Here is a 144,179-nt window from a genome sequence, read left to right on the forward strand (position 1 = left end):
CATCCCACTTTTACATTTTCTACCTTTTTAATTTAAAGGCGAGGGATAACAGCCATCTTTTTAAAATTAGCTTTTGTTTTATGGTTTGCTCTTAACAGTTGTTTCATTCTGTTGACAGTGGATTATGAAGAATTTTGTTTCTTTGGTAAGAATTCATTTGTATAATTTTAAATTTATATTTTATTTATTTTAATCCAAACATCTCAATCAGTACAAATGTTTTGAAGCAGTTTACATTGTGTGTTTTTATCCCTGTTTATTCCTTTGCCTTTTCTCCCCACTTTTTGGTGTCATTGGCCATCTTGAACATTGGGTGGAAGAGGTAGGATAAAGGTAGGATAAAAATATTTTTATTTTACTTTACTATCACAAGCTAGAGGCTTCCTCAAGTTTCTTTCCAAGCCAGGTTCTGGTACAAGTATTATTGATGTCAGTCAGTAAAACTTACAATATCGGTAAGATGACTTCTGCAGGAGAACAAAAAGGAACACAAACTTTCACCAAGGAAATTCAAGCAGACTATAAGAATTGCAAAAATGTACTTTTGAGGAGCTTATTGCTAAAACACTAGGAGCCTAAATCATCTTTAAATACCACCTAGGAAACTGGCTAGTGCAGCATTTGGACCCACTGAAGAGCACCAGAGTACTAAAGGAAGATGAGATTGCAGAAAAGCTAAAATAATTATTTGCATCTGCCTTACTGCAAAAGAAGTAGGGCAAATACTCTTGCCTGATCTGATAATAGTCAGAGGAGCTGAAGCAAATAGTGCTGATGACAAGAGACAAAGTTCTAGAGTCTAGACCTTATTGACAAATTGAAAACAAACAAATCACTAACCCCAGGCCATATCTATCCAAAAGTTCTCAAAGAACTTAAATGTGAGAATGCTATCTCCAAAGAAAAATATGAAACATGTGCTTTACATTGGTCTCTGTGCCAGAAGACTGGAGAGTGGCCAATATAAAGGCAATTTTTAAAAAGGTATCCAGAAAATTATAGGCCGGTTAGTTTAACATCTGTAAACTAATAATAAACATCTGTAAACTAATAATAAAAAACTAACATCTGTAAATAAATAATAATAATATATTTATTTATTTGTTACCCGCCTCTCCCTCTGGATTGGTGGAAGGTGTTATTGAAGTTAAAATTATCATGCATATGGAAGGACACGTCCTGCTAAAAAGAATCAACATGGCTTCTACAGTGGTAAGTCCTTTCTCACTACCTTTTTAGAATTCTTTGAAAGTGTCAGCCTAAGCGAATGGATAGAATGATCCAGTAGAGATTATTTAGTTGAACTTTCAAAAGGTTTTTAACAAAATCACTCACCAAAGAATTCTGAGCAACTTTAGCCATGATGGGATAAGAGGAGAGATCCTCTTATGGATTGGTAACTGGTTAAAGGACAGAAATCAAAGAGAAGGAATAAATGGTCAGTTTCCACAATGGAGGGAGATAAGCAGTGGATTCCCCCAAGGATATGTACTGGGCCCAGTGGTTTTTAATTTGTTCATAATTGATCTGGAGTTAAGCGTGAGCAGTGAGGTGATTCACATTGGCTGATGACTCCAAATTATGTAGGGTGGTTAGAACAAAAAAGGATTGTGAAGAGATTGAAAAGATTATCTCCAAACTGGGGGAATGGGCATTAAAATGGCAAGTGCATTTCAGCATAAGGAAATGTAAAGTGATGCAGGTTGCGGCAAAAATATCCTAACCACATAGGCAGTTATAGGATGCAAGCTGGCGGTAAATGATCACGAAAGAGTTCTTGAGGCTGAAATGGATAGCTTGATGAAAGGGTCAACCCAGTGTTATGAAAAAGGCAAATTCCATGTTGGTGATCATTAGAAAAGGAACCAGAAATAAAACTGCCAATATCATAATGCTTCTATAGAAATCTATAGTCACTGAACCTTAAAAAAGATATTTGAACTGGAAAGTTGCGGGAAAGGGCAACCAGGTGTGCTTCCAAGTGGAGAGTTCTGAACAGCACCTATGAGAAGGCACTGTGCAGATTCCAACTTTTCCTTGTTAACAGATTTCCTGTGGTCAGAGAAAAGATGGAAGAAACTATAGGAAAACATGGGAGGGTTACAGGTTGAAGACTATGGGAATCAGATGAGTGTTTCACACTCATTACTGGGCACTCATGGATTTTCGTGGGTCTTATTCACAACGCCGTCTGCCTCCCATGCATCTCCTGCTCTTTCTGGACTTCTTCCTGTGACAAAACAAGACCATGGTAAATCTGATTTATTTTTAGAAACAGAACTTGCCGCAATCTCCTGCTCTGTGCAGGAGAAGCAGTGTGATAAAAATGCCCACCTAATGGGCCACATGGTTGTTGTTTACTTCCTTATTCATTTTAGTTGAGGAAGTATTGTGTGACAGAAGCAGGGTGGAAAAACAGTGGTAGGGAACCGTGATTCCCCACCCCCACCCCCAGTCTGATGAAGCTCTATGTCATCTGGATCCTCTGTAAAATCCTGAGACTGAAGCAGGGCAATGGTGCCATAAATGCCTCGTGTGGAAGGCCCCCCACCCCAAATAATAAAGAGGCTTGAGCAACTCCCTTGTGAGCAAAGATTACAGCATTTGTGCCGTTTTAGCTTACCAAGTTACCAAAACAGGGGACATGATAGAAGTGTATAAAATTATGCATGGTGTGGTGAGAGCAGATAACTTAAGTCTGTCACACAACTATTACATTTCTGAACGGGACTGTGACTGTATAATACACTTTGATTGATATTAGATTATTTCCTAAATGCTTTTCGAAAGCACAGGATTCAGATCACTCTTTGTATTATATATATATATATATCTCATATAAAACCATAAAGAGGCCAAATGTTAACGTACGGTGCAATCCTATGCAGGTTTAGACAGAGAAGCCCTGGCTGGGGAATGGTGGGAGTTATAGGGCCTTTTCCCCTGTCTAAAGCTGCATCGGACTGCGCGCTTAGACATGCACAGGGCAAATGGGTGCAGGCTCGGGTCTCAGGAATAAGAGCAGCCCCCGGGTTGCTGATACACCGGCTTCAGCCGCTCTGACGGAAGCGAAGAATGGTGCCCAGGCCAGAGCCCTACTCGGGCATGCTGAATCCCGGCTTCCCTGAGCCCAACGCCTATGCAATGGGTCGTGGCTGCAAGAGCAGCAGGCCGCTTGTGCCTGCTGTTGCCATGGGAGCCGCGTTGCGGGCGTCCCTGGAGAGCCCCCGCTGATTACCGCAGCATTGATTAGCGCGAGGCCTCGGCGCAGCTGCTCCGAGGGAGGGGAAGGAGAGCGAGGCTGCCTCTCAAGACCCCGTCCAGCAGCCTCCCGAAGGGGAAAAGGAATGGAAAACACGACCCGGGGAGAGGGAGGGTGGATTAGCTCTGCTCCAGGGCAGGCGAAGGAGAGCTGCGTGTCATGTCGGACGGAGTCCAGAAGGGCAGCGATGTCAGTCTCTTGCCGAAGCAGGAACAACCAGCCCGTGGCACCCTAACATAGCCTGCTTTCCCCAACCTGGTGCCCTCCAGATGGTTTGCACTTCAACTCCCATGAGCCCCAGGCAGCATGGCCCATTGCCAGGAGTACTGAGAGTTGTCATTTAAATTAAACATCTCAAGGGCACCAGATTGGGGGAAATGGCTGTAAAGATGAACAGATTTAGGACACAGCCCTACGCATGTTTAGACAGGAGAAAACCCTACAATTCCCAGCATTTGCTGGCTGTGGAATGCTGGGAGTTGTAGGACTTTTGTTTGTTTGTTTTAAGCACGCATACAGTTGCGCCATAAGGGAGCCACCACAAAAGGAGGTTAGAACTATTCCACCCCTGCCTAAATTTGAGCATGTCTGAACATGCATAACATTGTGCCCTTAGAGGCCAGTTCTGTACCCACTAACCTGGATGATTTCTGTGTAGACATATACTGGGTGCGTTCTTACTGTAAAAGAAGCTTTCGTGGACTGCAAGCAGGCTATGTTTTGAGTATCTAAAGTGTAGCCCTCAGTTAAACATCACCACTAAGATGCTCCAAGACTGTGTTCCGTGTGTTTGTTGCATTTTATTTATTTGAAGCATTTTGGCCTTGCTGTTCAGCTGAAAAGGGCTCCCAGGGCTGCTTAGGAAAAGACCAGTAATAAGACAGCCCCTGGCCTTAGGCTTAACAGTATAAGAGCTTCTTTACATATACTTCATCCTTACCGGGGCTTTCGTCTTCCACAGTTTTGTGTGTGTTCATGACATGCTCCTTTACATGTGACCACATGATTTTGAACAGAAAATTTCCCTTCTCAGCAAGGCTCCATTGTGTTTTATGAAACACCACCATCTAGTGGCAGAATTGTAGTGCGACACAAACTTTACACACTGGAGAGATCCTGCGATATTCCAGTGATAACTTTAAATACTGCATTATCTCTGATCTTTTTTAAAGCGAGATTACCAGAGTAAAGCGCAGGAGACATCTTGGATGTTGACGAAGTCATGTAGTGGACCCACAAACTTCCATGACTGGCCAATCACGCTCATGCAATAAATCGCTCGTTTAGAGTAGCCCTAAGAGACTCGACACAAGAGGAAAAGTAATTGGGAGGGAGGAAGAGGAAAAACAGACCCAGACATTATTTCTTAGTTAAAAAGCTCTATAAGGATAAACTAGAATAAAAACAGCTGAAGGAAAGGAGGAGCTAAATGTTGCCAGTCTCACAGTCAAGCTGACGAACTGGCCCTACTGCCATTTTCTACTTGACCACGGTCTGATGGAATAGTTGCTGGCAGATGCTCTCCCACCACCTAAGGCAGGAAAGTATGTATGCATGGCTTTGTTGTCTCCGCTGCCACTTTGCTGGCATCGCCTCCCCCCCCCCCTTCCAGGATATTCTAAGCCCCTTCCTGGAATGTCCAGATTTCATTTAAAAAGCAAAGCAAGGCACATTCTCTCTTTTCATTTATGGAGATATAGGGTGACCATATGAAAAGGAGGACAGGGCTCCTGTATCTTTAACAGTTGTATAGAAAAAGGAATTTCAGCAGGTGCCATTTGTATGCATGCAGTACCTGGTGAAATTCCCTCAAAGCTGCAGGAGCCCTAATCTCTTTTGCATCTAGCTAAAGAGGGCAGGGCTCCTACAGCTTTAACTGTTGTGATGAAGAGGGCATTTCACCAGGTGCTGCATGCATACAAATGGCACCTGCTGAAATTCCCTTTTCTATACATCTGTTAAAGATGCAGGAACCCTGTCCTCCTTTTCATATGGTCACCCTACCTTATTTCACAGGAGTCTATGGAAGTAGCAGGAGGTCACACTAAGAAAGCTGGCATCTCTCAAGCATTACTACTGCTGACACAGCTGCTGCAGTCATTCTAGCAAAAAGCTACTTGAATCCCTGGGGATGTGCTCATCTGCACGCTGTACTTTGCTCTGTAGCAGTTGTCTGTCATAATGGTTGAAGTTAGAGAAGACAAGCAGCTTCCCCTTAGGCTCAGTTTCCTAAAGTTTGGGGAGGGTGAATACAAAATAGAAGGTACAAATGGCAGAAGAAAATGCCTTTGTGGGCCTTGATCCACCTAAAGTTAGTAATGACTATGTCCAGCTGGAACCAATGGAACAAATTAATCATGGCTAAGGCTGCAATCATATACACACTTACTTGGGAGTAGCTCCCATTGAACTTAGTGAGGCTTACTTCTGAGTAGAGATGCATAAGATTGCACTATAATTGTTTTCAATTCTGCTTAGTCAGAAGCAAATCCTGAAAGCAGAATGCTCCTGTAGATTGTCACTGCGCATACCTGACAATCAATTTATAGAAGGCTGTATGTTGGCCAAACCATTACTGCCCTTAACAGACATATAGGAGAATATTTAAGTTAGAGAATATTTAAGTTAAGTTTCCACCATATGGAAAGGAGGACAGGGCATAGAAAAGGAAATTTCAGCAGGTGTCATTTGTATGCCTGCAGCACCTGGTGAAATCCCCTCTTCATCACAACAGTTAAAGCTGCAGGAGCCCTGCCCTCTTTTGTATCTGGTCACTCTAGTATAGCTCCTGCAGCTTTAACTGTTGTGATGAAGAGGGGATTTCACCAGGTGCTGCAGGCATACAAATGACACAAGTATCTTTAACACTTGTGTAGAAAAGGGAATTTCAGCAGATGTCATTTGTATGCCTGCAGCACCTGGTGAAATTCCCTCTCCATCACAACAGTTAAAGCTGCAGGAGCCCTGCCCTCTTTTGTATCTGGTCACTCTAGTATAGCTCCTGCAGCTTTAACTGTTGTGATGAAGAGGGGATTTCACCAGGTGCTGCAGGCATACAAATGACACCTGCTGAAATTTCCTTTTCTATGCAACTGCAAAGATACAGGAGCCCTGACCTCTTTTTCATATGCTCACTCAAGTTATAGGAAGCCAGATTCTGGCTGGACATCAGGGAAAACTTCCTGACTGTTAGAGCAGTATGACAATGGAATCAGTTGCCTGGTGAGGTTGTGGCCTCCCCCACACTAGAGGCCTTCAAGAAGCATACCTGTCAGGTATGCTTTAAGGTAGATTCCTGCATTGAGCAGGGGGTTGGACTCGATAGCCTTATAGGCCCCTTCCAACTCTACTGTTCTATGATTCTAAGTAATATTTGCAACTCGATATCAGGTGCTCCCCTTGAGGATCATTTTAGGGAATACAATCACTCCGTTCAAGCCATTTCGTTCTGGGTTATAGAAAAGATTTATAAGCCCAATGTCAGGATGTTAATGAGAAGAGAAATGCATTGAATTCTTTCTTTACATAGCTTAGCACCCACTGGTGGAAAGAAGATATGGATTTTCTCCCATTGCTTTACATTGATTTCCCTCTTCTTCTCTCTTTTGGCATGGTCATGTTTTTTGTTAGCATTTTCAGACCCATCTTACAACATTGTATTTTTCTCATGGGAGTTAAGGTCTAACATATCGGAGAGCACTATTTTGGGGGATGCTGTTTCAGACCCTTTCTCTCTCTCCTTGTCTGTAGGTTAAACTGCCATCCATGTTTTTTGGTCTAGTATCAGCAGTAGGCATTGTTAGGCAAGTGCTGGGATCCACCAATGCTGATGCCTATGCTATTCTGGGGTCTGTGGCCTCTTCATATTTTCTGCTTTCCCTGAGCTTGAAGGAGCACAGGGGCCCAGTATTTTAAAACCCACCGACCCTGGACTCCTTATCAGAGCATTCTGGGGTAATTAAAATAGCAGTCCCAAGGATTTTTTACCATAGGCATCAGCTGTATTCATATAGGACCCACAGCATATTTCCCTTCTCTAGGCTTCTCTAAACGAGCGATTTATAGCACGCTCATGAGTGGCCTGCAAATGTCCATGTTTGTGGGTTGATTACATGATGTCATGAACAACCAGAATGCCTCCCACAGCAAACATTGCAAATTCCGCCATGAAAAGAACCACCTTTAAAGTGATAACATCCTAAAAAAGGGTTTTTTCCACCACTAGATGGCGTTGTCTCAATTGAAGTGAAAAGAGGGGAAGTATTCAATTCAAACCACGTGGTCACCCCTCTCTGTCTATGTAATGCAGCCCATAACAATCACGCCCCAAAGCAGGAAGTACAAACACCCCGGGTAAGCAACGCGATTTCCCCATAATGTAAAGACGCCCTTTATTTCCCAGTGCACTACTGACTACTGGGAAAGAGAGGGTTGTGGGTTTTTTTTAAAAAAGGGGGCTAGGGAGCTCAGAATAGGGCAGGCAGTGGAGCTTCACAGTTGCTAGCCAGAGCCATTTCTGCTATCACTACCCATCTACAATGCTTTTGAGTTGCCAGTTGTGGCAGCTTTTGCCATCACTGCCCACCTGACATAGCACAGGCAGAGAAGCCACTGCCTTGCACTACTCTGAATGGGCAGTGATGGCAGAAGCAACAGTGGCCAGCAACCAGGAAGGACTGTGCCTGATCTACTCTAGGCTTCCTGGCTAGCTTCTGCTGTCTCCACCCACCTAGAGTAGTGCCGGTAGCATTGCTCTCCTCCGTTGCTGCCCACAGTAGAGCTACTGCCACCCCTGTTCTGGTGCAGGAAAACTAGCAACTTGGAGAATCGGTGACCTGAATACTTTGAGCAAATGGGTGGGCACCGAAATCATTCCCACCTGCATTACTCTTGGTCCTTTAAATCTGTTGCCTTTCTTTCCTGGTGCCATATGGAGCACCAGGAAAGAAAGGGAGAAAAATTGGGGTTCTGTAAGGCCCTAGAATTACACAGGTAGCAGCGTTACTTCCTCATTGCTCCCCATCACCCATCAGAGTCTGGGAAACCTGCTGAAGAGGATAGGCGTCCAGACATTGTGGGTAGGGGGCAGTGGCACACACATGACCCCCACCCCATCAAACCTGGAGGTAGCCCTGAATATAACATAACTTCACAGATTCCTGTCAGGTAATTTTTTAGGCTTTTTAAAAAACATCATTTTCTTCTCATTTGCAAACTTATAATTATTTTTGTGAGTACGTAGAAGCCACTGTCTTATTTCTGGGCAGCCCTGTTTCACTTCCAAACGGATAGGCCACCGGGATGCGCTGTTATAGATGGAATCTTCTGATCTAGGCAGCTTTGATTTCATAAGAAAAATGGCTCTGAAAGTTTGGCAGAAACAGAATCCCATAATTTTCTGCTTTTGATAGAACATTCTTTGTGAACATATGCCCCATTCAGTCTTTGCATAATCTGAGCTTGCAACGACTGGATCAGCCAAAGAAGCTTCTGTGCTGGGAGAGATTTGGGAACCAGAAGCATCCCCTCAGTTCTCATGAAAATCAATTACAGTTATTTGATCCACAATACCGCCATCAGGGAAATGAGTTGTGGTTTTGTATCTACTGCCTGCCATATCCAAATCTCTGACTTACTTAGAGGATGTACAAATGACCGTATCAAGTTGATTAGATTCCAGATTAATCTGTGTTTTGTATGAAGCTCCTAAAACATGGAGCACATTTCTGTCCTTTTCCATGTGTTTTAAATTGGGGGTTGGATTTATAAACTGTCAGCAGTAGAAGCTGGAGTGTTTATCTTGATCTAGATCCATAAACACAGGCCTTTGAACAGCTTCCTTGTAGGATCTCAGGGGAGTAGAATCTCAGGCCTGGGAGCCAATTCTGCCCCCCTGGACTTTCCTGGATGGTCACGCCCCCTTCCCCTGGCCCCATGTCCTTCCTCCCAATCATTGGTTGTTTGATGACTTCCCAGCTTTTGTACAGTTTTTCCTCCCATTCTAAAAAGATTGAAATGCCTCTTCTATGGCTTAGATACTGATAGCTTTAAGCTAAAATATGCTAGTTTTTTGTTTTTTTTTGCATTTTGGGCCCACCCCTTTTGCCTCTGACCCCACCCACCACTGGAATGTGGCCCCCAAGAGCTTCTCCTCAAAGGAATTTGGCCCCCAGGCTGAAAGACATTCGACACCCCTATCGTATAGTAGGGCTGTTCAGGCTTTGGATTCAGATTTGGAATTCCGAAGCAGTGGTGGCCATTTTATGTCAAACCCGCCATTTTGTACACAGCCCTAGTATCAAGTGAGGAAAGGTCCTACAACTCCCACCATGCATTGCTAGGGAGGGAGGGACTTACTCGGGTCCAGGAGCAGCAGGTACTCGTGGCTTCGCTGCCACTCACTTTCTTGCCGACTTGCCAGCGTGATCGGGGCCGCACAAGTCCCTGGATCACTCACCGCAGGGTCCACGAGTGCCCTGCCACCCACTTCCTTTGAGAGCTGCCCACTTCTCTGCACCCTTTCAGGAGCCTGGCATATACCAGCAGCGGGAAGAAGTGGGTGGCACTCAGCGAAAGCGGGCGACGTGGTGGAAACAGACTTTCCTGACCCTTCCGCCCTCCCCCCACATGACAGCCACTCCAGCCCCCCTGAAAATGCTACATAGAGGGTCAGGGAAGGGGGGTAAGCTGTGGTGTGGGAGGGTTAGATCCCTGAAGATCACCTTCCTTGAGCGGAATCCCTCCTTCAACAGAAGGCAGATCCTGGATCCAACCTGTGGTCACCAAATCATTGCTCCAACTAATAAATGCCCAGACTGAGTTATACTGAGCTGTACACCAGCACCTTGTTGCACAGACAATGAGGTTATCTCTGTGTCACAAGGATGTTGGCCAAGGCCGGCCCAAGACAATTTGCCTGAAGTAAAGAACAGGATGCCCCCCCCGCCCCATTCCATGTACAAAAGTCAACTGGATTGGCAGTTCAACCTTTGTGCAACAACTGGTGCAGGGAAAGCATCTTCCACCTTGCCTGAAGGCCGCAGGCTATGAAGAGAATGCTGCATAGCCTACAGCTCCCTCTTCCAATACCTTGCTGCCGCCTCCTAGCATCTGCCGCCTGAGGCAGCCGCCTCAGCGTGCCTAATGGCAGGGCTGGCCATGGATGTTGCTTAAGGTTCATGGTTTTGCAAGTTGTTGGTTAGAGTCAGGGATGGCTGGTGCCCACTGAGGCTGGTGGGGTAGAAGGCAGGGGAATATTCTACTGAGATTGCTGGAAGAGAACACAGAAGGAGATTGTGTGTGGAACTCAGCAACTGCATGCTGTGCATTGCAGCAAATGTACCTAGTTGTGAGGGGATGTCTCTTCCAAAAGGAGCAGGGGAATCACTGCTCCATTTCCCTCCCCTCCCCCCCCTCAAGATACAGCTGCTTTTGGTTAGAGTCAGTGCTCCAGAATAGTTTTGCCACTTAACCTCAGCAGGGATGAACGTGAAAAGCATCACCTGGAGGAAATCTGACAAAACTGTAGCCAGGTATGTACTTAAATGTATGCCAGCCTTTCCCAATCTGGTGGCCTCCAGATGTTTGGACTAGAACTCCCAGCATCCCTCAAGCTAGCCATGGGAGTTGTAGTCCAACACATCTGGAGGCTACCAGGTCGAGAAATTATTATTATTATTATTATTATTATTATTATTATTATTATTATTATTATTTCTTTCCCGCCTCTCCATTTTGATCAAGGCGGGGAACAACAGTAAATATAAAATACATAAAAGTCTGCTTTACAACAACAACAACAACATATTTCTTACCCACCTCTCTGATTGGATCGAAGTGGGAAACAACAGCAAGCATGAAATACTAATTAAAATCATAGTATACCCTGTTAAAAAGCATCCTAAAAGCATCCTAAAATTCCCTTTGGGACACCGATTTTTAGAAAGAAAACCAGATGGTGACAGCAAAGAAGAAGTAACTGATGTAACAAGAGTCATTCAGTGAATACGTTGGAGATCAAGTAATTTGTTCTAAGAGATTTAGCAGTAAAGAAAAAGAAATATCATCTTTAATTGTAGGTTTCACTTGTCTAATAAAGGCCATAGATCCGCATGTGGGAAACCACTGTATTTAAAGTTCATTTTAGAAAATTGTTGTATGTCAATAGCAGTTTTGTGATTAGGTTATTGTAGACGGTTTGCGGTTTCCAGTCTTCTGCCAATAAAAGTCCTCTGTAGCCGAGGGGAGGGGAGACAGGCACTGGAATACCTCTCCTGCAAGCTAAATGACATCTTTGTAGAAGATGAGATTCCTGACATGTTTACAGGAGGGGGAAAATATATATACCAAAAGGCACTGATGTTAAGTTACGTTTTTGGTGAAGAGTGGGCAGATGATGTTGGGATGCAAAGAGAAGCTCATACATCCCAGCGCCCATAGGCTTGGGTACAGGGCAGTAGAAAAGCAGGACAATAGCAATTTGGGGGGAGGGGTGAATTGATGCAGACAGTCCCAGCATAATCTGCATTCTTGTTCACTTGATTAAGGGAAGTGCCAAAGACAATATTGATTTGATTGGTTTCAGAGCATACGTAACAAGCAGTAACAAAAGCACTCACCTTGTGGTTATTAGCGCATCAAGACTGCAATATCGATCCCAGAATGCTCTACAGTCTATATTTACAAAAATACCTTCTGGGCTATTTAAAATTAAAAGTCTCTGACTTTGGCAGGCATTGGGAATAGGGCCTTCTCAGTGTTAACCCCCCCTCCCCCTGCTGCTTTATGGGACTCCCTTCTGTTTAAGACCGGGTAGTGAAGTGAGTCTGTAAGACCAACCCCAAACCATCACAGTAAGCGGTTGTTATTTTTAAATTGATATAATTGCACCTGACCTCTCTCCAGTGGGTCAGCCAGTATTTGATGGGAATGCCTGTGCTGCAGGAGAGAGATGGAATATGGGTATCTATCAACCCAACCATCTGGTTTCAGAAGGCACGGGGTGCCCTCATTCACCTGCACAAATAAAAGTAGGAGAAAATCAGTGGATGTTTATGGGATCTTGACATTGGAGGCCTCTTTGCATAAGCAAGGGCTCAGTAAGCCAGGAAATACCTCTGCCTCAGGCTTTGGGGAGCTGCTACCAATCAGATAAGACTGGGATAAAGGGACCAAGAGTTGCTCTGCACATAGGAAAACTCCCACAGTCTCACCAGTGCTTTTCATCCTCCGCAGTTTTTCCACCTCCACCTCCTTTACACACAGCCACATGATTTTGAATGGAAAACGTCCCTTCTCAGAAAGTCTCCATTGTGTTTAATGAGATAGTGCCATCTAGTGGTGGAATTATAGTGCAATATTGACTTTACATGCTGGGGAGATCTCGTGATAACTTTAAATGCCATATCACCACCGTTTTTTTTAAAAAAGTGAGGTTATAGGGGCATAGAGCAGGAGACATCCAAGACATTGACGACATTGTGTTATGGAGCCGCAAACGTCCGTGAGTGGCCAATCATGAGTGTGCAATAAGTAGCCCATTTAGAGAAGCTCTGAGGCTTTTGTCTCTGTTTAAGGCTGCTCTCTACATCATGTTACTGCTTTTTTCATTGTTACTTTTTTATTTATTTACCTTTGTTGTAGTAGGTATAATTAACTGTGGGTTGGATCCAGAATTATGCCAGATCTGGGGTGAGGGGTGACTGGGGTAAAGGGTGGGATACCCCAAAAAATCAAGCAGGAGGACCTTCCACAAGCAGAACCCTTCTTCCCACGGAAGGGCCCTTCCTCTTGCGGAATGCAGATCCTGAATCTACACACATGTACATGATGCACTATGCCATTATATCCATCTCGTATGAGCACTGGAAGACAGCTCCGGTGGAAAACATCAGGGTAATTCCCAACTTTTAAAAAATCGTAGCTTTGTGGGAAAGCCCCACGATGGCTGGAGGTGGCTGCTGCATTGTATAACCAGCGCAGCACCTCTGCTCACCCACAGTGGGGCTTTCAGAGTGTATAGACAGCCCCTGGTTCCTGCCTTCTTCCATCCCAGTAGCCCTCTGAGGTTCCCCAGAAGATCACGCTCCCTTTCACCCAACCACTAATCATTTGGTGGTTTCTTGATTTTTATGCAATTTCCCCCTCTTTTCTAAAAGCTTGAAATGCCTCTCCTAAGGCTTATAGTTACTGGCAGTAAGAGCCTGAAGCTCACATGTACTGGTATTTTATCCCCACCCCTATAGCCAGCCTGTCCAAAATGAAATTCAGTCCATGGGCTGAAAGATAATTAACTCCTCTGATCTATCTCTTCTCATGGTACCTCCTGCTGAATGGTAGAGCCAGCCTTGGAGTTGAAGCATAGAGAAGGCAATAGGTAATACCCAAAGTTAGTCCCATGAAGAGTAGACCCATTAAAATGAATGAGATGTAAGTTAGTCATGACTAAGCTCGGTCCCATTCATTTCAATGGGTATACTCTATGTAGGACTAACATTGGATCCTACCCAACGTCTCCTTTAGCAACTCCACTCCTACACTTTTTGTGAACTGAGGCCCATAGGAATATGCAGTAGTTCCCCACCCCAGGGTTAAGTTTTTGTTTCTTAAAAAGTTTCTGGCCCCTTTTGCTTGTTATGGAGATTGAAGGTGAACTACGGAGGCAGAATTGTATCCAACTGTGCACTGAGAAGTAAACTTGCTCCCCCCTTCCAATGTTCGGGCCAATAAATTCAAAGGCGCTGAGATAACGGAGTACGGGCGTTGCGAGCATTCGCTCAGGGGTGCTCGAAAATGCCTGCCCTGATTGTACCAGCCACCTGCCCCTGCCTCTACCCCAAGATGCCCTCCTGAAACTTACCTTGCGGCCAGAGGAGGTGATAGAAGTGGGAGGGGTGCTCCAGTTCGACCATCATTTCACCCCTCCCCAATGTATATCCTAATATCCCTGGCACAAAAACGATACTCTGTGCATCACCCCGCCTGAAGATAAGGCCCCTGGGGTTTTTCTCCTCTGTGGGAATGGCGTGCAGAGTGTTTCTTGCTGGGGAGCAGGATGGCCCTTTATGAATCCCCCCAAAAAGGAAATGCATCACCAAAGCCGAAGACAATAGAGGGCACACATCTGCATAAATTTTGCAAAGGCTAATTTAGAAGTATAGATGCAGATATAGAAATCATTACTATAACTTAATTAGAATATAACTCAGGATTGTCCTCAGTGAAAGAGAACACCCGGCCACCTTAGCCAGTCTACTCCCCATTGAGAAAAGAGTCTCCGTTGAGAACTAGTGCCTCCGCTTTGCCCAACCCTCACCTGCTCCGCCCCCTGGGTAAGTCGGGGAGGGGCAAAATTGGGGGAGGGTAAAGGGCAAGTGCTTTGTGTTCCTTGGAATGGAATGTGTGCAAAACCTTTGTGCCGTTGTGCGTGTTTGGGGCAACAAGCAGCAAGCCCTTGAGTGTAAGTATTATAACATTAAACGTCATGGAGGCTACCTGTATATATCTTCTGGCTATATATCTCCTGGGCAGCTGGGAGTGATAATAGCCACAGAATTCTAAAAAAAAGCATATTTCAATAGTGATGGGTGAAGTGCGTTCTCATGAAACTTGAAATTAATGATCGGCGCTGCGTCACTGGACTGGCACTAGAAGGATTCTCAAATAAAAATCACCACACTCACATTGATTGAGGAAGCTCCTCCCCGGGGGCATCTTACAACTTGACGTGTTGATGCTATTGATTGTTTATCTTAGGTCTGGCAGCACTGATGGTAAAATAGTAGCATGGGTTGTGTGTTGGAAGAAAGCTTTTTGATACAGCGGCACACGCCACTTCATGGCCTAGGACACCCTTGGTGCCCCAACTCTCAGCTCAGGCTGAAGGCCATAAGAAGCCGTCATACTGCCTGCCAAAGGGATGAGATTCTACCAGGGACTCTGAACAATGCACCAGAGAAGATTGGCACTAATTACGGGTTTGAAGCACAAACGAAAGCAAGAGAGCAGAAAGATGTCCCCATGTGGCAAAACAAACACTGACAACCTGACACTACAGCTAGAGCTGACTGATGCACAATAGCTGGTAGCTGGCACCTACCAAAAGCTCCGTCTTTGCTATCATACTGGGAACATTTCACTGTTAGGTGGTGGCGTTGCCACAGTACTAGGAGTCGGCTATTTTTGTCTCACGTCTGTCTCTTCCTTCTTTAAAGTGGACCATTTGGGGGTATTATTTAACAAGGGGCTGAAAACAATTAAATATTTCCATCTAGTTAGGTGCCTGGCGTTTAAGTGGTGAGTAGATTGTATTTCCATATTGCAAGAAGTGTCAGTAATAATTCTATGTATTTTGGGGAGCATCTGTAATGAAGGGGACTGTTTGTCTTAAATTAGGGTGACCAGTTACAAAAGAGGGCAGGGCTCCTGCAGCTTTAACTGTTGTGATGAAGAGGGAATTTCACCAGGTGCTGCATGCATACAAATGACACCTGCTGAAATTCCTTTTTCTGTATAACTGCTAAAGGCACAGGAGCCCTGTCCTCCTCTTCATATGGTCACCTTACCTTAAATATAAAAGAGCTTAATGGTACAATCCTGTGCATGACTACTCAGGAGGAGTAATCCCCATTGAGTTCAGTGGGAGTTACACTCACATAAACGTGTATAGGATTGTAGCCTAACACATGCTAAAAATCAAAGATACCAGCTTGTTTTGAGAAGGAAAACAGTATATATTATTTCCCTCAACTTTGCTAAATAGTTAATGGTTTGGACCAGCCTTTCCCAACCTGATGCCTCCCAGATGTGTTGGACTACAATGCCCATCATCATGCTGAGGTGATGGGAATTGTGGTCCAATACTTCTGGAGGGTGCCAGGTCAGGGAAGACTGCTTTGGGCCATTGAAAACTGCGAGTTTTCCCTGTAGTTTGACATGCAAATGCATGTATGAAAGCCCTGGAGCCATTTTGAAAAATAAAAATAGGAATGCAGCTTTGGGGTGTAAGTGTAGGAATTTGAAGCAGAGATGTGGTAGGGAGAGGGGGTACTGAAGCCTTTCCCCACCATTGTTTCTCCATTCAAAATTGCACTCCCTACAGAGTTCAGAATGGCTTTTTTGCTTGTATTTTGAACCTTGCAGTGGGGAAAGCACCTTGGGGAGTTGGAATTAGAGTGAGGAAACAGCGGGCGAGAGGGTTAAGCATGTCTTCCCACCTCACTGTTTCTGTGTTCCAGTTCCTGAAGATACTTTGAAACAAAAACCCGCTCACCCGAAAAGCCAGAGCGATGGGTCTGCTTTCCTAGTCCAGCCAGCACACTTCAATTATGACTGCTAAATGGTTTCACATGTGCATTGCTTGCTAAGTTAACTGCAATGTTTAGAACCATTCAGAGGACTGTCTGGAAGGGACAAATCTTTCGATACTTGGGCTCCCTGCTAGCTGCTTTCCCAACTGAATTTTTAAAAGGATGTAGTTAACACTTCGTGCCAATCAATCCACACCAGCACCTCCATTTTTTAAAATCAATGTCTAGCTTGCTGCTTGTACAAAATGGGAAAATAATATTTTGACTTCCTTTGTTCTGACAAAAACCTGATTTGCCCTAAAATGTGACGGAGCATTGTTTTGTTCACCTCCAAGAGCAATTCAAGTGAAGTTGAGCCAGAAGAACACTCATTCTTAGTAAAACCAGCATATTTTTACGCCTGGGGGTGGATCCAGGATCTGCATTCTGCAAGGAGGTCCCTCTGCCCAATTTTGGGTGATGCTCCTGTCTCTCCCACACCACAGCTCACACCATTCAGCAGGGTCTCCTGACTTTCTGTGTAGCATTTTCAGGGCGCTGGAGGGCTGCTGCGGGGACGAAGGGTTAAGGAAGTTCATTTGTGACAGTGCACTTGTTCAAGTGTAAATTGGGATCCAACCCCTTGAATAAACCTGTGTAAGTGTAAAGAAAGTAAATAGGGAGACATTTTTCTCCCTGTCTCATAACACTAGAATACTTTTTAAAATATGTTTTCTTGGACAGAGAAAAGGAAAGTGGCCATTATGTAGACTCACAGCTTTTTATGTTTATATTTTGCTCCCATCCAGAATGGATTATAAGTCCAGTGTGTGGATCATGTATAGGAAAGATGTGGAAAGTGCCATGGCCCAGCCACACCTCTCTCGCGCTTTTCCTCTGTTTCGCGTTGTGAGCCATCGGAAAGGAAAGAGTTATGTTCCAACCCAGGCCTCCTGCTGAATTCAACAGAATCCTTTAAACTGATTAATAGGTCTCTTGCACCATTTGTTGTCATAGCTGTTGTTTTGGAAGTGAGCAAAGTAACGCATCCTGTACGCTCCCCTTTTAAAGCATATCGATGACTGAAAATGCCTCCAGGTTTCTCTGGCTCAGTGCGCAATGCCTGTTCAGATGCTCGGCTCAAGTGAACAATGGATCAAAGGTTTGGCTTGCGCAGAACAGAGTGATCCAAGCTTTCATGTCCAGACCAACCAAAAGGATAGGATGTATCACTTGAGCGGAGTGTGAGCAGCAAAAGCAGTCTTTTTGGTCAAGTTATGTAAGATTTCCCCTTATTTCACACAGTAGATGCTCCACCATAAAATGCCACTGTTAAATGTGAAGATTTAAGATGCATAGCAGAAGAAACGTGTTCAGCACGGGGAGGTAAAGGAAAGCCATATATTGCTTATAAACTACAAATAGGGACCAGCCGTCCTATATAGCAGGGGTGGGCAGAAGGTAGATCTCCAGATGTTCCGGACCAACTCCCAGAAGCCCCTGCCAGCATGGCCAATGGCCAGGAATGCTAGGAGCTGAAATTCAAAACATCTGGAGATCTATTTTCTGCCCACCCCTACTCTACAAGATCAGGCTATTTATCCATCTAGCCCAGCATTGTAAATTCTGTCAGGAAGCAGCTCTCCGGGACCCAGGCAGAGAGGGCTTTACAAGCCTTGCCACCTGATTCCTTTAACTGGAGATGTAAGGGATTGAACCAGGGACCTTTGCCATGCAAGGCATGTGCCCTGCCATTGAGCTATGGCCCTTGCCTTCTACTCTGTCAATTCTCAGTTGAGTAAGCAGTATGAGGATAGGCAAGCAGGCAGGCTGTGGACTGCCCTCTTTTGGAGTTTCAAAGGCAGGGCTGTAATGTGGATATCATTCAGGAAGGAGGTGCAGTTCCTAGGAATTTATTATATCCCTGAAGTCCTGTAACAAAGCTGAGTTTGTTATTCTCTAACAGGGGCTGTGGTAGACCTGGGCCCGAATCTGTTCCCAAGACCCCGGATCTGTTTCCCAGGGTCCCGGATCTGTTTCCCAGGGTCCCGGATCTATTTCACAGAGCCTTGATTGTGCATTAGTGCCAATGTAAGGTTTCCCCCTTGCCCTCTGCTTAACTGTCTTATGGAGTGGGGGAAGGGCAATTGCATCTGGGAAAGGAAGGGTTAACTCTCCTTCCCACATGTTGCAACATCTCTCCCCCCCCCCCCATCACTTTCCCTGCATGGCAATTAAGCTTGGGGACGATGACTTTTTTTCATTGGTTTGGGATGGTCAGGGTGCAAGTTAATTGAAGAATGTATTTAATTTGAGAAATGTGAAAGTAATTGGCTGGCTTTGCCTCCTGTGAAATTGAAACAAATCCTTGTAATTATTTATAAATGCGCATATAGACCGAACGGTGGAACTGCAACAGCAACAACAAACACATGAGATTGATGAGCATCAGCCAGCTGAAGCAGAAGTGGAGTATGCTAAAGGGAGAAAAGCCAATGAAGAGGAAACTCTCTGGAAAAGAGTGACAGTTAGGAGCAGAAGAACTAGAAGGCATTCTGCACCGGTGGAACCATTAGAGTTAAGCAACCGCTTTCAGCTACTGGAGGATGAGACTGAAGGACAGTTTGCAGAGGAAGAAGTACAGGAGACACCGTGCAACAGTGAACAAGAGGCAGAATGTAGGTCAACGAAGAAGAAGAGAAGAGTAGTCATTGTGGGAGACTCTCTGCTGCGTGGGATTGAAACCCAAGTATGTTGTGAAGACCCATGGACTTGCCAGGTGTGCTGTCTCCCTGGAGCACAGATTAGAGATGTGACTGAAGGGTTACCGAAGCTCATAAAGCCCATGGACACATACCCCTTTCTTCTCATCCATGTGGGAACAAATGATGTCGCCAAGCAGAGCTACGAAGAAATCATTTCAGACTTTGAAGCTCTGGGAAGGAAACTGAAGAACTTTGGGGCCCAGGTAGTTTTCTCATCCATCCTCCCGGTTCTTGGAAGAGGATTAGAAAGGGAAAGAAAAATACTCCGGATGAACGACTGGCTACGAAGGTGGTGCCGACGTGAGAATTTTGGATTCTGGAACCACGGGCTACGCTACTTGGAAGATGGACTGCTGGCAAGGGATGGGTTGCACCTCACAAGGGCTGGAAAGAATGTGTTTGGCCACAGCATGAAGAACTTGATCAGGAGGGCTTTAAACTGAATCTTATGGGGGCGGGAGATGTAAACTTCGAGGCAACAATGGTTGAAGGTCAATGCACCACAATACAGAGAACAGCTCCAACAGTGCCCCAAAATAGTGTCCGCAACAATGTAGGAACAAAGCCAGACTATAAAACACATGGTCTTCGATGTCTATATACTAATGCCCAGAGCATGGGAAACAAACAGAATGAACTTGAACTCTTATTACATGAAGGCAAATACGACTTGATAGGTATAACTGAAACTTGGTGGGATGACTCCCATGACTGGAATATAGCAATTGAAGGATATAACTTGTTCAAAAAGAAAAGAAGAAATAGAAAGGGAGGTGGAGTTGCACTATATGTTAAAAATACCAATCCCTGCACAGAAATACAGGCGGATCAGACTGGGAGCCCCGTCGAGAGCAACTGGATTAAAATAAATGGGGCAAGGAATAAAAAGAACATGATAATCGGAGTCTACTACCGACCACCCAATCAAGGAGAAGATGAGGATGGAACTTTTGAGAAACAAATTACCAGTGTTTCAAGGAAGTGTGATGTAGTAGTGATGGGGGACTTCAATTACCCTGGTATCTATTGGGAGACCAATACTGCCAAAAGCGGCCCTTCCAAGAAATTCCTGACATGTATGGGTGATAACTTTCTCCTACAGAAAGTGGAGGAAGGAACTAGAGGATCGGCAATCCTTGACTTGATATTGACCTATAGGGATGACTTAGTGGATAAAGTGGCAGTTACGGGAACTCTGGGGGAAAGTGACCACATCACACTTGAATTCTTGATTATGAAGGAGACAAAAGTTGAGTGTAGCCATACACGTACTCTGGATTTTAGGAAAGCTGATTTTAATAAACTCAGAACTATGATAAGTAAGGTCCCGTGGCAAGTAAGCCTGATGAGAAAAGGAGTGCAGGATGGGTGGGAGTATTTAAAAAAGGAAAATTTAAAGGCACAGTTACAAACAATTCCAACAAGGAGAAAAGATAGAAGACAACAGAGGAAACCAATGTGGCTCCACAAAAAGCTTAGAGATGACCTGAAAACAAAAAAGGATACATATAGGAAGTGGAAGGAAGGCCAGGCTACAAAAGAAGAATACAGACAGGTGGTGCAGAAGTGCCGAAATGGCATCAGGAAGGCTAAAGCTGTGAATGAGCTGAGATTAGCGAGGGATGCTAAAAGCAATAAAAAGGCTTTCTTTAGATACGTGAGTAGTAAAAGACAGATGAAAGAAATGGTGGTTCAACTGCTTAATGAGGATGGCAAATTGATAACAGATGACAAAGAAAAGGCTGAAGTGCTCAATTCCTACTTCACCTCAGTCTTCTCCCAAAAGCGGGTCTATGACCCCCCTGGAAAAAGTGAAGCAGAAGTTGAGGGGGTAGGATTACAGTATGAGATTGATAAACAAATGGTCAAAGAACACCTAATTTCCTTGAATGAGTTCAAATCTCCAGGGCCCGATGAACTGCATCCTAGAGTAATGAAGGAGCTAGCGGAAGAACTCTCAGAACTTTTGTCTATTATCTTTGCAAAATCATGGAAGGGGTGAGGTGCCGGACGACTGGAGGAGGGCTAACGTTGTCCCTATCTTCAAAAAGGGCAAAAAGGAGGAACCTGGGAACTACAGACCAGTCAGTCTGACATCCATCCCTGGGAAAATTCTGGAGCAGATTATAAAGAAGTCAATCTGTAAATACCTTGAAATCAATGCAGTGATTACTAGAAGCCAACATGGATTTGTCAGGAACAAATCCTGTCTAACTAATTTGATCTCATTTTTTGATAGGATAACCTCCCTTGTGGACTGTGGGAATGCTGTGGACGTCATATATCTTGACTTCAGCAAAGCTTTTGACAAAGTGCCCCATGATATTCTGATTAACAAACTAGCTAAAAGTGGGCTAAATGGAACAACTATTCGGTGGATTCACAGTTGGCTACAGAATCGGACTCAAAGAGTACTTATCAATGGAACCTTATCAAACTGGGGAGAGGCAACGAGTGGGGTACCGCAGGGCTCAGTCCTGGGCCCAGTGCTCTTCAACATTTTTATTAATGATTTGGATGAGGAGGTGCAGGGAACGCTGATCAAATTTGCAGATGACACAAAATTGGGTGGGATAGCTAATACCCTGGAAGACAGAAACAAACTTCAAAGTGATCATGATAGGCTGGAGTGCTGGGCTGAAAACAACAGAATGAAATTTAATAGGGATAAATGCCAAGTTCTACATTTAGGAAATAGAAACCAAATGCACAGTTACAAGATGGGGGACACTTGGCTCAGCAATACTACAAACGAGGAGGATCTTGGAATTGTTGTAGATCGCAAGCTGAATATGAGCCAACAGTCTGATATGGCTGCAAGAAAGGCCAATGCTATTTTGGGCTGCATTAATAGAAGTATAGGTTCCAAATCACGTGAGGTACTGGTTCCTCTCTATTCGGCCCTGGTTAGGCCTCATCTAGAGTATTGCGTCCAGTTCTGGGCTCCACAATACAAGAAGGATGCAGACAAACTGGAGCATGTTCAGAGGAGGGCAACCAGGATGATCAGGGGTCTGGAAACAAACCCCTATGAAGAGAGACTGAAAGAACTGGGCATGTTTAGCCTGGAGAAGAGAAGGTTGAGGGGAGACATGATAGCACTCTTCTAATACTTAAAAGGTTGTCACACAGAGGAGGGCCAGGATCTCTTCTCCAAGAGTGCAGGACACGGAATAATGGGCTCAAGTTAAAGGAAGCCAGATTCCAGCTGGACATCAGGAAAAACTTCCTGACTGTTAGAGCTGTACGACAATGGAATCAGTTACCTAGGGAGGTTGTGGGCTCTCCCACACTAGAGGCCTTCAAGAGGCAGCTGGACAACCATCTGTCAGGGATGCTTTAGGGTGGATTCCTGCATTGAGCAGGGGGTTGGACTCGATGGCCTTGTAGGCCCCTTCCAACTCTGCTATTCTATGATTCTATTCTATGATTCTATGCAGATTTTACATAGATTTGTGTCCAATGGACCTGGGCCCCAAATCTTTTAAGTGGCTAGCAGCACCCCTGTGCTGCAGTTAATTTGAGACTCTGGACTTAATGAGCTAATAGGGGGTCCAGTTCTTTAGATTACCTTGTCTACTAATTCACTTACTTCAAAAAAAGGGCGCTGAGCCAACCCTGTTGCACTTGGGCCCTTCCTGCTCTTACTACTGGGTGGGCTTGCGGGGGGCCTGGGTTTCTGCCCCATAGGCCCCAGTGTCCAGCTTTCCTCTCCTTTCCTGCAGCTTCTCAGGGGTTACAATGGCTACAGAAGTCACATTTACCAATGGCACCAAAATACTCAAAATTGTGATATCCCATGGCTGACTATGAAGAGTGCCACAAACCTCTCTGCATTGTGAGTAAATGTGCAGCAGAATGACAGATTACCTCAGGATGGCGGCCCACTTTTATCTGAGGGGCTGAAGCTCAGTGGTAAGACCACATGTATCTCAATCCCTGGCATCTCCAGGTAGAGCTAGGAAACCATCGTGCCACTCAGTGACCTGGTTCACATGACTGCGCCATGGTTAACAAGCCATGGTGGCTTGTTAAACACACTGTGCATACTGGCCAGATTTCCCTAATTGCCTTGGCTGGTGCAGTTTGCCATATTGTCTGAACCCAGGAGGCATGGCTTGTTTGAGGGGGCAGCAGCCCTCAAATAACCCATGGGCTGTTGTTGGGTTAATTGAAGGTTGCTCCCTCCTACCCCAATAAGCCATGCTGCCTGGGTTCAGACGACATGGTAAGCCATGCCAGTGAGGGTAATTAGGAAATTTGGTTTATTTATTTATTACAATTTTATACCGCCCAATAGCCGAAGCTCTCTGGGTGGTTCACAAGGAGAAGTTAACATGCCACTGTGGCTTGTTAACCACACCACGATCATGCCCAGTGTCAACAATACTTCATTGATGGACTAAGGGTTTGACGCAGTGTAAGTCAGCTTCCTATGTTCCTGTCATATGAAGCTGTATGGCCTCTTTTCCCCACACACTTTTTCCCTTCATCTTTTAGCCTTTGAGATGTCAACTGAGAGTGGAGGCTGGTGGCTAGAGATCTTAATGATATAGGGCGGGATATAAATGTTTTAAATAAATAATAATAAAAAAGCAGCTAGTCCTCATCAAGTTTAGAAATAAAGTCTGTTTTGTCACTGAGTTTACTCCTATATTTTTTTAGAATAAAGGATGATAGATCCTTTATTCAATCCAACACATCTGGAGGGCATCAGGTTGGGGAAAGCTGTAGTAGACAATGAGAATTATGCATTGTGAGAACTTCTATTGATAGAGGGGACTTTGGCCCAATATCTGTGGCTGGTAAGAGACACAAGCACTCCCTGCTAATAGGAAGGGAAGATAGCTCTTAGCAGGCAGGAATGGCAATCTGCCTGCAATTTGTTGCAGCCTTGACAAGATCTGTTTCATGTCATATCAGTCGGTTGGAGCATCTTCGTTGTATGGCAGAAACAAATGTGTTACCAAACCAACTCTGCATTTCATTGAGTTCAGTATCCTGTTTCCCAAAGAGAAGCTGGTAGTTAACCTTTCCAAGGCACTGAAAGTCTTGATATTTCAATATTTTAACCTGCTGCTATTTCACTGCTTCTCCTAATTGTTTGTTTTACATTTTGATTCTGTGCTGATCAGGTTGATTTTATTGTTTTATTCTGGCATGAAACCACCCTGGAAATAATTTGATTGAAGGACATTATGTAAATGCACACCATACAAAGGTGCAGATGTGTGAATGAAACTTTCTTGGCATTTATTAAAGCTCAGCTGAAGAGATCCAGTGTACTTCCTCAGTTTTGGTCTCTTTGTTTTTGAATCTGGTCACAGTCAGTACTTCTTGCTAAGCCAAAAGTCCTGAAACAGACAGGAACTCTGCAAAGAATCTTTCTAGAGCAAGGAACCTATTGCTCTCCAGATAGCGTTGGCCTCCAACTCCCATCAGTCTCCGCCAGGGATGACGGGAGTTGGAGTACAAGAGCATGAGGTGGCACAGGTTCCCCACCCCGTTCTAGAGCATAGTGTCCAATAGTGTGTCACTAGGCAAAGAATGAGATAAACATAAAACCATAAAATGTCCTGCTGGATCAGACCAAAGATCCATTAATTAAGTTCATAAGAAGAGCTATGCTAGATCAGACCAAGGGTCCAGCTAGTCCAGTATTCTGTTCACACAATGGCCAACCAGCTGCCTATTGGGAACCCACAAGCAGGACATGAGTGTAACAACACCCTCCCACCCATGTTCCCCAGCAACTAGTATACAAAGGCATACCGCCTCTGATACTATTTTAATAGGTTATTTTATTATTGTATTTGTTTTATATGCTCATTTAACTAATTTTATGTATTATATTGTGGCGGGTAATAAATTATTATTATTATTGAGCCATCAGGACTAGTAGCCATTGATAGCTTTATCCTCTAGGAATTTATACAACCCTTTTAAAGCCATTAAATTGGTGGCCATCACTACATCTCGTGGTAGTGAATTCCATAGTTTAACTATGCACTGTGTGAAGTACTTTTTTTTTAATCTGTCCTGAATCCCCCATCAATCAGCTTCAAGGGGTGTCCCAGGGTTCTAGTATTATGAGAGGAGAGAAATATCCCCCTATCCACACTCCCCATACTATGCATAATTTTGTACACCTCTATCATGTCTGGCACATGCCACAAACCACAGTGGGCTGCCGTTGCTGGAAAATGTTCGTGCAAACCAGTTCACTGGGTAGATTCACGCTCCTGTTCCTGTGCTATTGACACAAAGTGTGTTCCACTCAGTCAAGAGGCAGTGGGGCTGTCCTGCTGCCCCTGAGGTCACACAGTTTCCTCTGTGCCCGTCACCTGCATGTTAGGCCTCAGAATCTGCAGGGGGAAAACCTGTGAATCTAGACTCTGAAGGCATCTGTTCTGATCCCATTAACATAGTAGCTCCTCTTTTTCCCATTAGACTTAAAAAATGTGGAACACCATTGACCCAGTGAAGGAAAGGTATGGAGGAAAGCAATGAGTTATCCATGAAGAGAGGGGAAAGGGAAGAACCATCACTGTAGAATTATTTCATTCTCCCCATTCTGTTGTCGTTTTTAAATGGAATCTGTTGCTCACTTATGCAATTATTGCTTTGAAGGGGCAGGGGGATTAAACCCTGGATCCAAGACAAATTCAGATGTATATTTCATCACTGCAACACTGTCAACCATCAGGTCCCTAAGGACTTACGCCGGTGCACTAACTAGGCAGGACTGCTTTGGAAATGGCCATCTTTAAACCAGGTAGCATGCTACCATATTGGTGACAGTAGTCCATGCTCTGATAACGTCCAGATTGGGCTACTGCACAGGACTTCCCTTGAAGATGGTCCAGAAGCTGCAGCTGATGCAGAATGTTGCTGCCACTGTGTTGACTTGAATTACAGCAGTTCTGTAATGTCTAGTGGCTGGCAGAGAGCTACCGGGCCTGATGTAAGGGGTTAGCATTAGTGTACAAAGCTTTAAATGGCTCAGGGCCAAAGTACTTAAAGGACTACTTTTCCCACTACCAACCAGCTAAGGCCCAGTTGGGGTACCGCATATGGCAAAACTTTATCAGTGGCAGTGCCCCACCTATGGAACCCCCCCCCCCATGGAGAGTTTGTTGTCCCCCACACTGTGGTCATTTGTGCAAGCTTTTGGGTACAGGGTAATGCTTTCTTTATCTATTTGCTGATGATTTTATTGGACCTTATCCCAAATTTGTGGTTGTAGAATTAAATTTTTTTATGGTGTTTGTGTATGCAAGATGTTAGTTACCCTGAGCTCTTTGTGAGGAAGGGCAGGATATAAAATCTATCTATCTATCTATCTATCTATCTATCTATCTATCTATCTATCTATCTATCTATGCCATACTACTGGAAATTCACCCATCTCGCAGCAAGGTTAGTTTTAAGATCCTCTCTTCGCAAGTAACACAATGCATCCAATACAGCTGGGGCCTCTTAAAATGGTGCCTACAGGCCTTTCTCTTGGCACCTGCCAGACTCCTTGCCACTCCTGATTTTTATTTTATTATGACTTTTAAAAATTTATTTATTTATTTTTGGTAAACTGGGAAGCTAGCGTGCTGCAAAGCCAAGTGCTGTCCTTCAGCACCATCTATTATTATCATTTGTAGTAGTAGCAGTAGTAATATTTTGGCTCCTCCTCAGCCAAAAACACTTCCAGAGCAGCTTGCATATAATCAATTAAACAGGACCGCCCCTGCCCGGAGGCTTACAATCTAAAAGGACACGACAAACAAAAAGTAATGGGGAAGGAACAGGAGGGGGAAAATATTTCTTTTCACACGGCTGATGACATGGTCCTGGTCTCGGTCTCACCTCCCTCAGTACAGCCTGCTGGAATGGCTGCTGCTGCTAACTGCTGAGGGAGGAGAAGCCTTCATGAAGGAGGTCTTCAGCAGGGCTACTGGAATGGGTTCAAAAGAGCGCTTCAGTGTTTTGGAGCACAGACCCAACCTCTGCCTTTTACTTAGATTTTTGGGCAAGTTACTTGTCGTTTAGTCTGCCCGGTTTGCCTTCTGAGAAACGAATGTTTTGTGACTAGCCATGCCCACCATAGCAACCATTTTATGGATAGGCAAGCTGCTCCCATGTGGAAGCCATTTTATGTGAGCACCCATGACACAATTCCAAATGTCTGGGGCACATTTATAACACAGTGCGAACGCGAGCTTTTTCTATAGCTATTCTAGCAGCGGAGGGCTCCGTATTACGGCTGAAGATCTTTTCTCAAGCTTTTCTTCAGGAACTTGTAACGGGGCTTAAGTTTCAAGTTGGTCTTCAACTTTATGTCCTTCTGCAGAAGAATTATGAAACGGGTCTAGGTGTCCGAGCTTAGGATGGAATATTTAATAAGAAGCAGCCTAGTGAAAAAAACTCCTTTTGATTTTGAGATATATATTACATGTTTGTCGATTACGTATCCAAAATTCATCTGCAAAAGTGATTGAACACACAGTAGAGACAAAAGGGGACCAAGGGTTTTCCTAGCAAGTCAAAGTGCTTTTATTTTATAAAGCCTTACTCATCTCTGGAGTGTGTATTTAGAACTAGGCGATACAACATAAGACTTCCTCACCCCCTCCAACAGTTCAACAGTAATGAGTGACAAAGACTGTTACAGACATTAAAAAAAGGCTTTCTCGTTAGTTCATTAAAAAGCATACGCTAATTGGCCACAATGGAATATTTACTCTTTTAATGTAACATGTACCTCATCGTTTCCCAGTAGTATCCTTGCAGTCTCATCATACTTTAGAAACCACTGTGTATTGTAAGAAATAAAACATTCATGTCGTGCCAGAAATAATGGGTGTGCGCATATGAGGGGAGAAATAAAAAAATAAAAATAAAAATCAAGCCACAGTTATCAACTTAAATACATAAAAGTACAGAATTGTACACATACATTACAGTACTGTTAACATCACTATAAAGGTCACACAGTGATAGGATCTGGAATAGCACTGGATCCTGGAAAGAGACTAGATGGACATCCAGGAACAGGACATACCCTGGAATCATGAGAAAAGCCTAGGTGTATGCCTGACCTATAGAGCAATTGTTCTAATACGCTTGCTTATGTCTGATAGAGCAGACTGAAGTCTCACTCCTAACTTCTAATAATTGTGTTACTCAATGCATCAGCTAGGTTGGTGGAAATCTGGGCCCATGCATTCTCAACGCTGGCAAAAAGAAGGTAGCCAAGGCCCTACTGTCCAGTTTGAGCCACACGGAGAGCACCTGAAAGTGCCGGGGTAGATCATCTCAGCTTTAACTGGACCCCTCAGAGTCCTTGTCAGGGGTTCCCATAAAACACATGAACTGATGGTTAGCTTATTACAAAATAAACAGATAACATGACATTCTACCATAAATGGACTGTTGACCAAATATTAAATTCTGGCCACTGTGTAACAAACCAGTCATGGAACATAAACCCATATTTGGATTTCTGCCCTGGACGGATGCCAACGAAAAGGGGCATAAAACAAGGAAGAATCCAGGAGCTGCCTCCAACCCTACATAACGTTCCGGGTGAACCTCAAAGTCCAATTACCTTTGCAGCATGAATCTGAACAATGACTGGTGAGACTTGCAATAAACTTTTAAAGTCTGACTGTAACCATGTGTTTAGTAAAATTGTTAGAATAGGTCTGGGGACAGGGTGTGATACCATAGCAAAGGCTAGTCTGCATTAATGGGACCATTGTGAACTATAATAGATAAAGCTAGCCTTTGTGAAAGTAGCTAGTGTGTGAGCATTTGCAGATACAGAAGCATGTGAACCAATATAACTGCATGTCGGCAATTGTAGGACCTATGAGGCAGAAACAGAGGAGCTGAAATCATGGAGAGCAAAGTGAATGTAACTGCTGTGTCTGTCACAGATGAGTTGCGACTCTGTGATGTTTCACTGTTCATTGCCAGTTATTTATATGTGATGTGTAAGTATTTGTGCTGTTTTAATGATGTTTGCCTTTAAAATGTATGTGCTGTGCAGATTTCAAATACAATGTTGATAAGTATTTAAATCTAATGGGAGGGGGAGAGTGGAGAGAATGTGAAGTGAATGCTGATTGGCTGGTGGTTCAAAGGTCTGGATTGGTTGTTAGTAGTGAGGGGGAGGAGTTAAAGGAAGAAGCAGAGACTGTATGTGAGTGAGTGAGTGAGTCAGTCAGAAAAGGGTTCTGTGAGAGTCTGGAATTAAGATCTGGGGTTTGTCTGTGAAGGGTCTAGTGAGAGTGTAGGAACAACAGCTTTTATTATTTTTGGAACAGAGTAAGTGGGAGGAGAAAGTATAGAATGGGGGTAGCAGGATTGCAAATGAAACTGTGCGAAATAAACACGCATTGAACCTGATGAAACCATATGCTTTATAACTGCATAACCTTACTTATTGTTAACTAACGTTCTTTCTGTTTCATAAACTGGAGTGGATTCTTAGAGTGCCTAAAGTAGGGTACAGTGGTCAATGGTGGCAGCGGTGAAGGAGTACGGAAAATATAGAACGCTGGGCTGGCTGCTGTGAGACCAAAAAGGGTCAGTGAGTCACAGAGTCGGGGTGCAGCGTTCTGATGACCCACCCCATAGTTGGGATCCTGTGATTTAATAGGAGAAATAAAGGAGTCTCAAAGGGGGTGGCATCACAGACTCCCACAAACTTAGAATAAAGAGGGTTTTTTCTGTGTAACTTTAACATATCTCTTAATGTTTTTCTCCATCCTGTATCCAAAGAGCCCATAAAATCAAAATCAATCTTAACGAGTTGGTGGAGCATGTGGGCAGAGATATGATGAGGAGAGGAGGAACTTTAAGAAAGGGAATTGGTTGCACGATCTATGGAAACAATTATAGTCTCCTTAGACAATTCTATAACCCAACAAAGGATTGCAAGCTAGTTATTGAATGGGCCTTCTTTCTAAGAGAACAAGCAGGAGGCCCCACTGACAGCAACAGTGGTGAATGGATGACAAAGATTTTTTACAGCAATGAAATGGAAATAAAGGAGCACATTTTGGGCCTAGGAAACCTTTAAGAGAGAGAAATCAATTACAAAATGGCTTGTGAAACTTTTAAGTCTCCAAATATAAGCATATTTTAAAAAAAAAAACACCAGTAAACAAAACCTAGAGACTAGCAGCCTGGATGATTTAGCAAGCAGCCAAGAAACAGGCTGATATGGTGAATAAGCAATGCCAGCAACTTAGAGAATGGCAGGAAGATAACAGCTTGGGGGAAAAGGAGAACAAAAATATAGACTTCACTATCATGTAATTGTGTCCCACAAGATACAGATAGTGATACTGTTTAAGGCTGCCATTACTGAATGTGCATAGTGGAAGGAGAGAAGCAAATTAGCAGAATGGTAAGTCCAGTCCCTAGATCCAAAAGTAATTAAAGCATGGGCAATAGTAAGAATCGCTACGGAACGTACATAGAAGAAAAAGGCAGAGAATCGTGTGAATTGTCAAGTCAAGAAACCATCCAATGAGTACAAATTATGTTGAGAGCAAAGAGAGGGGATGTGGCACCAGTATGTGATTGGAATCCCATCCCTGTACAGGAAGGGAAACGGAGTCAGAGGTAATTATTTGTTATGGCAATGCAGGGCAAGATGAACACACACCCTCCTCTTGAGCTAATTGACACTTCAAGCAGTGAAATACCCCTGGATTTTCAAAAAAATGGAGCAGGCTTGAACATGGGGAAAGTTGTATCATGGTCTCAGTTCCGCATAGCTACCAGATCAGTTTGAGGGAGGAGGGGTAGAGAAGAGGAATTCACAAGTGGCCATAGTAGAAAAGAAATTTTTCCTTTTGAAGCCCTGTGAGTTAGAGCTGGCTGCAAACATAATGGGCCCTTCAAATACACCCAGTTGTTGCATGGATGGATTGTCAGCTAACCATAAGGCTGTGACCCACATCAAGTACTGGGTTTTAATTAGAGTGGCAAATATTGGATGGGATACATTGACGCAGTTCGCATGATCCTGGCAGCCCACTGTGGTTTGTTTAGGACACAGTGAGGGACGCACATGCCGGGTGGATTTCGAACATTGAGGCACAAGCTGCAGCTTGTCATGCTGTCCAAACCCGGGTAGCAGGCTACGTGACAGTTACACAACTCTCACATAACCCTAGAACAAGCCATGGGTAATGCATGGGTTGTTTAATCTGCCCGGTTCAACAGCACAATAAGCTGTGCCTGCAGCTTGAATATTCACAATGGCTGCATGCACATGCCTTAAATAAGCCACAGTGGGCTGCGGTGTGTGCATGTGGCCATTATGGCTTAAATAAGTCATGCTGACTTATTTGATTGTGGGAATTGGCCCATTGTAACTGGTGGGCAGGAATCCTAAAGACTGTCTCCCCGTACCATAGCAGAGGCTGAAATAATCTCATGAGGTCTCCTTAAAAAGGAAGGAACGTTGGGAACTGCAGTCAAAATTATATCAAATAAACGGGGTATTCAGTTATGACACAGGTGAATTTAAGCAAGAGGAGCTTGACAGGACCTATAGATACAACTTGGATAAACTACCAGGAAGTGAAAGGCACTTGGCAGAGCAAGAAGTTATTTCAAGAGTGTTAGGGTAACAGTGGCCAGAGAATACAACGCATGGATCAAGGAAATCAAGGAAACAGTCCGGGATGCAACTTTTGCCCATTAATAGGTGTTGACAATAGAATGCCTTGATCAAATATCAAATGGAATGTAGGAAGAGAACAGTTAGTAATCTTGATCTGTACTGAAATTTGGAAAAAATTGAAAGTGGGGAGCCTAGGGAAAAGTGGGATAAGTCTATTACTGGGTGACGGGGGCATTGAAGGTTTTGGCTTAAAAGTCTAGAAGACAGGAGCTGGTGGATGGGACATGGCCTGCTGCAACTGATTGCATGCCTGGAAGCCCCACTCTCTAAGGGTTTCCTAGGCCAAGTGCAGGCTTGAATTGGGGATCTCCCACTCTTGGGGCTGATCCACAATGGAGGCAACTGTAGGGCAAAGGAAATACAGGCCTCAAATTATTATAGACTTCAGGAGGTTCAGTGAATATTTTTAAACAAAACATGGGTGACCAGAGGAATATTAGGTATTATGCAGGAAGCCTGGTTTAAAATTAATTGGAACAAGGATCAATTGGTATAACAAGGGTTAAATATTTATGAATCTGCCTCGGGGGTGGGTGGAAAGGCCAAAGAGCTGGCACTCAAAGAGCTGAGGTAACTGGGAAACTCCCCACTGCAACTGATGTGCATTTTCCGTGGGCCATTGTGGGAACATTGAATTTTCCATTTTTTCCATGGAATTTATTGAGAGATTTACAACAATGACGACGATGATGATGAAGAAGAAGAAGAAGAAGAAGAAATCTCACCCTTTATGGGATCTTCAAGAAAAACAATGGGGATGGTAGCCAGAAGAGACAGACATTTTAGGAAAATTAAAACAAGATTTGGTTCAAGCTCCAACCTTGGAATAGCACTGGGCAGAGGTCCTTTTTATTCAATAGGAGCACACTGTTGCATAAACAGGATGGGAAGATCAGGATAGCAATCTATGCATCCCAAACAGAATTTATACCCATACAAGTGAGAATGTTTGTCCCTATTCTGGGCTCTGTAAATATATTAAAAGGGGAAGTTACATCATACTCTAAAGAACCAATAGCCCACTTCTGTATACCATCAGAACCCATCCATCATCAGTTTGGATTTACTCCAGAATCAAATCCTAGATCTAGTTGCCTAGGTTTCAGCAGTAGCCAGAAGGTTTTTGCTTAGCTGAAGCCAGTGCACCAACTATGCCCATTCCTAGAAATGTCAGCTCTGGCCATAGTGACACACATCTTGTTTGGATTACTGCATCACACTGTATGTGGGTTGTCACTGAAGTTTGTTCAGAAAATTCAGCTGATTTAGAGTGCCACAGCCAGGCTGTTGAATGGGGCCAGTTATAGGGCACATGCAGCTCCTAGGTTAGAACAGCTATACTGGTTGTTGGTCCAATTCAAAGTGCCGGTTATGACTGATAAAATGTCCTAAACAGCTTAGGACCTGTTTCTCTGAAAGACTGCTCAGATTTTGAGATCTTCTGGAGAGATCTTCTCTCTAGCCTGCCAAAATCTGATGTGTGTTTGGCAGGAACTCAAGAGAGGGACTTCTGAATTGCTGCGCCCACCAACAGGTCCTTCATCTGGTAGTTAAAACCCTTTTAATTTAAATGGGTGTTTGGCCTTTTGAGCTGATTTGTCGTGCTTGGCTGAATATTAGCTGATATACCCGGCATTGCTCGGGGCCCCTAAGATATATCTCTGTGAAGTAATAATCTTAAAGTAGTAGGCCAGTGCTAGGCCTGTGAGTTAACTTTAAAATGAATTAAATTTGTTCCTCCCCCCTCCCTCACCCTCACAACAACCCCACAAGGTAGTCTGGTACTAGGCCTGTGAGGCAACTTTAAAATGAATTCTTTTCTTTTTCCCCTCTTTCTCTCACCCCAGATACAGGCCAGGGCTACCTTAAAGCCACAGCTCTCCATGGCCCGCTCAACCATCTTCTGTTCGGGGCTCTTGACAGGTGCTGGAAAGCCTCCGAGGATGGCTGGGTTGAAGGCTGCACCTGCCTCAGCCTGTGCTTCTCACCCATCAAGTGCTCCAGCAGGAGGCTGTACTGAAGCACCAGGGCCAGCAAGTCTGGCTGAGCTGGTCCATGCTGCACTACGCTATTGGTGCCCATAGGTAGGCCGTGAGGGAGCCAGCCGGCTGACAGTTCAGTTGTTGCTGTCGGTGATGGGACCGAAGCTGCACCCTCCTGCTCCCGATGGTGCCTGGTGACCGAGGCAGCTGGCCCCAGGCACTTTCCCTTCAGGCCCAGGATGGCAAGCCACTTCCAGATGATGGCCACTAAAGCCCAGTAAATCTTCCCTCCCACCCAAGGCATTCTGGGAGTTGTAGGTACAAGCCTAGCTCCCCGAATAACATGCTAATCTTTGAACACCATCTGACATGTGATGGGAGACAATTGGAGAGCAGGCCTACTTAGGCCACAGCTAGACCTAAGGTTTATCCTGGGATCATCCAGGGTTCACCCCTGCCTGAGCACTGGATCCCCTGTGTGTCACCTAGATGAACAGGTTTGAGCCCTGGACGATCCAGGGATAAACCTCAGGTCTAGCTATGGCCTTAGTTGTGGCACCCTGCTTATGGATTTTTTCCAGGCACGCTTGCCTAGTGACTGTATTAACGGCTTTCCAGTGCCAAGTGAATTTTAAAAAATATATATTTTCAAAGGCCTTTTAACTTGAGATTTTTTATGCTACATTTTTTCACTTGTTATAACTAGACCACAACATTTCAAGAAAGATTCAGGAATTACTGAATAAAATGTATGATTTTTATGTAAAAGCCTGACTATACCATTGAAACAGAAGAGTGAATGGAGGAATGACTAGTAGCTGAGGCTAGAATGGAATGGTGGGCGGGGTGAGTAGCAGTTGGGGAAAGGCAGTTGGAAAAAGGAGAACAAAGACAGTTAGTGAGAGGTCAGGAAAGTGGGAGCTGAGTTAGGATTAAGAGATAGTGACCTGATTTGCTAACCCATGCTTTATTTAAAATCAGCCACTCTACGTGCCAGTACTACACCAACCAGGATGCCTTTGGCAGCCCGCAGGTGCCCGACATCCTCTTGCTTCCGATGCTGCTTCTTGAAGAGAACCATTGCCAAGGAGGGGAGGTAAGCAGCTGTCAGTGGATGCGCCCAGCTCAGGCCATTCCTGCTGGGACTGCCTTGGCCTGTGCTTCACACCCACCAAGTGCTCCATCAGAAGCCTGTACTGAAGGGCCGGGGCTGGGTCGGGCACTTCCCCCCCTTTGTTGGGTCTGTTTCTGGGCATGCACAGAGTGCCTCCCCTTCTTCCCTCTTAAGGGCTGTGCACTTGCTTCCACCAGATTTTGAGGAAACAGTGATATCAGGATGGAATGCCTTTGAGCATGTTTGGCCCCTCAAAGGGATACAGCTCATTTATGTGGGTTGTTTCCTTTTATGTGGAATTAGATTGACTGCTTGAGACCAACCTTAGTAGTCAGGGTTGTGAAAGACATGCAGCAGCAACCTGCCTATGCACTCATAATGGCTGCCAAAGGCCAGTAAGTCTGGCCTCCTTCCCAAGGCATGCTGGGAGTTGTAGACATAAACCTTGGTTTTTATTAAATTCAAGGCCTCTCATGGTTTGTTCTCCAATCGAAGCAATGACAAATGCAAATGCCAATTCTGAACTCCCAGTCTGGCAGCTGAGGTGGTTAAATATTGGACCTATTAGTGGGTTATGCGAAAATGTACAAGAAACAGTTAGGAAATAATCCAGTTAAAACTAAATACAATGAGATTGTCTGGAATGGGTTAAACCCAATGAAACAGTAAGTTGGCCACCGGGTAATACAAGACATTTAAAGGAAAGCAGCATTCTCTTGTCCTGAGAAAGATCCTGCCATATAGTGGACATTTATCTGATTGAAATCACTTGAACCTTTGCAGAAACAGTTCCATTTTTCTTAGGTAGAGGTTTGGGAGGGAGTTCAGAGCAGCAGAGAAAGAAGGGTTAAATGCCCAGGTTGTAAAATGAGCATGCAAGTGAAGAGTATGATTTTACTCTTAAGGAAGTCTTAGTAGGTCAATGTATCCAAACGTTTAAGAAAAAAGGGTGGTTGCGACAGCTAACACACACAACAGGGATTCAAGAAGGGTGTGAAAGTAGCAACACATGCCCTATTATCTTCTAGGACATATTTAAAGTTTGCAAGTATCCAAGGATGAGTAAATAAATCTTACCAGAGAAACTCCAAAGAAGCTTTAATTCCAAGGCCTTTTGAATCTTACTGACCAAGCACTTTCAACTTCAGTGGACTCCCAAGTAGGGAACCTAGATGAAGTCCCATCAAAGGGTCAGTGTAGGAAATGGAGGGTTTTATCCCTGGAGAAGAGATGGCTCCGTGACCAATGAGTGAGAATGAAGGCTCTATTTTCTGGGGAAGGTGCTTGAGTGAATCCTGTAGTGCCTACCATAGAAAGTGGCAGAAAGATTAAGCAGGTGTTTCATGGGGAAAGATGAGACAGACGTGCTCACATTTGGCATGCAGAGGCAGAAGAGGCAAGAAGGTAAAACACACACATACACACACACCTTTGTGAACATCAAGAAGTTTTAAAAGGGGAAAAGTACATTGTGTGATGTCTGCTGTGTTTACTTTCCCTTAAGGGAAGAGCATGCAAAACGTATTGTGCTGATCGTATTCTAGAGAGATTGTATTCTAGAGATTCTAGAGAAGTACCCTCTCTACACAGGTATTAGATACAAGTTAACAATTAATGTTAAAATAATGATGATGCAGATCATCATTAGGGAAGACCTGCTGAGAAAACCTGCTAGTAGAAACAATTCGGAGTCTGTGGAATAATGCAACAAGTGAAGAGACACACCTAGCAGCACAGTAGAAATTAGTTAAGTTTATTTATAAACCTGAAAAGTTACTGGTGGTAGCATTTCCGGTGTCCATCCACCCAAGTATACAGTATACAACACATCTGATCGTACCAATAGGAATTCAGGTGGGAAAAGAGATGGCAATTTATTTGGTGAAGTATTATTTCTAGGCATATCAGCTGAGAGATAGGTGGAGCGCTACAAACTTGCAACAGTGCCTCCCCCATGAAAACATGGGGTTTACTTGTGAAGATTGGAATTTTCAAAGACATGAATGTTATGAAAAAGAAAATGGAACCCACAAATATTTGTTCAAAGCAATGTCTGAAAACGGTAGCTGGTGTGGAAAGAATGTATGTATACAAACTATCCCTTGTTAAAGATCAGTGAATTACAATTCTTCTTATTACACTAATTAATCATTTTTGTAATTTATCCAAAATTGAAAGATGCAATTTGGAGTATCATGGACTGTCAAAACCTAACACAGAAGCTACAGCTATTCTAACGTGTTAAACAAAACTAAAGTTACTAAGGAAATTAATATGCCATCCAGATTTGCAATAGCTGACATACATTTAAAATGAGTGGAACCAGCAGCATCATGAATCACAAAAACCAAACCATCGTGGGTGTTTATGAATAGATCAAAGAGGAAGCAAAACACAGTTGGGAGGAAGCTCGTGTGGACTATATATCTCTTCCCTCGCACAGTCGCTAATGACTCCATAGCGGGTTGGGAAGTTTGCTCAAGCAGCAGAAGGGGAAAAGAGGCAGCAGCAGCAGGGATGATGAGATGAAAGACCAGAATCTGCCAAGCCAGGACATCAGTCTGTCTGCATTGGCTGGCAGTGGCTCTCTACTGGCAACTTTCCTAGCCCTACCTAGAGATGACAGGGATAGGACGTGGCATCTTGTGTATGCAAACCATGTGTTCTACCACTGAGCTATGGCCCTTCCCCAAGGAGACCAGGGAGATCCCAGTGCCAATCACTGAGCAGTCCTGACTTGGGTAAAATTAACACGGCTGGATGTTCTTGACTGGCCACTGTAAATCTCAACCTCCACTTGCTTTCACATAGATACAGTGGGCTTTAAAGTGTCCAAGAATTTTTGTGGATCAAACGCAAGGGAAGAAGTGATGGTTGCTTATATTAACAACCCTGCCCCTTTTTAAGTTCATTATCTTTGGCGGAAAAATAAAACTGACTTAGATATGTTTAAGAAGGTCACAAAAACCCTTTAAAAAGTGGAGAAAGGTACAAGGATGGTATTGCCTTTGGCCACACAAAATAGCAAGATCAGCTGCTATTTTATCAGATTTCTCTGAAGTCAACACCACATACATTATACACAACTGCAATCTTAACAGCACTGGCATGTCGTCATTTGAGAAGGCAGCCTGGCACTCCTGGGCTAAGTTATAAGATGCAGGGGGAGAGTGTGATTTTCTTTTTTTTCCGAGTTGCCTATCTTGTTTCCACGAAGAATGTTAAAAAGGCACAATTTTAGCACAGTGTATAAGTAGTAATTTTAAGCATATCTAATTCTGTCCTTTATGAAGCTTGGAACCTTCCCCCAAACTTTAAAACAGGTTACAGGTGACAGCACGATTTTAGGCAATCAGTAAAATAACGAAATTTGGAAACAAAACACAATGCCGCTAATTGTTATTGAAATAATTAAAAAATGCCACCTAAAATACCTCAAAACAATCTGTCACCATTGTAAAAAGAGATCTTCTATCAAGGAGGTGAATGAAGCATCTGCTTGGGTACATTGCTGCATATTACACTTCAAGAAATTACTTCACCTGTACTGCGAAATAACTTTACATGTAAACTTCAGATTCACATACTGCGCACAAACTCAAAAGCATCCCTGTTTTCCTATTAATGTAAACAGTAAAATTTAGGGCTTAAAAAAGGAATATTTTAATAAAATATTAAAAACAGCACATGTAAGCAATTAAATGTCTTCTTTGATCAGTTATAGATGAACAGACATCCCCTATTCCTTTGTTCATGTGGTGGAAAATACTATTATTGCCTAAAATCATGCATTTCTTTGTAAATGCATGATTTGATTTCCTCTGTAGCATACTCAATTCCTATATGATAAACACACAGTGTAAAATCTTCATGTAGTAAGACAATTAAAACAGTCTATATTCCTGCCCACCCCCACCCCACCCCTCCAATTAAGTTGACCCTTGGCAAAGAACATACAGCATGATTATGGCGTTAGATCTTGGTAAAAAGAAGATGAAGAAGAAGAGCCAAAACTCTGAACTCTGGTGGAAGACTATTTCCTGTTGCGATGGGCCAGTTGAATGAAATAAAATAAAAATTTAAGAAGTTGCCAACAGGAAAGCTTCCAGCACATGGAGCTATTCGTAAGAAGTGCCAACATGCAGGGTCGTTAAGTGTAACATTTGCAGAAAGGTCATAGTCGTCATCACCACCAATACTGTCTTGCACCGTTCAGTTCAAAGTATAAACTGATCCACAGTTTACAGTTCTGATACCAATATTGTAGAACTTAACATGCACATATTCTTCCTTCCTTCCTTCCTCCCCCCCTCCCGACTCCTTTGACCATTCATTCCATTTCAGCTAGTATCCACGGAGTGTTGTTGTTGTTGCAATGCACACACCGAGTAAGAAGCTGACCTATTTTAGTTATTATTAGTTTAATTTATATTTGTTTCTGCACACGCACACGCACACACACACGCATCAGAAATAGCTAGAACTATGCTGGGCATAATCAGGCAGCTGTTAAAGCAAGTATTTCACCCCAGTCGGTCATCTTTGCCAGCAGATGTAAACAAGGGGGATGCCTTCTGCAAGAGAGCACTTGAGAGTTCCTTTGAAAAGAAGCTGTTATCCCTTACACACTTGTAGCCATTGCTGCTGTTCCCAGACCTTGTATCTGTCCAACGGAACATTAGGTTACGTCAAGATGTTGGCAATAAAGTCCAAGAACCGCTTTGAATACTGTTCGGGGTTAACCGTTGAAATCTCGGCACCGGCCTGGAAAGCGAGGGTAAGAGGAGAGAGGCGAAGAAGCAGGTTAGGCAGAAGGCAATGAGAAGTCAGTGGCAGGGGTGTTGAACCCCGTTTGGCCAGAAGGCCAAATTCCATTTCAGAGACACTCTCGGGGTGTGGCGTGGTGGTGGGGCTACAGTGGTGGTGGTGGTGGCTAAAGGCTCATAGGCAGGGGCAAAATGCCAAAAATTCTGGCATGTTTCAGTGTAATGCTCTTACTGCCAATAACTAAGGCTTAGGAGAGACATTTCATTAGGACATAAAAAGAGCCATGCCAGATCAGACCAGGAGTCCATCTAGTCCAGCACTCTGTTCACACAGGGGCCAACCAGCTATTGACCACAGACCCACAAACAGGACACGGTGCAACAGCACCCTCCCACCCACATTCCCCAGCAACTGGTGCAAACAGGCTTACTGCCTCAGATACTGGAGGTAGTGTATAGCCATCAGGACTAGTAGCCATTGATAGCCTTCTCCTCCAGGAATTTATCTAACACCCTCTTAAAGCCATCCAAATTGGTGGCCATCACTACATCTTGTGGTAGTGAATTCCATAGTTTAACTATGCGTGCGGAAGTACTTCCTTTTATCAGACCTGAATTTCCCTCCTATCAGCTTCATGGGATGAGTGCCAGGTTCTAGTATTATGAGAGAAGGAGAAAAATGTCTCCCTATCCACCTTCTCCACACCATGCATAGTTTTGTACACCTCTATCATATCACCCCTTAGCCTCCTTTTTTCCAAGCTAAACAATCCCAGCTGTTGTAACCTTCCCATTTCAAGCTTTTAGAATGGGGTCGGGGAAAGCTGCACAACTGTCAGGAAACCCTGAACTAAGGTGGGGTCAGGGAAAGGAGATGTGGCCATCTGGGGAATCCTGGAGGGGCAGATTTGCTGCCCTCCCCCTGAGGTTCTACACCCATGACTTAGAAATTGAATTATTGTGGCATGAGTGCAGCAAAAGGTTTAGTAGATGGGCTTAGAAACGGCATGGATGAGTGACAAATCACCAAATGTAGGTTGAGATACATGGAAGATTAACAATGCTAACAAGGCGAGAACTAACTGCACAAATAACACATGCAAAATGCACACCCTGATACTGCAGCCCATGAAACAGTTGCCAATGCTCCCCTCCCACCTGCCCCCCCAAGCTCTATTCATAATGATCTTTGCAAGAATGCTTTGTAAATAAGAAGCTTCACCATCTGTACCCTCCTGTGTCAAAAGGTACAAATTGCTGACAGACATGTAATTTAAAAAGTAAACCCAATTACACTTCAGTAAATATACCCTGGGGGAGTAATTGTACAATCTTCAAATTGTTTGCCAGGGAATCTTTCCGCTCTAAACTAGACGAGACACAGGAGATCCATACCTATGTGTTTTCCCAGCAGGTGGGCAAATGGCAGCTTATGGGGAGGGGGATCATTTAGATTGGAAAAATGGTATGGGAGGGAAGGGTTGGCCTCCGCCTCCCCCAGTAACGAAGCCCTAATTCAACCAGGCCCCTCCTCTTGACTGTTTTTCAAAATAAAAGGAAACATTTGGAGATGCAGTCATAGATCTCCAGCATCTTGTTCACCTCATCTAGTTTGGGCATCGGAGACTCCAGATCAAGGGAATGTCAGCAATTGTACGTTAGAGTACATATAACGGTGAACGCTTGAAAATAACTTGACAGACTAGGATTATGTACATCAGGGATACTCACGCCATGTTTGACTGTTTTTGCAGCATGGGCAGCTTTCTTTTTTGCATCGTAATGAGTAAGAATGTCAATGATGGCCATAAAGTATACCTCCTTCCTTGGTGCATCTGCAGGGGGCAAAATCATGTAACTAAAGTTATGCATGTATTTATCTCCAGGAGATTAAATAAATTTATGGAAGGAAGTTGGAATAAATGAAGGCAAGACATTGGCAGTAATGGTGGTAGGTGGCATTATTATCCCTCTAATAGCTTGTTGGGTTCAAGACCTCATAACTTAAAGGATTTACACAACTCCCATCAATCTTTTCATTCTTTGATAATATAAGGCTTTACGATTCTTTTCTAACCAAGGAAGATGGAGACTTCAAAAGTATGAAAGCATGTATCTTATTAAAGTTTGACACAACACTGACCCAAGCTTCGGCATTACCTCCAATTTGCAGAAGAAGAGAACTGGGGCCGAAAGAGGTGTGGGTACAAAGACACTGATACTGCAGAATGGGTTTATTGCTTACATGGCACAGATGGTAAGGCAGACACCTTAACTTAGCATTTCCATGCTTTCCGGTATATGAGTAAATTATGTAAACACCTCAAATCTTCTCTGAAACCAGGAAAGGAACGGAAAGGAACCTCTCGTGCAAGCACTGAGTCATTACTGACTCTATGAGGGACGCCAGCTTTTGCTGACGTTTTCTTGGCAGGCCTTATAGCAGGGTGGTTTGCCATTGCCTTCCCTGGCCATTATTACCTTTCCCCCAGCTAACTGGGTACTCATTTTACCGACCTCGGGAGGATGGAAGGCTGAGTCGACCCGAGCCGGCTGCCTGAAACCAGCTTCCACTGGGATCGAACTCAGGCCGTGGGGAGAATTTCAGCTGCAGAAACTGTTGGGGTGGGTGATTTCTGACCCTCCAGATATTTTGGCCTACAACTTGCATTAGCCGTAGCCAATGATAAGGGATAATCAGAACTGTAGGCCATAACAAATGGAAGGCTACAAGTTGCCCGTCCCGGCTTTAACCTTTTAAATACACTGCAATACCACACTTAGTTATCTGGGAGTAAGCCCCACTGAATTCAATGGGACTTACTTCTGAGTAGGCTTGTATAGGAGTGCTCTGTTTACAACATATTTGTGACAAACGTTTATTTGTAGGATCGGCAGGAGTAACAACATGCTAGTGTTCTTGCGTTAATTTGCAATGCCCAGTGACAATGGTTATTTGTATATTTTACAAATGCTTTCAATATTTGGAATAAATCTGTTTTTCTTATTTTGAAATGTTATTTTCTATGAATGCAGACCAGAACAGCTCTGCTTTTTGGCGTTTTCCACACAAGCCTATTTCCATTATCCCTACATTGGACAGTTTTCCATATTGTCTTTAGAAAAGAAATATGGAATTGATCTTCATGTTTAAAAACAGAGAGCCTTTGATATACCAAAGCTGCTTCTTTTGGTAAGCCAATACTAATGATAGTGGTTTATTTGCCATTATAAAGAACAGTGATGTTTAGAAAATAGATTTTTCCAGCTGAATGCAAAAGGAAGCTCTTGCCTGGAATACTAGCTAAGAATAATCTCTTGATCTTTCCACAGCATTCAGCAATGCAAGTGGCTAAAACAATATAGTAATTGTTTGTGCTATCAGTGAACTGTTTGGTGTACTGTTTTCTCAGACAAGAAGTGCATGATGTTAAAATATCATAGCCAAATGTTATAGATCCTCTATTCAACTTTAGTGGTTACAAGAAAGCAGCTAAAAATCCTACTCTGATGAGTGACTGATATTGTGCTGGATACTTTTTGTCTTTATGTGGTTTGATTTGCTTTTAAGAGTTCAGAGATTCACGCAAAAATAAAAATGTCTCCCACATCTAAATATTTATAGCAAGATCACTTACTTTCATGGCATTTTATTCCATAAACATCAATGGTTGGATCAAATTCTCCTGGAGCTAAAGGCTGCAAGCTGTTCAGTGTATTTCCTGGACTATCTGGAGGTGTTCCAATTGGGTGAGTCCCATCGCTTTCTCCTTCATCTTCATCGTTCTCTTCACATTCTATCTCTTCCTGTTCTGCTCTCTCAACATCATGAATTCCAACCAGCAAGCTGTAGTCCATAAGTTTTAACTGAGCAAGGAACTAGATGGCAAAAATGCAGAGTGTCAGTTACCGTGGAAAGAATAAAGAATGACAGATACAGCTAAGAAAAGACACCTTTCCTGTAGTAAATGTTACTTTCGACTAAAACAGGCTTGCTCAGCTAAAAACCAAAAATATGGGACTTAATGGAAAAATAAGTAGGATCCTTCTATAACGTCATGCATAACGGATAGTCTGGTATGAAAGAAAAAGTAGAGAGACAGATTCTCTAACTATGATTTAGCCACTAACTTAGGCGGCCTTAAAAGGGGGATTAGAGCTATCAATCATGGAGAATAGAGCTATCAATTTAGTTGTGATGGCTAATTGGACCTACTTAAAATTCAGCCAGCACTACTATAATATTTGCAACCAAATGCCAGTGAAATACATGGCTTCATTTCCCACCATCAACATAATTCTGCTATTTGTATCTGACCAGGTGTGTGTGTGGGGGGGGGAGGAAAGCAGGGTATTCTGATCTCCATGCAGCATCCTTAATTTCTGCCAAGTGACCTGTGAACATACATCCCAAAATGTGTAAAGCTCTGAGTATATGTGCATATAGACTCCTGGGTCTATGCATAAATTTCTACCCACTTTGACCATATGCATGCACTAAAGAAAAGCAGTGTTTGGTTGCAGTATGGTTGAACTGGGGACAGGTGAGACAGAGATGAATCTAGTGCTTCAGGAAAGATGTTTTGAAATGGTGGTTTTAAAGAAAGAGATCTGTAAGATTCATAGAAAGCAGTTTGACCAGGCAGCAAGGAGAAGACATTCCCTGTCTTCTAACTGGGACCAAATTAGACATGACATCTGTCATGTGGTTTGGCCTTCTGTGGGGAGCTGGATCACCCATACACCCATACTGGCTATTCACAGTAGCACCAATGGGAGATCTCATCCCCATTGTGAATAGCACCGGGGGAGGGGGGGCAATTCCAATCAGGACCATGCCAGGGGCAAAGAGTTAAAGCACCACTCCCACTATGCAATGGATCAGATCCAGCTTGGGCTCCCCCAACCCTTGTATCAGTAACGCAAGGCAAAATCAAGTGACAAATGTCATGCCTACTTTGGCTCTCAAGACCAGTTAAGATTGGAGCCGTGTAATATTTAAATCACCTTTATAGCATGAATTTTGACAAACAAATTATCTATACATTTAAAGATTGCTGCAATGGCACATGGAGTTGATTAGTCACGTGGTAGCTGCGTGCGACTGGAAGCCAGGCTGAATAATCAACCAGCTCCAGGAAATGGGGCCAGGTTTTTTCTAGAAGAACTCATCCCAACTGAAGAATGCCCTGTATCAGAAGCAAAGCTATGGCTCAGGAATTTGTTATTCCGCATAGTAATCAAGGATTTAGTTAGCATAAATTTTTAAGTGCATTCAAATTTAAATTTTAGAAGAAGGGGTAAATATGAGCAGTGTTAAGTCTTCAGAGCAGAGCTGCTAACGTGCTCTCCCTCAGCAAAATAATGAAGTAAAACAAACATTTAAACCCCCCAAGATGCAGTTCTATCTTTCCATTAGCAGCATGAGATGCCAAGCCACTTCACAGTAATTGCCTACATACAAATTTAATGATACTTCTGTATGAATTTTAAGCCAATGGTGTACATGCCACTCCAAACACAATTACATGACTGACCTTCTAAGAGTCTGTCATACTTAAACAGCCGAAGCACAATTTGACCCATATTTCAGAGACAAACCACCCAGTGTATTTCAACAATTCAAGACAAAGTGTCATGAATATTCAAGTATTTAAGGACAAAATGGGCTGTGCTCTCAAACCATTTTATGTCTAGTAGCGGAACACTGGAATTCTTCCTCCATTTCGCAAGATACTTGATGCAACACAGGGACTGGGAAAGTATTAATAGCAAATTGATCACATTCAACTTGAGATCAATTAGAATTAACACCGTTCCAGCTGTTCAGATAAGCAACCAAGAACTTCTCACCGCATCAGGGTTTGTGAGACATGGGTGCACCTCCCCGTCTCCTATGATGTAAGGAAATTTGAGGTGGGGATAGCGGCACATAAAGTTATTCCCCAGTAGGAACAATTCAAGACGTTTTTCTGCCTGAGGGAGACCAGCACAGAGTGCTCTATCGTTCCTCCCTGGATGACCATGGGCCAGTCACTACTGTTCAATCTAACCTACACCATAGGGGCGCTGGGAGGATAAAATCCAGGACACGATATGCACTGTTTTTGTTTCAAATAGGCATTAATATGTTGAACTTAAAGGAGCCACACAAACTGTAGTTTAATGTGTGGTGGCTAGTCTGGCCGAGGACACCCAGGTTCAAACACCACTCAGCCATGGCACTCACTGGGTGACCTTGAACCACTGACACTCTCTCAGCCCAGCCAACCTCACAGGGCTGTGGTGAGGATAATAGGAGGTGGTGGTGGGATAACCTTCCTTGTATACCATCCAAAGCTCCTTGGAGAAAGGGAAGGATATATGATGATGATGATGATGATGATGATGATGATGATGATGTGTTTCTTTGCTGCTTGTCCCAGAATGTATCAGCTGGGATACCAGGAATGGTGCTACTTGGAGTAAAGCCCATTGAATTTAATGGGATATACTTCTAAATAAAGACGTAGTGCTTTTGCAGTCTCCCCCTCCACCCCACAATCAGTAGCCCCCCCATCTGCCCCCTTAAACCAAAGGGGCAGAGGGAAGAAGGCTTTTAAAAATTCAATTTGGGGTGTGTGTGTTTGTGTGTGTGTGTGTGTGTGTGTGTGTGTGCAATCTGGGGGAAAGGAAGACAGGACCCTGAATCCTTGTTCTTTGCTTTTCCTCTTGCAAAGTCGCAATAAACATGACCAAACCAAACATTCCCTCCCCCTTATCCTCGCTCTCTCCGCACAGCTGAGTGCTTCCTGGCTTGGAAGGTGCACGCTGTTCATCCTCTCCCTCTCCCTTCCCCCCTCGTGCTTTTGCTTCCCTGCCACCCTCACCCCCACCTGAGGAGCTTTTGCAAGCACTGGGGGGGTCTCCACAAGTGCTTTCAGAGTGGGTGCAGCAGACTGCACAGCTGAGTGTGTGTGTGTGGGGGGGGCAGATTCTGGAAGCCTGCTGGTGAGGGAGGGGCACTTCCTGCTGCCACCACCAATCCACTGTGAGCGAAGGACAGGCAAGATGAATCCTCAGCGATGATGGCCCCAAGGACTCATTCCTTTGCCAGGCGCTAACGGCTTTGTGCCAAGGTGCAGCCCCACCTGCTTGGGCTTCCTCTCTTGGCCTCCCCTCCTGCTCCCCCTGCTCCCCCTGATGACGTGCCTGTGTGCCCAGCAGCTTCCACTCCCTGCACATTCAGCCAGCCAGTTTGGACCGTTGCACAGCAGTACTTTGACTGACTGGCTGCTCCGCTCCTTGTTCTTTGACTCTCGGCAAGGCAGCGATGGTGAGGTGGGCAAAGCAGCCGAAGCAGGCAGCCCCCCACCCCCACCCCAGCCCTATCCGTCGCTCCTCTCAATCTGCTGCCAGAATCAAAGCTCTCAGGCTGGCTAACAGGAGCTAATTATGAGCTAATTAAAGAAGAGTTTATTAAAGGCAAGATAGGGCCCATTCAGAAGACACCTTAAACCATGGCTTTAACCATGGCGGTTAAGCCAAGAAACCAGGCTGTGTTCCAGGCTGTGTTCAGAAGACACCTTAAACCATGGCTTTAACCATGGTGAATAGTAAGCCTTTTTGCTTTATTTACCATGGTTAAAGCTGTGTTTTAAGGTGTCTTCTGAACACAGCCTGGTTTCCTGGCTTAACCGCCATGGTTAAAGCCATGGTGTGTCTTCTGAACACGGCCATTGTGTGTTTTTTACCAGCACCTTGTCTCTCTTTTGGCATCTGGCTAACGGGAGAGCCAGGTCTGTTTCCCAGAGAAGAGATGTACAGCACCATGTACATTGATGGTGCTATATAAATAAATAAATAAATAAATAAATAAATAAATAATAATAAGAAGAAGATGTATAAAAGAAGCCTCCAAAGCGCAAATCAAGAAGTCACGTGTCTTCTCTAGGAAAGAGATTTGTATTTCTCTTCATGACAAGATTTTTAGTTATATTAAAACATAGGTATGTACACCTACACTCCAAAAGAAACATGAGGCAGCAAGCCTTAAGCTCTTTTCTCTGAAGCTAGTTTACTGGGCCAGAGAAGGAAAATCATAACATTCTCTAGTTTCAACTTTAGTAAGAATAATACTGTAATCCCATTATATCATGAGCTTACTGTTCTTATATTTGCACTTGCTCAATGGGTTACGACTGTCAAGGACAAAGAATTTACAGGCTGATCCACAACTTTTATTAAAGTATTTGTGGGGTAGAGCTCTCTGGTATGTGTTACTAATGCTAAATTTAGATTGTTTTAGATTACACTTCTAGATTATTTAGATCCATTCCAATCAGGTTTCAAAGCTGTTTATGGGATGGAAACAGCTTTGGTCATCCTGGCTGATTACTTATGCTGGGGAATGGATGGGAGGAGTGTAATCCTCTTGGTTCTTCTGGACCTCTCAGCGGCTTTTGATACCATCAACCATGGTATCCTTCTGGATCATTTATCTGGAATGGCCTTGGAAGGCATGCTTTTGAAATGGTTCTGCTCCTTTCTGGAGGAGCGGTCTCAGAAGGTGGTGCTGGGGGACTCTGTTTCCATCCTATCGCTATTAGGCTGCAGATGCTACAAAGTTCCATCTTGTCCCCCATGCTTTTTAACATTTACATGAAATTACTGGGTGAAGTCAACAATTACCTCTCCATCGTGCCTGGGTCCAGCTCCAGCTGAGAGCCCCCTCCCTCTTCCTACCAACTGTCTCTGCAGAGGCTACCAGTGAGGGAGGAAGCAGCAGCCAGGCACCTCTCCATCGTGCCTGGGTCCAGCTCCAGCTGAAAGCCCCCTCTCTCTTCCTACCAACTGTCTCTGCAGAGGCCACCAGTGAGGGAGGAAGCAGCAGCCAGGCACCTCTCCATCGTGCCTGGGTCCAGCTCCAGCTGAGAGTCCCCTCCCTCCTGCTGCCAACTGTCTCTGCAGAGGCCACCAGTGAGGGAGGAAGCAGCAGCCAGGCACCTCTCCATCGTGCCTGGGTCCAGCTCCAGCTAAGAGCCCCCTCCCTCCTGCTGCCAACTGTCAACTTTAACTGCTGAACTTTGCAACTAAGATTGTAGTGCCTGAATTTGCTTTCCTTTCCCCCCCCTTCCTCCTCCCTCCCAATCCCCTTTCCTTTTGTGTCATGTCTTTTAGATTGTAAGCCTGTGGGCAGGGACTGTCAAGAAATACTTTTGTAAGCCACCATGAGAGCCTTTTTTTTGGCTGAATGGCAGCATAAAAATGCTTAAATAAAATAAAATAAATAAACAAGAAGACTGGGCTGAAGTGTCATCAGTATGCGGATGATACTCGGCTCTACTTCTTGTTTCCATCTACACCTCCCAGGCAGCCTGCCAAACTCATGAACCAGTCTCTGGAGGTTCTTTTGGTGTGAATGAGGGTAAACAAGCTGAAACTTAATCCAAAAGATGGAGGTGCTGTTGGATGGGAAACCAACTACTCTGGATGGAGGTTTACAACTTGTCTCACATGGGATTGCACTTCCTCTAAAGGACAAAGTGCATAGTTTGAGAGTCCTCCTGGATTCTGCGCTAATTGGAGAAGCATTTTACCAATGTAGGCCAGCGGCAGTCCTATCTGGAAAGGATGGATCTTGCCTCAGTTATCCATGTACTAGTGATATCCAGGCTAGACTACCGTAATCAACTGTATGTGGGGCTGCCTTTGAAGATGATCTGGAAATTTCAGCTGGTGCATAATGTAGCCGCTCGAGCATTGATGGTGGTGAGACAAGTAGATTATATAACGCCTATACAGCATCAGCAGCAATGGTTACTGGTGTGTTTCCAAGGCCAATATAAACTGCTGGTTTTGACCTTTAAAGCCTTAAATGACTTGGGACCAAATTACTTGAAGGACTGCCTTCACTCATATCAGCCTGCCTGCACGTTATGATCAGCAAGGGAGGCACTTCTCATTTGCCCACATTTGAGGACAGTTGTGGGCGACTGCTCAAGAGAGGGCCTTTTCCACAGTGGCCCCACAGCTCTGGAATAAGTTCCAAAAGGGGGGTCCATTGCGGACTTTTAGGAAGGCACTGAAAATGTACTACTTTACTTTGGCCTTGTCCTGAGTATGTTTTTTCGGACTGGGTTGTAGCTGCAGTTCTGTGCTTTAAACTTTATGCTGGTGTTTGATGTTTTTTCAAATGTTTGCTGCTATTACCGTTTTTACTGGTTTTATTATTGTATTGGTTTTATGCCATCTTTGGAGGGCTTCTGCCCTTAAAAGCAGCCAAAAATATTATAAACCACAATAAAACAAATAAATAAGTGTGCCACACTTAGAGTTGATCAGACAATATTCTTACCTCAACGTCCTTTTTAAGTTTTTCAAGGAACATCTTTTTGTTGGTGTCATCAATATAAATCTTTTGACCATCATTGATGAAGTCATTGTCTTTGAATGTTGGCAATTCTTTGGCCTAAGGCAGACAGACAAAAGCTGGCACATAAAAAACGTTTCAAAACAATGAATGCAATGAAACAAACATGTTCAGTGAAACCATCGTCGCAGAACTGAACATTCAGAGCTATCAAAAATGCAAAATAAGAGCCACAAGGGGGCACTAATGGGCTATGGCACCAGGGTGCACCAGTAACACACTAACGTAAGGAATAAAGCATTTACTCGACATTTACACACATCTGCATCCTATTTTCCTCTCTCATTAAGAGATCCCTAATTTGCTTTTGTGACTGATTTGCTTACATTAAGGCATTCAAGTATTCACAGTAAAAAAGAAGGGGGGATATGTTGCTCATCTATAAGACTAACATTTTAATTATCTCACTGCCAGTATTCATTGCAGTTTTACAGGTCTTTGGTTGCAACTACATCCCCCATCGGAATATCTTGCAAGTAACACACATCGAGAAGGTCCTGTTCAGATGCTTTGAATCTTCCCAATAGCAATAGCAGAGGTGCCCTTTCCGCCCCACCCCACCCCATCCCATCCCCGGATCCTCCTCCTCAGCAGGCCACCCTCCCCGCCCCACTGCAGACCCTAATTTTTTTTAAAAAAAATAAAATAACAATAAAAATGGCATCTGTAGCTGCTACAGAATGCCCAAAGGGTCAAAATTGGGTTGCTTGCAAACAAGCTGAAGTTGACCCTTTGGGTGCTCTGTAGCTGCTACAAATGCCTTTAAATGTTTTTTTAACCAATTTGGGAGAGGCAGCAGGGGCTGCATGCGACTCATGGGCTGCTTGTTGCCCACCCCCCATCTATGGTATAGGAACTTTACGAGTAGGTCTAAGACTTGTGTGTTCTCCAGAAGGTGACCATGGTATTGAGAGATGCTGCAACCATTTTTATCTTTGAGCCCATTCATTCACTGACTTTAATGCTTCAGTTAAAACATAATATTGTTACATGGCTGGTCTCGGAGTATGCATGTAGACTATATTTAAACATATATAGGTAATGACTCTCCTGTCCTCCAGCAGTGGTTGTGAACTATTAGACGCGACACAATAAGCCACGGTGGGTCGTCAGCCTTGTTTGTGTTAGTGGAGCTTATTGTGACGTGCGAACCCAGCATGGACCATTATGGTGAAAGCGGCCAGGCAAGTTTGGCTATGGTGAAATTCCAAGATGCGCCTTAATGGTCTATTTGAAACTAGGTTTTATTGTTGATTATACACCTGAAGAATTCTTTTTATTGTATTTTATGTTATCGTTTTATACTGTTGTTTTATACTTTGAATGTTTTTAATTTTTGTGAACCACCCAGAGAGCTCCGGCTATTGGGCGGTATAGAAATGTAATAAATAAATAAATAAATTTCTGTTCGTTAGTTTCTTACTTTATGAAGTAAATGCTCTGGAGCAGGCAAGGCAGCCTTCCGGGGGGGGACGGGACTCCTCTTTTCATAAGAAGGACTAAGGGTGCCCCTACACATTGCTCTCAGCAGCAATGATAGCACAGAACCAGGAAGGATCTCAAGAAATGCTTCCTTTTGTATGGGAATGGAGCAGCCTCTCCCAGCTTAGTACCTTCCATATGTGTTGGACTAGGGGATAATAGCTGGATGGGAATTATGGGAGTTGCAGTCTAAAGAGCACCAAGTTGGGGAAGGCTAATACAGAGCTACCATCAACATCCTGTGATGAGATAGTGCTAGCCATATTGATTTAGCTGTATGTGCTAGCTATGCTAATAGCCATACTGTGCTAGCCATACTAATAGCCACACTGTGCTAGCCATACTGATCTAGCAGTATGTACTAGCCATGCTGATAGCCATACTGTGCTAGCCATACTGATTTAGCAACTGCCACCTTAATTATGTAGTTTGTAGGTGATGCAAAACAAAATCTCTGGAAGCACCCTAAGGCTGCATCTAAACAGCAGCTTTCCCAGTGACCATCGCAGGGTTACATAGGTTTGTACAAATATGTGAGCTGTTCTCTATGAAAAGTTCTCCAAGTTTGTATGGGGATTTACCAGTACAGTTGCTGTAATACTCTGCTAAGGATGGACAGTGATCATATAGGGATTGGCCAATTCTAGCATAGCTTGCCGGAGTCTGCCACATTTATACAAGTGTTGCTGTTAGTATCGATTAACCACATGTTTGCAGTTCTAATTACTCAGAGCCAAAGTAGATGAAATTATGGGGACTTCTGATCAGATCTCCATTCTCTTTAAATGTTAGGAAAAAGCAGCTGCTGCTGAGAAATCCTTGGGTGTCCTTCATCCACCTATGAAAGATATCCTCCAACTACTATGTAGCCTATTAGGTTTGCCCTATTTTTAAAAATGTTTTTATATTGCTCTGTTGTAGTGTGTTTTAAAATTTTCTCCAAGAGGCATCCTAAATATAAATGCTCAAAATAGACATAAAAATAGCAGGGGTGGGGGCATTTCTCATTTGGAAAGTAGTGTGGAGGTAAGGATTCAACCCCTCCCCAAAATCAGTAGTCCTAATCCAAATCCTCTTCCCTGTAGCTATTTTTCAGAAATCTGAAGAGATGGGTGATCCAGTTATGGACATTCATCGCCAACTTGTCTAATTGGGCTATCATTTTTTTTAGGGCAAAGAGCTTAAATAAGCCTTCAAAAGGCTTTCATTCAGAAGAGTGTGATCTGCCACAACTAGCAAGCGGGCCCCCATGAATATTTGCCTTTTATTATTATTATTATTATTATTATTATTATTATTATTATTATTATTAATTTATATAGCACCATCAGTGTACATGGTGCTGGTTTAAGGTCAATGAGGCTTGCTCCAGCTAAGTGGGTACAGGATTGAAGCCTAAATCTATTTACAGGCAACATAACTGCAAAACAATGATGTACAATCACCACTATTTTGCTTTGTTTTTAAAAAAATGACCTTAGGTGACTGTAACTATATAAATATAACTTTGCCATACCTTTTCCTTGTCACTGGCTTCTCTTGCTACTGTAGAGCCCTGAAACAGAAACACTGTATCAAAAATCCAGCTGGAAATAACATTTAGGTGCAATTTTATACAGAATTACTTCATTAAATTCAATTATTTTTTACCATAAACGTATCACAAAATTAATCTGAGTTCACTCAGATTATATTATGATTTACAAATAATTCCAAAATACAATACAAATAATCTGTCATGGCAGTAGGTTAACATAAGTATAACAAAAAAATACTTTTATCAAAAAATAGTCTACCAAAACATCTTAACAGCAGCTCTGTGAAAGCGAGGCTACAGAATACATCTAACAAAAGAACACTCTCTCCATAGAGATTTGGATTCTCATTGTCCTATCGCTATTATCTTTAATTTCACTATAACCCTCTGGAGAAAACTTCAGTAATAATGTAGTACAACTGACAAGTCTTAATCTGTAATGGAAAGTGCCATCAAAACTTACTGCCTGTACCCACTGTAATTAAAGTAATCAATCTAAGGATAATTAGCAACATTGCACAGAGATGCTAAGCAAGATTAGTCAAAAGCCAAAAAAGCAAAAATGGTACAAAATCATTGCGAATGCCTGCTTATTTTGTGCCTGCCCAACATTTTGGAGATGAACACCTTCGTCAGGAGCTATCTGCACTGGTCAAAAACTCCACACTGCAGTGACAGGTTTTGGGGTAGAGCACATAGATAGAGGGAGGCAATCATCTCCAAAACGTTGGGCAGGCTGACTCTAAATAATTTGATTTTGTGTCAACTGACCGGTCTGACAACCTTACGAAATACCAATTCTTACTTGACAATACTAGAATGCAGATGGTGAGACAGGTTTAAATTCAAATTGATTTATATAATTGAATTTGTAGATCTAAGAGCCGTGATGTCTGAAAGTGTCAATGTCAACTGCATGTGACTCTTGGCAGACGGAGAAACTGACAGGCAGTAATTCTGTTGACTTCAGAAAACTATTTATACTAATATAAAGGCGAAGGTATAAGGAAACTTTCACCAACCCAGTGCCCTCCAGTTGTGTTTGGAGTACAACCCACATCATGGCCATCCTGTCTGGTAATGATGGGAATTATAGACAATCCTAGTGGTTCTTCATGGATCAGAAATCCACTTGGAAACCACCAGGAGTAGGGTGTTTGCTCCCACCCTATGGAATGCTCTTCCAAGTGAGATCAGGCACGCATCTACATTACTTTGCTTTCTGTTTGCTAAAGGGTTTTCTTTTCCTGACTAAGGACTAAACTCCAGCTGCTGTTTTATTGATGCTTCTGATCTCATTGCAAAGTTTTTGTATGTTGCATTTGTATTTGTTATACGCTGCTCCAATACCTCTCTAGGAGTGTCAACAGATGGGGGGAAATTGCATTTCCCTACTGTCGCTTTGGCCTCCTGCTGTCCCACAATAGCAATGAAAAGCTTCCGCTTTCTTTACACAGGGAAGAAAAAGGAAGCAGCCACAACCACATGGCCCATTCAGTGGGCGTTTTTATGATGCTGGTTTTCCTGCACCCAGCAGGAAATGGCAGCAAGTTTCGCCTCCGAAAACAAAACTGAATTTACTGGGTCTTATTTTGTCGCGAAAAAAAGACCAGAGGGAGCAGGAGACATGTGGGAGGCGGGCAATGTTGTCACAAGGACCAGTGAAAAACCATGACTGGCCAGGAGTGTGTGATAAAGCGCTTGTCTGATGATGTGTGATGTGGAGCGATTCAAAAATTCTGAAATAAACATATCTGGAAGATTAGAACAGGGTATGCTCCAGCCAAAAGGGGGTTAAACAAAACCTTAATAATGTCATTCAAAATTAGCCTGGTCAAGATAAGTGCTAATGGTTGCAGTCAAAGCTATTTAAAACAAAAGATAAGAAAAGTCAGCCAATAAAATGTAGATTATTTGTATTCTGGATTCTGAGCACTCAAGTCACACTTTACAATTATGTTTCAGTCTGTCTCAGCAAATGTGAAGGTCTTCTTTTTTTTTTTTTAAGCACAGACCGTATGGGAAGGTTTTTGTTTTCTTTTGCTAATATAGCACGTATCTGCTGGTAAAAATAAGGTCCACTGAAGGTCAGTTTTCCTGAGAAAAAGGCTGCTCAATCTCCAATTCAGACGTACATTTTTTCAGCTCGCCACATTCCTTGCGAAGGAAATAAGGTAAGATACGGAGACGCTAATTTGGGCCAGTGTGTTAAGTCGGTCCTAAAAACACCAGCACCACAATCTTACACATGTCTACTCAGTCCCATTCAATTCCACCGGGCTTACTCCCAGGTAAATGGATATAGAATTGCAGCTTAAAATGTATTTGGTGGAGTTACTTAATATGGCTTCTCAATCTACCACTAGGTACATTAGTTTTAACATATCAAAGTGATACAGAGCTCTGCTTTAACCTATTAAAGTAGTTCTATTCATTATAGAAAATCTGCATGCAGAGTGAAGTTGTCGCAGTCTACAAAATGCATTAAGGACATGAGAGCCTGTTCAACCCTTCCCCCTTCCCTATAGCTTTGACTGCAACCATTAGCACTTAGCTACTTTTAGCTAACACACTTCTGCTAAGCCACTTCCTTTACAACACACAAAGCAGCTCAAATTATCTTATTTCCATAAAAAGGTTTTGGCAGTAGAAAAGCCACAAATTCTATTTTAGTAATCATAGCTTAACAAAAGTGTTTGCTCAATTTTTTTCCCTTTTCTAATGCTCCGCAATGGTTAGACTCTAAAGTACCCAACAGAATTGTTACCATTTAAAAACTGTTAATATAGCAACTGCAATGTCCATAAACAACAGATACTGCTCACCTTTAAATCGTATTTTCTATAAACAGATAAACGATGGCTGAATACGTTTCTTGTAACAATCATATATACTTCAACTCCATCAACGGTAAGCCGGTACATGCCCAAAAATTGGGGAAGTAGTGTATTGCCATGACATTCCACTATAAACTAGAGCAAAATTTTCAACAAAAAAAAAGGAAGGAATATTAGAACTTTAATACATACTCTGATGGATACTGTAGAACAGCTATAGTACAGGTACATAAAAGGAACAGGTAAATTCAGACACATTAAATTGTTCTAAAAAGTTATACTGTGAGCAAACACTTAGAAAATGCTTTTAGAATGCCCACATTCCTTAACTATTGGTGGGCCGTGCAGCATGGAAATTGCACAGGTCCTTCAACACAGGTATGACAAGGAAACACACACAACTTTCTACTGAATTTGGAATCTCTTCAGAATGTTTTGCTAAAGCTCGTTTCTTGCAAACATTTAGCATCTACATAACCTACAAATTCCCTTCTCTACTAGTTCTCACCTCAAATCTGCACCTCATGATTATACAGTTCACTTGCAGCAGGTAGAAACTATGTGCTTTCACTTCTAAGATCTCAGCATTCCCTCACAAAAAAGGATGTCCGCCTTGCAGTTCTGCCACCTGCAGATATATGGGAGCTATCAAAAGGGGTATCCACGCCCTGTTCAACTAGCAGATAAACACAGTATGCATCAAGAATCGTTTCTGGTTCATGTTCTCCCAATAAGGATGCGTTCTCAACAGATTAATCTCAGCAGACTTAGTACTTCTGTTATTTTAAATAAGGGAAGGAAAAAATTACACCTGACTATTTCTGAAGGACCAGAAGAGGACCTAAATCCAAAAACATGACTGAGTTTACAGAGCACACTAGCCCATGGTGGCTTATTTTTGGAACAACCCATGATGGGTTAGCGTGTAGATTGAGGAATATCTCCCCCCAACCCACAGTAGGTTATAGTAAGGGTTATTTTACCTAAGGTGGGTTAATGCGTTGTCCGTCAGCCAGTATGGGTTACAGAGATCACTTACAAATCTGCCGCTGCTGCTATGCTCCTCTCAAGCCACAAAGAAAGCTGGGATACCTGCCCAGCTGGGTGGGAGGACTACAGGAGGAGGAGGGGTGATGAAATAAACTGCTCAGTGTAGTTTATTTGCCTGATCATCTGATGGAGTACAGTAGGTTGTTTACATAAGCACCTACCCAGCATAACTTGCCATGTGTGAGCACGATGTGTGAACCTAGCCCATGCCTCTCTGGATCCTAGCCCATGCCTATGATCCAGCACCTACTGGATCACAGTTCAAGAATCATGTTCTTTTTCCCCCCCAGGGAGTTTCAAGAATTTTATTGTTATTGAAAATGTAATAACATGAATACTTGATAACTGATGGTACTGGGTTTACTGGATCAATAACCATAGTTGAAAAATGCTATCCATGTATGCATGTTTAAAGACTGCTACTTTATTTAAAGCGGAACAAGTTGTTAGAAACAAGTCACTAAGTGTCAAACAAGGTAACACAAATGTCATAAACTTTTGGAATTCTACTTCAAATAACATTAACTGATTGTGTTTAAACAAAGTTAACCACATTCGAAAGTAATTCTAGTTTGGGATCACAAACTGCTAGGATCAGTAGCATAACAACTATATAAGAGAGCGCACGGATATCGATATGGGGGTCAATCCCATGAGATATAAACTACTAAAATGCCTTTGAACATGTTTCGTAAGCATTATGATATGTGATAAATTTGATGTGGAACTTTTTAATGGAAATGTTAATATTGATATTTTAGCCATCAGGGGTTAAAGCTCACATAAAATTAAATTTATATAAAAAAACACAATCCCAATATCTGGTCCATGAGAATTCCAAAATCCCCAGTTAGGCATTTTCTTTATGGTTAGTCCTAATAAAGGTAGTGCCTAATTATGGACATTAGATAAAACTAAATTGTTGCTTATGGAAGAGGGGCGTTGATTAATCCAATAAGCATGCCACTGAAAAAAACTTCCTTTGGTGACACTTCCTTATCATATGTGGGATGGTATTAAAGCGAACTTTACTTTGATGAATCTATCCATTACACACCCAGTAACTAAGCATGCACATTTTTAATTCAGTAGGTTCATCAACTAAAGCTGAGTTGCACATTAATTTGCCCTCCTGATTAACTGGTGAGGCTGAGAGCAATGGTGTGCTGCTACTGAGGCCACAAACACGCCCCCCCCCTTTCTCCTTGCATCAAAATGGGGGCAGGGCAGTTGCTACCCAACACAGCTTTTCTTCTAGCATAAGAACCAAAGACAATTGAAGCTAGCAGTTGAAAGAAATGTCAACAACCTCTTTAAAGTCAGAATTTCATTCAATGCAATTTTTTTGTCAAATTGTTCATTATTTTGTTGTTATGGTTGTTATTGTTATTATCTCTCTTTTCTTTCTCGTAGCAGTTTTTCTAGATGAACATGACGGGCTTTGCCACGTCATGCTGGTTTGTTTTTTTTACTGATTCAGGAATTTCCTAACTACTGAACAAGACTGTTGAAGCATGACTGCTTTGAGGATGTTGGTGTGGATGTATTTTGGTAGGCTCAGTTTCTGAAGGTTTTCTGTTAAAAAAAATTGATGTGATGCTGGTGACTAATGGAATGATTGCAACTTTTCCTGTTGCCATAGTTCTTTAACTTGCATAGGCAGTGGTTTATATTGTTCTCTTTTCCTCTTCCTTTTCTACAACATTTTTGTCATAAGGTATTGCTATGTCAATGAGGTAGGTGTGTTTTTCTTTTTTGTCTATAACTGTTATGTCTGGTTAATTGCAAAGTATTGTCTTGTCCATATGAATTGTTCTTCTTTTTATTATTATTTCAATTTATGAATCGCCATATAGCTGAAGCTCTCAGGGAGAGATACACAATAAAAACAAATACAATAAAATCAATGATAAAACACATGAAAATAATTTTAAAAGCTTTTTAAAGTAGCAACATTATTTTAAAAATAATTTTAAAAGAAGAGATAAATATTGAGGGAACTAAAACATGGGAAACGTAATTTTAAAATGCAGCATTAAGCATACCATTAAAAATAAAACAAGCAGCAATTAAATATTCTTTTTATTTTAAATCATGCTGGCTGCAGTATATTACTTTCCAGGACTAACTGAATATTCCAAATTCATGAAAAGGGGATGGCCCTTTCTTCTAACCATGACTGTAGTTTTTATTTATTAGTCACACTTGAGACTATGCCCTTCCTTCAAGGCCCTGAAGAAGGATCTCAGATTGAGGCTTGGTAAATTGAAAATAAATTTGAATACATACTAAACAAGCTGAAGTTAACAAGAGGACTAGTTAGTAACCATTGCTTAGTATACTACTTACTACAGTCCACCTTATACTCTTATTCAAACTAGTAATTCTCAAATTTGTCACATCTTAAATGCTTCACTTGGAAGGAAAGTCCAATTTATTTAACTCAGACTTCAGCCAAATAATGCTTAGCAAACTGGGGAAGGAGTCTCAAAGATAAACAAAGAAGGACAGTTATTTTGGCAGTTGTTCTCAGTTGAGCTCCATTTCTCATGTTTCCTACTCCAGTTCAGATATCTGGCTACACAACACACATTCACTATAGGTTGAAAGATGCACGCAGGTGTAATAGCAACTTTTCTCTTAAACTAGTGCCCAGGAATTTATTATTAAATATCCTGCTTTTCATTACAATCTACAAGATGGCGACAGCTCACTGATCCCTTATATTTTAAAGCAGGGGCCGAGGGCCACGTTCCAGTGGTGGGTGGGGCTGAAAGCAAAATAGGCGGGGCCAAAATACCAGCATGTTTTAGTTTAAAGCTCTTACTGCCAATAATTAAGCGATAGGAGAGGCGGTTCAAGCTTTTAGAATGGTAGAAAAACTGGGCAAAAGCCAGGACATCAACAAATAGTATTCAAGGAAAAGGGGTGTGTGGCAAAGGGAAGGGTACATTTGGGGAACTCCAGAGGGCCAGATTTGGACCCCGGACCTGAGCTTCTGCACCCTTGTTTTAAAGGGAAAGCAGTGATAAATAGCACACTCTGTGCTTTTCGTAACTGACATGGCCCTTTATCTGTTCTTTTTTTTTTATCAAAGTAGATCCCTTCTATGCCTTTTTTCCTGCTCTGTTGTGGACCAAACCAGGGAATTGTCCATGATTGTTTTATCAAAATTAACTCCCTTAATTACTTCAAAGTGTACAGTGGTTGTGTGTGGGTGGGTGTGGGTGTGTGGGTGGGTGTTGGGAGAGAGCAGGGAAGAAATGCTTGCCATTCAAAGTCTATTATGGTGATCTAAAGCTCCCTACCTTCAAAGTTTTCTACTCACATCTACATCAGCAATCATGCAAAGAGTGTCATATATTTGGAAAGGAGCTTTACAGGATTTACTTTAGTGTTAGAAAGTGGCATTTTTTAAAACAGTTTAGCAATATAAATTAAGTAAAAAATTAAGTTCCCATGTGATACTTCCTAATTTCTAAAAAAGAAAAGAAAAATGTTTTAAAGGGTTGTATCCAATGGTGCCACTCCACTGATGGAGTGACGCTGTTGCTTTGTTTTTTAAAGTCATCAATAACCAGAACTCATTCCACAGCAATGAAATCCATCTGATGTTGTACGAATAGCCCTTGGGAGCTTTCCAGCAACAAAAAAGCCAAACCTTATCTGCATCAGATATTTATAATTTAAATCTTCATCCTTTTACACTGATCTCTTACGCACAGAAATGCCTATCAAGACTTCTACAGTTGTCACCGCTGCTCAAACTCTTATTTCATACCATGAATCGTCTCTACTGACTTTGTTCTTCCTGTTGCCCTGCACTTTGATCACTTAAATATATTCTAGTCTAATTCCTCCAGAGCGTTTCAACATATAATTTGACAAAAGAAATGAATTTCCTTTGAGATAAAAGATCATACACACACACACACACGCATTTAGGTTGCACTGGTTAAATGAGAGAGAATAAAAACAAGACTAAACAAACCAACACAAAACCTAATGCAATTCTGATTTCCCCCCATTTTAAAGCATCTAAATACAAATCTTCTAGACAAAAGTATTTTTCCGTTCTCAAACCCTAGCAACCAAATGCTTGCCTAAATAGAAAGATCAACTCAGTGATCTGGCAGATCTGAGGAATCAAAGCCTTTTAGAATATTATAGGTCAAAGCCAGAGGTTATAGAAATCTGCCATCATCTTGGCTACACCACAGCATCTGTTGTGAAAGTAAATAAACAATTTTACTATCTATGGTGGGAGTGGACAACCTTTTTGCCCATAAAGACCACATGTCCCATTGTACCCTGGGCGGGAGTGTCATGCCCACAGTGGGTGTGCTGGAATAACAGTGGGTGGGATTTAGGCTTCCCTCATCTAGGGTGACCATATGAAAAGGCGGACAGGTCTCCTGTATCTTTAACAGTAGTTTAGAAAAGGGAATTTCAGCAGGTGTCATTTGTAGGCATGCAGCATCTGGTGAAATTCCCTCCTCATCACAACAGTTAAAGCTGCACAAGCCCTGCCCTCTTTTTGTATCTGGTCATTCTAGTATACTTCCTGCAGCTTTAACTATTGTGGGGAAGGGGAAATTTCACCAGGTGCTGCATGCATACAAATGACATCTGCTGAATTTCTCTTTTCTAACTACTGTTAAAGATAGAGGAACCCTGTCCTCCTTTTCAGATGTTCACCCTACCCTCATCACACACCTTGATTCACACATGCACACACAGGTAGTCAGCCTTACTCCAGCCTGCTCTGCTTCTTCTGAGGCTTCCTGGATGCCATGCTCCCCATGCAAAATGCACTCTACCCAGCTGCCAAACAGCTGTTGGGTGGCCTGTGGAACCACAGTTTTGTGGGGAGGACAACACATGAAGATGACTTTTAACATATGCTGCTGTTCCCATCACAACTGTGCTCTCCCAGTGTGCTGGGTAGAGCGCAATTCCCATGGGGAGGATGGTGTGCATGAAGAGTCATTCTCACATGCCTTCTCCCCAGCACAATCCCTCTTTCCTCTGCAACCTGTGGAACACCTGGGGAAGGGGGACTAAGTGGTAGGTTGAGCTGAAGGTCTCGGAGATCCATATGTGGGCTTTAGGTTGACCATAAGTGGAAGGTAGGTCTCAGTCATTCAACAGAGCAATGCTCAAGATCAGCATCTTTATCCCAGCAGTTCTGAAAACCAACCTGGCTGAATAAGGGTAATATCCAGGACTGTCTTGTTCCACTGAAATGAATAGAAACTGCCCAAGAGCCTCATGCTCTTGTACAATCCCTACTTCATCTTTTCAAATAAGGCTTGAGTTGAGAATTGCTCAACAACGCCTAATCCTAGTCACACTGGGAACTTGTTGAAGGGTGGGGTATAGATCCCTTAAATAAAAATAAATTCCATTTCTACATTATATTAACATGATGGTTTTGCGGCATAGTCACTAAAAACACACCACCCTTATCTTGATTTACTAGAAGTAGGACTAATGGGTGGGAATAGCAAGGAATTTCTTTTCTGCTAAGCACTAGGAGAAATGTCCTAATGGCAAGAGCTGTTGGACGGTGGAATACATTGCCTTGGAATAATGGATGTTTCTTCACTTGGAGGTATTTAAGTAGAGGCTCAATGACTGTCAGAGATGCTGTAGTTACAAGAATCCTACATTGAATAGAAAGCTGGAGTTGATGGTTACAAATGTCTCTTCCAACTCTTAATACTCGGTGATTAAGAAGAAACACTATCATCATTTTTGTGTTTTTACAAAATTCCACAGAAATCAACATCCCTATTTTTCTATAATAAGGAAGCATCTTGCACTTCCACTGTAAGAGCTATAGCACTTAATGTGACTTCCCTTTGGTTTTAGTCAGTTACAAATGCATTCTCTTGAGAGTTCACTATTGCATCAATATTATCTAGTCACAGAAAGTGTTAAAAAGTAATCCTGAAATCTTAGTCACACTTACTGGGAAACATAAGAGCTCTGCTGGATCAGACCAAGGGGATTTAATAGTCCTTCAAGTACTGATATTGGTATAAAAAGCACGTATGTAACATTAAAGAATACAAATTTTAGAAGTTATTGCAGTGTAGTTGGATCTGCAATTTGAAAGCAAAATATGGTTCTACTCCATCTGCTATGCTACTGTTATGCCAGATGATGCTGGTACAGAACTCTAAGTTTTCTATAACAACTGTTTAAAGCAGGTGATGGTCCCTGAACATTCTACACATAATAAATAACAAGATTATTTGTCCTAACCTCATGAAATCTTGCACCTAAAATCAGTGTTATGAGAGCTATACAATTTTTCCTTGAAGTGCACCTTTGACACAAGTGTGCCCAGTTTTTGCGCACCATAACGAATTACCAGCTTTTCCTTTGGCCAGTTTAGGCTTTATAAAAACACTTCAGGTTTTAAATGTAAAACGATCATGGAGTCATCTCATTTTGCTTCTATTATATCATTAATACAAATATTTAGCATACTGATATAAAAGCAGATATAAAAAATGCCATGAAAGTTACAAGTAGTTGTTTAAGGTAAAATCCAACGCTATTTCTATAATTCTAAACCTTTCATTGTTGTTTTGATTACAAAATGATGCCTATGGCCTTAGCTAGACCTAAAGTTCATCCCGGGGTCGTCCCAGAGTCGTCCCTGCCTGCTTCCAGGATATCCTGTGTGTCATTTACATGAACAGGGATGACCCCGAGACGATCCCAGGATAAACCTTAGGTCTAGCTAAGGCCTGAGTTTCAATTTGAATCGAAAAGTGGTGATTTTGGCAGCTGTTCTGGATTTTTAAATTTTCATTTTCTCAGAATCACAGGGCCACAGAAGTCTGGTTTATACACAAAAGGAATGCTCTATGACCACCATGGTTAGTTGCAAAATATAATTTTGTACAGTGTTATTGCACAAAATAATTTCAATTGGTGCCCATTTTGTTATATTTCAGGCTTCTAAAATGCTTGGGATAAGTGCAATTAGCCTGCCTTCAAAACTGATTAAACAGTATGGCTGCAAGAGCAAATTTTTGCTAGTAAGAAGTGGCCATCAGCCATCTTGGCTGCGCACTTGTTTTCGGGTCAAAGCTAAAAATGCATTGCTTCGGAAGAGACCGATTTTGATGTAAGGCCAAAAAAACACACTAACACTCAAGCAAACAGATTCCTTTCAAATATTCTCAAGACTTGGGAAATCTAACTGACTACAGCAAGAACCCAACATATGCAGATGGAATTCATTTCAGTTGGGGCATGTCGAGACGGGGCAATATCCCAGGCATTGCCCTGGGATCATCCCTGTGCGTCCACATGACGCACAAGGGATCCCGGAGGCAGGGAGGGATGATCCCTCCCTTGGCCCAGGATAACCGGGATGGCTTTAATCCCGACTTTTCCCGCAGTCTCGGGATCGTCCCGAGACCGTGGGACATGGGGGCAGCCATCTCAGTTTCATCCCGGCTCCTCACGAGTAACCACAAGGAGCTGGGAACTGGAGCTGCTGAGGAGCTCCGTGCCCATCGGGGGTGGGGTGAGGGGAGTGGGAGAGGTGAGCGCTCATCTTCCAAAAAAATATATGGTGGGCACAACATCCTACGTCTTCCCGGACTATAAGGGCTCAATGGCCTTATAGGCCCCTTCCAACTCTACTATTCTATGATTCTATGACGTTGCATGTGGCATGTAGACTGAGGGAGAGATCTTGCGATCATCATATCGCGAGATCCTCCCCCTTCCGTCGGTAGATCTAGCCATGTCCTTGGAGAGGCACACGAAAGGGTTACACTAAACACGATGGCTATGGTTCAGTGGTAGATTATATGCTTTGAATGCAGAATGCACCATGGTCAACCCCCAGCATCTCCAGGTAGGGCTCAGAAAGAACCCTGCCTGAAACCCTGGAGAGCCTGTGTCAGTCAGCAATGACAATACCGGGCCAGATGGACCAATGGTCTGACTCCGTATAAGACAGCTTCCTAGCTCTCTACTTCACAAATATATAGAATAAGAAAAAATGGAATCAAATGATTGCAGTTTTCTTAGTAGAAGATTATTCATCACCACCAAGGATTTTAAAATATTAAATACGAATGTATTTAGTATTTATTAATTCAACTACAAATGCATTGGCAACAACTTCCAGTTTAAATTCCCACTTTCTGACAACATTACACAAACATTCAACAGTGTTTTTCTCCTCACAAGTCCACCCACTTAACACAAGCAATGAATTACCTGGTGGTATTTCTTCAGTATGTTGTGCATTTCTGCTACATCTTCACTTGTTATAGTTTTGATGACATATCTTTTGTCATAAGAGGTGTGAAATCGGGCACCGCTCCGAGCTTGAGAATCGTTAGCAAGCGGGCAACTTCTTGTCAGAGAATTCTGTCATATTAATTAAAAAAAATATATGTCAGAATAAAACGTTAGTGTAATTAAAACATTAAATGCCTAACTGGATTATGCTATTGTCAAAATATGACCGTTCCTTGGATTATATCATGAATACTTTGGGAAAAGATCAAGGTGGCCGAATCAATTTAATAGTATTGTGACATTCTGTAAATCGCGTTAAAATATTCCTGGGGAAATCAGAACAATCACAGTACAATAGACCCCTGGGAAGACATTTCACTAGCAGCCGGTTTAACACTGTATGTTCAGAATGAACATTTTCAGCATGGAGGATCTTTGGGGGTGAGGGGACATAACTGATTCTAAAAAAAATCTTCAAATATTTAACCATTTGTGTCAGTTTGCTGCTATAGTTTTGGCATACAGTTCTTTGTGTTCAGAAACAGCCCTTCCTCGTTGTAATAGCAATGTTGTCATGCAGCCAATCACGTTTGGCTAAAAGAAGTTGTCAATGCTATTAAGAAGAGGAGTTCTTATCAATCAAAACATGGCGCCATAGCTGTTCACTTTGGAGAACCATTCCCACCATGCCAATTGTAGGGGATGGGGGAGGGGCAGGAAAGCAGAAGGCGGTACTTATTATGCATCATCCTGCACAACCATTTTCTCCCACTTTTGTACCTACCCCCATGAGACTGTTAAGAGAGAAGTACTTTTCTGATGCAGAAAATGTTGCCAAAATGCACCCCCCATGCCCCATTATAGCTTAACTCTAGTTTAAATTGATTGGTTTATGCCACGACCTACATGCTAAGAGTTAGGTGAACTAAAGTGCTTTTTGTTCTAAACTGCTACATGCAACCAGACCTGACGTGTTTCTTGAATCTTCTTTCAAGTCAATACTACATGTATTGTTCACAACAGAGATCAATTAATCTTTATGATTGTTCCTCAAGTAAAAAAAGATCAACACTTCTGAATTCTGACAGTCTACCATCTCCCCATTACATTACTGACAAGGAAAAGGGATCTATATTACTGGAAAGGAACAGAAGTCCCTCTCATCATATATAATGCAAACTGAAATTTAATATACTTTTTTTTAGAAGCTGAAAAGCAAGCAGTAGATGAACAAATGTTATGGCTTTCTGCAAGATAGCCATTTTAATGTCAATACAATACAGGTTTAGGCTTTGAAATTTAATGCAGCGCATCTTCAAATGGTGCTAGTCTCAGCAAGTGTCTCATCTTAATATATTTTAAGAATGAGGGATTATAGCAGCAGCAAAAAAGCAATGCATTTTATTTCTTAAGATAAAAATAGCTGTCCAAGATAGAGTGTCATTCTGAAAGAATGAGGACATGTTCAAAGAGGAGGTTTGTTCTATCACAACATGGTGCCAAGAATGTAGACTCAGCCTTTTTAATTGAATCTTTATTTACATTCAGGTCCCTTTTATTGGTCCTATTATCTTCATTAATGTACAATAATCTGCGTTCCAGGAAGGAGTCAGAATGGCTCAAGGAAGCAAAGATAAAATAAATAAATAAATAAAATGGATGGGCCTAGTGTAAAGGCTATGCAGATCTATGGTTAATTTGCTACAGATTATGGTGCAATCCTATGGGATGTACCCAGGCTACGCATAAGCTTCTGAACTCAGAGGCTCACAAGTACCCAATGCAGAGTGGGCAGTGCATGGCGCCTCCCGCCATGCATTTTAGCTAGACAGGCGATTTCACCCATCTAGCGGAGGCATCAGGGAGGGGAACAGCAGAAAGCAGGGGATGGCTGTGGATACCTCGTAACCCTCCATCCCCGTTCTCCTCCCCCTGCCCTGCCCCGGAAAGCCCCCTTTAGTCGTTTGCAAGCTCGCAGCAGTGGCCAGTGTATTTCTTTCTGTGCTGGCTGTGAGGGGGCGGAGAGCGTGGTTTCCTGGACCCGAGCTCTGACCCATTTCTTTCCAAGCACAATCCTATGCATGTTTAGAGAGAGAAAAAGGTCCTACAACTTCCAGCATTCCACCAGCCAGCCATGCGACCAACGTCTCTGTACTTCAGTGAAATGAATCATTTCCTTCACTTTAAATATTCCATGTCCCCAAATTTTCAATCAAGGAATAAGAGCTGAAGAACATATTATTGCAGGAATTACTTATAGGAAGGGCTGCGTTGCATATTAGGTTCCTCCCATAAATATGTTCCTGGTCATGGTTAGCATGCATCACATGAAGAAAATTCTAAGTAGCTGATGTAACCCCAAGGCACAGAAAAAGAAGCTCACTAGAGGCCAGTTTTGTTTCCCGTTAGTCTCTCCAAAGCCTTATCTTGTATGCTTCAATTTCCTCTCTCGTAATTAAAATGCCTATCAAGCTCAAACTGAATAGCATATAACAGCTACAGTTGGCTTCTTTTCTGTACATTATTGTGAATGAAACATCACTGCCTGAGTTCCACACTCACACTTAAGCTAATACTCCATGGCTTTTGCTAACACGAGAACAAGTTTTCTGGTTCACAAAAATTGACTACTTTTATGGAGGTCACCAGTGCTTGAATTATGGGAAGTGGGGCTTAATAAAATCTACAAGCTCCACCCAATTTTAACCAAAATTGACCCACTATAGCTTAACACAGTAGGTATGGAGACCATCATGAAAGGAATCACTCTGAACACCCTGTAAAACTGAGTACTGGAGGTCAATTTAGGAAAAAAAGACATTCTATAAACTACATATAGAAATGGAATATGGTCATGAGACCTTTATTTTAAACACACAATACCATTCCTATAACGCTAATCTATCCAATAGCTGCCTTCTGAGCAACCTTTGGTGGAAAATGTCATGATGTCTTTGCAAGGTCAATAAAAAGATTGTCCATGTGCACAGAGAGCAGTTAGCTAGAGAATTTGTTGAAGGTCATGTAATTTAAGCTGACCTTTAACACTTACAACTTCAATCAAACCAAGCACATGTCCCATACCAGAGGGATACAGGTACTTGTTAGATCTACTGTATTATATACCCTGATAAAGTCCAAAAGGCCGAGCATGGTTATTTTTAAAGGGAATTTGTAACTCATTTTCAACAGGGATTTTAATGCAGATAAAGACTGTCTGTATATCATGCTTAATGCCTAGTCTGGAAACAAGGACTTAGAACATTTTTATTATAGCTTTCGTCAGTAAGCAGATATTCACTTCCAACTTCAAGTGCAACACTGAGGCCTAGAATTATTACTTTAAAAAAGAAAGAAAGTGGGAGGGAGGAAGGAAAGTGTTGCTACATTTTCATCTTGCCCTGTCTTCGATGAGCTTGCATGAGTTTACCAGTCAATTCCCAGCCAAACACTGACTAAACCCAGACCTACTTAACAATGGCCTGGTTCACACATTAGGCTACACCATAGTATAGTTTGTTGAAATGTGGCTTGTCATTGACGTGGTTCACACATAACCCAGAGTATGGGTTATTTCTTTACTCACAGTTTATCCATGATTTGTCTGCCAGATGATCGCACAATCACAGGTTGTTTTTTTTCAATTCCTGCGTTGTTTGATTCCCTCCTCATTCACTCAATCCCTTCCTGTATCCCAAATGCCTCTGTAGTACTGGCATGTAAAGTGGCTGTTCCCCCCCACCCCACTCTTACCTGCCACCTCTGCAGCCTGAATAAACAACCCATGGTTCTGGGTTTGCACACAACGACAACCTATAGTTAAAACAACCCAGAGTTCACAACCCAACAACAAACCATGTGTTCTCTTCCTGGATTGTCTGTAGTTAACAACCCATAGTCAACCCATAGTTGCTGGTCTGAAGTATGATGTTTCACAGCGTCACTGATTTAGGTTTAATGTATTTCACTATTCCACTGTTTCTGTGATAAGGTTTTAAATATATGTCACTTTGGTGATATTGTAAGCTACTTTGTGGAGGCCATTTTGTCCAGAAAAGTGGGAAGTAATTACTTAAAGAAATGTAAATCAAGGAGGGAGAGAAGGGGGAGGAGAGCATGGATAATTCCCTGCAATTGTTGCTAAGGAAATGACAGTGTCAGGGAGAGAAGCAATTAATCTGTAGAAAACTGATCAGCTAGTAAAAGGAGAAAGAGAGATGAGGGATAAAAAAGAAGTGTTGCTGGAATCCCGAAATGGAGGGCGGGGCAGGGAGAAGTATTGCTGGAATCCTGTGGGGTGAATCTAGTGAGGTGGGAGCTGTGATCAGGCATCGGAAGTGACAGCATTGTCTGAAGGCCAAACATTACAGCCTGGGCCACAAGCGACAAAACAGCTGTGAGGAGCAGGGGATCCAGTAGCTGGATCATCCATGGCACCATACAGGACTTCATCAACAAAGGGGACGGAAATGACAGCACATCATATAAGAAAGGATTTGGCATGGTAAAAACAATATATGTTAAAGGTGAGTTCCTTCCTTCTTTCTTTCTTTTTTTAAAAAGGTTTTTACATTTAAGTGTTTGTGTTGGTTTAAATGCACCTTTCCAGATGATGCAACTTAATCATGGTTTAACACTTGCCACAGAACCAAGCAGCGACAGATGCAAAGGACAAGATGGGTAGGGTGACCCTATGGAAAGGAGGACAGGGCTCCTGTATCTTTAACAATTGCACAGAAAAGGGAATTTCAGCAGGTGTGATTTGTATATATGGAGAACCTGGTGAAATTTCCTCTTCATCACAACAGTTAAAGTGCAGGAGCTATACTAGAGTGACCAGATTTAAAAGAGGGCAGGGCACCTGCAGCTTTAACTGTTGTGATGAAGAGGAAATTTCACCAGGTTCTCCATATATACAAATCACACCTGCTGAAATTCCCTTTTCAATACAACTGTTAAAGATACAGGAGCCCTGTCCTCCTTTCCATTTGGTCACCCTAAAGATGGGTGAAGCTTTGGCACGAAGGACACAGAAAAAGGTATGAGGAAAACGCTCCTCATGTTCTCAGCTGTCCAGCGCCCAAGTGCAAGAGCTGACAAACTCAAAAGCAATATTCATTTATTTTATTGATTTATTTACAATACTTATATACCGTTCCATATTTAAAATACTAAAAAGATAAAAAGATTAAAACAGCATATTAAAATTATTCATGTTAAAACAGAATACCAATAAAAGTCATGGCTGGTCAGTTAAGGAATGCTTCCTGGAAAAGGGCTGTTTTCAGGAGGCACTGGAAGCAGCACTGTGTTGGCACCTGCCTGGCTACCAGGGGCAGGGAATTCCAAAGAAAAAGGGCCACCACACTGAAGGCTCTTTTCCAGGTGGATTCCAGTCGGGCCATAGGTCCATGTGGAACCACCAGGAGCAGGCCCTCTGATGTCCTCAGTGACTGGGCAGGTTGGTAAGGGAGAAGGAAACATAGCCAAGATGCTGGGCAAAAATGAAAACGTCAAACATTGACGATCTTCTAGGCACTTTTTTTTTTAAACACCTTTAAGCACCACAGTTGGGAGAAAGTTTTGCACATGTTGGTGATTCAGGAAGATACTGTAGGATTCCTCCCATTCTAGAAGTCTAAGACCCAGACATCTGTTGTCTTAACATTTACTCAATGAAAATTTCAAGGAGCAGCAGAATGGAGAAGAAAAACAGCAGTATCCTTTCTCTTTGAAGTTCATCTGCACTATGGGTGTTTAGGGATTAGCAACAGACTCCAAGAGGGTAGGAAGAATTTAAAGGTCAATTTAATTAGCCCTTTCTAATCTCCAATCTTTTATACCGCGCACTGGCATATTAATATCATTAAATTATAATTACAAGTTTCACAAAACCAAAGATTATTTATGCAGGCACACAGTATATTTAATCTACATATTGAGCATGTTAATAGTTGAGCCTAAAAAAGGCTTTAGAGTTAAAAAAAAAAGTCATAGAAAACTCTTCTTTTTCTGCTGAGGTAGGCGGCCATCAGATTCTCTTTTTGTATGATAAAACATGAAGATATTTTTTAAAAATAAATAAATCGGGAAGAATAAGGTTTTAAGTGGAAATGACCAGTTCAGGTCATCCCAGTCATAATTTAAAACAGAATGACAAACCTGACTGGAGAGTAAGGTGCATTGGAATAAAGACGCAGCAGCCTGGCGGATCCCTAGTCCTACTGTGCCCCTTTCCACACAGCTGCCCTTTCAATAATGTCACTGGACACCCCCAGAGTCTAAAGCAGGAATCCCATAGCTTAAGGGTTGCTACCTCAATGACAGACGTCACAGTGAAATGACATACACCAAGGAAAACGATGACAGCAAGACAGCAAGCCGTATGGTGCTCTGAGTTATTTATCAGAAGGAAGACCCAGGCTTGGGAAGAGCAAGTGCACCTATTCCACAGGGCTTTAACAGATGTGGGACAGATTGATTTATGAAACAGTAATATTCCGGGGTAGGCTGCCCTTCCTAGAGTCAAACACTCCCTAAAAAGGAAAGGATAGTGTTGCCTGAAGGTGTGTAGAACCTGGCGAAAGAATTAGGGGATGCTTTGGAAAAGTCACTGAGGTCGTCAGAGGGCATGCTCCTAGTGGTTCCAATTGGACCTATGGTCCAATTGGGAGTCCACCAGAAGAAGAGCCTTCAGCGTGGTGGCCCCCTTTCTGTGGAACTCCCCACTCCTGGAGGCCAGGCAAGCGCCAATGCTGTGTTGTTTCCGGTGCCTCTTGAAAACAGTCTTATTCCAGGAAGCATTCCTTGACTGACAGACAAGGTTTTTATTGGTATTCTGTGGTGTGTGGGTTTTTTGTTTGTGTGTTTTTTAGTATAATAATGGTGATTTAATTTTTGTATCTTTTTTTATTTTTATTTTCTACAATACTTAAACATACACCATTACAATTAAAGAAAACAACATACTACATAAATGTTGATTAACATTAATAGCGTATCTACATAACATAATCAAACTTAACATATAAGTGCACCCCCCACCTCGGGATCTCATTCCTGATTCCAAAATCTCATACTTTCTTCTGCTGGCGGTTTCCCACTTCCCTTAGAAAACACGAATATTAGGAACTGTTTCCAGATTCCTTCAAAATCATTTGTTTTAGCTATACCTCTTCTCAATTTAATATCACAAGTCAATTTATCATTAATAGCTATATCCCATACTTCTTTGTACCATTCTTCAATACAATAATCTCCTTGAATCTTCCAGTTCCTACCTACAATCAATCTTGCTGCAGTCAGCAAATTCGTTATCAATTCCTTAATTTCTTTTTTACATTTTAAATCTTCATATAGTGACAGTAATGCAACTTTTGGTGTTCGTTCTATCTTCATTCCCACAATTTCTTCAATCTCCAAAAACGCCATCTTGTATCTTTTACTGTTTTAATTCTTATGTTCTCTGCTCTGGAATCAGATATGGAGCAGTATATAAATTTTGTAAATAAATAAAATAAGAATTGAGAACTTTTGGAGGATCGTTACCAAGTTATCTTTAAAAAATTAATTCTAAACCATGAATCTTATCTGTATTTAAGATATTCTATTCCCATCTCCACATTAAAATTGCTAAAGAAACTAAATGCATAGCCACTAGAAAACACTAAGTACACAAAAACAAAAGCCATTCTTGCTTCTTGTTCCCTCTGTGTTCTCTGAATTTATAAGTGAAAGAAAGAAGTTAGGATGTTGATGAGCTGCTCTCGAGACAGGAAGCTACAAAGGACGGCAAGGCACTTTAATAGCACTCTAGCACTGTAATAAAACTATGCAAAGTCCACATGTTGTCTTTGCTAATTACAAGATACTAGTACATTTTCTCAGGCACTTTGGTATCCACATTATTTGCTATTCAAATACTCTCAAGAGCAAAACTGGATAGAGTAATCAAATTTAGGCCTTAGCTAGACCTAAGGTTTATCCCGGGATCGTCCCGGGGTCATCCCTGTTCACGTAAATGACACACAGGATATCCCAGGAGCAGGCAGGGACGACCCCAGGACGATCCCAGGATAAACCTTAGGTCTGGCTAAGGCCTAAGTCTCCTTGTATATCCAAAACGTGAAAAATAATTATAGAAAACCTCAGGTAAGTGCCTGCTTGCTTTCACAATAGCAGGATTAAGTTGCAGACCAGCAGTTTATCCCACTTCCCTTAAAAACTATGTGGGGAATGTGGCCTTTTTAGCTTCCTCCTCCAATGAACAAGTTTTCTGATCAAGACTACAATACAACTGTTAGTGGGACTGAATTCTTGATATTGAGAGATTAAAAAATAAGGTCCCCAAATGAAATCAAAAGGACAGAACTGTCAGCCATCCTGTCCAATACAGTATAATAAATCTTTACCATTTCCTATATCTTAACACTAACAGGAAATTCACAGTGTGCTTTGTGAAGCAGCTGATTTCAAAAGGAGATGTTTTACCATTTCTTTGTAAGCATACTGATTAAACCCAGTAAGCCTTTTCCCTGATAAAGGTCAAAGTCATCTGCTAATGACTGTCCTACTTTTATGACAGTGGTCTGATAGCTATTGATTGGGACTCTCAGCGGAGTGAAAAGCATTAACAAGCACAATCCAAATCAAGACCATTTAGCCTTTTCAGTTAATGTAAACTTTCCAATAATTAACACTCTGCAACCCTTTCAAAAATCATTGGGGCAGCAATCCTAAATACACTCATTTGGAAGAAGGACTATGGAGATCAAAGGGTTTTATTTCCAAGTAAGTGAGATAGGTTTGGAATGTTTGCGAATTTGGGCCTAAACTACTTAAGAGTTAACTGAAAGTCAGGTGCCTCTGTTCTGTTCTTATATGGAAATTAAGCACAATGATTTGCAGGATTTTAAATATTAAACAGGGAATTTAAGTTAAGACACCACTGTATTTGCTCATCTGCTCATACACTTTTAAGTGCAGAATGTGTTTTTGGAATGCGAGTGCTGGAAATATTTCATAAAATGGATTTCAGCTTGAGTGTAATAACCGCAACTTATCATCTGCAGACTTACTCTGGAAGTTCATGTTATGAACACATTATGTCTAGCCTCTGGAACAACTTATCAAGGACATCTACTGTAGATTTCAAACACAAAGACATTTTGGGAGAACAGTTGTTTTAATTATACTGACATGGCCTATTAAACAAACTGGGAAGTCTGCCATTTTGCCCATGTTTGTCCTGCACCGCTCAATGATAATAGCATCGCTGAAAATTAATTCTGGCTGGTATTCCCAAACTACATGTTCTCAAGCATTTAATATAAGAGTTATTTAAAAAATATGGGCGTGGAGAGAATCTGAATGGTAAACCCAATCACCACTTGCATGCAGAAGGGGCAATTCCGGGCATCCAGTTAAAAGGAAGCAGGAAGCAGGTGCAAAGAAACAGCTCTGTGTGAGGCCCTCGAGAGCTGCCAGACAGTGTTGACAATACTGGGCTAGGTGGACCAATAGTCTGACTCAATATATAAAGGAAGCTTCATATATTCTTAGAGGTTCAATCTTCTCTCCCAGATCAAGCTCAGGGGAAAGCAGTTCTGTGTGTTTAACAGAAGCCAGCTGTGCACATCAATCGCTAGAAACTATTAAATCTCACTAATCCACCTTGCCCTTGAAACCATTTTTCAACATTTTAAAGATTAATTCCATGCACACACATCCTTTAAAAATGGAAGGCGGAAGGGACAAATATACATTTCTTCCATTAAATGTAAATGCAGTGCTTTAAACCTAAAAGAGCTGGCATTCCGCCTGAAGCATGAGTGGGAGGGACTACTGAATCAGGGTTTGCAATATATTTGACATAATAGAAGGACCCGCAAATCAAAGCCAGGCAAGAAGGGAAAGGTAGAAGGGGAAAATGTAGCATGTTGTGTACAGATGCACCCCACCCCAATTTATCTGTAAAAGTCAATGCAAGGTGACAAATCAGCAGTGGTTATTGGAGCACGTCAACTAAACGTGAAACAAAAGGAAGTGGCAGTCACAACGGTCATTTAAGAAGGGGGATATGCAGATGAGAAGTAGCAGAGGTGGATTCCCTTGTGGCTGAAACTCTCACAATAACGCACATACACACTTCTGAAAAATAAAAGGTTTCCATTGAAGTAAGCTCTTCAAATTTAGTCTGAATTTTTCTGACAAAAATCTCTTTCCCTTTCTGGTGAGAATGCCCACCTCAAGTTTACTTTGAAATTCTGATTCCTAATAGTACATCTTCCAACAATGGAGAGGAACCATGGAGACTTTGCGAACCACTGTTAGGAAATAGTGGATGGGATCCAATTTTACTCAGAGTAACCCACTGAAATGAATTAACCATGACTTGTTTGTCCTGTTGATTTCAGTAGGCCTTTTCTATGCATGATTAAGTCTGGATCCAAGCTACTGTTATAAACATCTTGTTGCTCAGCCTTTCACAGAGGAAATTGTCACTGTTAATAGTACACTTTAAGCCTATATTTAAATGCACAACCACCACCGTATAGGTTTAAGTTGCCTGCAAGTTGACTGACTGGGGGCAGATGCAAGAACCAGGTGCTACCCTAACTTACTTGTGCAGTGCATTAGCATTCATGATTGAACATGGAAATCCTGCTTTTATGAAAAAGCAGCTACAAGGACATCATGGTTGCTAACACCAACTTGGAAAATACATTGGCGATGTCCATTAAAGGCAAGCACCAATTTTAAGATTTTCCAGATCTTCTTTCTAATCCCATGTCAAGATTTTTGTGAGACTCTCACATTCCACATCTGGGAATTTCACAGTGGGATGGCAGAAATTATGCAATGTGTCCATTAGCGTGGCTTGGTATAGATCATGTTCGTTAAAATATTTGCTATTTCATCTGAAATATGAAAGCTCCTATGCCATCAGTGTGATCATCTTCCAATAATAAACTTCATTAACATCATGTCCATATGATATAGGTAACGGGCCTTGATATACTTTAAGAAAATGTTTTTGTGGCAGACTTGGGACAGATAAGTTGATTTTTACCTTGGATCAACTTGTGGGTGATGATGATAAATCTTTGTCATTCTTGGCTTAATGTGCAAAATATGACTTGCCCACTATGGCTGAACAGCAATACTTGTAATTGCAACGTCCGTTAGAATCTAAGTTTGTCCTGGCTACTTTTACAGCTTCAGAGTCCCCCTCTCTACTGGAAACACTTATTGAGGCTGGTCAGTTATATCGACCCACAATTCATGTTTATAAAAACTTATTATTGGTGAATAAATATGATATATAGGGACTTAAGCAGGAATGGAATAGAGAATTGGATTGTCCCATTTTGCCCAATCAATGGATAACTATGTTAGTGTCTGTATCTGAAGTGTCTGTGGATCTCAGGTTATGGCTTATTCAGCAAAACCTCTTGTTCCGTGTCTATTGGATACTGTAACGTCTTTTTCAAGGGTTTGTCTCAGTCAGCTAATGGCTAGAGTGGTAACATAGCTAATGCTTCTTTTAACCATATGTTTTGGCAATGTCCAATAGTTGTCTCTTTTTGTGAGGAGATAATATATAGATAAACATCATATTGGAACACTCTTTAATATTTACTAATATTTATACATCCTTTTAAATTATCTTCCTGCTTCCTGGAAGTTGGCGCACGGTCAGCACAAATGGATTTCCCACGCTCTTTTTACAGCTAAAAGACTGATATTACAAAAATGGAAGGATAAGCACTCACTCTTCCTATAATGCAATGGACTGAAGACCTTACAATGTTTTCAACATTTGATTGGGTGGTGTATACCCACTTGTCAGGGAGCTGGGATTAGCTGCAATGCTTGGATCCAGTTTTTGCCTATATCCATCTATCTGCTGTTGTAAGGATATTTCCAGTTCTTCATAAGAAAAGCCATAAGCTTTCAAAGGCCATGCAGGTTTACCAAAATTCTTCCGAATACTCTCACACCCTCCCGCTAGTTCAGTTACTTCCTTTTACCAGTGGACTGAGATAGAACCACTTTAGGAGGAAACAGAGTTCTTGTTACTTAGGCACGGGATAATGCAAAGACAATCCAATTCCATTAAAAACGTTGTAAAACTTAATTGTGGTGTTCTTGGATAAGCATATCTTCTTCCCATCTCCTCCAAGGAGATACTACCTAAGGATTTTTCAATGTCTTTACTTTATTATCCATTTAGTACGAGGTAGTTGGCTTTTAGCAACATATAAAAAAGCTTCCTGCAGAAGCTTGCAGGTGGGCTTGGCTTTAAAGATCCTGTTGAGTGAACAGAAGATACTTCCACCTCCTCAAAAGTGAGGCGGGCATCACCAATATTACCCTATCTGCAGCCCTCCGAAGAGCCAGCTACAGAAAATTGTGGGACCCTCCAGAACAGCTTTTAGATAGGGAAGTGAGAAGTGTCTTCTATTTCCTCAGCAGGATCTTTGGATCCAAGCCATGAGAAGTAGCCACCTCTGCCTACACATACATTTCCCGAAGTATAGACATCAACTTTATGGTGTCAAGGGAGATGATATAAATAATGTGTAGCTTGAGTTTGTTGCACTTCTGTCCCATTCCCTCCCAAGGCAGGCTAGCTTCGGTCCCTCTCTGCTGTCCTTCCACTGGTAGGAAAAGACAGCTTTATTAAAGGAGGCCTTTGGCCTCTAATTGGCTCTGTTGAGTTGAGTGCTCTTTGTTTTGTTTTCTTCCAGAAGTCTACTGAGGAAGCCCAAGGCAAACAAGTTTGTTTCATGAAACTATTTCAGAACATGGTTACATTTATTTGTTTATTTATTTACAATATTTATATACTGTTACCCATTGAAAATTTCAGAGCGGTGTACAAGATAAAATAAAAACAGAATAAAGCACTTTAAACAGATTTAAAAAGAAGCAAAATGTACAGTGAACCGTGGCTGGTCATTAAGGAAAGGCTTCCTGGAATAATGACGTTTTCAAGAGGCGCCGAAAGGAATACAAAGTTGGTGCCTGCCTGACCTCCAGAGGCAGGGAATTCCATAGAAGGGGGCTACCACGCTGAAGGCTCTTCCCCTGGTGGACTCCAATCAGAGGATGGGTCTATGCGGGACCACCAGGAGCATGCGCTCGGATGACCTCAGTGGTTGATAGTGGAGAAGACGACAACAAAACTGTGCCAATGGCAAGACTTTCAGTACAGCTTTTCAATAAAACTGAACTAATGTTAAATCGAGGCACTGTGAGAATATAGTCACTGTCCCCCTGCCTCATTCATCCACTAGCTATTGCCTACTGGCTTCCCCTCTGTTGGGCAAAGTTAGAGTCCTACTGATGACAAAGGGTTGGGGAAGAAGATGAGCAAGAGGCCCGAGGGAGAAATAGGAGGTGCAGCTGCTGCAGCCTCGCACAATGTATTTAAAAGTATAGACACCATACAGGTGAAGATCGGGCAGTCCTACTCACCTGTAGTGAAAACATACATTCTTTCTCTGGATGAAAAATGGTCACTTCATATTATTATTATTTACAACATTTATATACCACTCAGTTATCTAACACAGATTTCAAATATTGTAACTTAATACCCCACTTATAGTGTACTGACCTGGAAATCATCAATACAAGATAGGCAGCCTACCTGAAAGTCCTGATCATCAATTCCAAACCTCTCTCGCAGATTACGAAAAACCATTGGACAATATTCCTTGAATTTGAAATGGCTGGGCATATTTTCTCTGAAACACAGATTTAATAAACAAAGTAAATGAGCTGGGAATGTTATATCTATCTTCTATAGAAATACATGCACAGTAGTAGGCTCTCTCTTCTGCCAGGCCAGGAATTTTCCCTAACATAGTGATAGTTACTCTTATATAGAATGCTGTAAAATTGCTACATCAAAAGGCATTCAATGGAATTTTAATACACCTTTGTATTGTGGCTCAGGATGTCATATTTTGCTCAGTAATCCCCTCAGGAGGTCTAATTTAAATAAAAAGGAAGACCAAATAATCTGTGACAGAAAGCAGAACAAAAACATCAAAACTTTCTGGGAAAGAAACCATTGCAACCTCTCCCACTGTGCTTACAGGGGATCACAGAATACCCAGAGCTGTAGCTGCGGCTGTTGTTAGTAGCAGTGGAGGCTGGTGGATCCAATGTCAGTAGAGTGGTGCATCCACTTTGAATTTCTGTCAGAACTCTAAAGGAGCTATCCAAGGTGTGAAGCATCTGACTGGCTCTGAAACCTGGAACAGATTCACCACCCCACCGACATTGGAGCCATCAGCCTCCACTGATTAGTTATCTTTGCCCAGATACAGACATCAATACAGAAAAGTGCCTTATAGGAAGTCCAGTCATTGATCCATCTAGCGCAATATTGTCTACACCAACTATCAGTAACTTTCCAAAGTATCAAGCAGGGTCTTTTCCCAACCCTGTTATCAGAGACCCTCTAAACGACGGAAGTTTCCGGGTCAACTGAATGATGCTGTGCTCAAACAAGAGGTCTGCCATAGTCCCCCCTCGGCCTTATTCCATTTTAAAATATATCGCAGTTAAACTGAAACAAACCCATAACAGCATGAAATCGGCATCGTGTAAAGCTGGCATTGCGCTATGAACCTGCCAAGGAAGGGAGGAAGGACTTTGAATGGAGGGAGAAGAGGTCAAAATGCCTCCCTGCAACCAAGGGAGGCAGATTCAATCATCATGTGTCTACTCAGAAGTAAGTCTCATTGTATTCAATGGTGCTTACTCCCAAGTAAGTGTGAAGAGGGTTGTAAACTTAGTGCAAAACTCTACTTCTACTCAGAAGTACGTCCTGGTTTTCCTGCGGGCTGTGACAAACAGGCAACAAGAACCCCCCCCCTTTTCACCCAAGCTGGGCAGGGAGGGAAGGAGGCGCTCCCCCGATTCAACTGTGTCTCCCATTTAAAGGAGGCCCGGGAAACAGCAGCAAGACCTTCCCTCGCTCCTCTCTTCCCGTGTAATCCGATTCATATCAATTCGTATCCATCCCGCCAAAGAAAGAGGAAGCACAACAGCACTGCATAAACAACAGGATTTCCCTTAATGTAGAGAAGCTTTAATCAGGGGTGAGGAACCATTTTCTTGTTGAGGGATGGATTCCCATGGGGGACAATCTGACAGGGGCCACATGCCAAGGGTGGGCAGGGCCACCCCTTTCTCTCTGCCACCCCCACTCCAACCCCTATTCTCTCTCCCTCTTCCTGGGGCAGATCACTTTTGCCAGAGATGGAAGCTTATCTCTTTTGATATTAGGCCAAAGACAACATGAAATTAGGCCAAGGGCTACAGGCTGCCCACTCTTGTTTAAGTGAAGATACTGTGGACTGAACCAGGGGCCTCCTGCATAGGGAAGGTCCATAGCTCAGTGGTAGAGCACATGCTCTTCCATACAAAAAACTCCCAGATTCAACTCCTAGGATTTCCAATGGGACTGGAAAAGACTCTTGTCTCAGACCCTGGAGAATCACTGCCAGCCAGAATGAAGCAGGAGTGAGCAACCTGTGGCCTCCAGATGTTTTGGCCCACAACTCTCATCAGTCCTAGTGAGCACAGAAAATGATGAAGAATGGTGCGAGCTGTAGGCCAAAATGTCTGGAGGGCCACAAATTGCCCACCTCTTACGTAGACAAGACTGAACAAGATGAACCAATAGCCTCGCTCGGTATAAGGCATCTTCTTATGTCGCCACTAGGGTATGGAAACTATCCTAACCAGGAAGTAGAGTGGACCACATGAAATCTTTTGGAAGCTTCCAATATCATTGTTCAAAAGCAGAGGGGGAGAAGATGCACCTGTTGGACACCTGCAAATATTTGGTGAGAGGAGTTACAAAAGGCAGTGATTGCTTGTGTTCTTCCTGGAACCTTTCCTGTTATGCCCCCAAAGGATCCATCCTGATCCTATTCAGAGGATTCCACAAAATTGCTGCGAGCTCATGTGGAGATCTGGAGTGTAATGCCAACCAGTAAGCTGTCCATTTCGTGAAACCAAGGTCCTGCAGTGCCAGTGCTTACCAATGCCTCACCATGGCAAACTGCTTGAAGGTTAATCATTTGTATGCATGCAGCACCTGGTGAAATTTCCTCTTCATCACAGCAGTTAAAGCTGCAGGAGCCCTGCCTAATGAGACCAGATACAAAAGAGGGCAGGGCTCCTGCAGCTTTAACTGTTGTGATGAAGAGGGGTTTTCACCAGGTGCTGCATGCATACAAATGACATCTGCTGAAATTCCCTTTTCGATACCACTGTTTAAGACATAGGAGCCCTGTCCTCCTTTTCATATGGTCACCCTAATATATCATGCCATGAAGAAACATTGTTTACTTTACTTACTTGTTGAAAAGGTGATTATCCACTTTTATCTTTGAATATGCTTTAAAGTCATCTGGCATCAACATAACAGGGATTTGAACATGGCTCAGTTCATTGATCTATAGGGAAGAAGGAAATAGAATAAAGAGAAATTTGAAATATGGGGGGGAAAGCCAGGTTCTTTTAGGTCAACTGGCAGCCCACCGTACCTGCTTTGCTGCCCAACTCCTGCCAGCCCAGAAAGCATGCCCAATGGTCAAGTCTGACCAAAGTTGGTGCCTAACAACATCTGGAGGGGTTGCCTGCCCCTATTTTAGGCAAGCCAAATACAGAGAAGAGTGTATTAAAACAGTTCTAGGGTGCATGCCATTGATGGTGGATTTTAAAACAGATTGTTTTTGTTTAACAAATCATTCTGCTGCAGCAAGAACAACGAAGAGTCTAAAGACGAGCAAATTATGGCATAAGTGTTCATGGACTACAGTCCATCAGATGCATGAAACATAATCCTCAGTTGGAAGGTATTCATACATGTGGGTGAAAAGGAAACAAAAGTAAAAGTTCAAGTGAAATGGCAGCAGGGGTTAATTAGCAATGAAATGTAAGAAGTACAGTCTATGAAAATTCAATTAGAGCGTAAGTATATGGAAAACACCACACTGACTCTTCACAACAGCAGTAATTGGTGATAGAACTATCATATTTAGCATTCTAAAAAGGCAAGAGCAAATTGATAAAGAGGCGGTGGGGATGCACACACCCGTCATGCCCTCAACATCCATAACCCCAGAGAATGTTTTGCATGCATTGGAGATAGGGCTGAAGTTAGGGGATTATTTTAATTATTATTTTGTAGCGTAGATGGCTTTGTAACCACCAGCACTAAAGAACCAGGAGTCTTAACTCATAGGCAGCTTTCCTTTTCCCCCTCCTCCTCCTCCCTCCCAGTCCCCTTTCCTTTTGTGTCATGTCTTTTAGATTGTAAGCCTGTGGGCAGGGACTGTCAAGAAATACTTTTGTAAGCCGCCGTGAGAGCCTTTTTTGGCTGAATGGCGGCATAAAAATCCTTAAATAAATAAATAAATAACCATTGCCTACCTGACATAGAGAGTATGCCTTTCAGACCAAACTCTCCCATATCTTCAGAATTCAATATTATCATCACATCCCCACCTCTCAAGCTATGGTGGGTTAACAGTTAACTCAACATGTGATTATCGAGGGGGTATTCCCCACACATGATTATAATCAACCATGAAGTGGATTAAGGCCAGCTTCGAGTTGACAGTCAATGGTGTGTTTGATTGACATATCCCCCACCCTCTACCACCCTAGTTCTCTTGCTGGTACCCCACCAGCCATTGCGAATTCTGCCAGCTGGACTAGAACAGCCGCCGCCACTTTAGCAACTCTTGCTAGGGGATTGCAGTCACCGGAAAAAACAAGTGCGTGTGAAGAAATAGTCAATGGTGTCCGACACATGACACGATAACCAATGGTTGTTCAAATAATTAACTCTGCATAGCCTTGGTTATTTGTGTTATTTCAGGCGACTAACCAATCATGGTGTGAAAAAGTCCCAACAGATGGCACAATAACCCACCGTTGACTATTTCACCCACCATTGACTATTTAACCCATCATTGGTTATCGTGTTGTCTGAATCCAGTCAGTGTATACACATTGTCCTTTAATTGCATTGATATGTTTTAGGTGTATGTTTTTTATGAACTTGAGTTTCATTAGCCCTGTCCAGAAAATCCATTCTAAAAGATCACACATGCAGAGAAAGAGAGAGAGAGAGAGAATGGAAATATGAGAACATGCACAAAAATACAACTAAAATTTAAACTGAATTTAATTATTTTGTAAGCTTTCAAAAACAAAGGGGAAAACCAGATGACATCTCTAAACCAAGAGAGCATTTGTGCCAAAATTCATAGCAATAGCACAAATCTCAATTGTAAGTAGGTTTTTTTAAAAAAATAGAGAGCTGTGGGAGCAGCTCTATATCCTTTTGGGTTTTTTTTTTTTTTTTTTAAATCTACTTAGAAAATCCAGAAATCAAGCATCATTTTCCCTACACAAATAAATTTAAAATGAGTTTCCCTTATTTTCTCATATCCATTCAGGCCAAGCACCATACTTCCACCCTTTCTTGCTAATTGCTAAAGTGACATTTACATCATATATGGAACTCCTGATTTTTCAGCAAATTTATCCGATTACAAAAGGTATAATAACCACAGAAGCTTAACTAGCTGCAGATAGCTAGCTTGGCATTGAGCACAATGGAGACAGGCACAGCAGGGCAAACTTTGAGTAGCCTTTGTTCTCAGGCCCTGCCCAAAATCACAGCATCTTTATTTAAAAAGATGGTCAAACAGAAACGGAAAAAGAACCAATTGTTTCAAGATTTTTGGTGCCTGGCTTTGATGGCTGGGAAGAGCCAGCTACTATTGAAACTTTCTGTGTCACAACGCAGAACGGCCGTTTGTCTCATCAGGCGATCACAAATGCAAATTGCATGAAAACAATGATTAAGCTGTACTATGTTGCTACAAACCAGAAAGATTAGTTTGATGGGGACCAGACACATTTCTACAAGGAAATGGTTTGGATCATGACAGTAAGAACGTTAAACACAATTCAGGCTTCTTCTTTTGGGGGGAGGGGGGATCAGAGTTATTTTACTGAATCTTTAGGAGGAGCCATTGGTCCATGGCAAAGTACACACTTGGGATTTTGCATCATGCAGATTCAATCCCTCAAGTCTCTTAACTAAAAGCAACTTGGGCAGCTGGGCTGAGAAAGACTGCCTGCCAAAATAGAGAGTTGCTACCAGTGGCCCAACTCTGTATAAGACCATTTCAGCTGTCCAAAACCCCTAGCAGAAATTCTGGTATATAATGACATCCTTAAGCTCATATAAGTATAAATAAAACATATCCATCTATCTATTTTTTAATTGTTATTGCATTTACATCCTATCTTTTTTCCTCCAGGGAACCCAACGCAGTTTATATGATTCTCCTTCTCCCCATTTTGTCTTCACAATAACCTTGTGAGGTTGGTTAGACGGAGAGTCAGTGACTGGTCCAAAGTCACCAAGTGAGCTTCATGGATGAATGGGGAGTAGAACCCGGGTCTCCAGAGTTCCAGTCCAACACCCTAACCACTACACCATCACAAGATGTTTTGTGACATCCTAAAGACTAACAAATTCCTTGCAGCATAAGTTGTAGTAAGTTTTTAGTAGGGATATCATTCACACACACCCCTGAATAAATGGATTAAGATTTCTTTGGAGCACAATCCTATACACAATCCATTGAGTTCAATGGGGATTACTCCCAGATAAGTGGGTGAAGAATTGTAATATTAAAGCACAATCCTATGGACGTTTAGCCAATCCCATGGCTGGCTGGGGGATGCTGGGAGTTGTAGGACTTTTTTTCTGTCTAAACTTCCATAGGATTGCGCCCTTAATCAATTAAAATCCCTACAATTAATTAATTAAATCTGCCCAGGAATAAATAGTTCGTAGGAGGAGCAATCTCTTTAGACAATGTATGCCATAGCCTGTATGCCATAGCCAGCATCATATTAGAATTAGAGGATGAAGAATACCTCTTTAGATAGCACATACATCCCACAATGTTTGTAAGGACATGTTATTTTTTGATTAAAGAATCATAGTATTGTAGAGTTGGAAGGAATCACAAGGATCATCTAGTCCAACCTTCTGCAATGTGCAGGAAAACCAATTAAACTATCAATTAGAGCTGGCTGTCCAGCCTCTTCTTAAAAACTTCCAAAGGAGAACCCACAACCTCCGTAGGTAGGCTATCCCACTATTATACAGATCTTAGAGTCAGGAAGTTTTTCCTTATATTTATTATTATTTATTACATTTATTTACCTCCCCATAGCCAAAGCTCTCTGGACAGTTTACAAAAGTTACAACTACCTAATCGAAATCTAGGTAGTTGTAACTTATACCCATTATTTGAGGTCCTAATTTCTGTGGTAAAGGAAAATATTAATTGGGGACACTTTAAATGATCAGAAGATGTTAAAGACAACTCATCAATGCAATCCTAATTGTAAGGCTAAGATGAACTATCTAAAGCAGTGGTTCCCAAACTTTTTCAGGTCACCGCCCCCTTGGTTCCACAAACTCATGCCCAGCGTCCCCCTACCCTACACTATAAAAATCATTATTCAGAATAGTGGTTTTCAACGACTCACCAAGGAAGATAATAACAATAAAATTCAAAACAGTAACAATTAATTGAATACTTTATTCAAAATCCAATTGGTGTGCCTCGCCATGCTGGCTGCAAACAGAGGCGTTCGCTCTCTTTTTCCTCCCTCCTTTGGCAAGCCTGGGGCGGGTGCTTCCCATTTAGAGGGGATTCTAGGAGTTGAAGGACTTTTTTCTGTCTAAACATGCATAAAATTGTGCCTTTAACTTATCATGTCACACTAGCATGAATACAGGAATCAAATAGGATTTCCTTCTTCAGTGGAACACACTTACTTAGGAGTAAGGGCCATTTTGTTATAGGAAAGGATAATGTATTTTAATTAAAAATTTAAAATAATTATCTGCCACCTGGTACAGAGTTTTCCTATGGAAAATCTGGCTGGGACTGAAGTAGAGGGGCACTAATTTTTACTGTACTTATTGTCTTTAAATATGGTTAAATATCCCACAATTACCTTGCTATTCTATTTCTACAATTCATTTTCTCCTGTCTTTTCTTCACCCTCTCTTCATTTTCAGGCTGAATCCCATGCACATTTACCTCAGAGTAAGTTCTATTGATCTCAGTGGGGCTTACTTCTGAGTAGACATACTTAGGATTGTGTTGCAGCTCTGTTTTTATGGTGACACAAGATACACACATACCATGTTTACCAAAAGAATGCTTGAAAAAAGGGGGTTGGACACCCTGAAATAAGCAAGGGCAGATAGGAATGGTTTCAGCAAGCATTCTGGAAAAAGGTGCTGCTGAATCTTCTTTAGCCACGAAGGACCTGGGGAATTGCAATTTTCTCTCCCGCCCCCTTTTCTTTTCTCTCCCAATCCTGTTGTAGTCCAGATTTTTTGGGGGTGGGAGCACACACACAGACACACAGCATCTCTCTCTCTCTCTCTCTCTCTCTCTCTCCAACCCCCCTCCAAGCCCCCCTTCTCTCTCCAACCCCCCCTCCCCCCAAGCCTCACAATAGCTGCCGGGCTGATTAGGACAGGAGGGCAGCAGCTCAGAGGGGAGATGGCCCCAATCTGCAACTCCTGACAGGGGAAGGGAGCCTGGTGATAACTTGCAGCAGCACAAGCAGTCCAGCTCCCCACCCAGCCTGCCAGCTGACTGCTGTTCTTGGCAGCTGCTCTGCCGCCCGCCGTCCTCCACATGCTCCTTCCTCTCCGCCACATGGCTGCTGCTCCTGCCTTGTGCAGCTACTATTGCGAGAGGTCTGCTGGGGCAGCTTGTAGGAGGGAGCAGCTCTGGCAGAGCGAGCGAGCGAGCAGGCGGCAGCGGCTCCAGCAGGAAAGAAGCCCTGGGCCATCCTAGGCAGGAGAAGAGTGGGCAGTGCAGCTGAATTCACCGCTGTTTTCTGCTCTGCTGCCTCTTGTGGGTGCTTCCCCCACCCCCATTTCTGGTGTGGCCGCTGTGGGCTTGAGATAGGAGGAGAGAGCGGCTGCGTGAGTGAAAAGATAGTCTTTCCTGAGCAGGAGCGGTGTGGGGAGAGCAGCTGAATTTGCTGCTCTTTCCTGCTCGGTCCCTGAGTTTTAGGACCTTCTGGAGAGACCACCTCGAGCACCCCCTGCCACCCCTTTGCCTGTTAGCGCCCCCCTGCCATCCCTTTGCCTCTTAACGCCCCCCTATGCAATCCCACCGCCCCCAAGGGGGCAATACCACCCACTTTGGGAACCACTGATCTAAAGGGTTGATATAATCAGAGCAACACAGTGACATTCACACAATCCCTTGGGAGAACCCGTGAGACACTCCACAAGACAGAAGCAAGATTTAATGGTACAGGATGAGAAATCCCCATAACATAATTGCTTTTCTTCTCTTATAACAGCATCCAGTTGGACTCTTTAAAACTAGGGTGTAGAACCTCAGGCCCAGGGGCCAAATCCAGCATTCCTGGGATCCTCAGATGGCCATGACTCCTTTTCCTGGTCCCACCCCTTTTCCTCCAACCACTGATCGTTTGGTGGTTCCCTCACTTTTGTGCAGTTTTTTCCCCATCCTAAAAGTTTGACATGCCTCTCCTAAAGCTTAGTTATTGGCAGTAACAGCTTTAAGCTAAAATCTTATGGTATTTTTTTGGCCAATTTTGGCTTTGTCCCTCTTGCCTTTGACTCTATCCATCACTGGAATACAGCCCCTGAAAGCATCTCTGAAAAGGGTTCTGCATCCATTTTAAAAGAATCCATAGTTATCTCAAAAGTTCCTGTACTCCACATAGCGAGTAGCTTGATTATTTCCTTCAATTGGGTATTGAATTCCAAGTGGTGCGTCTTTGATCCCGACATCTTCCTGCAGGAACTACAGCAAATTCTGAGACGGATTCACCAGTAGCCTTTCTCAGATTCTGGAGCTCTGAGCCGCCAAGTCCAGCACCAACTGGATGTGACCCACAGCAATGCAAATACTGCTCTTCTGATACAGCCTCCCCATCAGGCCAGGGCTCATCCCCTACTCATGGCTTAACGTGGTGACGGTGGAATGACATGCAGGTGGTATGGGTGCAGCTTAAGGGACATCCTCTTTGCATCTGGCATGTCACCCAGACACAATCATTGCAACCCTCACAGTCAGGCTTGGGAAAGAGGTCAGCAGCATGCAGGGCTGGTGGGAAAACTATCACTGAGTTTCTGTTCCAAGAAAATGGGAAATGGCACAGCTACAGTGTTTGCTTTCCTAGTCTTTTGCTTGAATGCCAGATTTAAGAACTTCCCCTAAACGATGCAGTAGAAGAGCTTGTTTAGTATCTGTACCTCCCACTCTGCTCCAAGGAATTCAAAGCAGCAGGCACAGCTCCCCTGTCTCGCCATTTGGTCCTCACAACAACCTTGCAATGTAGGTCATGCTGACAGGAACTGGCCTAGTGTCACCCAGTCTGGCTGAGTGGGAATGTCAAGCTGGGTCTCCCTGGCTCGAGTCCAATGTTCCTAACTACTACAACACAGTGGTGTGTTGTGAAGCACCCTGGTTCTTGTTAGCAATGATTATGCAAAGTCTGTCACAAGAGTGGCAGATGGAGAAGGTCTGGGAAGGCTATATTTGGGCTCCTTAGAATGGAAGACAAGGCGCAAAATAAATTCCATCATTTCTCACCCCCACAAGATCTTATTGGTTTGGTGAACATGGCCAGTGAGTAGATTTCACTGCTCATGTGGTGGTTGTCCCCTGGCAGCAAAAAGGCTCTTCTTGCCAAATTCTCTTCAATTCATGGAGAGGAGGGTACTTTTTTGCTAGCTGCCCAGAGCAGCGTAGAATTAAAAAAAAAAAAAAAATGGGGGGGGAGGTTGCAACCTGGCCATTATGGATGTGGATTCTTTTTTTTTTAAGTATAAATGTAAGCATTATTAATGTAAACATTTGCCATCCAATCACAGTAAGTCTCCCTCTCATCACAACACTCAAAGGCAAGAGGACTTTGGTTTCAAAAACCAACAATTTTGTGATGCAGTAGCTTCCAGTTGGCTGGCTTATCAGTTGGTGCTATAAGCATGCGAAGAATTGTAATATGTGTTGTACACCAAGCAGTTTCTGCAATGGCAGGGCCAGCCCTACCATTAGGCAGAGGGAAGGCAGTTGCCTCAGGCAGCACCAAGTTGCTGGAGGAGAGAGTTGTGTGCCCCAACACCTGACCTGCACCCACCCCTTAAACTAGTCAGCTGCCTTTTGTTGAGTTGAGGATGCTGTCCTATACCTAGTGCTGAAGAAAGGTACAGCAGCCATAGACCCGAAGAGGACACCATCTCATTCTTTGCCTCAGGCAGCACAATGTCATGAGTCGGCCCTGTATAATGAGGTGTATGAATTGCTTTAAGAGAAAGACATATTTTTAGGGATCCTTTTGGAATCCCTTGGGAGTGTGTCTCCGAAATGCTAAATCTGTGTTTTTATTTAAATCTCAATGCTTTCAGACATCCAGATGCAGCCAAGTCCCCAGCTGTTTTAAGGCTCTAATTTGAGCTTCCTGCCTGGAAAGCTTTTGCATTTTTTAGATAACATTTGTCCAGACATTGAGCAAACCCTATTTTTAAAAATTCTCAGGTTCATATAAGACATCATCCAGGAGGAGGGAAAGAAGCATAACGTTGCCTTGGCTCAAAGGTTCTACTTTGCCTATGAAGGAAGGACAGCAAGAGGAGAACTAGTTAAGCTTTGGGGTTTCCCACTGAAATCCTCTAGTTATGGACAAGGGAGTGGCCCCATCTACCGTTTAGACAGCGTGGGATCTCCGGAGTCTTAAATGCCAAACCTTCACCTAATCAAAGCCCCACTCTATAGCAGCCTTCCTCACCTTGGTGCCCTCCAGAGGTTTTCGAATATAAACTCCATCATTCCTGACCATTGGCCATACTGATGGGAGCTGTAGACCAATTAATATGGAGAGCCCCAAATTAAGGAAGGCTGCTCCATAGTGCTCCAAGAATGTAAGTGGTTTTTCCTATAGGTACTATACAGTTATCGCTAAAAGTCCAGGTGCCTTTTTTTTGTTAAACCATCGTTGCTTTTGAGTACACATCACTCTGCCAGTTTTCTGTCACCCCAAACCATCACTGCCCTGGAACATCAGTATTCACCTAGCCCCTTATCTCCTTAAATTCAGCCAGGTTTCCCCTTCCCAAAGTTTGTGAGTCTTTTTCCTGGGTCCCTGGCTGTCTACATATGTGCAGGTAGATTCCCATAACTACCTGCATATGTTTGGACAGAGCAGAAAAAATCAGTAGCATTCTTTCATGCCTGCTCTCCTGTTCCAACTGCAAGCTTCACCTTCTTTTTCTGAATGGCCACAGCACGGCTCATTCCCCACCTCCTTTCCTGGGGCAGCCTCCAAAAGTTAGCCATTTATATTGCTAATATGGCTTATTTATTTATTTATTTATTTATTTATTTATTACATTTTTATACCACCCAATAGCCAAAGCTCTCTGGGCAGTTCACAAAAATTAAAACCATAATAAAACAACCAACAGGTTAAAAGCACAAATACAGTATAAAAAGCACAACCAGGATAAAAAACACACAGCAAAATTGATATAAAATTAAAATACAGAGTTAAAACAGTAAAATTTAAATTTAAGTTAAAATTAAGTGTTAAAATACTGAGAGAATAAAAAGGTCTTCAGCTGGCGACAAAAGGAGTACAGTGTAGGCACCAGGCGGACCTCTCTGGGGAGTTCATTCCACAACCGGGGTGCCACAGCGGAGAAAGCCCTCCTCCTAGTAGCCACCTGCCTCACTTCCTTTGGCAGGGGCTCACAGAGAAGGGCCCCTGTAGATGATCTTAAGGTCCGGGCAGGTACATATGGGAGGAGGCGTTCCTTCAAATAACCTGGCCCCAAACCGTTTAGGGCTTTAAATGTCAATACCAGCACTTGGAATTGGGCCCGGACCTGGACTGGCAGCCAATGAAGTTGTAAAAGGACTGGTGTAATGTGATCTCACTGGCCAGTCCCTGTTAGTAAACGGGCTGCCCTGTTTTGTACCAGCTGAAGCTTCCGGACCGTTTTCAAAGGCAGCCCCACATATAACACATTGCAGTAATCCAAACGAGAGGTTATCAGAGCATGGATAACTGTAGCTAGGCTATCTCTGTCCAGATAAGGGCATAGTTGGTATATCAACCTAAGCTGATAAAAGGTGTTTTCCCAATAAAACTCCATTTCTAGAAAAGGTCTTATCTTGTTGGAGCTGCTCCCTGAGCATTTCTGCTGCCTTGGCTAAACGCTCCAAAGCTGTTCATACTCTGCTTCCTTGCATTTTGGTTAAAGTGCTCATTTCTGGGTGGGTACTAAAAGGAAAGTCTGCCCTCTGTTAGAAAGTGCCAAGGGCTACAGGAAATAGTTTAGAGTGACCATATGGAAAGGAAAACAGGGCTCCTGTATCTTTAACTGTTGTGATGAAGAGGGAATTTCACCAGATGCTACATGCATATAAATGACACCTACTTTTCTTTATCACTGTTAAAGATACATGAGCCCTGTCCTTCTTTTCATATGGTCACCCTAAAATAGTTCCTCTGTCATATGGATGGGGAACCTTTTTTCTGTCTGAGGGGTAAAGTTCCAAAGAAAGCTAGTGGGGTTTTTGAGGGGTGTGTGTGCTCACACATAATGGGAAAAGCTACCACTTCTTCCCTGTCCTCTCTGTCTGTCTGTCTGTCTGTCTGTCTGTCTGTCTGTCTGTCTGTCTGTCTGTCTGTCTCTCTCTCTCTCTCTCTCTCTCTCTCTCTCTCACACACACACACACACACACACACACACACACACACACACACACACACACACACACACACACACACACACACACACACACACACACACACACACACACACACACACACACACACACCTTTTGCATCTTTCTCCTCTTCTTTGTCCAGGTATGTTCCCTCCCCACACAACAATAAGGCTTCTTTTTGAGGGGATGGGGGGGGAGTGGGACCTTTTTTCAGAGTCTTATTGCTATGTAGAGTTTTAGGAGGGGCTGCAGCTCAAATGTAAATTGGAGTTCTTTGTCAAGCCTAAAGATTGGCCTTATACATGCACTGGACTGCTTGGCAAACACACTTTAAGAGGAGCTTAAAAGAAACTCTGGAAAAGGAATCTGTCCTTCCCTGCGTGTATGTGTGCGCACATACACTCACATGTGTATTCTTATATGTGCATACTAAGAAATATTTAAGAACATGTGTGTGCTACCTCTGAGCAATACATATAAGGGGTGTCTCGGAAACTCCTACCCTGTATGGTTAGAAGTGTATATTGTTTGTCGCTACTCTTATAGCAGCAAATTCCATAGTTTAACTAGACATACTGTAAAGAATTACTTCTTTACCTATCCTAAATTACCCACCGTTCAACTTCACTAGGTGACCCAGGTCTAGCATTATGAGAGGGAGAAAAGTGTCTCCCTATTCACTTCCTTCACATAACGTATAATTTTATACAATTTTCATGTCTCCCCTTACCTGATGACTGATAAAGACATCACTAACTATTTCAGAACTGGCCCAATATAGTTCTTACTAGCTTATACCAGACATCTGCCATATTTGTAATTGTTACTCTGTCTATTCTTCTTAGGAGAGGAGGGATTTTGCTTAGCCTTAATCTTCTAGAAAAATGTCACTCCTGGGTTATTATAAATTAAGGCAAGTCATGCCCTGATTTCAAATACTAAAATTGCAGGCCAAGAAGAACACATGTAAATTATTTTTAAATGGCTTTATTTACTATACTGAAAACAATATTGCTTTATAATTATCTTTATTAAGTTTTCAGCAAAAAGATAAAACAAATAGGAACAAACTAATTCAAACAGCTCATTAATCAGTCTGCATCATTAGGTAAAATTGATTAACAAAATATTCAACTCAATATAGAGCACAGAAGGGGAAGATTTGACAGAAACATGGAGAGAGAAATAGTAAAATATATGTGCATTCTTCTAAGGCCCTTTGATGAAAACTTGAATTCTCTTCTACCAGTACAAGGAAACATATTTATGATCCTGGAAAACCTCTGCTTTCCCAGATGGGGAATTATATAAAAAACAAGGACCATATATCTGTAAAAGAGTGGTTCCTCTACAATTTGAAGCTCTCAAGTCAGCTTGTGTATTCTCACAATATCCCACATTTTAGACATCCATTCTTTTGAGTCAAAGCTTCATGTTGCTACCATTTGTTTGTTCACGCTAACTAAATCATTCTTGTGAGTTAGTGATACCTTGCCTGATCTGTAGTATAATTCTAGCTGAGCTTCTACTATGGTTTTTTTAAAAAACAAAAACAAAAAAACCACCAACCCACTAGCATTCAGGAAAGATTTAACCTTCTTTACTTTTCCTTTCATTTTCTTAAAAATGAATTTTCTTTTTAAAAAAAATAGTTTCCTTTTTTGAAGAGAAATGTGACTTAGTTCAACTTCCTTGGCAATTTTCCACTTCCGTATATGCTGAATTTGATAGCACTAGGGTCACTGCTTCCAACTGATTCAACACCTAGTCTTGTACCAGATTGAGGATATCATTTAGGATTAAATTCAGGATCACTTCCCCTCTGGTCAGTTCCATGATCAACTACTGTTGGGTACAGTGATTTAGGGCACAATCCGCTGCATGTTTAGACAAAAAAAAAAGTCCTCCAACTCCTGGCATTGGGTTGAAGGACTTTTTTAGTCCAAAGCTGCCTGGAATTCTTCTAGGCTTGACTCCTATAAAAAGCTCCAAATTAAAACTGACATAAAAGACAGTTCAACTGAACCATCTTAAAGACCTGGCAAGTTATACTAAAGAAGATCAATATATCGGAAGTGAGTTGCACAGCCTGCAATTTTCCTTCTTCTCTTGGAAAGCAGTTGTCAATTCATTGCAAGTTTTAGTCACCTAAGCATGAGGATAAAACAGGACATGCATGAGGAGAAAGAACAAAACATACATACTAGTAGAAGCAATAATTAATACTGAATTACAAGAACTATGATTTAAACGCAATATTATGCAAAGCTGTATTACATAGATAGATCCCCATTAGGTGAATGTAGCTATCTTTGGTTGTACACCTAGAACACTTCATTTGAAAAATTATAACATAATTCTACCATATTTTGCATCTTAAATTCAGTTTACAATAAACCTCTAAATGCTATAGAACCTGCAAAACAATAATATATGGGATCATATCCTTCAGCTTTTTGCACCTGCATTATTTAAGGTAACTGTATCAATCTCTATTTCACAATGAAGTCTCAAAAATATGGGCCATCGTCAAAATTTCAGTGAGCTTAGAAAAAGATCTACTATAATTTGGAAGAATAAGTGTTAAAATATTTTCCAAAGAAGTATGAAATACTGCAGTCCACCAACTCTGAAAGGATTTATAGAGCTGAAATTATGTTGTATGTTCTGGATCACCATGCATGTAACCTGAGGATTCACACACCAACATAAGAGGAGGGGGGTTAGGTGACAAGCAAAATTATTGCAATCATAGTCAATCACTGAGAATAAAAAAATCTTATCAAATCATGGTCTAAGGATCCACAACATCTTCTACATTTGATTGTGACAAAAATTGTGAGTGGCTCCAGGCTCCCTAATAATAGATTTGTCCCTGTTCAGTCTTCTCATCACCATCACATGCCTAATTATCGCTTTGTCATTGCAGCCCACCATTTTCACCAGCACCAAAGCTTCCATGGTCAGATAACCCTTTATTATCCTGCCCCATCACTTCCATACCACCACTTTTATTACCCTGCTCCATCACTTCTTTGCCACCGCTTTTATTAAACACAAATTAATCTTTTCTCACTCTTTTCTAGTTAAGCCTACTAGAACCAGTATATTGACTGACCCACAGATTTGGGGGTGGGTACAATAATCAAGCCAATTTTCTCCTCTGTAATGTTTGTGTGCGTGTTAAGAACGGAAATTTGTTTTTAAACGAATGCTTGAGCTAATTCCCCCACATCAGTCATTACATGTGTATACACAATAGCTGTATATCTGTCCATATGAGGATGAGTTGCTACAATATAGACCAATCATGTGGTAGAAAATCTTACTACATGTGGTGGTGGTGGTAATGGTTTGCCTGCATTCATTCTATAAATGCTCAACTTACGTTTAAATGAGCCTGTCACATCTTCTTTTCTTTTCTGTTCAAATAATGAATTCAGAACAGTCATCAACATAAAATTCTCTTCTCTGTTACCACTGCATCTGTGTAGTGCTGTCCACTGGAACTAGTGCTGTGCTTCACGCAGGTACTCTTCCAGATTTAAATCATTTAGATCAACCTTCCCCAAGCTTGTACCCTCCAGATGTGTTGGACTGCAACTCCCATCATTGGTAACTACCTTGGCCATTGGGCATGCTGGCTGAGAATGATATGAGTTGCAGGCCAACACACCTGGAGGTTCCAAGGTTGGGGATAATGGATCTAAATTAATAAAGTGGGGTTCTAGGTCAGAAAGGCTAGTAAATTAGTTACACAACTGTACATAGATCTGATTGTTGGAATGAGTTGGGAGGAACAGCTCACACAATTGTGGTCTGAAAAGGAAGAAAATGGGATTTAAGATTTCTGCACATTTAATTTTATTTCTTAATTTCATGGCCATTAAAAAAACTTGCCCAGGCCATGACTTCAAAGTAATTTTAATCTATATTGTAAAATTTAGCAAAGTTGTGACTCTTAAAATGAGAAAGTAAGGCCTCCCAACACTACTGAAACAGCTCAAAAGAAAGCTGACCTGTAGGACACATTTAAAAAACAGAGCGTTTGTGCCAAAGATAAACTTGCACCTTTCTAATAACTTTACTACATAGAACATCTATTATGTAAAGATTATCTGGTACAAGAAAACTTTGTGCACTAAGTAGTACGCTCTTTTGCAAAGGTAATATTGCAGAATTTTTCATAGCCTTGCATTTCTTAGTTATTTTTGACTACATACAACTATATGCTGATTTGACCCATCCAATGAAGAATAGTCCTCTGTACTTAAAGGGAGAGTTGGTAGAATTTACTGGCCCAATTGCTAAGAGAGCCACAGGATGGGAAATAATCTGGTGCAGTCCCTGTTCAGATCCTTTTTCCAATGTTCAAAGTAGTCTCTTTGGATTGGAGTGTTGTGGGAGGAAGGAAGTGAAGAAGAAATCTTGTGGCGATGCTGGTAGTGGAACATTAAACTATAGTTTCTTTCTAGTCTTCCCACAGAGGGAGATTCACGGCAGCACATTCCCCTCTTATCAGCCTACCAGGGACCAATTGCCATTTGGCTGCCCCTTCCTGTTGATGGTTGCAGAAAGCAGCACAAATCAAAATTATGCCAACTTGTATTTTGTAACCCTGAGAGTTTCTTAAGTCAAAAGGTGGGACATGAATAAGTATCCTTTGCCTACTTTTTTTATTATTATGACAAAGCAACTGGTATTGAACTAGAAATCCCATTATTTGTTTAGAACAGTTGGGAAGCTATAGGACTTTTTCCAGCCTTACTGATGGTTAGGTGAATGTAATTCCAAAAAGTTTAGTCATCAAGTGTTTCCTGGCTCCCTCTAAATAAGTGGTTATAAATTAAGTGTATAACAAGATCCTGCTCAAATGACCATTGCCTCCACTACCCTAGAAAGTTTCCTCATGAGTAGATCACTTTGAGAAAAATCTCATTATGTCATGGTCAGGACTGTCCTGCTTCTTAAATTAACATTATCCTGACATTAGTGTACTTTAACTGAGCAAATGTCTTTCAACCAAGAGCTTTAACATGCAATACTTCAAGAGCATCTAGTAAACATTTCCTGCTTTGATGTTTATTAATACTCCAGAGATCAGATTAGCAGTTCCAGTGGGGGTTCTATCATAGCCTGCAAACATGAAAACACAAAAGCTGTTTATTTAAGTGTTGTTAGAAACTCTGAAGAGATTACATTGTGTCCATCTGAGTACAGATGTCAATGCCCTTTTTTCACTTAAAACTTTCATTCTTTCCACCACGTCTTGAAGTGGAGCGAAAATAATCTTTTTACTCACCAACAAGTATACTGTGAACAAGGGTAACTTAAACAATTTATCCTTCACTAAAAGCTTAAGAGCAGAAAAAAAACCTAAAGGCTTCAATCCACTATTTTGTCTATGTTCGAGCCATCACAAGCAGTAAACAGAGCAGATGGTATCACTCCCATTGGGAATAGAATTGAGACTACAGACCTCAAACCACTTATTTCAGAAGTAATCCAACAACTATAGTACAACTAATCCGAACTAAGTGGCTTGAGGATGGCAGTTTCCTTACAGAAATACAAAATACGGGAAAGCAGCAGTGAAAAATCTACGAAGTAAAGAATCTTTAAATTTTTTAAAAGTTAACACTTTTTTCTGTTTTAAAGTTAAAAGTTAAAAAGTTAAAAATTGATAGTAATGCTGCTTACCTGCATTACTATCAATTTGTTCTTCTTATCAGTCAAGTAATCATAATGCAGAATTAAAAATATGACACAGTCATGGAAAAATAATGACAAATGCTGCTTGGCCTATATGACATGCCCAACTTAAGTATCAAGTAACTGTACCACTGACAAGACAAGCCTTTGTCAAACAGCTGTTATGATTTTTAAAAACCCAGTCTGCTAACTATTCTAAGTTCATGGAACTCATCCAAATACTAACTATATATGTTATATGTTCTAAAGAGGCAACTTTAATTAGTTGGGATACTATTTTTGAAGTTAATTTACTTTCATTTCTACTTCACAGACATTTGGAAAATCACTTCAAGGCCAGGGTGGTTAGGACTGCAAACCCAGTATTCTAGACCAAAGAACCAACTCTATATACTGACAATGATATCCCAAGTACCACAGATTTCTGTAGAATGTGCCTATACAACTTGTGACCCATCAAATGCAGACCACCAGCCATGCATGGTAGCCATTAATGTATTTTTAAGCCTCCTGTTCCTGCTGCCTGGGACTACAAAAACAAGGAGATTGTCAAGCACTTGCCTGGCCATAATACAAGCCTGGTGGGCCATGTGTGACATGATGGGAGTGGGACAAGTTGTCAGACTAGCAGTAGAATGTATATGTGTAAGCAATGGGCCTAGAATTAGTCATAAAGAGTTGATCCACTGAAATCCATGAAACTTAAGTTGGTCATGAACAACTTATCTCCCGTTGATTTAAATGGGTCACTTGCAAATATAACCAAATTTGAATCTGGTCCTACAGCAGAGTAGATACCACTCTCAAAAATGCATATCCAAATAAGTTTAGAAATGTAAATTTAAATTCATTTTGACATACTTGAGGTAAGTACATTGGATCATTCAAGACCTGTGAAAGGTGGTGGATAATTTAGTGCCAATCCACATATTCATCCAGGAGGTTCAGATCAGGTCAATGAATCTGAATTTGCAAAGAGTGTATTTCTCAAGCATCCCTACATGTGGTAGGTATTACATTTGGGGGGCGGGGGACCAACATAGTTGCCAGCAGGTTGATACATAGCAAATGTCCTGCTTTGTTGGTCTCTGGTCAACAGCTGGTTGGCCACTGTGTGAACAGAGTGCTGGACTAGATGGACCCTCGGTCTGATCCAGCCTCAGGGCACTTCTTATGTTCGTTATGTTCTTATCCCTAGGACTTACACTACTCTATACCAAAATCACTAATTACGTCAAGTATTCTGAAGATGATATTTGAAACAAGTGCTACATGAGAATGAAGTGTGTAATACTGTGAACAGAAGTTATTAACAAGCAATAGGACAGTACAGGGCACCATGATTGCCCATTACAGTACATCACTACATACATATATAAAAAAAAGACAAGACACTACTCTGAATCATTACTGGATCTAGCTGATAGACTCTAGCATTTCACACATGCACACACATAAACAGCATGCATAGAGTGGGGCTTCCTTTCTAGTTCCTTCGTCAGCAGCCCTCATGCATACTGAATACCACATTACTTTTTAAAATAGGGAGATAAAAGATTTAAATACTATTCTTTAAAACAGGTATAGCCAACTTGTGTGTTTATTGCATCCCATGTGATCAAAGGATGCCACATTGATTACTTCCATTCATTATGGATTTACCATATGAACAGTCCTGAAAACACGTATCACCTAGCCAATTATTCCACGCAATGTATTCATTATTTCTAAGGGGCAGATCAATAAGTAGAACAGAATTCTATTGTTTAGAAATACAGCATAACCGTGGGCCAATACTACGAAGCGCATTGAGCATTTTTCCTGTGGCAAGGAACTCAATTCCTCCTTTTAAGACGACAGACCCCTTGTAGCAGTCTCAGCAAGACATTTAGAAAATTCCACTAATTCAGGAAAAAGATGTCTAGATAGTGGGCCTGTTCAGAAGACACCTTAAACCACCGCTTTAACCATCGTGAATAAGGCTTTTTGCTTTTGGTTTAAGGCATCTTCTGAACGGAGCCATTTAGTCTTAATATTTCTTTCCAGACTTATATTGCTAATTGCATACACAGGACCCTTTTTATTCTTGTCAAGTTGTCAATGAGACTTTGCACCTTAAGGCAAGGTGGTGGAGTGGGGATTTATACAATTTGTACTTACAGTGAATTGGTAGTAACCAGCTCATTCATTTGCTTATCACATGGAAGAGTCTCTACAGATAAAAAATAGGCTTGCCATTGTGTCAATCAGCTCTTAAAGATGTAGTTTTAACACTGAACTCACTGAAGAAGTTAACTGAGGACCTTATAGCATCTACACTAATGACAAGAAACTTTCACAGTCAACAGTACAAACAACTCATAGCTCTCAGTTTTATATAAGTAGAATGGCAATCAATATAGCCCATTCAGCAAGGATCAACCAGACAAGGATGCAAAATCAAGATCTATAATGCAAACCGAAAGTAATGCCAAGAACAGAACACATGTAGTTTGCCATTGAGTGATGAGAATGTTATGAGCGCCATAACAATGTACAAAGGAATCTGCTTGAGTTTATCTTGCTCTTAAGATAAAGCAGTGCAAAGCCTGCCATATCCAGTCCCTTAACAGAAGGGAGTACTTGCAGAACTTGCCACAATTAAGTACATCACCTAACACAGCAGCCAGACTGAGGAAGTAAAGATGACTTTAAAATAAATAAATCAGAAAGTAAGTGTGGTGGCTAAAAACTGACAAGTTGAAAAGCGAACTATGAACTGAAGGGGAGTAGGCAAGCTACCACGGTTTCAGTTCTCCGGTAAGGAAGTATAGCAAACTCATTGCACTGTAGCAAGGAAAAATGAAGTCAGTTTTGAGGGAGCAAAATTAGTCATGTTCCAAGTAACAGCAAAAGGCTTGCAAAGCCCAGAGCTTTATGAGTTTATGAGCTTCACTTAAGTGCAGACTTTAGTACTGGGCTTGAAATTCAGCCTTTAAGAATTTCAGCTTTTAGCACAAAAAGATGTTGAATTCTTATGTTTAAAGCAGTTCAGACAGAAGTATTCCAAAATTTTAGGTACTGGTTCAATTTACCAGTAGAAATTATAGTATTTATATGTATATTTTTATTTCTCCAAGTAACAGACTCAAGATTTAGCTCATGATAAACCTATAAGATTTGGCTCTTGGAATTATAGAGCCCCGATTTTTCACTAGCAATATTCGTTCCCTGGCTGTAATATGGATTAATGTATACTCCTAAAATATGCAGAGGGGAGCAAGCAGATATGGCTTTATAAGACCACTAATAAAGCACGATAGTACATCCAGACCTGACAGATTCTAATCTTCCTAAACTGGCAGCCAAGCTCTTTGGCAAGCCAACAGTACCATTTTCAGTCCTATCATTCTGGGATTGTTGTTGTTGTTTATTCGTTCAGTCGCTTCCGACTCTTCGTGACTTCATGGATCAGCCCACGCCAGAGCTTTCTGTCGGCCGTTGCCACCCCTAGCTCCCCCAAGGTCGAGTCCGTCACCTCCAGAATACCATCCATCCATCTTGCCCTTGGTCGGCCCCCCTTCCTTTTGCCTTCCACTTTCCCTAGCATCAGCATCTCCTCCAGGGTATCCTGTCTTCTCATTATGTGGCCAAAGTACTTCAGTTTTGCCTTTAATACCATTCCCTCAAGTGAGCAGTCTGGCTTTATTTCCTGGAGTATGGACTGGTTTGATCTTCTTGCAGTGCAAGGCACTCTCAGAATTTTCCTCCAACACCACAGTTCAAAAGCATCTATCTTCCTTCGCTCAGCTTTCCTTATGGTCCAGCTCTCGCAGCCATAGGTTACTACGGGGAACACCATTGCTTTAACTATGTGGACCTTTGTTGTCAGTGTGATGTGTCTGCTCTTTGTACACCTTTTAGGACTATGTATCAGCCATAATAGCCTCTATACATGGTTCTTGAGGGGCACTCCAAATAAATACTAGCAGTAACAAATGCTGGCACCTGTGAACTAATTAATGAGCTAAGTATCATCAAGCCTCTCCAAGAAGCTACACCTCAGAAACAGAACAGACAGAACAACATCATAGGTTTTATCAGACAAACATAAGCTGAGATTAAGTAGTTTTGCCAGCAATCGTGTTGCCTAAAGGAAGACTGGCTGCATTTGCAGGCAGAACAATTACTAATGTAGGGACTTTAAATTGAAATTGAAGGTTTATATATCCTTTGGCCTCAAGGATTTGTAGCAAACAAGCAATTATGACAAGCATTCAGGTGCGGTGAAGACACACACAGAGAAAATGCCAGGAAGTTGCGCAATACTTTGATCAATAGAAGGAGCCGAAATAATCTCTCCTCACTTAAAAAAAAATAGAGATGAAAGCACAGATGGCAGTATGCTTTCTTCTGTATCTCCTCTAAATTTAGACACTCAGTGTTTTAGGTATCAAATTCAACTTGCTGCTCTAGACTATGACAGAAAGCATTGGCGACTGAATATTTATGGATTTGCATCCATTGGTTTCTCTCTGACCTTCAGGCTTTAACCACTACTCAGGACCATTTCAAATGCCATGCATTTTTCTTCAAAGAAAACACTTTCACATAGGAAAAATCATGGTATTTCTCATAGATTCTTGTTCACGGAGTGTAACAGACTTCATGATCTTTAATAGATAGAAGTGGTTTCCATCTAAAATTTAACATTTAACTTCACCACTTGAAGCAGACCAACATACCATGCAACACAAAATTGGAAACTAACCCAAGTTTTTTTGTCTTTCAAAAACATTTTTCTTAAAAGTGCAACAATTCAACTGTTTCTCTTTGGTGGACCACATGTGTTTAATGAAATGTAGATTAAGTTTTGAAGTGGGCCATGTGTACACACTTTGGCCTTGTATTTTTTTCTGTTAATGATAGCTTTGAAACAAGTGACCTCAGAACATCTAAAGACTAAAATACTTCTTTTATCCAAAAGTTTAATTTACTACTACCAAACTGTTTCACTGAGAAACAAAAAGGTTTTTGTTTTAAATAGTCTTTTTAAAATGCTCCCATCTGTATAGGTGTCAAGGTCACATGCCTCTGTGAACTAACATTTTAAAGAATACACTTAACATCCTTTCATTGCCCCCAGGTATAAAAGAGACACCACATACAACTGAGGGAGGGGTCCTATTTTTAAAACACTCACTATCGAACAAGTAGAATAATGCTAAGGGACAGTTTTACTATGTACAGTGGGAAGAACTGCTTGGGCTGTTCACAGCCTATTACATTTTACTTCTTAGTGAACTACCACAAGCATATTAAAATCAAATATTCCATTTTAGCACATTCAGGAAATGGAAAGCTAGGTATAGTGGAAAATGTAGTCCAGCGGTTCTCAACCTGTGGGTCGGGACCCCTTTGGGGGTCGAATGACCCTTTCACAGGGGTCGCCTAAGACCATCGGAAAACACATATTTCCGATGGTCTTAGGAAACTGTATTGACTGAACTATGTCATGTATCATCTTTTGTATTATTAAAGCTATTGTTATGTATTATTTTCATTAGCAAACCATCCCATGACAATGGATCGTGTAGAGAAGAACGAAAATAATTTTATGGTTGGGGGTCACCACAACATGAGGAACTGTATTAAAGGGTCGCGGCATTAGGAAGGTTGAGAACCACTGATGTAGTCAAAAAGAGAAAACTACTAGAAAAAGTCTAACTTACTTGAGGGTTATGTGCTTTATTGTGATAGACAAGATACATTGAAGTGTTGATGATCTATGAGTTGGCAACAATGCCAACATCTTTGTTTGATGACAATGGCAATATTAGAATTTCAGTGATAAAACCAACATACAGAAAAGAACTTGCAGTTTTTCTGCTTTAACAATACATAATTCACAAGTTACTCTCACTGATAGCTGTACAGTTCTTTGATCCATTGACCATCACAAGCTCTGATACATTATTGCATGGACAGATCCATAGCATAGATCATTAGGATACTGGCCAAATGCAGAATCTTCCTTGTATTTGACAGATACTATGACTATAGTCTTAAATGCCACCAAGAGAAAGCGCTCAGAAGATCAAGCTATTAAGTTCCTGATTAAGTACACCAGGATACTTAACTCATGGACTATGGGCCACATACACCATACCCTGAGAGGTTTTGTGCAGACCCCTATGATGTTTAAAAAAGGGTGGATATGGGTATCATCTTGCAAAGAGTGGGGTGGGTGGGGAAGATCTTAAGACTAATGAAGCGGCAAAGGTGATCATTGCCCAGCAATTGCCATATACTGGTAATGTGGGAGATGACCAGCTGCAAATATACAACTGAAGTTACAGGGACCAACTTATAGCTACATGCCTTTGAATTCATTGGTACTGGATTACAAGTTGAATCTATTCCTTGTCATATAATTTCCATGCATTGAATTAAATCTCCAGACGTGTGGGTTTTCCCCTGGAGTTTCAGTATATACAAGAGATGCAGAGAACACAATATAGGTGACCAACATTTCCCCAAAGCCTTTTGCAAAGATGTCCTCTTTCCTTTGCCGTTTCCTTCAATATTTTATGATTTGCTATGTGAATCCTATATACCCATCTTTCTTTTTACCATTCAAATTACTCTGCCTGCTTTGGGGTAATTAAAATATAGTATTTCATTTTTGCACTTTGGCCTCCAAAAGGGACAGATCAAAGAAACACTCACCTTGATGGCTTTTTAGCAAATACGTTGGTACATTAATAAATAAATAAAAAGTTCTGCATTATCTTCCAACAGTAATTAGATTATTAAACATTAATTCAGTGTTTTCAAGACTTTGTTAGCTTGGTCTGCCTTATAATCTGTCTATTTTCTGCCCTCCCGAATACAGTACTATCTGCTCTGCAAGTGAGAGTTCAGAAAACCTTGTATATAGTGATTTGTCCACAACCCACAATTGCACTCATGGCTGCATACAAGGATTAAATGGACTGAGAAACTAAATGTTGGCATTTAAAATATCAACAGGAGATCTGACAGTCTAAAACAACTTTCCCCAACCTGATGCATTCCAGATATATTGGGACTACAGCTCCCATCATCCCCAGCCAGCATGCTGGTCTAAACCATGGACAGAGAAACATCATTACAGCAGAGCAACAGGTCTTCTGCAATCAGGTTGGAACGCTAAGAAGGGGAACAGTTACCACACAAATCCAATGTAAATAAGTGAAGGTTCTCTTCGGGGGGGATGGGACATTTAACTCACCCTTGTTTTTGATAACACTGGGAGGGAGCATTATGTGGCCCATTTCATAGTTTAAGAATCACTGCATTACATTCTTATCATAGAAACAAAGTATATTTTTCTAGAAGGTCAAATAATGCTTGATACCTCTTCAATTGTTTTTATTTACTACCGTATTTCTTCGATTCTAAGACACACTTTTTTCCCCATATAAACATCTCTAAAAACGGGGTGCATCTTAGAATCGCGGGTGTGTTTATTATTACTTAGAATCAAAGCTTTTTTTCTGTTGGTGGTACTGAAATTAGTGTGCGTCTTACAATCGATGGCGTCTTAGAATCGAAGAAATACGGTAAGAATAATGGGTCCAGTTCTTGCATGCGAGTCAGGATTTCTAAACACTCAGATGGCCAGATCTGCCTTCTTATGATGTCCTATGGTTTCACAGATGCTACCATAGTAACTATGGCAAAATTACTGCCAGTTGAAGCATTTAACACATACAATTAATCTTCAAATCCAACCCCACCCCAAACCATATTATTTACTAAGAATACAATGCATAACTTTAAACAGTCTGCCAACTCTCCAGCCCCAGTTTTATTTTACTAACAGAAAAAAGTACTCCTAGGTTTAATTCCAAATTAATGGCCAGCCATTTTGGAATTTTTGCAGCAGCACTGCAGTTAACCAATAACAGGTATCAAAATATATTTGGATACATTTTACCTCTCAAGTTCTCAGATTGTATGGTGTCCCATACAATTGTCCCATACAATTATTAAGTGATCACTGATCATTTAATAACTCTCACTCCTAGCATAACTGAGAAGCAGTTATTTACTAAGCAACAATAGCTAAGTAAAATCCACCTAACAAGTTACACAAAAAGCAAATTTGTATTTCAGAAAGCTAGAAGACACAAAATTAACCATACAACAGTAAAATATTAATTTGAATATACAGTAGTAGCTGTATATTTTGTAATTGGGATTTTACATTGCAGTGTATTTTGATTATGTTTTAACTTAAGCCGCCTTGAGTGCATATTGTACAGAGTTACCATTAAAGTTTCTAAAAATAAATGGATTTCCAGTTTAACATTTCACTCATTCTTAACCAATTCATAAGGCTTCTCCTGTGAACACCTACTAGTCCATGTTCATCTTCCTAATCATGAGCACCTTTTAATAAACAGTTTCCTTTTAGACTTCTTCCAGGGAGTTCAGACACATCCTTGTTAGTCCTGCTGAAAAATCCATACGACTTCTACAAAGGTAAGTACTGCCTCACTAACCTCTTTGAGAGCATCAACAAGTATGTGGAAAGGGGTGATCCACTAGACACTGTATACTTGGATGTTCAGAAAGCTTTTGATAACATCCCTCATCCAAAAGCCCTGAACAAACTTAGCATTCATGAGATAGGGGTATGAGTCCGCTTATGGATCAATGAAAAAACAGGGAGTAGGAATAAGTGGACAGTTCTCACAATGGATGAAAGAAACTCACTCATTGGGTGAAAGCACAAGAAGATGGCAAATGCAGTTCAATACAAGTAGGTATAAAATGATGCACATTGGAGCAAAACATTCTAATCCCATATACACTGAAGAGGCCAATTTAACAATGACTGACCAGGAAAGAGGTATTGGGGTTTTTGTATAGCTCAATGAAAACAGTGACCCAGAGTCCAGCAGTTGTGAAAGAGGACAACAGGAATGGGCAGGCTTCAGGTTTATAGGATCTCCTTTGATTTCTACTGGAACCTCAAGGTTCACCAACTGGAGCCAAGTGAAAAAACATACTGAACCTAACAACATGTTTTGAGTACCAGAACCAAACTTGTCCTGTTACACAAAAATCCAACCCTGGTTACCCAATCCTTCTTCATTTCAGCAATATAGGGGGGAGGAGGCTAAACAACTAAAGCAAAGATGCTAGAAGTTAGGTCCCTACCTATATGATGTTACAAGTAAAGTCCAAAAAAAAAAAAAAGGCTTATGCATCTTGTTTGAAATGAAACTGTTTTTACAGTGTCCTGAAAGATAAAAAGGTTAGTAGTACTGTGAGCATTTGAAATTCATGAGCTTAGACTAAAAATGTACTTATTGTGTAATGCCTAAATGTATCCTAGGATTCATGATAGGGGGACCTTTTTTCCTACACAAAGATTTCCAAACTTTTGAGCCACAAACCCTTTCTAGAAATATAGAAGTTTCTCTATGGAACTGTGAGTGCCATGTATCACATATGACCGCCTGCTTATTATAGAAAGTGAGAGATGGGTTATTGATTCCAAGGAAAGTCTCTGTAGATGTTAACGAAAGCTTATCTTGCTCTGACATTATTATTCTTGCAGAAATTGGGAGGAAAATTTTAAGTTTGTGTCAATTTTGCACTTGCATGGTGTACATCTGTTGTACTAGGTGATCCATGAGCCAGCTGCAGATGCAAGCTTAAAAGATTATTTAACACCTTACTTCTTTCCTCCATAAATCCCCACTGCCCCTCCCAGGTTACTCCACTGCCTTGCCCTGCTCACCCCACCAGCTTACTTACCAGGCAGCTGCATCCCTTTTCAAATTATAACAATTTAAATTTATCAGTTGGAGCAGGGGGCCGTGCAGGCGCTGAGGAAGTTGTTTGTAAGCACCATGGAGAGGACTGAAGCAATGGGTTTGGCCAAGAATTTCCAAGCGGAAAAGTCAGCTAGACCCCAGAGCATGCTGCATGCAAACATAATCATTAATCAATTTTCAAGTAGAACTATAATAATAATAATATAAGTGGGAAACAAAAAGCCACAGCCTGCCACCTTTCCACTCATTGTACTGCCACCTGGGAATTGCAAAGATGCTTAATTAAGGGCTGCTGGAATTGTGAAGCAGACTCACGCACACCCTTTCTAGTCCCTGAACAAGTTCTCTTCATGCTCCCCCTGCTATTGTTAACCAGGATTTGAAAGCAATGTCTGAAGCAAATTTCAAATTCAGATTAATCTCAGTCTTAGTCACAGTTAAAATGTTGATGCAAATATTACACTTAGACCACAGTGCTATAACTGTCTACTTAGATGTAGCAGTACTTAAGCTGTATCTTAGTCAAATTGTTTTTCTTCTAGTTTAAGAAGAGTAAGTTTCTGCAATTTCTTCAGTTTTACACTTCTGTGGTTTTATTGTTTTTAGCATGACAACAAACATCAGTAGCTCACTAAAAACTGTTCAATTTAGTTGAGTTTAAAAAGAAGTTTTAACTCTGAGGGAAAGAGTCACAGTAATCTTCTTTACTTTAAAGCATGCTATTTAAAATCCCTTTTCCCTATTCTCTTAATTTATCTTTACAAGTCTAGCTTTATGGCCACATTCTTACAGAGCTTCTCATAATCATCTAATGTGTTCAAGTTCTAATTATTTTCAAATCAGAATGCTTCTGTCTTAACACTAGACATGTTCCAAGTAGTCAATGCCTCTCTATTTTTTAAATTAAAAGTTCAGAGGATATATATTACATTTAGGAAAAAATGGTATTTCATCACAAGGAACAAAGGTAAGAAACCTGGTGGAAACCCTGGATTAAAGTTACAATTCACCGTGCCCTGTACATAAGAACTGTCATTCTGTGAAACAAAATCTGTTAAGTTATGAGTTATTTTTATGCCAAAATTACTAACTAGGAAGTTATCCTCAACTCATAGCATTTGCTATTGTAATCAAGAGAAGATAAGTCTGCTTACATGATGAATTATCCTGAGAACCCCTGATCTTGCTTTCATCTCTTGAAGACATAAACAGGAGTTAAAAGTGAACTGAAAGAGAGAGTCAATAACCCATCTCTCACTTTCCATAATAAGCAGGCGGTCATATCTGATACATGGCATTCAGCATTTCTAAAGAAACTGGAGCCTAAATTGCTACTAAGGGTTTGTGGCTCAAAAGTTTGGTATTCTTTGTATAGGAAAAAAGATTCTCAGGTGATGAATTTTAGGATTGTAACCCAAGACAGCCACCTTTGTGTAAATATACCCATGTTCCTTCACTATGCTTAAGTTTCAGAGTTCCTTGGATGAAACACTTTTGTTAAAGGTTTTTGGTAGCATCCAGAACTGCTATTCACATGGTATTTGAGCAAATAAAGACTGAAAGTACTGCTTACAGAGTAGTGACAAATTTAAGGCTGAAATAGTTATCCTATTCTTTTTAGTACTACTTCCAACATCTCTACAACCCAAAAACAAGTATTCGAGAAGTAAAAACCTAACTATACTTTAGAAGCAGTGACTGGGTAAGCCAAGTTCCCCAAACACATACATACACGCACACGCACGCATCCAATGACAGATAAGACTGTGATATTTCTGGATGAAGAGGAAGATTGTCACCAAACCACAAAACCTGCCACAGATATAGCGTAGCAACACTAATCCAAACCTTGTAAAACGCATATAAACATGTATGAAAGTTTTGTGCAAAGTAAAAGTGCAAACGTCAAAGGTTCACAGAATATTGTGCAAACTGTGCTCCCCACCCCACAAACTATGGCAATTTTTCAACACCACCTTGAACAAAACCCTGAAGATCTGGTCTGGACACACTTATATAACTGAAGTATCATTTTACTAACCAGGTGAGTATTTTTTTAAAAAAAGTAAGACATTTGCATCCCCCCCTCTTTACACACCAACACCCCTTTTCCAATTCAAAAGGTTTAAGGCAGACAATACAATCCAAGCTGCTAGCAACTGAAGTCAGTTTGATCCCAGTCAATATTCATTCTCTGTATGTCCACTTCTACAGCTCTACCAACAGTCAATAGCCAAGTCTCATATTCCCTTTCTTCTTGGTCTGCACAGGTAAATGAACTGCTATTGCCAGTTCAGAGACAGGATACTGCAGTACTCCAAAGGCAGCAACATGTCTCTCCAGCTTCCCTACTATGGCAATATTTTATCTCAGATATTAACTGTTCTGCCTTCAAGCTACATGATACACATTATGTTTGGGGGGCTGGGAGGAAAGATGGTTTGCCATGCATGCATAACGTATTCTAGTGCCTCTGCAGCCTGACTCTTTTTTTTTTTTTTTTTGCTACTGCTCAGCAAAATGCATTCAACCTGGACGGCGGCTATGCTATTAGCTCAGTAGCAAACGACATACAGCCTGCACCATTAATCCAGTGCTACCCCACTGTCAACCATACCCAAGATATACCAGTAAGAACAGCATTTGTTACAGTTTCTCACACCACCATCTTCAGGTGAAGAGTACCAACAGTGAGATATTATTATTATAATAATAATAATTTCATTTCTATAGCCGAAGATATGAATGTAAGAACTGCCTTGTTGTATCAGACTAAGGTCCATCTAGTTCAGCATTGTGAACAACAGTGACAGATACTTTGCAAAGGAAATTTTCACCCTCTGTTGTGTACCCCACAACCCAGCATTTGGTACCTAGAAAAATACCATTTCCCATTTAGCCACTACAGCCATGCCTCACCAGTTTTATGTACATACTGGGATGTACATAACCGTACACACCAGCTTTTCACAACCTCGTGCCCTCCAGATGTGTTGGACTACAACTCTCTGCGCGGCTGGCAGATGCTGGGAGTAGTTGTCCATACATCTGGAGAAGGGTGGCGTACTCATTAGAAATAGTGTGTGTGTGTGTGTGTGTGTGAGAGAGAGAGAGAGAGAGAGAGATGCACTCACACACTTCCTTGTGAGGGATGTTCTCCAATGTTGTTCCTACTTAGAATAGACGCATTGCAATGAATGGGACTTAAGACAAACAGTGGATACAACCCACAGAGAGGGACAAGCATTACATTCACAGTTTTTCCACTCCAAGGGCAGCATGAACTTGTGTGTCCAAGGGCACATTTATCTCCCACAGAGAATCACATCACCTGCCTACCCCCCTGAAGAAAGATGGCATTTCATCTTTTCCCACTGTACCAACCATCCTTATGGGGACCCTATTAAGTCTGAATTCCCCCAATGCCGGGAGGGGGGTGAGAAGAAAGAGAAAAAAGGAGGGAGTGTGCATGGCCGGGTGGGAGTGCCAAAACTCAATTCAGGGCTGTTAAGCGGGGGCGGCAGAGCGCCGTGGAGAAGGGACTTCAGCAGCGGCTAATCCGGAGTAAACCAAACGACGCGGTGCGGGCCACAGGAACACAGACCCTGTCATGACAGGAGGCTGAGGAAGAAGATAGCAGAGGAAAAGGCAGCCTCCAGCGGCCAATAAGCCGCTTTGAGTGGCATTATTATTTTTTTGGAAGAAAGGCGGGGTATAAATCGAATAAAAATAAAATAAGGCGACCCTTCCCAGCTCTCCCCCACCCCCACTCCCCGCCACACGCCCCAGGAAGCGGCTGCGGTAGCTGCTGCGACGGCGGCGGCTCTTACCGAGTGGTTCACCCCCCACATGAGGACGCTGAGGAGCGGGTCGCTGGCCCGGAAGAGCTTGACTTTCTGGGCCACGAAATGCTTCTTCTTGGTCTTGGTTTTACTCGCCATAACGGACACGATGTTGCCCGGAGCCGCCATGGGAGCCACGGAGGAGCAGCCGCTGCTGCAGCAGCCAAGGAAGGCAGGAAGGAAGAAAAAAGAGGAGGAGGAGGAGGAGGAGGAGGAGGGCGGCGGCGAGGAGGCTCAGCGCCCCGGACCCGCCGCGGGCAGAGGAAGAAGAAGAAGAGCGGCGAGGAGGGGCCGGCGGCAGCACCAGGCGGCGAGACGGAGCGCGGCTGTGACTGAACGGCGGGCGCTAGTGCGGCTGCGGCAGGAGGGGAGCGACGGGCTCGTCCCTGGCGCTGCAGCTGCTGCTGCCACCACCGCCGCCGCAGGACGATGCCAAGCGCATCCTGGCCTGACCGCCTGCGCCGCTGCCGCTCGCTGAAATGGCCCCGCTCTCTGGCCCCGCCCTCTAGCGAGGGCCGCCACTGCCGCCTCCCGCCCTCTCGGCCCCGCCCACCCCGGCACACACAGGCCCTCAGAGCGCCCCGCCTCCCTCCTCGCCAAGCAGAGGCATCACACCCAGCGGGGAGCTGCGCGGCAAGAGCCAGCCCGAGTTTGCACTTGCTGAGCATGCGCGCGGGGCATGCGTCGTAGGGGAAAGCGAAGCCTTCTGCACCCTTTTCTCTGCCCGAAGCTCAATCTTGCTTTCCGACGCTAACTTGCAACACATGCAGTGGAGGCTGGTGGCTCCTGTTTCAGTGGGGTAATGAATCCGCTCTGGGTTTCAATCAGAACTCTAAAGGAGCTATCCAAGGTGCCAAGCCCATTTTGGGGATAGGGCTCAACACGTTGAATAGCTCCTTTAGAGTTCTGATTGAAACCCAGAGCGGATTCACTGCCCCACTGAAACAGCAGCCACGAGCCACCAGTGAACACATGGATATAGAGGTGGGCAATTTGTGGCTCTCCAGATGTTTTGGCTTGGAACTCCATCAGCCCTAGCTGATGATTGGAGCTTCAGCCTGCCAGATGTTTTGGCCTACAAGTTGCCCATACCTGCATGGGTAGTGACTTTTAATCAGTTGTCTGGCAATGGATGAAAATAAATGTTTTAGTTGGTTAGGAATTTGCTTTTCATCCAATTAATCTATCAAATATTTATGGCCTGCAATCCTATACACACTTACTTGGATCGTACTTTGGAGGAGCTGTGCACAAGATTCCATGGTAAATGTTATAAGTATGCATATTATAATCAAATCTCAATATAGCCAATTCAATAATTTTTAAGTAGCGATCAAATCCTGGGCAGGGATAGCATTGTTACTACATTTCACCACACCAGCAGAATGAGAAGCTACACTGGTGTAACGAATTTATGCTACAAGTCCAACACAGTTGCACCAGCAGTAGGTGCTGTAGCGTAACCTGTATGCTGATGGGATACTACTAGGGCAAGGAGAAAATCGGGGTAAAGTGGTGTAGGTTGGTTGGTGGAGGCACATTTAGGTTAGATCCTACCCTGGGTTTGGGGCAGTGCCAAATTTGATATGTGGTTAATGAATGCAATTAACATGCAAATAATTTGCAGTTTAGAGACCATAGGGGAAGTTTAACTCTTTCCTTCCCTGCCCTGGTCCTGACAAAAATTGCCACTCTGAAGCTGTTATTTGTATTTCAAGAAAAGCCTCCATTAGTGTGGAAAGGAGCTTCCCTTATGGTGCAAATTGCAGCCTCAGGAAGCAAATTTCACCACTACCTACCTCAAACGGGAAGAGAAAAATAGAGATGTAGATTGCACTTACACCTGTGAAAGAGTTAGTGTAAGTAAAGATGCTCCTACTAGAGTCAATGGAGAGCCTGATAGAAACTGATAGAAAGAATAAGATGGAGGGAAGGGCTGCATAACCCTCTTCCCTCCAGCTGCTCAAAATTAGCCCCAAGTTGCTTTTCTCCACACATGGGGAAGGGGGTAGATACCTGTATCTTTTCCCTTGGTGTGTGAAAAAGTACCTAGGAGGGGGATTTTTTGTGCCAAAAATGTCTCTGCTTAAACTCACAGCCACTCAATGCTGCTTTAAAAAAAACAACTAATATCAAGGGAAAGATTTATGAAACTGTGCATTACCTCGAGTTTGTGCCTAAAACATAGTCAATTTGTTCCATAATAAAACTGTTAATCAAATTGCCTTAAGTCTCTCCTTCCATCTTCTGGCAAGGACTGGTTGATAGGGGCCATGACTAGAAGAGGGCTTATCCCGGGGATCGCCCTGAGATCATCCCTGTGCATCCAGATGACATACAGGGGATCCCAGGGGCAGGGGGGGATGATCCTTCCATTTCCCTGGGATTTTGCCCTACCCTTCTAGCCCGATTTTTCTGTGGTCCTGGGCTGATCCCGAGACCGCTGAATGTGTGGCCGGGTGTCGTGATTTGTCCTGGTTCCTCACAAGTAACCGCAAGGAGCCAGGAGCTGGGCAGGAGCTCTGTGCCCATCGGGGGTGGGGGGAGTGGGGAAATTATTTTTTAAAACAACAACAACAACAACATACTGTTTTGCAGATGAGCACTGGTGCACTCCTTCTCCTTTAAAAAATAAAATAAAATGGTGGTCGCAATGTCGCGCACCGTGTGTAAATGAGGGCGACAATCTTGCGATCATAAAATCACGAGATCGTTGGCCTTTCACCCTCTTGCCTAGCTGAGGCCAGGGTGGCCAAAGTAGCCCCAGTTGTATCTCATTCCAAATTCAGTACATCAGGGCAGATCTGAAGAATGAGCCCTATCACCAAGCGGGGATTGGATCCTGTGGCTTCTCTTGCCTCTTTGGCACTGGGAAATCAAACAACAGAAGGCCCTACAGCTATGCTTCCTACAGCCCAAATCTGATAATATTTGGCCTAGGGCAGGGATTTGAAACCTCTGGCCCACAAAACCTCCTTGAGTTATTCCAGGGGGCGGGGCTTGGCCTCCAAGTCCCACCCTGCTGTTATCTCCAATTTAAGATCAGAGATAACAATGGGTGGTGGGGCACAGTGCTGGGAAAAGGAGCCACTTCTCCAAGTGCTGGCTGAGTGGCCCTGCACAGTGCACACCACCCCATGGGGATGATGCATACTGCACAAAGGCAGGGCCTCGGCCAGCACTTGGGGGGATATCGTCTGGCCCACAGAGGGCCTAGGTGGAGGGCAATTTCCATATACACAGAGATTAGGAACATAGGAAGCTGCCTTTTACTGAGTCAGACCACTGGTCCATTTAGCCCAGTACTGTTGGCACTGACTGGCAGCCATTTTTTCAGGTTTCAGACAAGAGTTCTTTCTTAGCCTTACCAGGGGCCAATCTACACCAAACAGGATATAACACTTTTAAAACAGTATATGTAATGTGTCCTGGGCCTGAACAGTTGTCATAACCCTTATAAACCATTATAAGCAGTAGTGTAGATCCTGCCCTGGAGAAACTGGGAGCTGAACCTGGGACTTTCTGTATGCAAAGCACATGCTCTACTGCCAATCTGCAGTCCTTTCTGTATCTCTGGCCTGGATTAGTGATGTTGCCTCAAGGGTCAAAGAAAGCCCCAACACTCAGTGATGGTACCAGGAAAAAAACCTGTTCCTGCCCAAGATTTGCACGATTTTGACCCCATTTGTGCAAATGTTGGGCAAGAAAACTTTTTTGAGTTGTTGGCAAATGAGTGACAACCCCTCCAGAGTGCCATTTGGGCATTGGTGGAGAGGCTGTCAGTGCAGCATGGGCAAGATGGTTCAGGAAGAATAACAGAGTTCTTCCTGCTCTTGCCAATCCACCAGCAGGTACACCGACCCATCATGAGTTAAACAACCCCAAGAACAAACCATGGGTTGTCAGGGTGGGGGCAAGGGGAACAACCCATACTTCAGGGTTTCCCCTAGTGATCCTGAGACTGGTTAATGTTTTTGTAGGTAGCTAGCACAAAGAATGAGCATTTCCTTTTTTTATACTGAGTTAACAGTTATCTCTGCTTGCCCTTGGCTATTCTTGTTCAGTAATAGCATGATGGGTAGGCAATGCTCAAGGCTGGGGGATCCACTTTGGTGTTTTGTTTTTGTTTTTTACTCCAAACCCATGATCAGAGCCTGGAGTAAAAGACATAAGCTTAGAATTAAGGAATTCTGAATCCAGGAATTTGGTTTGTGTACCAAAACAGAACAGAGCTCACAGTACTTCCACATAAAAATCTATTCCTGGCTACCCCAAGCTTTCTTTAATTTAGCAATACAATATGGGGGAGGTGTCATTTTGTTGCTGCTATTGTTAAACAATTGGGAGTCAGAACTGGGAGTCAGAACTCCTTGTTAATCTTCTGCAAATTACCCAGGGATGTACCACTAGACCCAGATCTACCTTCTGCCTATCCCTGGCATAAAAAACAGATATTGCTATATCATAGTTATTGCATTAGCCTCTCTCACCTTTGACTTCCATCCTGGCGACCCACTCATTTGTATCAGTCAATAAATTTTTCTACATTTTGAACAAACTCCTACATTCTGAGCTTGACCTCCATTTTCTTGCTCTTTCAATTGAGACTTGCAATGCCAACTTCTCCGTTTAAGGCTCATGCTAGGAAAGCTTTCTTTTTTCATTTTAAGGAGTCTTTATACAGTTCATCAAAGACGTCCTTCCCACACCTAATAAATTCCAGGCCATGCCTGTTTTGAGTTACTGTTGTTTCTTGTTAATAAGTTCCTTTGTTTTAGAAAGATGCTATGGCTGCATATCCTTACTAGGAAGAAAGGGCCTTTTAAATCAGTGGTACATCTTTTCAAGTAAATATGGTTAAAACAACACTATCTATAGAAAATAGGGCAGCATTTTTCATTTCTCAAACATCTTGCAAACCAGAAAGAGAATATGGGTGCTGTTTGGCTTTTTTTAATCTAGTACCTCTATAGCACATGTTAGAAACCTGTGGCCATCAGCTGCTCTCTGTGCAGCCCCCAGAAGCCCTGCCCACTATTCTCCACAGCCCAGCTGCATGGAACGATTGCTGAGGAGGAAGTTCAAGGTTACAGCCCAACGTTAAACCCTCTCACCCTCAGTTGCTCCCTGCAGGCAAGATCAGTGTGGCGGAAAAGGCTTTAACCTCTCACACACAGCCCTGTGATCCTGATCAAAATGGCTTTTTCTCCCCTCCAAACAACAATGATTTTGCCTGTGTCAGGATCACTGAATGGGGAAAGCAAAGTGAAAGACTACCCCCCTCCCAGCACAATCAAAATGTCTGACCTGGATCACATGACAAGACAGCCCATGGGTTAAACAACCCGTAGACTATTGGGGATGATTTGAACAATCATAGTAGAAGAAGGAACCATTGTGGTTGGTTCCCTGCCCCTGTGTGTGTCACATGTACAACCTCCATTTGCATAATCTCTCGCGTTGTGCAAACATGGCACAGGGCGTAGCAGCGGTCGCTTCGTACCCACTCTAAAACTCACAATGAGCAGTAGAAGTTGCAAGTGGCCGCTGCTGCGCCCCTCACCAGGTTTACCTAACACACCAATTCTTGCTATATCATGAGAGATTATGCAAAGGACAGTCATGTATGAAGGAAGGGATCACAATGGTTCCTATCCCTGCTGTGATCTTCTGAACCAGGTCAGTGGGTATGGTGCCTGCAATGCACCTGCTACTTTTACTTAACAACCCACAATCTGCTCCTTTGTAGGTTGCTGAGTGTGTCATCTGAACCAAGACAGCAGTTAACTCATGGTTTGCTCTTGGGTTAACTGCTGGGTTGTTCAGGGGCTAAATAACCAAGCACTGTTGGTTCAGATGACATGCTCAGCAACCTACAAAGGGGCTGATTGTAGGTTGCTGAGTAAAAGCTGAAATGGCGGGTGTACTGCAGGCAGAGGGTCTGCTTTTTCCCACTCATACCCCACAGCCTATGGGTTGCTTATCCCATGTTGTGCAAACTGGCCCATTGTTTCTGCACTGATGACCTATAGGACTCAGAAAGTGCTACTTTCATAGCATCTTGACGACACCCAGGCCTGAATTCCTGCTCAGCTGTGAAACCAGAAGGTTTGAGCACAGTCCTATGCAGACTTATTAAGAAGGAAGTCCCATTGTGTACAGTGGGCATTAGACTGCAGCCTTAAGTTAGAATCCCAGGATATTCTTCTCCAGAAGACTTTATAAGGTCACAATTCTTTTTGAAACAAATGAGGATTTTGCATCTGTGACACATAAAAGTACAATGTTGGGCTGCTGCTGCTGCTATTTTGCCTGCGCATTCTTCTTAAGTGATTTCCCCCACCCCCAGCCTATTTCTTCCTACATTTACAGAGGAAGTTGCTGCCAACACTTCCTCTGCAAGCCAGTAATAGGTCAGCTGTCAGAGTTTGCAAATTGCAGAGGAAGTACATTTTTGCTGCTGAAGAAATTGCAGAGTCAATGCAATTGGCAGTCCTGTGATGTCATTGGCCTATGGTATACGACCTGTGACCAAACTCAGATTCTGTATGAGAAAGTGACACCAACAGTATCATCCTATACATGTCTGCCCAGAATTAAGTTCCATTCAAGTCAATGGGGCTTACTCCTAGTCAAATGTGTGCATCTATCTAGGAGTAAAACCTATTAAACTCAGTGGGCTAATGCAGACGTAATGCTAACCCATGGTTTATCTTTATGGGAAGAACTTGCAGGGAGCCTTGGGCTTGCATGCTCTACCCCTCCTCCTCATCTGGCACAGAGGGGAGAAGTTTTGAAATGTTCACATCTGTTTTAGAACTTATCTGAACCCAGACAAATTGTGAATTGCGATTACTCTTAGCTATGGTTTTGTTGAAACAAGCCAACTTCAAACCATAGTTTACGGAGCTTGCTTGTTTCAACTCACCATAACCGAGTTTAGAGTTAGGACAACATTTTAAACCAGGGTTCATCTAAAATAGAAGCAGAAGTTTCTGATTTCTTTCTCACAGCCATGCCAAGGAAGCCTGGGAATTTATTGAGGTCTTTCTTGTAATGCAGATTCCTGCATCAAGTCTACAGTTCTACGATTCTATGCTAAACCTCAGCATTACATTGGTCTTAGGGCCAAGCTAGGCATGATGGTGATAGCTCTGTGTTTCACTATCTACCTTCCCCCAAACAGGTATCAAACAGACAGTAGGGTCTTTTTTAACATAAAAACTAGGTATACAGATGAGGAGCACTGCCCCCTTCACTGCTTACCTTTCCACATAGTCCTAGTCAGATCCAAAGTAACAAATAGCAAAGTCAGGCAGTATAGACAAAAGGGGTTCTACAGAGAGAGCACTCAACCCCAGACCTTATAGAGAGAGACCCAAACAGAAGGCAAGGTCCGGAAGTAGGTTGGAGTCAGAGTCAAACACAAAAATCTTCTCCTGGGCTTTTTATCCTTGAGCTGAGAGAGCGCCATCCAACCTTCAGCTGCAGCCATTCACTTCGATTTCAGAAAGTCCTCCTCATGAGGAGGTCCTTCTACTCAGGAGAAGCCCCTTTTCTCCCAAGGAGACCTTTGCTGCAGCCTGGCACTTTGTCCAGGTTCTCTGAGTTGGACCTGCCTTCTCTGACATCTATTGTTCCCTGGGACTGGTTGTAGTGGTGGGGCGCTCAGCTTCCTCCTCTGAGGCAGACTCAATGTTTTCCTGAGGGGCTTTGACCTCAGCAGGCTTCTCCATGGGCCCAAGTCCCTCTTGTGGGGCAGGGCCTGGAAGGGCCTGGCCCACCTCTTCCTTAGGCCTCTAACTCTTCCTCCTCCTTGGAGTCTTCTGATGGAGGCATGACACCAGGGGGGGATCTGCACGTCGCTCCCAGAGCGCTTCTATGCGACTCCAGTGCACCCTTGAAATGATAGTCTGACTTCCCTGTAAAAGAAACGATGACGAGCCGTCCATGCCACCGCCGCCGCTGACGACGAGGAGAGCTCTCTGCCGGCGAGGAGAGCTCGGCAAAAGAAGGTGGGGTGAAGAGCGGAAGAAGCTCTCTACCCCGCCTTCTTTTGCTGAGCTCTCCTCGCCGGCGGAGAACTCTCCTCGTCGTCGTCGGCGGCATGGACTGCTCTTCGTCGTTTCTTTTACAGGGAAGTCAGACTATCGTTTTCAGGGTGCACTGGAGTCGCATAGAAGCGCTCTGGGAGCGATGTGCGGATCCCCCCCTGGTGTCATGCCTCCAGGCTGAGGGAAAAGTGATGTCAGGGGACGGACTGAGAGAAAGTTTGCTGCGGGTGTGGGAGGGTTTAGCTCTCACCCATTTTGCTCTTAAGTTTCCAATGTATGTGATATAGGCATGTTTCACATAAAACATAACCAGGGATGGGTCACGACATTTGCTGCCTGGGACCATGAACAAAACAGCACTCCCATTCCATGTACAGGGTCTGTCCAGATTAGTAATTCCATGTATAGACAAGAGGTGTCCATACTGGCAATATCCACAGGCTGAGGTGGCAACTGCTTCACTCTGCCTAATGGTAGGGCCATATCTGAATGTAACACTATATGGTTTCAAACTATGGGAATGAGCAACTGTTAGGGGGGAAATCACAAGCATTTACTTCTATTTTTAAACCAACCACAATTTCCCATTACCAGCAAACAGGGAAATTTCTGCATGGTTTGACTTAAAAAGACAGGAGTATATATGATGCTGGCTTGTTAACAATAGGGTGACCATATGAAAAGGAGGACAGGGCTCCTGTATCTTTAACAGTTGCATTGAAAAGGGAATTTCTTCAGGTGTCATTTGTATATATGGAAAACCTGGTGAAATTTCCTCTTCATCTCAACAGTTAAAGCTGCAGGTGCCCTGCCCTCTTTTAAATCTGGTCAGTCTAGTATAGCTCCTGCACCTTTAACTGTGGTGATGAAGAGGGAATTTCACCAGGTTCTCCTTATATACAAATGGCATCTGCTGAAATTCCATTTTCTATGCAATTGTTAAAGATACAGGAGCCGTCCTCCTTTTCATATGGTCACCCTAGTTAACAAACAATAGCTCAAACTAACCTGTGCAGGGTAACCATATGAAAAGGAGGACAGGTCTCCTGTATCTAACAGTTGTATAGGAAATGGATTTTCAGCAGGTGTCATTTATATGCATTCAGCACCTGGTGAAATTCCTTCTTCATCACAACAGTTAAAGCTGCAGGAGCCCTGCCCTCTTGACCAACTGGTCAAAAGAGGGCAGGGCTCCTGCAGCTTTAACTGCTGTGATGAAGAGGGTATTTCACCAGGTGCTGCATGCTTACAAATGACACCTGCTGAAATTCCCTTTTCTATATAACTGTAAATGCAGGAGCCCTGTCCTCCTTTCCATATGGTCACACTAAGTTTGAGATCCAGGGCTCCCATAAAATCAGTTCCTTACAGAAAGCACAGGGTAGGCTGTTGGTCCCGTCTCAATCCCGAATGAGGCTACAATCCTATACGCAGTAATTATAAGCTCTTACTATATCTTAGTCCATTTGGTTTTTTAAATTGTTCGTATTGTTTGTTTAAAATGTTGGGTACTTGCCTTCTGTGGTTCTTAAGTGGCATCAACTCTAACTCTGTTTGACCCTTTGTGAAGGAAAACCCAATAACAACAACAACAACAACAACAATGTGTGAGGGTTGTTGTTTTGGGAGGTGGAGGGGAAACTGGGATGGGCCATAGTTCAGTGGTAAAGCAGATGCTTTGCATGCAAAAGTTCCCACAGTTCCCAGTTTCAATCCCTGGCAGCTCCAGGAAGGGCTAGAAAATATTCCTGCCTGAAACCCCGGAGCTCCGCTGCTGCCAGTCAGTGTCAACAATACCAGGCCTAATGGACCAAGTATAAAAGCAGTTTTGTATATTTGTATTTGGGAGTAAGTCCCACTGAACTCAAGCAGACTTACTTCTGAGTAGACATCTATAAGATTGCACTGCCAGTCCAGGAAATGAGGAGTGTTCCACATGATGATGTTTAGACACGCAGAAGCCTTGACCTGTTCACTTCTGAGTTGGCTTAAAGTGGTAATAATCACATTTGATCCCACCCAGTTTGCCTTTGGGCCCTCTCAAACATGGCATGTAACCCCCAAGAGGTTCCCTGTTTTGCAGTTTGGGCCTCAGGCTGGAAGTGGTCTCCCCATGCCTGGTTTAGACAGTACTTCTTGCCTTCCTTTTATCTACAATAAGGCATTTTCACTTTTTATTGTATAAGGAAGTCAGGCATATTTCTTTCCCCACTTTTTAGGAGTGGAATTCTTTCTTCAGTAGGCTAAGTGTTGTTTCTCGCACTACTTTTAAAATGCATGTGTGGGATTCTCACCGGTGAATCATAACTGTGTCTGAAGATACCTGCAAAGGTAATGTGATAATAATAAGGAATGCAAATTGCTTGGAAAGAAGGCTTGTGAACTCTACAGCTCCATACCGATGAACGTAATTTGCATGGTGAGTCGACTGCGAATCAGCACTCCTTTTTGATTAGACATAGAACCTCCTCAGAGTTCAAGCTGGTGCATTTGGCTAGTCCTCTTTCCAGTAGATAGAAGCTGGCTGTCTAGAGTGCTGATTGGCTATCCCTGGAGAAAATCAGGAAGCCTCTGTCCTCATCCCTCCCCCAGCTGGTTGTGTTGTATTGTAGAGAAGTCACCATCAACCTCACACCCTCCAGAGGTGTTGGACTGCAATTCCTACCATCCCCAACCAGCAGGGCCATTGGTGGTGCAAGTTGTAGTCCAACATGTCTGCAGAGTGATAGGTTTTGGAAGTCTTCTGCATAGGTTGATGGTCTGTGGCAGTAACGAAGCCATTTCCTCCTTTGATAGACTTCAAATAAACATACAACTGGATAAACATGGCATTTGATTACATATTTTTCATTTGCTCTTTTAAAAGCCCCAAATCTGCCCAAAGCATAGGAAAGAGATGAACATGATCAAAGGATTCAGAGTGAGGTACATATATCATTAGAGAAGAAAAGGCAGCAAGGTGGCTGTGGTGGAGAAACAACTAAAGCCGCAGCAGAAAACGTCACCACCAGACACTAGCTCTGGAAGGTGGGGTACATCTATCGGCATCCTAAGGCTTTAAAAGGAGGCAAGGAGCTTCAAGGTCAGAGTACATCTCATTTGTGAGCATTGAAAGGTGAATTGCATTCGAAACCGAAGAAGCAAGATCCGGCTGAAAACACTAAATAGAAGCAAAGCTCATGCACAGAAGAAAAGCAACTGGAGTTCATAACAAGAGAGAAAATAAACTCACTCCAGCAAAACTTCTGCTAGTGTTCCAAGAGCTAAACTAAACGACATGTGAGATCTGTGATCCAAATGCCTTTTCCTTTGTTTGTACTTCCAAATCTCTTCGTCTAAGGTGGGGAACCTTAGGCCCACACACCAAATCTGGGATCCCAATTTGGCTTCTGGGGTTCACCAGGTGGCCTGGGCAAGGGCATGGCCTGAAGGCACATGAAACAGCCACAAAGCTAAACAGGTCTGGGTCTGGTCAGTGTTTGGAGGGGAGACCTTAAGAACCCCATGTAGCCATTTTGATGGAAGAAAGGTGGGATATAAATGTAATAATGTTTAAACAAAATTAAAAATGCCCCCTTTCTTCTAACTGCTGAGTACTTGATGGGTTTCCAGCTTTTGTATGTCTAATCTAAAAGGTTAAGGGAGACAGCAGCAGCCAAGGGGAAAAACAGGGCCTACTCTAGTTGGAAACTACCCTCCCACGGGAGATGAGAGGGGAGCCAGGGCTGCTGCACCATCCCCGCTGACAGTCTACTTTTCTTCTCTCTGTTGTTTTTGCTGATGGATCGTAAGCTGCTCCAGGAGCTTTTTTTGGCTGAAGAGCAGGATAAAAATACTTTAAATAAATACATGTCTCTCTTACAGCTTAGTTACTGGCAGTAAAGGCTTTAAGCTAAAATATGCTGGCATTTTTTATTCTGCCCCCATTACTTTTTGCCCCCCCCCACTGGAATGCAGCCCCCAAGAGGTTCTCTAAAATGGGATTTGGCCCTCAGGCTGAAAGAGGTTCAACACCCCTGTATTACACAAAGAAAAATACACCTTTAGTATGGTGCCCTTGGCAGAGCCCTAGACAGCTTTCGGAAGTGTTAAGCAAACACAGGAAGGCCTTGCTGCTCAGGAAGGACAGAAAGCATCTTATAGTCCTTCCTGTTCCGGACGGCCCAATGGCCACCTGAGTGGGTGGGGTCAGTCTGGAACCTGAGAACACTGCCAGGAAGATGTTCTAAGCTGCTATCCTGATAGCTGTCGTGTCTCTCAGTTGCTCATACTTTCAATGGGAGGAGAAATGAGGAAACTTGCTATGTGATCCACAAAGTTTTATTTCAAGCAACAAACCTTTCTTTAACCTGTATAGAGGCCACCGCTGTGACATGACCCCCTAGGCAAAACTATGCAAACTAAGCAAGACAATTGTCCGTTCAAAAAGAAAAGAAATCGCGTCTCAAATGTCCATAACTTCAAAGCGGCTGGTGTGGTGGTAGTTTCTGGGGTAACCTCTCCGACTTTCTCACGGCCTCTGTCTGCGCTGAGCGGACCCTAGCATCAGTTAGCGCGTCAGAATGCTTGCCCCCGGAAGCTCCCTCCCTTTCCACTGAAGGATTTGGATTTGAAGAGATGAGCTCTGGAGGGGGGCGACTGTCAGCTGAGGCCTCTCCCGTGAGAGCTTCCTCCCCCACTGGTACAGGCTAGCTGGTGTCTGGCACTGCGTCTTCTAGTTCGGAATCTGATTCTGATTGATTACCTGAAACACCTTCTCCCGACACAGGGGCATTAGGGTTAGACATGACAATAGCTCACCACGTGGGGCAGCTGTGCACCAAACCACAGGTTCCCAGCTCCAATCCCACCAGCTCCTTGATATTTGGGATTTACAGATTTTGTTGAATCTGTTCCGTGTGTCTTTCATGGCATCCTTTGTTCCATTGTCCATTCGTTGACGGAATCAGACTTTTCCCAATTTCCCAACCTGCATTTGCTTTGGAAAGTGCGCACCTGCGCAAATGTGCACTTCCAAAAATATACAATGGTGCATTTTCATGCCTTAGCCTATGGGGGAAATGCACATCTTTGGCTGGTCTTTTTGTAGGTTTCTGTACATTCGCGTCCACTTCTAGAAAATAAAAAAATAGACCGCAAGTCCTCAGGAGTTGCGCGACTCAGAAAAACCAGTCAGCTGAGGAATCTGTGGGTGGGATTCATAGGTATCCGAACTCATTTGAATCTGTTGCGGATTTCTCCAATTCCTATCTCTTGGAGTGGTCTGCTGAGATGAATAATAAAAGGGGAGGTGGTGGTGAAAGCGCCCTTGGGCTGCTTGGGCAGAGCCAGTGTTGCAGGGTCTTGCTCAGCTTGAAACACGACCAACCAGCATTCAAGGTGAGGGCTGAGTTCCGACAGGTGTTAATTTTACAAAGCAAGAGTGTGCACTTATAGTCAGGCTCTTTTAACAATTGAGGCACAACTAACCTGTGGTAAATAATCGTGAGTATGTCTTAAGAACATAGGAAGCATCCTGCTGGATCGGCAACTCCAGTGCTATTTCAACAGCTCCCAAGCTTACATTTCAAGCTCTTCCTCTCCCTCTGTTTCTGCCTACTCCTCCTTTGCACTCACCAGCCAGCCTACTATTTCTTCCCTCAAGGCAAGGCTGCAGAATCTCAGGTCCATGGGGTCCCATGCCCTCTGCCCCACATCTGTTCCCCTAACCAATGATTGTTCAGTGCTTTCCTAATGTTTGTGTTTCCCCCCATTCTAAATGGTTGAAATCCCTCTCCTAACACTTAGTTACCGGCAATAAGAGCTTTAAGCTACAATATGCAGGTACCTTAGGCCCCACCTCTTTTGCCTTTGGCTCCACCCACCACTCCCAATTGCCTCTCAGATATTGAATTCAGCATGGAGGCTGGTGGCTCCGATGTCAGTGGGGTGGTGAATCCATTCAGGGTTTCAGTCAGAACCAACCAGAAGGCTAAAGAAGCTATCCAGCACCTTGGATAGCTCCTTTAGCATTCTGACTGGTTATGATTGAAACTTGGAGTGGATTTCCCACCCCACTGACATTGGAGCCACCAGCCTCCACTGCTGAATTCTTGGATGGCTCCTTTAGCATTCTGACTGGTTCTGACTGAAACCTGGAGTGGATTCACTGCCTCAATGACAACGGAGCCACCAGCCTCCACTGCCAAATTCTTTTATAGCTCCTTTAGCATTCTGACACCGCTGCTTTAAAATATCCCATGATCCTTGACCACAGATCTTGAAGATCAAATTGGCTGGTACCTCTCCTCCACTTCTGGGAGTTTCTTTTGTAGCAGTAGCTGGAAAAGGAGCACCGGGTGTGTGTGTGTGTGTGATTTTTATTTTGAACTTTGATAAAAGTTGCCTGAGGGGCACATTTGCAGTGTTGAGAGTCCCATGGGGCAGTTGATCCAATCTCAGCACCTGCGAGGTATGTGCACACACAAGCACATACCAGAAAGAAAGAAACCAATGTCCGGGGTGGCAGCTAGATAAGAATGGAAAGGAGGCACTAAAACAGATCAAAATTGGAAGGAGTGATAGAAGAGACGGAAAACACAGCATGGAAAAAAAAATAAGAGGAAGGCGAGGGTGTTCCGTTCTCCCTTTTTTACACCTACGATACGACAAGGAAATTGCTATGCAGAGTTACACATTCTGTGAGCACAAAGGAGACAACGATCAGCCAAAACATATGACTCACTTCACAAAAATACCCACATTAGCATCATCGGCAAATCCCCAGGCCCTTGATCAAATAGCCAAGTCTCCATGCTGTGGCATCCCAGTAACTCACCCGGGGAGATAGAAATTCAGAATTCGGGACCCCATATTATAAATTGGCGTAGCTAGTATTCATTCCTGTTTGGCTAATTTGACAGCCTTTCTGCATAATCGTAGGGGTGTGCGTGCCTGTGTGTGATAAATGCTCGCTGGTTTCTTATTTTGTTCTCATTTGTGGCAGATAAACCTTGCTTCTTACCACAAGATTATGCATCTGTTGCAGGGATGGTGCATGCTTTTCTTTTTAAAACACCACTTACTTGTGTAATATGTGGTCTGGGAAAAAATGGCAATGGTATGCACCCAACATCATTGATTGCGTTTGTGTGAATTTCATTGGCACCAGTTGGATATTATTTGTGATATAATTAGGCATAGGTCTTATAACTCTCCTCCCCCATTTGTGAACTTTACACATTTATTCACATATTTATTAAGAAGATGTGAGCTCCCCAACTGCACAAGCCCAGAAGAAGAGCGCTCAGTTGGACACCCATTTTTTTTAAAAAAATTACAAATTGTCTCTCTTCTTCTGCAATTAGCTTCATCCCATGTACCTGTTTCCCTCGAATTATCCCCTACAGCGTTTATCTGTCATTGTTGTTGTTGTTGCTAGCTAAATCACACCCAGGTGGCAGCGCTCCTAGATCCTTAATCTTAGTGAGGATGGCAAATTGATAACAGACGACAAAGAAAAGGCTGAAATGCTCAATTCCTACTTTGCCTCGGTCTTCTCCCAAAAGCGGGTCTATGACCCCCCTGGAAAAAGTGAAGCAGAAGTTGAGGGGGCAGGATTGCAGTCTGAGATTGATAAACAAATGGTCAAAGAACACCTAATTTCCTTGAATGAGTTTAAATCTCCAGGGCCCGATGAACTGCATCCAAGAGTAATGAAGGAGCTAGCAGAAGAACTCTCAGAACCTTTGTCTATTATCTTTGCAAAATCATGGAAGACGGGTGAGGTGCCGGACAACTGGAGGAGGGCTAACTTTGTCCCTATCTTCAAAAAGGGCAAAAAGGAGGAACCTGGGAACTACAGACCAGTCAGTCTGACATCCATCCCTGGGAAAATTCTGGAGCAGATTATAAAGAAGTCAATCTGTAAACACCTTGAAATCAATGCAGTGATTACTAGAAGCCAACATGGATTTGTCAGGAACAAATCCTGTCAGACTAATTTGATCTCATTTTTTGATAGGATAACCTCCCTTGTGGACTGTGGGAATGCTGTGGATGTCATATATCTTGACTTCAGCAAAGCTTTTGACAAAGTACCACATGACATTCTGATTAACAAACTAGCTATAAGTGGGCTAGATGGAACAACTATTAGGTGGATCCACAGCTGGCTACAGAATCGGACTCAAAGAGTACTTATCAATGGAACCTTCTCAAACTGGGGAGAGGCAACGAGTGGGGTGCTGCAGGGCTCAGTCCTGGGCCCAGTGCTCTTCAACATTTTTATTAATGATTTGGACGAGGAGGTGCAGGGAACGCTGATCAAATTTGCAGATGACACAAAATTGGGTGGGATAGCTAATACCCTGGAAGACAGAAACAAACTTCAAAGTGATCTTGATAGGCTGGAGTGCTGGGCTGAAAACAACAGAATGAAAATTAATAGGGATAAATGCCAAGTTCTACATTTAGGGAATAGAAACCAAATGCACAATTACAAGATGGGGGACACTTGGCTCAGCAATACTACAAATGAGAAAGATCTTGGAATTGTTGTAGGTCACAAGCTGAATATGAGCCAACAGTGCGATATGGCTGCAAGAAAGGCAAATGCTATTTTGGGCTGCATTAATAGAAGTATAGCTTCCAAATCACGTGAGGTACTGCTTCCTCTCTATTCGGCCCTGGTTAGGCCTCATCTAGAGTATTGTGTCCAGTTCTGGGCTCCACAATTCAAGAAGGACGCAGACAAGCTGGAGCGTGTTGAGAGCAGGGCAACCAGGATGATCAGGGGTCTGGAAACAAAGCCCTATGAAGAGAGACTGAAAGAACTGGGCATGTTTAGCCTGGAGAAGAGAAGATTGAGGGGAGACATGATAGCACTTTTCAAATACTTGAAAGGTTGTCACACAGAAGATGGCCAGGATCTCTTCTCGATCCTCCCAGAGTGCAGGACACGGAATTATGGGCTCAAGTTAAAGGAAGCCAGATTCCGGCTGGACATCAGGAAAAACTTCCTGACTGTTAGAGCAGTACGACAATAGAATCAGTTACCTAGGGAGGTTGTGGGCTCTCCCACACTAGAGGCCTTCAAGAGGCAGCTGGACAACCATCTGTCAGGGATGCTTTAGGGTGGATTCCTGCATTGAGCAGGGGGTTGGACTCGATGGCCTTGTAGGCCCCTTCCAACTCTGCTATTCTATGATTCTATGATCCTTTGCATACCAGGAAATGGGTTTAAGGGGGGAAATGTAAAAAATCATCAAAAAAACAACAGATGACCCAATCTGATTCAAATTTGGTATGCTTAAAGCTCTCCTTAATATCTATTACTGTGCCAATTCTGATGTCTCTATCTTTAAAACTTATGCAGATGTAAGCATTTGTTTAATTTTCCTTTAAACATATCAAATCCTGCTCCTGCGCCCCCAGTGGCCGCTTGGAAAGCAACACATGATTCGCTCCAAAAGTAGTACCAAAATAGGTGAGTCTTTTGCCTTTGAACCACAATTAAAGCAGGATGCATGGGAGTACTTCACAGTCAAAGTAGATTATAAACTGGAAAACTTCAGAGTACTTCACAATAAAAGCAGATTAGAGGCTGGAAAACTTTGGAGTATAACAAAGTTATACTTCACAGTATAACGCTGGTGTGATAAAGCTCAATATCCTTCTGTTTTATATACCATTTATAAAAGCAACAATTATTTAATTTTCTTTTGAGACTGCATACTCCCTTCTCCTACGTATGTGTTTCCCAATCTGATGTCATTCAGATGTTTTGGAGGCATCTATGTGATTTCACTTTGGTAGCTGATTCCCTCAAAACCCTACAGCATCGCTGCTGCAAGATAGAATCAATAAAGTTAGAGAGAGCACAGGCTATCCGACCAGGAAAAACACATAACACTGGCGACCATTCGGCTTGTCGTGCCCACCCCCTGCCCCTGCCCTGCATTCTTGCACTTACCCTGCACTTGGATCCGCCCCTAACAACGCCCACTTGCTTAACCCAAACCATGGTCACCACTGATAGACTTGAGCCTTAGCTAGATGGGGCAAAATCCTGGGGTGATCCCAGGGAACATCCCTGTGCATCCACATGATGCACAGGGGATCCTGGGATCAGGGAGGGATGATCCCTCCCTTGCCCCGGGATCTCACCCTATCCTTTATGCCCAGTTTTTCCATGGTCTCGGGCTGAGCCCGAGACCGCAGAACATGTGGCCAGGCACCGCGGTTTGTCCCGTCTCCTCGCGGTTCCTCACGAGGAGCCGGGACCTGCCCACCTATCGAGGGTGGGGTGGGGGGAGCAGGGAACAATAATTATTTTTAAAAAACTACTTATGTTTTGTGCACGATCTCTCATGCGCACGATCTCTGTCTGTGAACAGAGGGGGAGACCTCGCAATAAAAAAATTGCAAGATCTTCACTCCTCCATCCCGCTAGACTGCTAGGTCTAGCTAAGGCCAAAGAAACAATGTGGTGACCTTGGAGCAAAATGACACCAGGAAAGAACTCAGTTTCACGGGGGACAGCCCAATGTGGCTGCGAGTTGGCAGCTGCATCATAAAACAATGCCGAGCCACTGCGCAGCCACAGTGGGGTATACAGGGCATATAAACAAGCTCTCTGTCTTCAACCCCCATGAATCCCAGTCAGCATGGCCGATAGTGAGGAATTCTGGGGACTGTAGTCCAAAACATCTGGAAGGCATCAGGTTGAGGAAGGCTGTCCTTCAGGGAAGTGCACATCTGACAAGAGAACAATTTTTAACTGTGTGAATGTGTTTATGTTGAACACACTCCCATTTAGGAGGATATGTTGATATGTGAGGTGCTCTGCCTTAACTGTGCAGGAAAGCTCTAATGTATACCTGCCCCATTTTAGGCTCCATCACATTGATCTTTAACACATTACTTGTAAACAATTAATTCTAGAATTAATTTCATGTCATTGGCATAACCCTCCCTTCCTGTGCATGGCTCTCCTCAGATGGAGGGCTCCCTCCCAAAATATATCAAAGTTCTTCTGTGCCCCCGTGCTGTCTCCCAAGTGGGTGTGCTCCCAATTTCCTTTCTTCTGAAAGTTCTTGCTTCTAATTGTTGGGGGGGGGGGAAATGTTGTAGTTAGCATGTGGTAAGGGAAAGGAATACTTCTGTGTAGTATTACTTTGTACGGTCTAGTCCAGGAGTGGCCAACCTCTGGCTCTCTAGGCATTTTGGTCTACAACTTGCATGATGCCTCACCGTCGGCTGATGCCAGTTAGAGCTGATGGGAGCTGAAAACCAAAATATCTGAAGGGCCACAAGTTGCCCAGCCCAGAGTGGGCAAAACGTAATTCTACCAACGTTTTGGACATCAGCTCCCAGCATTCTTGACCACTGACCGTTGGCCGAGGCTTCTGGGAGTTGAAGTCCAAAACATCTGGAGATCTACATTCTTCCCACCCCTTCTCTACTCTATGGCCATGCCCTGTGTCACTGATCATTTTTCCAGAGCTAAGCTTCAGTCACAATCCTGCTTCAAATTAAGATCTGCTATTACCTCTGTTCTATTTTAAATGTTCACCTATTATTTTATATCTTACCCTCTTGCTGAGATTCCTCTTCTTCTCTGCCCCTTTCCTCCTTCTCCTTACCTGTTTCTTAATCTTGTTCTTCAACTTTCCCCCCATTGGATTCTCCTTAAATGCACTTTATTTATTCATTTATTTTTTATCCCTGCTTTATTTTACGTTTCCCCTCTTGTGGGAGCTGGCATTTGATTTCCCACAGACCAATAGATAATAGGTGCTATTTTCACACAAACCGGTTTGTACACTTGGGGTAACCCCAGATCCTCCCTTGCGAATTAAGCACAGGGCCTGAGTCACTGCTGGGTTGTTAGTGATTCACGGAAATGCAATGTTGCTGCAACCCAGAGGACCATGGTGGCAATTCAGTTCCATAGCATCCAACGGACAGAGAGAGAGACTTGGCTTCAGGCACTAGGCTGAATGAAAAGTTGTTTTTCTTATTGATAATTTAAAGAGTGGCCCCTAGTGGCTTGGAATAATTCCTGCCCTCATCTTTCTGTCTTTTATTGATTGAGGAACTTACTAAGGAGTAAGAATACATAGGGTGATGGCCAAAGGTACTCACCAAAATCCCCGAATGCTTTCATTTTCAAGTGCATCTTAATTAGCCTGGGAAGGTCTCAGGTAGTCCCCAGTGTACAAATCAGGGCGTGTGAAAATAGCAGCAATTGTTTATTTGAGTACGGAAAATCTAATGCCGATTCACATATGAAGAAAATAATACCTCTTGTTTATATTGGTTCGTTTGGCTAGGGAGTTAAGTTTGAACTCAGTGGGACTTGCTTTGGAGTAAACATGCATAGGATCAGGTTGTTTAGTTTAAAAGGGCCAATTCCCCACCCCCCACCCCCGAGCAAAGCTTTTCACCTAGGAACAAAATAAAATCGGCTGTGGATCAGATCAAAGGCCTATCTAGACCAGTATTCTGTTCTCAGTGATCAGCCAGAAGCCCGTGGGAAGCCCACAAACAGGAGGAGATCATTAGAGGTAACATGCAGGACCGGGCAAAGCTGGTAGTAGGCCCAGGCTAATTGGGAAATGTAGGCCCCATTTCAAACTGCTCATTAAGTATTTTTAATCAGTTCTAAATACATATGAACTAGAACGATTTATAAAGAAGATAATGGCAAGCACTTTTATTCAAGATGTATATAAAACATCACTTCTTCACATTCAGAAATGCTTTACGTGCTTTTCTTTGGGCAAATTCATCATCAACAACAGAAAAATTAAGCAACTTTGCCCAGGGGGACTTGGAGTAGGCCCATGCCAACTGCCCCCACTGCCCCCCCCCCCCCCGCTCTACCCAGCCCTGGTAACATGTAGCTGTCATGACCAGCAGCTACTGATAGCTTTGTCCTCCATGAATTGGCCTAATCCCTTTTGAAAGCCATCCAAAATGATGGCCATCACTACATCTTGTGGTAACAAATTCCATTGTCTAATTCTGTGCTGTGTGAAGACGTCCTTCCTTTTATTTCTTCTGAATCTCCTACCATTCAGCTTCACTGAAGGAGAAAAATGTCTCCCTGTCCACTTTCTCCCATAAAGCATTATTTTATATACCTCTGTCATATTTATTTATTTATTTATTTATTTATTTATTTATTTATTTATTTATTTAATTACATTTATATACCCCCCCCCCCCACAGCCGAAGCTCTCCGGGCGGTTTATAACAATTAAAAATAGTAAACATTAAAAGTATACAAAATTTAAAAAACATAAAAAACAGTATAAAAACAACAGTATCCATTTAAAAACAACAATTCTGGGGTCCATTAAAAACAAACTTAACGTTGTTAAATGCTGTTAAAATGCCTGGGAGAAGAGAAAAGTCTTGACCTGGCGCCGAAAAGATAACAATGTTGGCACCAGGCAATCCTCATCGGGAAGATCATTCCACAGTCGAGGGGCAACCACTGAAAAGGCCCTCTCTCTTGTTGCCATCCTCCGAGCTCCCCTCGGAGTAGGCACTCGGAGGAGGACCTTAGATGTTGAGCGCAGTGTACGGGTAGGTTCATGTCGGGAGAGGCGTTCCATTAGGTATTGTGGTCCCAAGCCATGTAGGGCTTTATAGGTTAAAACCAGCACCTTGAATTGGGCTCGGAAACATATAGGCAGCCAATGCAAGTGGGCCAGAATCAGTGTTATATGCTCAAACCTCCCTGTTCCAGCTATCAATCTGGCCGCCGCATTTTGCACAAGCTGCAGCTTCCGGACCGTCTTCAAAGGCTGCCCCATGTAGAGGGCATTGCAGTAATCTAATTTGGAAGTTACCAAAGTATGGACAACTGAAGCTAGGTTATCCCTGTCCACATAGGGGCATAACTGGGCCACCAACCGGAGTTGGTAGAAAGCACTCCATGCCACCGAGGCCACCTGAGCCTCAAGTGACAAAGATGGTTCTAGGAGAACCCCCAAGCTACGAACCTGCTCCTTCAGGGGGAGTGCAACCCCATCCAGAACTGGTTGAACGCCCCCCATCCGATCAGAGGAACCACCCACCAGCAGCATCTCAGTCTTGTCTGGATTGAGTTTCAGTTTATTAGCCCTCATCCAGTCCATTGTCGCAGCCAAGCACCGGTTCAGCACATCCACAGCCACACCTGTTGAGGATGAAAAGGAGCAGTAGAGCTGCGTGTCGTCAGCGTACTGATGACAGCGCACTCCAAAACTCCGGATGACCGCACCCAACGGTTTCATGTACATGTTAAACAGCATGGGGGACAAGACCGACCCCTGCGGAACCCCATACTGGAGAGTCCACGGGGCCAAGCAATGTCCCCCAAGCACCACCTTCTGGAGCCGACCTGCCAAGTAGGAGCGGAACCACTGCGATGCAGTGCCCCCCACTCCCAACTCAGCCAGACGTTCCAGAAGGATACCATGGTCGATGGTATCGAAAGCCGCTGAGAGATCAAGGAGAATCAACAGAGTCACACTCCCCCTGTCTTTCTCCCGACATAGGTCATCATACAGGGCGACCAAGGCTGTTTCCGTGCCAAAGCCAGGCCTGAAACCCGACTGAAATGGATCCAGATAATCAGTCTCATCCAAGAGTGTCTGGAGCTGGCCCGCCACCACCCGCTCAAGGACCTTGCCCAGGAATGGAACATTTGCTACCGGCCTGTAGTTACTAAGATTTTCCGGGTCCAAGGAAGTTTTCTTCAGGAGTGGTCTCACTACCGCCTCTTTCAGACGGTTTGGGACCACTCCCTCTCGTAGAGAGGCATTAATCACCTCCTTGGCCCAGCCGGCTGTTCCATCCCTACTAGCTTTTATTAGCCAAGAGGGGCAAGGATCCAGTACAGAGGTGGTTGTGTGGACCTGTCCATGCACCTTGTCAACATCCTCGAGCTGTACTAACTGAAACTGCTCCAAGAAAACTGGACAAGACTGTACTCTGGACACCTCACATATCTCTTCTTACTCATCTTTTTTCTAAGCTAAAAAGCCCCAAATGTAACCTTTCCTATAGGGAAAGTTGCTCTAGCCCCTTAATCACATTGATTGCCCTTTCCGGCACCTTCTCCAGTTGATCCTTCACACTGTTTACTAGAGATTGGATTACAGAAAGTTTCCTCTCTCTTAATTTATTACAGGTTTGTTGGAGACTTCAATTATTCTCTCTCTTTCAGTTAGTTTCAATGAAGATGTGGACTGCCATTAACTTTCTATTATAGTTGTGAACTGTAAAAAAATGTGCGGCCTGTCCAAATAATCCAGAGGTTCTTAGGCTTTTGGGGTTCATGTGGGCACATTTGAAATTTTGAGAGTGTCATGGGTGCTCTTGCAAAATGGCTGCCATGGGGTGGGCTTGCCAAGTCATAAAAAAAAACCCGGTTGTCTTGGTGGGCATGGCCCATCACAAAACACTCGTTTCTCAGAAGGCAAAGTGATGAGCCTAAAATAAAAGTAATTTGCCCAAGAACCTAAGTACAATCAGAAGTCCAAAACACAAAAAACATGCCTTTGAACCCAACTAAAGATGTTGCTTCATTTTGCAGCATTACAGCCTCTCAGTTTTATTTATGTCTTTCTCTTTGTGTGTGCATGTGTTTATATATATTCTTAAGAAATATAATAAAAATCAGGAAAGGCGGGAAGCCTGTTGGGCATCATGTCTGAGATGCCAGAAATAAGCCTATTATGCAACCAAGAAAAACATAAAAGTTCATGAAAAGCTTGTGATTATGTGGTGCTTCAATTGACCAGTAAATAAGGACAACTAAGTTCTGTTAGAATGGAGAAAAGTGCATGGCTAAATATAGTCTGTGGACAAATCCAACTGCTGGAAAAAGCAGATTGGGTTTTATTCCCAGGTGAGTTATTGCTCAACTCTCCAAATGGCACTTGAGATGTTTACCACAATCTCAACGCCAACAACAGATGGTGGTGTGATATTCTTCTCCAGCCTGTCAATTCGTTATTCAGTTAAATCTCAGAGATGATTTTTTATGCAGTAGGATTGAATGGGGAAGAAACATTCCTAAAGACAAATCTTTTATGGCCCGATTCTTGTTGAGCACATGTTACAGATTATTTAAACAGATTCAAATAGATGTGGCACAAGAATCTACATCGTGTTCAATATTTCAGGCATAAGGAGGAAAGTCAGAAAGAGCTACCAAAAGGAATAGTTCTGATATGAAGTATTCGAGAACACCATTCTGCACCAAGAAAGTAAATGGTAACACATTTGAATTCCTAGCAGTTGCACTGCCAATAAATGAAACATTACACCAATTTTAATTAATAATTTTAGGAATACGCCCTCCTCACATGGATCATCCTTTATTCGCACAATATTTCTGTGTTTCTCAAGCAGGATCTACACTACTGGTTTACAACAGTTTATAATGGTACTGACAACTGTTGGGGCCCATGACACATTCTATATACTGTTTTCAAACCACTTTCAAAGTGTTATATCCTGCTTGGTGTAGATCTTTCCTCAGCTGAAACCTCCCCCCCCCAATACATTTTGCCTTAAAATAATAATTTTTTAAAGGCCTTCTTCAGGGGGGTTGTAAAGTTTCAGTACAGAGCATCTAAATAAAAATAAATGCAAGTTAAGTATTTTGTTTGCTATAATGCTGTTGGGAGAACTGGTGGTTTTCTCATTTCAAAGCTTATTGTTTAGATTTTTCATAAAGTGCCCCTACGCTCAGCATTACCAAGGGCCATCCTATGATAATATGTTGCCTACGGACAAGATGGTGACCCTCCTCATCCCATGTACAGAAACCATCTGGACTGGTAGTTGATATTTACTTCAACGTTTGCAAGGCTGGCCCTAACATTAGGCAGAATGAGGCAATTGCCTCAGGAGGCAGATCTTGGGAAGTGGCAGCAAGATGTTGGAGGAAAACCCTGTGTGCCATGCAGCGTGCTCTGAGCCCCCTAAGTTAGCCTGCTGCTCTTGGGTACAGTGAAGGATTCTGTACCATCGTCATTGTTGAAGATTCATTTGGCAGGCCAGTTGGTTTTCATTCACGGAATGGGAGGGGGAGCTATCTTGTACTTCACCTTAGGCAGCAAAATATATTGGGCTGGCCCTTATGAGATAATATCCTCCACTACACCTGAGGCAGCAGGCTAGTTTACGGAGCCCAGGACACTTGAGGCTCATCTACACCAAGCAGGATATTCCACTATGAAAGTGGTATATAAAAGGCAGGAGCCACTCTACTGCTTTATAGTAGTACTGAAGTGCACTGATAACTGTTAGGGCCCATGACACATCTACACCAAGTAGGATATAACAGTATGAAAGCAGTATGAAAGTGATATATGGTATGTGTCAATGACCCCCAACAGTTGTCAGTGCACTTCAATACTGCTAAAGCAGTAGTGTGGCTCCTGCCTTTTATAAACCACTTTCATACCGCTTTCATAGTGGAATATTCTGCTTGGTGTAGATGAGCTCTTGGTGTGGCATACAGAGCTCTATTTTCCAACAATGGGGAACAGACAGAGGGTTCAGGAAGAAGAGCTAGGAGGCTCTGTACTGCTGCCTCCCAACATCTGATGCCTGAGATGATCGCCTCACTCCACCTAATGGCAGGGCTGGCCCTGCTCCAACACACCTGAGGCAGCAGGCTAGTTTAAAGGGCTCTGGACTGGCTCTGTGTCATGTACTGCTCTGCCCTCAAACATAAGGGAAAGTCTGGGGACTTCAAGAGGAGGAGCCTGAGGAGGATGCCTCCTAGCCTCTCCGGCCTGAGGTGATCGCCTCACTCTACATAATGACAGGGCCGGCCTTGGCATTACTTTTTCATCACAGATGCTGTCATTTTCTCAATGGCACTGTTTCAGATATAACGTAGTGTAGGTGTAAAATAGCATTTAAGCTGGGGAGTGCAGGAGCCAGGCTGACCCAAATGACAGCCTAGGCTATCATACTTAGGTATCTAGGCTGAGTGCACACCTGTCACAGATTACCTGTTCAATTATCCACTCAACAGCTGATACAAAGAGTACAAACAATTCCTTTGACCCAAATAAACAAACACAATTGATAGATCCAAGTGTACAGATTTATCGTCTTATATGAAAGGGATAAATCATGCATGCAAATTGTGCATCCAAGCCATGAAATGGGGGTATAAATGCAATACAAAATTAAGTATTCAAAAAGTAAACATATGGACTTGGGTGAAGATCTTCCTGTGATGAAGAGAGAATTTCAGCAGGTGTCATTTGTATGCATGCAGCACCTGCTGAAATTCCCTCTACATCACAACTGTTAAAAATACAGGAGCTCTGCCCTCTTGAACAGATACAAAAGAGGGCAGGGCTCCTGTATCTTTAACAGTTGTGATAAAGAGGGGATTTCAGCAGGTGCTGCATGCATACAAATGACACCTGCTGAAATTCCCCCTTCATCACAACTGTTAAAGATACAGGAGCCCTGTCGTTTTTCATATGATCACCCTAGTATAGACTAAAGTAGAGAGACATGTTGTACCTGGGGAATGAAGTTAAGCTCTGAGAATCATTTCTTTTTCTTTTCAGTGAGAATAGAATATCCTAAAGGAAGCCTCACTCAAGACAAAACTAGTTTCCCATCCTGGTGCAGATTTAAAAACACACAAACAGCTGGGTTTGCCTGGTAATTTAAACCTGGAAACAATTATACTTCTGTCAGTGGTGGCTTGTGGCTCAGATGTCTCTGGGTTTCTGTCAGAACCAGGCAGAACTCTAATGGAGCTCATTTAGAGTTCTGACCGGATCTGACTGAAAGCTGGAGGAGATTCACCATCCCAGTGACATTGTAGCCACCGGTCTCTACTGATATCTTCTGAAATAGATCCCAACTCTACACGCCAACTCTACATTTCTCCTCATGAATTAAAATGGCGCTCAAGGGGGCGTGTCCAGTACCAAGGGGGCGTGCCCACCCGAACATAGCCTTGGTCACATGTCTGATTTTACAGCACACATTTAAGGCAAATCTGTTCTACATAACATCTTAATGTTAAAATCACTGAAATAAAGAACAAGTGAGAGATTCAATGTATCTGAAATTAACTTCACTCACTCCTACTTTTGTAGGTTTTGCTGTACTTTGAAGTTTTTGCTATACTCTGTGTGTTACATTCTCCCCTTTCCTCAAATATCTTTTCTGGCTGTATCTTCACTCATTGCAAGCTGCTGTTGTTGTTAACAGGGTTTGCTACTGGCCCCAGATCTGTTTCAAATTTGGTATGGCTAAAGCTCTACCTAAAAGCTATCATGGTGCCAACTTTCAGCTCTTTATCTTTAAAAATGACAGTTTAAAAATAATAATTTTAAAACCTCAATTTTTAAAAAATTCCTAAAAAATCAATGGATGAACAGATCTGATTCAAATTTGGTGTGGCTAAAACTCTACCTAAATCCTATCATAGTACAAAGTTTCATCTCTTTATCTTTTAAAATGACGATTTTAAAAATAATAATTTTAAAACCTCAATTTTTAAAAAAATTCCTAAAAAATCAATGAATGAACGGATCTGTTTCAAATTTGGTATGACTAAAGCCCTTCCTAAGAGCTACCATTGTGCCAAGTTTCATGTCTTTATCTTAAAAAATGACGGAGTTATAAGCATTTTTGTTAATTCCTATTAGAGCTGCTCTTTGGGGGAAAAAATCCGGATTTCCCCCTCCCGGATTTGCCACCCAAAACCCGGGCAAATCCGGGCAAATCCAGTCATATGGTCACCCTACGCAGAAAGTCTGTTGAAGAAAAAAGAAAAGAAAAAAAGACAGAATAGCTGCACATTGCTTTCCGACTGGTAGTGCGAGAAGCCCTCTATCTGGAAGCATGCTCTGTTCATTTGTATGTTGTACCCTTACCCACCATTACAGACAAATTCATCCTTGTATTTCTTAGGGTTCTTTATTTTGTTTTCATTTTATATGTTGGTTGCAAGACAAAAAGATTTGAGTCACACCTGTGGGGGGGGGGGGGGGAATGACCCTCTGGTGTTTATTGAATTATCTGTCTTGCTTTTGTGTGTAACTGGGCTGGTCCTTTGTAAACAGTTTGGTTGCTCATGTATGAGGAGGAAGCAATTTTGTGTTATCTTTGCAGAACTAACAGAGGCTGAAGGCTGTACAAATATTTTGCATGCATACATCACACGTAAATTTGTGTCCGCATGGATGGCAACCAATATTAATAATGTGCCATTTGATAAGATGGTGGAATTGAACTTTAAATAGACATAAATAATTTGTGTAAGATGAGGGGGATGGAGTTACAAAAAAAGGCACCATATCCTGAATAGCTAAGCTGGAAGGGGTTCAGAGGAGGGCAACGAGGATGATCAGGGGTCTGGAAACAAAGCGCTATGAGGAGAGATTGAAAGAACTGGGCATGTTTAGCCTGGAGAAGAGAATACTGAGGGGAGACATGATAGCACTGTTCAAGCACTTGAACGGTTGCCACACAGAGGAGGGACAGGATCTCTTCTTGATCCTCCCAGAGTGCAGGACACAGACTAATGGGCTCAATTACAGGAAGTCAGGTTCTGGCTGGACATCAGGAAAAACTTCCTGACTGTTAGAGCAGTACGCCAATGGAACCAATTGCCTAGGGAGGCATTCAAGAGGCAGCTTGACAGTCATCTGTCAGGTATGCTTTAAAGTGGATTCCTGCATTAAGTAGGGGGTTGGACTCGATGGCCTTATAGGCCCTTTTCAACTCTACTATTCTATGATTCTATGGTATGGAATGGGCATATGTTTTAAAATTTTATTATTACCTGCCTTTTTTCTCCTTGCAAAGAACTGAAGGGGGGTTATGCGTCCTCCTCCTCTCCATTTTACCCTCTTCTCCCTCCAATAGCAGGGAAAGTCCTTCCTCAGCAAGTTCATAGAGCAATGTCAGCCTTACATACTGCCGATTTTGTGCCATTAAGGTTTTATTCCAGTTTATCTCTGTCCTTTCTGAAAATGGGATAGGAGTGGGAAACTGTAGAAGATGTCCTGGCTGTTACCAATGTCATTTAATCAACCCACAAACTTCTGTGAGTGGCCAGTCACTCATTTAGAAGAGCCCTTAGTAACTGGCAGTAAGAGCTTTAAACTTAGTTACTGGCGGTAAGAGCAGGATTTTTTTTCTTATTTTGGCACCTGGCTCTTTTGTCTTTTGTCCTGCCCCTTTTGCTTTTGGCCGCACCTACCATTGGGATGTAACTGCTAAGAGCTTCTCTAAAACTGAGCTTGGCCCTTGGGATAAAAGAGATTCCTTAACCCTGCCATACGTCATAATGTATTAAGAGGTAGGATTGTTGCTCTATGCAACTCCTGCAGAAGAATAATCAACTATAATTATTTCTTCCAAAGAAGCTGTTTATGTTATAATTCAACATGTTGGGCCAAATGTGCCAGCGCAGTAAAAAAAAATCACCATCCCCACTGTCAAACGCAATGTAGTTTTATGCCAAGAGGCTCTGACAATGTTGCAGCAGAGTTAATTTGCTCCTAATCTATTCTAGTTGTTCCCTTTAATTGTCTTTAGCGGCAGCTAATGTGAATGCAAGAGAAAACATGCTGTCTTTCCTCTGCGCATAATGTAAGAAAAATGAGTGAAATGGAATGGTTCTCACTTGTTTGCACACAGCGTAGATGGTGGAGAGGAAGAAAAACAACAGCAGCAGGCAACAAAGGCTGACATTATTTTTTATCATGGCCCAAATCTATTGGATGTTCGATATCTTTTAGTGTGAAAAATAAGTTTTGGATCAAACATTTCCCAGAGGAACTGCAAAATGATTTGGTTTGCTTGTTGTAAGCAGGGGGAAGTTTTGATTTCTAAAGAACGTTTTAAATTCTACTTGAAATACGATTTAATTTGATATTTACCTCTTGCAACAAATAAATCTGAGCACATCTGAGAAAGGGCTCCATCACACCAGTGTTTTATTGCACTCTCATCATGCCTAGGTTGTCATTTTGCAGTACGGTACTCACATGACGTCTTGCCTGTCCTGCAGTCACCCCACCTCTTCCCCTCCATTTTCTGTGTTTTCCTAGAGCGGGGAAAGTCCAAGTTATTTTCTCCATGCAGGATTAAAGCGCCCTTATGCCCCTGTGTATTGCTGTTCTCACGCTATGTCCTTTGTTGGGGGGCGTGTGCTTTGAAGGGAGGTCTTGCTGATGAAAGAGGATGGCGAGATGATTCTCCTTCTCCAGCATGCCATGTCTAACGAATGGGCTTGTGCTGACTCGGTTGAATGACAAGAACCAATGAACTAGAGGGGGAAGGAGAAGGGGCGGGGTGGAGAAGGAGAGCAAACAAGCGAAAGGAGATTTCACCGGTACAGTGGCGATACCACAAACACATATGAAAGGGACCGTTAGCTTGACCCGCTAATGAAACAGAGGTGGAAATCATGGAGGCAAACCGAGGGGGGGGGGAAGTAGGTGTGATGGAGCCCTTAGTTTTAAAGTGGAAGGTTTCCAACGACATGCAGAAGGGACAGCCAAATTGTGCCATATGTCTAAGCTATTCATTGACACTCTAAAATGTATGCAAAGTGTTTGGTGATGCAATTCAGATCCAGAAGCTGTCTCCGGTTTCCCTCCATTCCCACCCCCCCCATTGACATGAACGCAGGGAGGGACTATAGGTCAGTGATAGAGCCCTTGTGTCTCATGCTGAAGGTCCCAGTTAAATGGATTATGTAGCAGGTGATGCAGAAGACCTCAGTCTGAGACCCTGAAGAGGAACTACCAAGTCTGGCCGGCGAGATCACATTACGCCAGTCCTTTTACAACTTCATTGGCTGCCAGTCCAGGTCCGGGCCCAATTCAAAGTGCTGGTATTAACATTTAAAGCCCTAAACGGTTTGGGGCCAGGTTATCTGAAGGAACGCCTCCTCCCATATGTACCTACCTGGACCTTAAGATCATCTACAGGGGGCCTTCTCCATGAGCCCCTGCCAAAGGAAGTGAGGCAGGTGGCTACTAGGAGGAGGGCTTTCTCCGCTGTGGCACCCCGGTTGTGGAACGAGCTCCCCAGAGAGGTCCGCTTGGCGCCTTCACTGTACTGCTTTCGTCGCCAGCTGAAGACCTTTTTATTCACTCAGTATTTTAACACTTAATTTTAACTTAAATTTAAATTTTACTGTTTTAACTCTGTATTTTAATCCCATATCAACTTTGCTGTGTGGTTTTATCCTGGTTGCGCTTTTTATACTGTATTTCGTAATTGTGTTTTAAACTGTTGGGTGTTTTACTGTGGTTTTAATTTTTGTGAACTGCCCAGAGAGCTTCGGCTATTGGGCGGTATAAAAATGTAATAAATAAATAAATAAATAAATAAGTCAGAGTGACAATACTGGGCTAGCTGGACAACTTTCTAGCCTGGTGTAAGGCTGCTTGCTTTGTTCCTGTGACAGTTTCCCCGAGGTCTCTGTATAGACCTTTGTCTATACAGAGATGATACAGAGGCTAGAGCTGTAGTGCTGACCCTTAGGAATGGCTCAACTAGGCTCCCAATTTTCTCCAAGACTACTATGCCCCTTGCCTTGGCTTCACACGCCTTTCCCCCATCACTGGTTGTTTGGTGGCTTCTCAACCTTTCATTAGTTTTCTTTCCCATTCTAAAACGTTGAAATGCCTCTCTTAAGGCTTAGTTGATAATAATAATAATAATAATAATAATAATAATAATAATAATAATAATAATTCTTACCCGCCTCTCCTTTTGGATCACATTGAGTTAAAATATGCTGGTATTTTTGCCTTTGGCCCCACCTGTTGGATAATAGGAAGAATTCTGCAAGCTTCCAGACACTAGGGGGTGATAGAGAATGTCCTTTTTCCTGTTCCCTCCCCTTCTTGTCTCTCCTTCCTTTTCCCCCTCTATCTCTGCAACAAGCAGGTGCCATGTGGACTCTCCAGGAAGGAAGGAAGGAAGCATATCTCATGCCTTTGCTCACTGATGTTCACACACCCTGTTTTAGAGATTGCTTTGTAGTTAAACAGTGTTTAACTGCACGATGTGTAAAAAGCACTAATGAAGTATGTTGATTTGAACTACTTTTAAACTGGCTCTAGCCTGCGTTTATTACCTCTAATATTAAATGCTGACTTGCCACGCTTTCCCTGTTTAAGACAACTCTGCTATAAGTCACACTAGACTTACCCACACGACACACCACTGCAATGTGGTCCCGAGAGCTTCTCTGAAATCAGCCATCCGGTTGAAAGAGGTTCAACTTCCCTGGGCTAGAGAATACTTGGTTGTGCATCTTCATCTATGGAAATATATGGGATCTTTCCAGGATATGTCAATTACACATTGGGTGGTATATGTTTCCATGTAAACCAACCTTCCTGAACTGGGTGCCCTCCAAATGCATCGGACTAT

The 144,179-nt window shown here is 42.6% G+C and overlaps 1 protein-coding gene across 3 annotated transcripts; it reads right to left on the bottom strand.

Moving 5' to 3' along the window:
- Window positions 1–36,838: 36,838 nt before the first annotated feature.
- On the bottom strand, window positions 36,839–112,099 carry PIP4K2A (phosphatidylinositol-5-phosphate 4-kinase type 2 alpha). Of its 3 annotated transcripts, XM_063127752.1 has the most exons (10): window positions 111,685–112,097; window positions 81,853–81,950; window positions 79,124–79,220; window positions 65,443–65,595; window positions 56,128–56,274; window positions 53,282–53,320; window positions 50,209–50,322; window positions 43,511–43,751; window positions 41,604–41,707; window positions 36,839–39,870 (listed from the first exon to the last, which is right to left on the bottom strand). In XM_063127752.1, the coding sequence occupies exons 1-10, from the start codon at window positions 111,823–111,825 to the stop codon at window positions 39,790–39,792; spliced, it is 1,215 nt and encodes a 404-aa protein (XP_062983822.1). In that variant the 5' UTR covers window positions 111,826–112,097; the 3' UTR covers window positions 36,839–39,789. The 3 variants fall into 3 exon arrangements, with proteins under 3 accessions (XP_062983822.1, XP_062983839.1, XP_062983831.1); XM_063127769.1 differs by lacking the exon at window positions 41,604–41,707 and having other exon boundaries at window positions 111,685–112,099; XM_063127761.1 differs by lacking the exon at window positions 56,128–56,274 and having other exon boundaries at window positions 111,685–112,098.
- Window positions 112,100–144,179: the final 32,080 nt, after the last annotated feature.

Source organism: Elgaria multicarinata, chromosome 1 (genome assembly GCF_023053635.1).
Source record: "Elgaria multicarinata webbii isolate HBS135686 ecotype San Diego chromosome 1, rElgMul1.1.pri, whole genome shotgun sequence".
Taxonomy (NCBI): domain Eukaryota; kingdom Metazoa; phylum Chordata; class Lepidosauria; order Squamata; family Anguidae; genus Elgaria; species Elgaria multicarinata.

Excerpts from the sequence above, each read along its gene's own strand:
- PIP4K2A (XM_063127752.1), bottom strand. The coding sequence starts at position 111,825 with ATGGCGGCTCCGGGCAACATCGTGTCCGTTATGGCGAGTAAAACCAAG. Across the intron at positions 50,323-53,281 it reads AAGCCAGTGACAAGGAAAAG|GCCAAAGAATTGCCAACATT; the intron begins GTATGGCAAAGT and ends TGTCTGCCTTAG. Across the intron at positions 43,752-50,208 it reads AACTTAAAAAGGACGTTGAG|TTCCTTGCTCAGTTAAAACT; the intron begins GTAAGAATATTG and ends TTTGCCATCTAG.